We start from the raw sequence: 144,179 nt of genomic DNA, 5'->3' as shown, positions 1-144,179 counted from the left end.
GTATTTACCCAATGGTGATACTACTTGGTGATGAAATACTACTTGGTGATGAAAAATACTAGTTGGTGATGAAAAAGAACGAAATCTTGCCATTTCCAACAATGTAGATGGAACTGGAGGGTGTTATGTTAAGCTACATAAGTCAGAGAAAGACAGATATCACATATGTGGAATTTGAGGAACTTAACAGATGATCGCGGGGGAAGGGAAGGAAAAATAAGATAAAAACACAGAGGGAGGCAAACCATAAGAGACTCTTAAAGAGAACCAACTGGGGGTCGATGGGGGGAAATGGATGGTGGGCATTAAGGAGGGCACTTTTTGGGATGAACACTGAGTGTTATATGTAAGTAATGAATCCCTGGGTTCTACTCCTGAAGTCAAGACTACACTGTATGTTAACTAACTTGAGAATAACATGTATGTGTAGATATAAATATATATATATATATATGATAATGAGTGCTACACTATTTTTCTTAATTGCAAAAATATTTATATTGGGGATGCCTGGGTGGCTCAGTCAGTTAAGCCTCAGCCCCATGTTAGGCTCTGTGCTAACAGCACAGAGCCTGCTTCAGATTCACCGCCTCCCTCTCTGTCTATACCTCTTGCCCACTCATGCTCGCTCTCTCTCTCTGTCTCTCAAAACTAAATAAATAAATACATAAACACTTAAACAAAAATATTTATATTTTACTTCTTTCTTGAGCATATAAATCATATCACAGCTATTTTTTTCCAGTTTTATTGAGATATAATTGACCTACAGAACTACATAAATTTAAGGTATATGGCATAATACTTCGATTTACACATACAGACAGTCCCTAACTTACAATGGTATGACTTACGATTTTTTTTTAACTTTCTGATGGTGTGAGAGCAATATGCATTCAGTAGAAACTGTACTTCAAATTCTGAATTTTGATCTTCCCCTGGGAAACAATGTGCAATTTGGTCCTCTCTCATGATGGGCAGTGACAGAAGCCAGAGCTTTCAATGGTACCAGTGTAGACCATCAGTATACCTCCAGCCATTCTGTACCCACACAACCATTCTGTTTTTCACTTTCAGTACAATGCCCAATTCATTACATGAGATAGTCAACACTTTGTTGTATAACATAGGCTTTGTGTTAGATGACTCTGACCACTTATAGGCTAATGTAAGTGTTCTGAGCAGGTCTAAGGTAGGCTAGGCTAAGCTATGGTGTTCGGCAGGTTAAATGTATTAAATACATTTTTGACATGATATTTTCAACTTACAGTAGGTTGATTAGGATGCAAACCTACGGTAAGTTGAGGAAGATCTGTATTGCGAAATGGTTAATACAATATGTTTAGTTGACACCCATCATCTCCTATAGATACAAAATGAAGTAAAAAATTAACATTATATCGACAATTAAATTTGGCATTAATGACAAATTAATTTAATGACAAATAACAATTAAAATTGACATTAACTACTGTCAATATGCACTAAGTATCTTAGCACACGTATTTAATTTTTTTCCTTGAATCTTAACATATGAGTCTCATTGTAATTATATCTTGGCCATTATTTGTCTGATGTGGTATTTTTTTTGTATTTCTTCATCCAAGGGAGCACTATATCTCAGGAGGTCTTCCTGTCTGTTCATGTATCATTGTCCAGGGGGTAGGCTGCACCAACCTGATTCTCTACAACTTGACAGAATATGCAACAGGATTTTTTTGTTTATTTTTTATTCCTATTTAAATATTCCCTTTATCTATTCTTTCTTTTTATTCCTTTTCTATCTTTTCAATTTTTGTATTTTCTCTTTTTTAATTCTTCAGAGTCTGCTATACTCAATCCCATGATTCCTTGGACAGCTTTCTCCACTTATCAGCTCAAACTACTGTGATTCTGTTCTGAGATATGGAAAGCTTTTAAGTTTAGGTGACATAGATTATATTACTGCTATACACTTTCTTAATAGATGTTAACGACATATGCCCTCCAACTCACAGTTTGGAGAGTTAACTGGATTCTTCATTTTGGGATTCCTCCACAAGAAGGAAAATCTACTCATTCCCATTATAAGAGCTTGTTTGTGAAGTCCTCTTATGCAACTAACATCATGTGGGAAGAAAGAGAGGATTAAGAACATCATAATAGGCACAAAAATAGGGCCAATTTTCACATTACACAGCTAAATTGGAAAGGAAGGAAATAAAGACATCAGTGGATGAAATTAATGTAATTGGAGAATACTGTAGTCAAAGTAGTTTGTTTGCTCTAATCTTGTACACCGTATAAAAATGTTGTTGCAAATGGACCCCAGCTGCAAGTAATCACAGTCAGAGGCTAAATGGAATCAATGATGATGATCTGGGGGAGAGGCAAATGCCCATGAAGCTTTCCTTGGAGGAAAATAGACAATCAACAGTCCCAAGTTTAATATATGAAAAATGTGTTACAACTCTGGAAATTAAGTCTTCCATCCAAGCTAAGGAATTGAAAAGATGACAGTTTCCAGCCCCACGATGGTTTTATTTTTAATTTTTAAAAATTTAAACAACATAGGTGCCAACCTTACATTTATGGTAAAGCCATTATCGTATGAACCATTTAGGAATGGAAAGTCCTTTATGTGTGTTTATGCCCAAACGTTGTTGAGGTATGGTCCCAGCACTGTCTGATATATCTTATATGGACTTATGTGCTATATTTTAGAACACTGTTTATGTTCTGTTAAATTTTAAAGACCAATACATAATTGTGTACACATACATAGTTTTCAAGAAGAGAGAGAGAATCTCACAGTTATGTCCCATCTTTAGTGGTTTGGAGTACAGAATATTGTGTGTATTTAAGGATGGATAAAGGTTTAGTTGTGAACAACTTATAAGGAAATAATTAAATCCATTCTCATTCTGTTAACACTCTCTAGAAAGATCTTCACAGAAGAGTGGAGTGTGCACCCCTACCAATAACAGGATATTCACTAATCCCTTCTCAAATGCTTTGCCCTCCAACAGAACGAGGAGGAATATTGAAAATCACAGGATAAGCTTCCTGGGCCATCAGCTGTGTTCTAATATTTGTGGAGGCATCTCGGTAATTTTAACAGTAATCCAAAACATTATTTTGCTATGGAAGTAAATATGGAAGGAAGGAAGGAAGTAAATGCCAAATTTGCACAAATATAAAATGTATTTATATATTTATATAAAATATAAAATCTATATATTTTGTTTGGGGTCATTTAGCTTCACAGTTCTGGATGATAGAAGCTTATTCTCATCTTCATAAAAACGGCCTCTGTATAGACCATTCTCTATCCCCTCATTCTATTTTTTTTCCCTTGAACTCCTCACAGTTCAAAATTATCTTAATGATACTTGGATTGCTTTTTTAACTATTAGTTCCATTCCAGAACTCAAGACTCATGGAAGCCGAGTTCTCATTGGTCTTGGTCACGTGTATCTGACACCTGTCTATCTCAGATCAGTTAGGTGTTCCGTATGTATTTGTTGAATTAGTGGGTGTATTTCCAAATTTGAGTATTATTGACATAATAGATTCCAGGCACACCCTTCAAGGATTTGTGAGGATTCACAAACTGTTGAGATTATTTCCATTTTTTAGAAAATAATTTAAGACTCTAGTAGGTTAGATAACTTATTGCTTCAACCTAACCCCTTCTCTGTTCTCTTTAAAATTACCTTGTACAAAGATGGATTGACATAAGAATAATGCAGGGGTGAAAAACATGGGCTTTAGTATCAGTCTGACTTGATATCAAACTGGAGCTTCACTTTCTAAACAAGATCATAAGCCAGAGAGTTCATCTCTCTGTACCTCAACTCCCTAAAATAGAAATAATAATTCCTTCTTCTTTGAGTTGTGAGAATCAATGCAATGATACGTACAAGGAACTTACTATAGTGTCTGGCACATAAGGCGTCACCCCAAATTGTAGCTTTTTTTTATTACTTATTGGAATGAATTTTCAAGCAAAGAGGGGTTGGAAACTGGACTAAAAATGAAGCCAGAGACAAGCAATATCTATGTGGCAAATGCAAGTGGTTCCATAAAAGGTGTTGTATAATTATAGGCAAAGCCCATACTAAACATTTTCTTTAAGTGTACAGGAATCTAAATGTTATAAATAAATATTAATGCACTCCACTTGAAATTAACACACATTATAAGACTAATATTCTATACAGGATAGATATATCTCATCGTGGAGAACTTATTTATATTGTAAGGTCTCCATATTATAAAATCTTTCATTTTCCAATTTCTTTTAAGGATACTCTCCTGGAGGATTTATTTCTTTATTGAAATGAGAATGAGAAGCCATGGGTGATACAAATTTAGCAGTCCCTCACAGTTAAAATGTGAATGAATGTAAAGTAGAATTAAAATACTATCGGAAAAACATCTTATTTCTAGAAAGGCACCTTACAGATTATATATATATATATTTAATGTATGAGTAAAAAAAAATAAAATTAACTTAATGGAGTCTGCAACATTCAACCTATCATAACTCAACTTTTGATAGGAGATATCTCTCAAGTTCCTAAAAACAGACTTCAATATTTCCTGATGGAAGGCTGCTTATCCTAAATAGTATATGATCACATTCTGTATGGTGTATCATTTCAAATTCATTTTAATTAATGTAACAAGAAACGACCTGCTCATCATAGTCAAATATCTAAAGTATCATGTTTTGAATCAGGAGCTGTCCATGGCCTGGAGTCATCGAGGACCCTGATTATGTTGCCACTTTAATAGTTGGACAAAACTTATCAAACAGCTTAGATAAAAAGCATGAGAGAGAGTGGTGTATTCCTCAGTCTAATACTTTTTTACACATAGGGTATTTCCATAACTCTGCCCTCCAAACGATGGTTAATTTGAAGTGGGTTCGCCTCACAATCTAAGGCAGATTCTCTTATACATTAACTCAGTCAGTCCTAGTTATCAGAACACCTCCAACTGGTCATACGCCTCCAACCATTCTGTACCCACACAACCATTCTGTTTTTCACTTTCAGTACAATACCCAATTCATTACATGAGATAGTCAACACTTTATTATATAACATAGGTTTTGTGTTAGATGACTCTTGACCACTTATAGGCTAATGTAAGTGTTCTGAGCAGGTCTAAGGTAGGCTAGGCTAAGCTATGGTGTTCAGTAGGTTAAATGTATTAAATGCATTTTTGACATGATATTTTCAACTTACAGCAGGTTGATTAGGATGCAAACCTACGGTAAGTTGAGGAAGATCTGTATTGTGAAATGGTTAATACAATATGTTTAGTTGACACCCATCATCTCCTATAGATACAAAATGAAGTGAAAAAAATTAACATTAAATTGACAATTTAAAACCGGGCAACCAAGTTAGTTTCTCCAATCTGAAGTTCATACAATAAAGTACAATTTGAATAGGGGAAATGACTTCAGTTTTGGTGTTTGCCACCCAACTCTTTTTGAATTTTTATATTCAATTCTTATGCCTTTTTGCTTATGAAAAATGCCAAGAGAGAAGTCAGTGTGTGGAAAATGAAGAAGAATGAGTGGCAACAATATTAAAACCAGAGGGAAAACGGGGTCCACAGAGCTCATTCTCTGTGGTCTCTCCACTAGAGAGAGTACATTAAGCAATGCAGTTCTGTAGACATAGGGAAGGCTTTAAATTCTTAAAACTTACATTGTTCCATTAGTTTGTGTGTAGTTTCTTCATCATGAATCTGGAAGCCATCCGCTCAACTCAGCACTTTATGTCAGCTTTAAAATAAATATTGGCATCAAGAAGACTAGGAACCAAGATTATGCCACATCTTCAGGTAAAGGGCAAATGGTCTTCTTAGTTTTCACGGCTGTGAAATGGAGCTATAATGTCTAGCTTGTAAGGCTATTTTATGTACAAACTGATGATTGTAAAACACTGTATAAATGCTCATTGCCCGGTATGAGTGTCAAAGGTTTTGTAGTTATACCCACATCTTGCCAAGGAGAGGTCTCATACATGCCAAGCAGAGTTCATTCACTACCCCTCTGGGACCTATGTTGCAGTTGCAAGCCTGATTGGTGGAGCCGTGTTAACCTGGTTTAGAAAGGGATTTCACTCCTGCTCCCAGGGGCTGTGATTATAGCACTACTAAAACACGTTTATATTCCACACGCGACTATAAAGCCTAATGCATACAATGAGTCTACTCTTTCAACTACAAAGAGGAGGGCTGATGACTTTCCGCATGGGAAGTAATGAAGTCTTGAGTTTTTATGCCCCGAACTGTCACCAATTAATACCTGCAAATGACCAAATCACTCCACTCAGGAAGGGCAAATGTAATATTTCCATGCCCCAGAGTGATGTGAAGGCTGTTATCGGGCCCACAGCAATTGTTAATGTTTGTAAAGAGACTTAAAATTCTTGGCCAAAAGCAAAATGTAGTGTCCCACACATAAAGTAATATTTGGAACTTTTTAAAAAATATAATTTATTGTCAAATTGGCTAACATACATGTGTAAAATATGCTCTTGATTTTTAGGGTAGATTCCCGTGATTCATCACTTACATACGACAGCCAGTGCTCATCCTAACAAGTGCCCTCCTCAACGCCCATCACCCATTTTCCCCTTCCCCCCCATCCACCCTCACTTTTTTCTCTGTATGCAAGAGTCTCTTAGGGTTTGCCTCCCTCCCTCTCTGTTTGTAACTATTTTTTTCCCCTTCACTTCCCCTATGGTCCTCTGTTAAGTTTGTCAAGATCCACATATGAGTGAAAACATATATATGGAACTTTTAAAATGAGAAATCACGGTATGTGGAAAAGAATTGAAAAGGACACCCTCAGAAGACTTTCTGTATACCCTGCAGTGAATAAGAGAAATGCATTTATCTCATAGAGAAAAAAATAAATATATGGAACTTTCTTAAAGATTCTCAATAGAAAGAAAAAGTATAACCAGCCGTTAGTATTTTGCAATCTGTCAAATAATGAGATTGCCTCAACTTGTCTAGGCAGAAGCAAAGTTGTATTTCAAGAAGATACTTTAAAATAAGAGGAAAAATACAATTGTGGGCATTATTATATATACCTGTATCCAAAATATAGAGTTATATGGTATAATCATTGGAAACAATTCTGAATAATCAAGGTATGTTCCAAAACTTCTTTGTTTGAAGTCTGTAGTTCTAGACTTGCTTTGCCGTTCATGTTTTCATGTGTTATCACTTGCCTGGGTATAGCAGACAAGCAGAAGTTGTGCATCCTCCGAGTGGCAGGCCATGTACCTACTCTAAAATCACTTTGATATGATTTATTGATATCACTCAGTGCTACTGATCCAAAATTAATTGTTCCAAATTCACATCTGGGACATTAATGTATTTTTCTATGGCTATCAACTAAAAATGTGCTGATAGGAAGAACCTGCACAATTTCCATGAGTAAGATACGTTTTTGTTCCTGCAGCAACTACATGGCATACATTTTTTTTCATATTTCCATCCCTCATATAGAATGAGATAATACATACCTTGTGCATCCTGTGTTCTGTCAATAATTTCTTTGTGTTGAGAAATGCCCGTGATCTTCAAACCACATAATGCATTTTTTCATGCAGATTAGGCATCTCCAAAGTTATGACTGAAGAGAAACATCACCATTGGATGGAGCAAAACTTAAACCAGTTGGGAGATGAAATATACACACACACATATGTATGTAAAATGTATTTTACATTATACATATATTTTACATATATGTGTGTGTGTGTATATGTTTCTCTCTATATATATGTATGTATATACACAAATGTATATATATATATATGACATATTTTATTTATTACTTATGCAATAAATATTGCAAAATATAGGATTTCTTTAGGGTAAAATGATCTATTCTGATGCTGAAAGCTTAAAATGACATTAATCCCAACTCTTAAGTCATATATTGTTATATGTTATGCTATTATTACTTACAGTTATTAATATATAATGGATATTAGATGTATGGCATCCATATAAAAGACTTCGTGAAGCTATTTTTATATTTATTTTATTAGGTGCTTACATTGTGTTGTGTGCTAGTGTGTACGCTTTTTTTAAAGTTTTTTTGAAGTTTATTTATTTTTGAAGGGGAAAGAGACAGAGCATGAGCAGGGGAAGAGCAGAGAGAGAAGGAGACACAGAATCCGAAGCAGGCTCCAGGCTCTGAGCTGTCAGCACAGAGCCAGACGCGGGGCTCGAACTCACAAACCATGAGATCATGACCTGAGCTGAAGTCAGATGCTTAACCGACTCAGCCACCCGGGAGCCCCTCTAGTGTGTATATTTTTAAGGTTTTATAAATCTAGATCTACAGTCCTTTACCTGAAATCCTTGGTGCTGGAGGTATTTTGGAATTCTGACTTATTTTTCACTTTTTACAAGAGTAATACAGAACAGATACTGTAGAGTATATTACAAAACACCTTCAAAGAGCTCTGGGACAATATCCTGTTATTAAGCACATTAATATACCTAAAGGAGAAGTCTGAATAATCACCCCAAGCTGAACAAATTAAGACTAAAAATATTTTTGCATCAAGTAATTTTGCTGACAGATGAATTTATATCAGGTAAGACCTGGCCAGGCTTCTACACACACACACACACCCACACACTCTCTATGTATGTGTATAATGTATATGTATGTGTGTATATATGCATATAGAATGAATTAGAGATACAAGCAAGTGTGAACTTATTGGATTGTTTTTTCTTCCAATTTAAGATAATATAAATCCACGTTTTAATTCTCCATATTAATAGCAAAAACACACTAAAGACACATCACGTATTTGCCAATCAAAAACTATCAAGAAGTATCTTAGCAAGAGGAAAAAAGATCAACTACAAATAGGGCTTTGTAACCTTTTTGCCCAGCAGTTTTACTACAAAGATGTTTTGAGAAACTAAGTGTTTCGTTGGGGGATATAAAAATAGGCTTTTACTAAAAGAAAATCCATGTTTCCTTTGAAATCTACCGATTTGATCTGTAATTACAGAATGAAAACATTTTTCATTTATTCAGCTAATATTTTGGAAGTAAATGCTCAAATCAGGAGAAGCTGGTATGAACTACGAAAGCCAGGATCTTTCCTTCTTGATTTTCTTTTTTCCCAGGCAGGCTAATTCATTAAATCGCAGATAACTTAAAAATCATCAGTAGCTAAAAAGATCCCAAATATTCTCGATGTTTTCCGTACCAATGATTACACGATCAAAGATGGCCATCTCTTGGTGGTTGATTGCTGACCTCACCCTCATGCTTCCTCTTAAGGCAGCTTGGGTCCATCCTGGGACTTGGATTATCCTTCCACACTAGGGCAGCCTCACTCTCTTCGTGATGCAGAGAAGATAGTAGCAGCAAACCACAGCGGGCTCAGAATTTCAAAGCTGAGATAAAAACCGGACACTTTCTGGACCCAATCCCAAACGTTTCTAGCCCCAAATTGTGATTCGTAGAGAATAAACATGTTCGAAGGTGGCATGAGAATCCCTTTTGAAGACCATGAGGTTTGAAGCGTGAAAGCTTGAAACTCTGGTGTCTGCGTTGCTGTGGGACTCTGGGTACATGTGTCTGTAATTCTCTGAACCTCAGTGCCTGTTTAAAATCAGGATGGCGATGAGTACCTCCAAGCGGGGCCGTGATGGCTAAATGAGATCCTGGAGGAAAAAAGTGTCTGACACATAATTGGGTAAATTAAGGGCTCTTATAGTTTTTAAATAGGAAGGGCCATGTTCCTATGAGGTGAGAGAATTGTAATGATGATTCAGATTTCCTGGCTTTTAGTCCACTTTTCTTTTTACTATTCCATATTATCTCATGTTTATCTGGAAGTAAGGAATCATATAGCAATATATGATTATAAGTGTTAAATGAGAGACGCAGCTTTATTTGGCTCACGGCAAACCTCAAAAAGTATACGCGTATAAAAACATCTAATAAATTTAGTAAAGGAAAACAAAAAAACAACGCGGGGTTTATATCATTCCGGACAGCCTACAAAGTAATGTATAAAAATATAAGGAACTGTTATAATTTTTTTTCATCTTGCAGACTTGAAAATACTTGAATAATGTTTGCACCAAGAAGAAATTCTGTAAGTTAGAAACTGAATATTCTTGAGTTTTTAAAGTGATATGTCCTTAAGAAGAAAGCGGCTTAGTTTTTCGGTGACACAGAAAATTCCTATCATTTTCACTTTGTTCCAAAATTATACTAATGGAGTTTTTGTCATGGGAATAAATTAAAATGGGGCATACGGCATGTGGAACGTGATGGTATTTCTGCACCACGCAATTTACAAGAAAACAATCTCATTTAGATTATATCACTGACCGCGTGGCTGCTGGAGCCCATGTGGAACTTCCTAACGCACATGGGTTCATTCACTGAGAAGCATGTGATTTTTAAAAGATTTCATTTAGAATTTCTCAGCACAAGTTTATGAAAGGATCACTTATCTTTAGATTGAAATGGGCTATTTCTTGAAGCCGTGAAGATTTCACATATACTTTATTTAAATCCTAGTTTTCTGACAGAAATGTAAGTTGAATGACAGTGACAGAGAGAGAGAGAGAGAGAGAGAGAGAGAGAGAGAGAGAGACCTTGGTAAAGAGAACCAAAAACTGAGACTTTAAATATGAAAATATCTAAACTTTAGGATTTTTTGCCTAACCTTGTTGTTTTTAGATGTGCTTCTTTCTTATGTAAAGGATAAAATATGCCATTATATTAAGCCTCCATGTAATTTAATAGCAGCAGTAAGAAAGGATCTAAGAACAAATCACAGATCAGAACAAATCGAATTCAGATACAATTATATGCAGGCAATGTTCAAATATAAGAATTGGCATCAAAATCTTTATTTAGGTGTAATGAGCTTATAAATGTTAAAAGAGTAAAATACACATTTTTGAAATGTTTTTAGGATTTGGAAGTTTGCTTTATTTTTATTGTAATCATGTTTCCATAGCAACTGAAACTGTGATACAAATCTGCACATATCAAACAACACTATCTCCAGAAAACCAAAACTTATCTATCCAGTGCACCCATATATTAGAATCTTCTAAAATTGACCTCTTCTTTACATGTTTTAAGAATAAGGATGATGAATAAACAAAAGTAACTATTATTTTGTCTAGTATCTGATTGTAACCTAACATTAAATTGACTTAAAATATTTTTCATGAACAAAAATTCTGAAACCACATGTTTACCATATCTCATAAAGTCCTAAGTGCTGGCACAGGAGGTTATATAAGTGGTGAGGTGGATGGGATGCGGATTGGGGGAGAACACACCATCAAGAAGAAGTTTTTAATTAGCATCACTGTATTCAACAAGTTTCAAGCTGATTGTTCCTCTGGTTCTGTGAAATTTACGCCTTTAGCTCTGATGCTCTAAAGGAAACAGAATCACCCGCTGGGTGTAACAGTCAGTATCCTTCTCTCTTCCATTTTTCTGCTTTTCTATCCATATTAAAAGAAAGAAGAAAGAAAGAAAGAAAGAAAGAAAGAAAGAAAGAGAAAGAAAGAAAGAAAGAAAGAAAGAAAGAAAGAAAGAAAGAAAGAGAAAGAAAGAAAGTTTCACATATACTTCAGGAAGAAACTACATATGACCCAGCAATCACACCGAGACCGTCAGAATACAGAAGAGCCAGCAAAGAGACCAAAGAGAGACAGACAGTATAGTGAGAAAGCAAGAATACAACACGCGTTCTCAGGATAAATCCGATAGGAAATCGCACAAGTGAGGCACTCAGCCAACTGCCATATGCCCTGACAAAGATACCAACAGCAGCAGTGAGCCCAGGGAGCTGTTTTATCATTAGCCCCTCACCCAGCAGTGGTGGAAACTCATTTAGCCCCATGCTGGACTTTCATTAGGCCAGACTCGCATCAGATGGTCCCGTGTTTTGGCTCTGGTGCGGTGTGGCCCTGTGCTGGGGGAGGCAGCCCCGTCTCGGCTCAGCAGGGAGCCCAGATTGGAGCTTTCCTCTCTGACAGATGCCAGGGCCTCAGTGGAGAAGCAGTGGCAAAGGGGGCCCAGTACAAGGCCATCCTTTATGTTGGCATTTTGTGACATGAAACCCTTGGAAAAGGCAAAAAAAAAAAATAATACTAAACCTGCAAGTTTGTTTGGATCTTACTTCTAGTGAGCGAAAAAGATGGAGTGAAAAAATTATCTACAAAGCTGTAAGCAAAGAGGAAATGCCAGAAACCTTTCCTTGGAACCATAGACAAGGGCTGAGCTGACGCTGGGAATCTTTTTTTTTTTTTTTTTTTAACCTCAGGACTGTAATAAAAAGTCAACGAAGCAAGAGATGTCAATATATTCTAATAACAAAGAGGTGAAAATTTAGAGGGCCTCTTTTCTTCTTTTTCTTCAGGATGTTCTGTTAAAAATATACAGAATAGAAGCCGAACAGATACGTTTCTTAAAAGAGAATCTGAAACTTACAGCAGTGATACATACTGTGGTTTTGAGGAAGGAGGGAGGGGTTTTCAGAATTGAATTTGAGTTGGTTTCTTTTAAATCAGTAATAATTCTGTCAAGAAATATACAAAAGAGAAAGAGACAGCTGACACTATTGTTTTGTGTCATTGGCCTTTTCAGAGAGGTAAAAATCATGTTCAATATTCAAATCAGTGATTATTTTAAACTCACTATATTACCGTTCTTTATTATGTCGTTATGTTTGATTCTCTGAAAGTTTTTTAGAAATATAATTGAACCCAACATGCATCCTTCTGCTAATTTTTTTTATGTTTCTATGAATTACAGAATAAACAATGATCTAGGAGACACAAAAACTTTATTTTTATCTTTTTGTTTCATTCATTTAATTAGTTTATCTAGCATCAGTTACCAATGTTATTACTTTATATATAAATTTAGTTTTTATGCCAATATGATATATTAAATAATGATTGTACAGGTTAGTTTAAATTCACGTGCTATTCTATCCGACATCCTAAAATGTATGTTTTCATTCGATGCATAGGAAAGCAGCAGATTGAAAGGCAAAGAATTCATAAAAAAAGAAGCAAGGGGAGTTTTCCTAATATCACCATATTTTCAAAGGGAAGATCTATTTAATGCATATTTGGAAGATTTCAAGAAAACATTAGCAAATTATACAACGACCTAAAATATCTGAAATGATATTCTGAACTCTGAATGTTGGGCAACAAATCGGGGGGAAAATTGAAGGGCTGTCAGTTTCTTGTTTTTTTAAAGAGACAAGTGGCTAGTTATTGCTAAAGTATTCTGTTCTCTCTCCTCTCTTTTCTTGGAATGAAGTTTGCAGATATCTTCAGGTCAATGGACCATAGGGAGATTCCTTAGTGCAGTGAAGCTCCTTTTAGTACATTTCACTGCGGGCATCCTCTATTCCCGTTTGTCAATGACACGTGGCTTATCGTCCACTTAATCATCCTGGTTTATGTCAATTTATGGACATGTTAGGGAACACTGCTGCAGATGCTTTCTTTTCCCGAATTAAAAACAGAGCGGTTGGCATTTTCATGTATTCTTTCACTTATCTAAGTGGTAAAATTACTTGAAAAAGGAAGGTTCTATTTTTTTTCCTTTTACTAAGAAAAAATGCTGCCTAAACATTGCAAAAGTGTGTCTTAAGAAAAAAAATAACAGCGCGCATATATGCAAATGTGATGTCCACCGATTCAGTCAATCAGTGAATCCACGTGAACCTGAAATGACTGAACTGCCATCGGAATGTTAAGATCAGTTTTCCCCCGTTTGTATGTTTAGAAGTAGAGCTAGCATAGGTATGTGTGAATGCGTGTGTGTGAACAAGACTAACAGTCCTGCTGTCTCGATGCTTCAGCTGCATTTGGGTAGTTATTAGCGGAGATGACAATCTAGCTGCACTATCAGCGAACTGGGCCAAGCCTCTCCGATGCACCTCAGGTATTAGAAAGTTGAGCACACGTGTAAGCCCTAGAGCAGGTGGGCTGTGTTGAAGCGCCACCTACTGAAACGTCGTGGTCCCCAATCCTGCATGCCCAAAGTTGGCATTTCCTATAGCATTGGCAAAACTGGTTCAGGGGAAAAAATGACAGTACAAATGAAATCCTATTTTTGGCAAGCAGGACTCTATAAGTGTGTCAGCTTCAAACTTTACTGATTACAGCAGTTTGTCTATGAGAATGCGTGTGCGATCTCCCTTTTCTAAGGAAGAATAGAAACCAGAAAGAAGCATATCAGCTTGCATGCTCCTAAACTGGGTCGTTTATGGGTATGTGAAAAGAGGGGACGGGAAAGACGAGGATGGGACCGTTTTCCATGCATTTGGCACAGTTGCAAGTGTTCAGAATGCAATAGATCCGTGTAAAAATCGTGCAGTCTCACATACACATAGCTCTAGCAAATTCTAACATCCTAATGAAGATGGTTAAATTAACAAATGGACATAAGTGCATACATGCCCTTACCTCTTCCAAATCTCTACCCCCATATTTAGACCACTGGAAAGAAAAAAAAGTCCTTAGAATGAGCTGGATACTTTATCTCACCTTATGAGTGAAGATGAGAATGTCGTCCAGCCACATTGCAAACAGGACAGCTAACTCGTGACCCACGGGACAAGCATCAGTAACTGATCTCGAGATTGGTGGAGATATTTTTAGAAGGTTTTAAAACATCTTGTGGATGTTGATTGGATACAATTATTTTCTTTCTAAAACAACACCTTAAAAATATAATGGAGCATTTCTTCTACAAACTAGGCTTGACCTTAATGGGGAAAGTCTTTCAGCTTGAAAGCATCTGGGTTTCTGTTTGTATGATTTAGGGGAGGGCATGATTTTATTTTGTTTTCCTTCTGACCTGGATATTTAAAGTTATGCAAGTAGCAAATCCATTCTTTGTAGAAGTATAGACGGTTTAAGTGATACATAGCAGGCTAACTCTGACATGGCTAATATAATTTTCTGAATGAAGGTGACTTATTTAACGGTTATTTTTACATAACTGAAGTAAGAGTTCCCAGATATTTATTTTTAAAAGTCTGTCTGGTAAATATATATTTGCAAGATATCTGTAAGAACAGTGCGGAAGGTGATATTGAGTAAGAAAGTCATTTATATACTTAACTACTATAGCAACACGTTTACATAGCCTCCCTTTTAGACTGCAGTCTTTTACAATGTTAACTTTGAGACTCAGAAACTTCCGAAGGTACTATCCCTTGTAACACTTACTGTCTCTTCCGTGGACGGCTGCTGCTGCCCTTTCATTACATAGAAAGTTTAATTGTCAAAATCAAAATTAAAGCGTATTAACAGAATCCTTTAAAGCCACAAAAAAGAGTAAAATAAATTTTAGAAATGGCTCTCCCTCAAATGTAACTGTACAGCTATGCACTGGGTTTTCAATATAAAAAGAACTTGTGCTTTTAAAGGTTTAAAATATTTATTCACATGTAACTTTTTAGGGATTGCTCTAATTTATTTTTAGGCCATTGTCCTTAATCAGAATTGAAAGTTGCACCCTTAGGGATTATAACCCTCACAAGAACTGGGGCTTACTTTTGTGGCCTCCTCTAACTCATTTAGCTTTAAAAAAAGGAGACCCTTTCTCCCTATTACCTATGAAATGAGAGTCATAATAACTACTATTTCTCCTGGTAAAACTATGAAAAAAACATCTTTAAATCATCCAGATTTTTAATGGGTCTTTTCAAAACCAAAATTTCAGTGCTTTTCGGAAAAGGCGTATTTAATTTTGAGCTTAGTTGATGCAAAGTTACATTTGGAGAGACAGCAACATCTATGCCAACAGGCTTCTGTCAGAAGGGCAACGTCAAAAATCATCCTTTTTCCAGTTTTATGTAAGTGGCTGACTTAGAGCCAGTGCCAGATTCCGAATTCCACACTACCCAAAAGCAAATGTAAGGATATGCCTTATCAAAGGCGAGTTTTCATTCCGTAATGAAATTTTAAAGCTTTTCAAATATCTACCAGAATAGAAAGGGAAAATAAGGGCATCAGACACCTGTGACCCTGAAACGCAGGCCATCTCACTTAACAGATAGTAAAGAATGAATCCCACATAAGAGGAAACTTTCTCTCGTTTACTGGAAGCATATGGTATTCAAATCTGCCCTGGCAAAAAGAACGCAACGATCGAAATATGCACATGTTTCGGATCATAATAACTAACACCTAAAATAACAAAGCACAGAAGCACAAACAGAATCATGAACATATTGATAAAATGGATTAGCCTTTGCCTTCTACGGTGTCTCCAAAGCCACATCACTCATTCAGTAGTCCAGCCCCCAGGCAGAATCCCGAGTGAATAAATGGACCTTGCCCCATTCATGCGCCAGGGTCACCATGCTCTAGCATGTCGGACTCAATGGAGAGCAAATTCTGATGTGGAAGGCACCCTGCCCCATTGCTCTGACTAGGACTGTGAGCCATCCAAGGTAGCTGGTTGCTTTCTGGCCATAGATCATGCACGTGCAATTTTGAAATAAAGTGAATACTTAAGCCCATCTATCTAGTTGATAAGCAAAGGTACATTTCGGTAGTTCCTTTTATTATTAGGCAATTATTTGAAAGAACTGTGCTTTCTTTACAAATCTCAAAGTTGGCTTAATTTGCGTACTTTGCTATAAGATCAGGGTGTAATCAGTATCTTTAAGGAATGGTTCTAATTTAACATATTCTGGATTTCATTTAAAGGAATCTGGAAGGACTTTCAAAGCAGTGTGGCTTTTTCAGAGCAAATGAAAAGTATATCTTAAATAGTATTTGGCAGCTAACATCCCCCAAACAACACCATCACTAACTTGTTTGCAAACTATGATTCCCATTAACTGGACAGCAATGCCCAGTTTTCTCTCAGGAGGGTCCTGTTAAGCTCAGTGAAACAATGTGAGGGCAGAAGTTTATATAGTACAGTGAGGCCCGAGGGTTAAGCATTTAAGCAAAGGACTCAGGGAAGGAACGTAGATGGTGTAGATCAAACCTAATTATGGATGCATATTTCAATATGCAACGCCCATCGGGGCTTCTGGTATTGTTGTAAGAAATTACTGTTGGGGGTCTATTATCGGCTAATCGTAGAGTCCTAATCAGAAGATACACTGTCTCTGCATCTGTAGATGCTAGCATTTTGTTAGGCCCTTACATACATTACTTTACTAATATTCTCAACAATTATATAAACATTAAGCCATTCTACAGATGAAAAAACATGCTCAGAGAAATTAAATGCACTTAAAAATAAATAACTAGAAAAAAGCAAAGCTCTGCTTTAAATACAGATATTTCTGATTCAAAATATTTATATTCCATGTGTAGTTTACTCGATTGGTTGAAGATTTTTGATGTAAATAATTGGACGCTTGTATTTTTCAGTCATGAGAATTTGCACCTTAGAATAACGTTAGAAATACCTCTTCTTTTCTAAAAGCAAATAACTTGTTCTCTATTGAAGTTTTATGATCTGTACAGATAGAATTTTACTAAGAAATATTACCACTTATTAACTTAAACTCTTGCAGAAATTGGTTGTCTTTACAAAAATAACAAAATGTATAGTTAATTTTAAAAACAAAACTTTTCTGTACTTACAAACTAAGCAAGAATATTCTATAACCATTCAAAGACTATTACTCACTCAAAGAACTGTATATATAAAAAGAAAAACACACTAAAATGTTGGTAATTAACCCAAATAAAAATCAATGTGACATTCGTTTGCTGTTATTCATATTACTTTTCTGAACTTCAAAGCAGCAGCATCTAAATGTTTGTCCAAAGTTCCCAATTTTAGTTTCAGCTGTGGTTATTTAGCTCGTAAAGCACAATGCTGGCCTAATTTTCAAGCTCTAGACCTTATTAGTGAACAAATTTCTATATTTAGAACTTCATATTAGTACTTGATTCCTCACATACCTAATTTTTAGTGCCAAGACCCTGATTTAGGTTCTTGCATGCATATTTTAAGCAGCCAACTATTTCTTATTGTAATTGGATTAAGTTGTCAATGATAGATCGTAAAGTAGATAAGATATGCCAAAAATGTTTATATAAAAGTTTAAGATCCTAGGTTAGCAGAATTTCATTTAACTTATTACCATAATCCTACAAACCCCCTAAGGTCATCAGGAATAATTGGTTAGATTTACAAATTAGGTTGCTAAATTAGCAGATCTAAAATGATATTACTGATTCCTTTTCTCAAACTGAGAAATCCTGTATTTATAACAATCCTGCTAGCTTTGAAGCATGACAAATTGGCACCCACACACAAGTTACCTGATATCTAGATGTCTTACTCACATGATGGCTGAACTGAAGGCAAGCTTTGAAAACAGCCAGCTTAGCCTCTTATTTTATAGTTGAGGGCAAGTGACTTACTCAAGATCACACAGACAGACCAGGCTTCTTGGTTTCTGGTCCAATGGGCTTGCTGCTACTTTTGCTGCATTTATTTCAAGATGAATGAATAATAATATCATTTTGTGATGGAGTACTCCAATAGAACTATATTCAAAAATCATTTATCTGGTTACACTAAAATGCACCTCTTTTCCAATCTGGATGTAAATTCATTCGAGAAACAGTCAACTTCTTATATGTGTTTACAGACTGCTAGTGCCAGGTGTTTTGAGGGTCGATATAAATAGCAGTCAGGGGAACTAACTGAAGATTATGCCTCCCACCCTGTCCCCACACATTGTGTCGGTTATCTGGTCTACCTATGATGGAACCAGCATCGTAGACGGCGGTTTTCTGACTGGATTAAAATGACCTGCCCAACAGGAAGGTGCTCTTTGGAAGATGAGATCACTGAAGGGTTCTCTGGAACCCTTGTGAGGCTGCAATGAGAACATGAGAAAAAGTGTAGAGGATGGACCTGATTCAAGACAGTGTCTGAAACCAAGAAAGCCGAGATCACCAAAATAAACAAAAATTGAATCAGAAGCCCTTCCTTTAGCTCTCTCCTTCCATCCTTTCATCCCCACAAGTAGCAGAAATGTAATTCTCCCGTGTGCCATGTCATCTGCGTCAGTTTGGTCGTTTGGGTCCATAACCTGAAACACCTTCCCCTGGTTTTCTCCCTGTTCATCCTCTCTCAGACTCTGGAAAGGACAAGAAACAAACAAAGAAACAAAAAACAAAAAAACTTTCCCCATTTGTGATACTCAAAAGGCACTTGATTTCCTAAATGAAATAACCGTGGGGAACTCCTGCACCCAGAGAATTCCACCATCAGGTATTTCATAGGAAAACAAAGAGAAAAGCTTCGCAGGGAGTTATCCCTAATGCCGTATCGGAAGGAAAAGTGATGTAACTCTGTTCAACATGTCGACTTCTTCAGTTAGAGTTCATTTTTGCTTTGAGCACGGGGTTGAAAAATTCCTCAATGTTATGGAATGTCTCTTTCTATGTGAGGCTTTCTCTAGTTTTCTCAAGTAGTCTAAGTATCCCTTACCTCTTTTCTTCTAAATTATGGGATGTTCCATCTATGGAGCACTAACAGTATTGTCCTGTAATTAGGTAAAGCCCTCTCAACTCACAGCTCGTAGAGAGCTTGCCATAATCTTATCTTTCTCTACGGTTACTGGCCCTGTCTACCTGGAAATGCCATCCTCTCTCTGTCCAACCTCCATAGGAAATGCACGTTATCTTGAGAGATCGGCCTCTCTATCAAGTGTGTGGGTGTTCCTTTTTTCCCTAACTCAGCCCAAATAGAATTGACCACATTCCAATCTACAGAGTGTGAGACCCCAGCACTTGCATAAACTATTTAATATGAAGTCTGGCACACATTAGAATTAAGAACACAATATCCTGAAATGGTTCCTAGATTTTTTTAAACCCCTGACTTAATTGTCTTGAGCTATTTCTTATAGAATGTAATGGGTGTTTAATAAAACAGGACAAAATACAAATTAAGCCAGTCTTTCTTTTATAGATGCTTGTATTCTCCCAAGAACTAAGGATACAAATGAACATTTCAATTTCAGAGGGAGACATAAGGAAAATACATGAAAAGGTATTTTTTAAAAATTTTGTGATGTTTCATTTATTTTTGAAAGAGCGTGGGGGAAGGAGGAGCAGAGAGACAGAGGAGGACAGAGGATCCAAAGCAGGCTCTACACTGATAACAGAGAGCCCAGGGTGGGTCTCAAACTCATGAACTGTGAGATCATAACCTGAGCTGAAGTCGGATGGATGCTCAACGCACTGAGCCACCCAGGCGCCCCTGAAAAGATATTTTTAAAATAGAAAACCTCCTTTTTTTCTTTTTTTCATTGTTCTTTGCTAAATGTTTTTAAAAATGTTAAAGGATTATCTGTCACTAGTTGTTCCATTTCGTGACCATAACCCATAGTCAGAAGGTAAAAATACATTTGAATGAAAACAGATACTTTCTGACTAATCACTTTAATGAAAATTTTTGGCATTAATTTGAAATAGCATTTTTTAATCTTTTCACATGCAAATAAAATGTAAGTGTTTTAGACAAGGAAAATACAAGCTTCTCTATTTTCAAAGAGGTTACATTCTATCAGGTTGCCTAAAGCATGTTTATTTTATTTTTTTTTAATGTTTATTCATTTTTGAGAGAGAGAGCAGAGCAGGGGAGAGGCAGAGAGAGAAGGGGACAGAGGATCCAAAGCAGGCTCTTTGCTGAGAGCAGAGAGCCTGCTGTGGGGCTCGAACTCACGAATGCCAGATCATGACCTGAGCCGAAGCTGGATGCTCAACCAACTGAGCCACCCGGGCACCCCAGAAGAGTGTTTATTTAACAAGCATTTACACTGTGCTCACTATAAACTAGGAATCATTCTGAACACTTTACCAAGCTATGAGCTCAGCATTAGCACCAACTCCTTGTCACAGTGGAAGAAACCAGGGCATGTAGAATATTAAGCAATGACCAAGGTGACACAGTCCGTGGCAGAGTTGGCATCACAATCCAGACATTCTGCCTGCAGAATTCACGCTATCGTGCCCTGTAACAACCAACTAATGACTAAGGATTCCGCGCGTCCATTGGCTTAAACAGGAAATAAAAACAGTATGTCCTCGTAAAAGAGATCTGGGTCTAAGTTTAAAAGTTTGATTGAGGAGATGATTAATACGCCTTCTCACTTTATGGCAAACAATGTTTTTGAGGAGTCCAGATCTATAGCAGGATTTTGCTTTTGCACAAAGTACTGCCTCTGTTTATGGTTCAGTTAAAAGTCCTCCCCCCACCATTCCCTGACCGAGTGACTGCCACGATGCAGGCACTCAGACATGAACTTCAGAAACCTGGCTTTTCTTCTCACATCCTTTTCTCCCCAAGCTTATGTGTACTTAGTCACCCAATCTGGTGCATTGGGCTTCCTTACCATCTCTTGACTCTGTTCTCCTCTCCATTCCCATTGCTGTATCCTTATTCCAGCTCCCAAGTCCTTGCCTGGGCTGCCACCATGGCTTTCTGGTTCCTGGGCTCCGTTCATCTGTTTCATTCACTTCATCCTCCATGCAGCTACAGCAGTAGGTGACCTTGCTAAAAGGTAAATGTAACCGTTCCATCTCTATGCCGTCCCACTGCATATCTACTCATCTAGGATAAGGGGTCCATTCTGTAGGCTGGAATAAAGGGCAGGAAATGCTCGTCTAGCCTGGCATTGCCCAATATGGTAGCCATTCGCCACATATACATTTAGCTCTTGAAATGTGTCTAGCGCAAATCGAAAGGTGCTCCAAGTATAACACATGCTAGATATCAAAGATTTAGCATGAACAAAAGAATGTAAAATATCTCTTTAATGTGTTTATATTAACATACTGAAATGTGAATATTTTGGCATTTTGGACACATTGGGTTCAATGAAATATATTGGGAAAACGAACTTCACTTTTTTTTTTCCTGTGCACTTTTTTAAAATTGTGGCTACAGAAAAAAAATCATATGTGGCTTGCATCAAAATTTCTGTCAGATTGTGCTGACGAGCTGTGTTGAACTCCGGACAGCTACCGGAATACATCACTGCCCTGAATGCCCTTCCTCTAACACGTCACCCCACAACCCTCCTTGGTAGAGACTTATTCATCTTTTCTTTTGTAATGTTTATTTATTTTTTAAGAGGGGGTAGGGGCAGAGAGAGGGGGGCAGAGGATGGAAAGTGGGTTCTGTGCTGACAGCAGAGAGCCCTATGCCAGGCTCAAACTCATGAACCATGTGATCATGGCCTGAACAGAAGTCAGATGCTTAACAACTGAGCCACCCAGGAGCCATGAGGCTCATTCATCTTAAAACACCCAGCTTCCCCACAAAGCTTTTACTAATGTTACTTCAGCACGTGAAGACCTTCACCATCTGGGCACATGCCGACTTCTGTTTCCATAGTCTCCTCCTCGATTACCTCACCAACATCATCACAGCTAGTATCTAGAACACTTCTCCGTGTGACATACTCTATAAAGGGCTTCCCATATATTCATTTAATCTTTATAAGAACTCTCTAAAGAGGTCTCTAGCATTATTTAAATCTCAGGGATGATCGTAGGTGGTAGGTGCTGACTTTTTCCCCATTTCGCAGATGAGGCACAGAGAGAGAACGTCCCTCGTCCTTCCGTCATCTCTATATGGTACCACGAGCACCCCCACCCTGCCAGCCCCCTCATCTCCAGCTCTCACCGACCCTACTCCAATCTTCCCTGCCTCATGCTTTTGCTCGTGTTGAACTTTCGCTCTGCAGGAACTGTGACACCAATTATCCAATGCCAGTCGTTTGTTAGCTAGTAATAATGCTCGTGAGAGTAGTGGTGAAAGTCCTCTTGTTCAGTGAACTATTGGTGCTTAACAGATACCCAGCACGTAATCACCAGTCAATAAATACTTTCAAATAATGAAAACATAATTGCAGGTCTATTTTCCCCCCTTCTGGACTAGGGAGGAACTGTAAGACATGTAAGCAAAACATAAAAGTAGCAGTGATGTTAGTACTGGTAAGAGCTGCCTTCTATTGAATGTTTCTTGTGACAGGTGTCATATACATTTACCGCTGATCGTTACAACCTTGTGAGCTGGACATCGCTGTCCTCATTTACAGAGGGGGGGCACTCAAATTGTTACATGTCTTTTTAAATTTATTTGTTATTTTTTGTTTGTTTTTATTTACTTTTAAAAAAATTGTTAATGTTTATTTTTGAGAGAGAGAGAGAGAGAGAGAGAGCGAGCATGACACGGGGAGAGGCAGAGAGAGAAAGAGACACAGAATCTGAAGCAGGCTCCAGGCTCTGAGCTGTCAGCACAGAGCCTGTTATGGGGCTGGAACTCATGAGTCATGGGGTCATGACCTATTTATTTATTTACTTATTTTATTAGAGAGCGAGAGAGAGAGAAAGAGAGAGAGAGCACACACAGGCAGGGGAGAGGGGCAGAGGGAGGAAGAGAGACTCTTAAGCTCAGCACAGAGCCTGACACAGGGCCCGATCCCACAACTCTGGGATCATGACCTGAGCAGAAATCAAGAGCCCAATGCTCAACCAACCGAGCCACCCAGGCACCCCCGTTAGGTGTCTTGTTGAAGAAAACATAACCAGCTAATGCCACGGGAAGGATTCAAATCTCAGTTTGACACTGTTTCACAAGCTTGTGAGGCTATAGGAAAAACACTTACTGAACTCAAGAGGCTCAGAATATGAGGTGGAAAGGACATTGAGTCTTCATAAAAATTCCAGAGTGCTGAGCACCTGGATGGCTCAGTCAGTTAAGCATCCGACTTCGGCTCAGGTCATGAACTCACTGCTCGTGAGTTGAAGCCCCGCATCGGGCTCTGTGCTGACAGCTCAGAGCCTGGAGCCTGCTTTGGATTCTGTCTCTGTCTTTCTGCCCCTCCCTTGCCCAAGCTCACTCAGTCTCTCTCTCCCTCTCTCAAATATAAATAAGCATTACAAAATTTTTGAAAACAAAATTCCAGAGTGCTGCTTTTCATGAGTGAAAAGCTAGCTGTAAGGGGCACTGGCCAGCCTACCTCTTCCTCCCCTAGGACGTAGGAAATGAGAAGCAAAGAATGATAAACACGAAACACCCTTTCTCCTGGTGTGTGTTGGGCTCCCCACCTTTCCCCCCATTTCTCTGTGAAAGCTCTCTGGCCAGATGTGCCTCTCTCCCCCTCTCACCTGCCTGTCGGGAGAGTTTCTTTATGGCTCTATTTGGTTACATAAAACCCACTTTTTTAATGCATGTTTTTATATATTTAACTATTACCTAAACGAATCATGAAATGGCGCTATTCATCCATTGTAAAATTCAGGATTCATGTCACAAGTTTCTGAGTACAAATTAATTTAACAAATACGAGTTTAGGTGGTTAGCAATTCAGACTCCCAGTCTACTGAGGCACTGGTGATGCTAACAGCTAAATATACTGCATACTTACTATATGCTCGGTGTAGAACAAAACATGTTTTTAAATGTTAATTCATACGTGCCCTCAAGACAGCCAATATTATTCCCGATTTACAGGTGAGAAAACTGAGGCACAATTAGAGAATTACATGGGCATCTTTATTTTACTTATTTATGTATGTATGTATGTATGTATGTATGTATGTATGTATTTATTTAGAAACTTAAGCAGGCTCCACGCACATCATGGAGCCTGACCCAGGGCTTGATCTCACGACCCTGAGATCATGACCTGAGCTGAAATCAAGAGTTAGACACTTAACCAACCGAGCCACTCAGGTGCCCCTATAATGGGCATCTTTAATACACTCAGAATATGATTGGCATCACAATAGATCTTGGTATTGTACAGCAAGGGGGTCTAACCTAAAATCTGATGATTTTCATCAAAACAAACCACGCTGATTGATTGGTTTCTTTGTTCTGCTTATATGAAAATGGCTGCTAAGTTACTAAGAGGAAAATATTTTCTCCTTCTTGTCTAATACAAGCATCTTCATGTAACGTGACAATTGCATCATATATAGACGTTCCCATGTTATTAAGAGCATCAAATTTATTTTTTAAATGACATATAGGGTGATAGATTTCTTCACCAATAAAATTTGAAACAATATTTAACATTTCCTGAAGTTATTTAAATGCTATCCTTATTTAACATACCCATAAAATCCTTTTCAAGTATGCTTTTTGGAGTTTCTCAAAGAATTATTTGACTCATGCCAGTAGTTCAGACATTTGGCGGTAAATAAAATCAAATGCAATTACGTGAATGGGCGTAATTTTATTGACAGAGAGGTTTAGGCTAAGCCAGAGAGCTGAGGACAGCATTTTGGCTCTGGAGTTGGTCAGACGCTCTTTTTATGATATTCTGCAGGCTTTGGAGGAGACTGCAGTACAAAGCCTACAAGATATGAATTTAACCCCTGTATTCAAACCCATCAAAAAACCAGCAGCGGGATAAACCATCTAATAAGGATATAAACAGTTGGGGGAAAAACGCAACTTAATGTCTGCAGGGTGCTCTCTAGGCGATGATAAAGAAAATCATGGAAGTTTAGGGATTGTGGATCTAAAGTTGATTTATTAAACAGTCAGAAGATTTTTTTGCACGATATACTAGCTGTTAATGCATAACAAAACCTGCAGGACTTCCCTGGAAATGTTTCTGTATTGATTTCATCGTTGCTTGAGTCAGATATGGATGTTTTCCTTTTATGCAAAATGCTGATGTGTACCGATTTGTGACTGGGTTTGTGCCTTCAGGAATTCTCTGTAGGGCATGAAAGTAACCATATTGTAACAGTTTGAAATTGGAAGAACCGCATTTTCCATTTATTTTCACTTACTCAGCAACAACGCACTAAAGGCCAATGACAATCCTTCTCCTCCCAACTCATCTCATCCTCAAAGACAGAAAATACTTGTGTTAATTCTTTGACAGGCTGTTTCCATTTCCTGGATGTTTACCCCTTATTATCAATACATTAATTCTTCTCCCTCCCAAATTCATTCTAAAAATAGCTACTCCTTGGAGCCCACAGTTTATTTACCAAGAAACATTAGGTTCCAGGGAAGACAATTACCAGGCGATGATTCTAACACATTGCAAGTGACACAGGTATGAAATGTCCCATGTACAATGCTCAGCAGAGCGTTAAATATAGAAACAAGTTGAGATTTACCTCCAGTTGAAATTTATAATGCATATGCATTGTGTCCTTCTTTTCAAGAAAGGCTTTGCATTTTTTCTTTATTTGTATACTTCTAATTTCTAGGACCTATGTCAGTGTTTGTGTACATCTTTATCAGGATGTCCTTGCAGCACCTGTGAACATTGAACAGGTGAGCCAATGCTGTTCTAATCACATCTCTGTATCTGTAAAGCATGACGGAACCTGTCGAGTCTTTGAAAGTCAATAGGTCAAGTTTTGGAGAAAGGAGAGTTCCTCGGTGGGTTGGTGCCCAGGTGCTATTTGTGACCGTTCCACATGTCCACTGTAGAGTACAAAATAGCTGAGCCTCCTTTCATTGAGCACTGAGTGAGCTGAATCTTCCTAAGCTTATGGATATTTTGTGTATGTAATACTTCTGAGCTATTAGAGCACAGAAACACAAAGATAAAAAACACAATACAATGAGCAAACTACCTAGAGGTTTCTAAGCAATGAAAACGTATTTACACACACACACACACACACACACACACACACACACACAATGGTAGCAAGGAATTAACTTATGATGACCCTGAGTTTGACTAACCTCTTCAGGTTTGTTCATTTCAATTACAAGCATCATATTAGACTCCAGGGGTATGCTCCTTACCCTCAGAAAAGATTCAAATCCAGGTAAGGTAAAATTTAAGGGTATGAACTCTCCTGGGATCACACCCCATTTCTATTCTTGCTATCTCTGTGATCTAGAGCATGTTACTTAATCCTACTAAAACCGCTTAGAAAGACTTACTGTAAAGCAGGTAAAAATCACAATATCCACCTCATGGAGTTCTGGTGATGAGTAAGGTACGCCCTAGGAAGCGCTTAGCTCACAGCCTGATGACATTAAGTAAAAGCCTGATGAATATTGGGGAGCTATTATTATATTAAACAAAACCATTGATTGATTTCTACTTCCTGCCATACTTGAGTGATGAGATTTTCCAAAAAAATAAAAAAACAAAACAAAACATTTTTATTAAGGCCACTGAAATTCAAAAAATATTTGGATTCACTTATATAAAATGCACACATGCACACAAAAAAATCAAAAAGAGAACTTAAAACTGCATGTGAATCTGCAGTTATTTAAAAAGAAGATTAGCTAAAAATACATGAGCACCATGTCTATGAATTTCTTGATGACAAAATACAGGTTATAAAGAAAAAATAAATGTATCAAAATGATACAATGATACATTACTCCCTTTAGGAGTGATGGTGAATTTGGAATCTAATTAATTTTATGGGTTATTATGTTTTAGTTGCTTAGTTAGCAAACAACTACCAAATAAACTAATAGCTAAATTAAAGAAAATGATGAGGTTTCACTCAGATTATGAATTTCTCCCATTTAAAAGGCAAATTTATTTATAATCCATAGTAAATATTGATACATTTTTTCCTCCTATTATTTTATTTTTGTTATACTGTTATTTGACTTTTTAAAAAAATCATCGTTTCCATCTTTCCATTAAACTTTACACATTTATTTTATTCCTTTGGTCTTTCCCCCTTCCCCACATTTGGAAGCCTTTCTTTTATTTGCAATTTTTTTTGTAGTTCCCTTAAAATACAGCGTGCACTCACAAAAACTTTAGAGCTCATATTTCCACCCTTTGTACCAGCAATAGAGGAAACAAACAAACAAACAAAAATGGCTTGAGAAAAAATATAAATCAGTAGGAAGAAGTAGAATATGGATGTGAAGATAGTAAAGTCTATATCCGGTGATGGGCAATGGAGAGGCAGAAACCACACCAGCTACTTAAGCAGAGATCATTTCATGTGAAGAGTTGATAGCTAGCTATAAAGTGTTAATGAGGTAACTAAAAAGACCAAAAAAAAAACAAAACAAAACAATCAAAGGTATTACAGAGGTACAAATTCTGGGAGAAGCTACATCTAGGGCTGAGGAGAGAAAAGCAGGAGGCTGGAATTATTAAAGCTTTCAAGACTCCGAGGAAGAAGATGGTTCTTTTTTTATATAAGTTTATTTTCATTTATTTTGAGAGGGAGACAAAGAGCAAGCAGGGGAGGAGCAGAGAGAGAGAGGGAGAAAGAGAGAATCTCAAGCAGGCTCCGAGCCATCAGTGCAGAGCCCGACATGGGGCTCGAACTCATGAACCATGAGCTCATGACCTGAGCCAAAGTCAGGAGTCTGAGGCTTAACTGACTGAGCCACCCAGGTGCCCCAAGGGGCTGGTTCTTTAAAAGTTGTAAAAACTACAAACTAGATGTAGCTGCTTCTGCAAGGAGGCCATGCCGGTGCTGGATGACCACCAGGACAACAAGCAGACAGAAGAGCGACAGGGAGCCCGCAAGAAAGAAACAGGAAAGAGCAGGTCCCCTCTCCCTGCCCCAGGCTTGCCATCTCCTCCTGGGGTTCCCATCCCAGAGTCCAACGAGAAACCAGGACGCAAAGCGGAAGTCAGGTTCAGAGTCCCAGCCCCGCCTCACAGAGCAGGGCAGAGAAGCGTGGGTCTGGCCCTGAAAAGAGGCAGTGACTTAATTACTGGAACAAACTTCAGTATGGATTTCTGTATCAGAGTGGCACATTTGGATCTGAGCCTTCCTGTCTGGAAACAAACAAACAAACAAAACAAAAAACAAAACAGCAACAACAAAAGGAACGTGATCGGACATAGAAATTAGTGCAATAACTATTTTCAGAAAGCTGTGTCCTGTGTTTTTTCTTGTTTGTCTTCTTGTTTTTCGAGAAAAGCTAAAATCAGGACATTGGAGTACAAGTAAGGAAATATCCAAGGCTCCGAGACAGTAAGATTACGTCAAAGGGAGAGAAATAAAAACAAAAGATTATAAGAAACATAAAACCAAACTGAGTTACAAAATACAAGTTGTTAAAGCCATTGCAACTAGGAAAAAAAGCACGCTGTGTGTCTCAGAAAAGACACACAAAGATGCAGTCAATCAACAGGAGTAACATAGATGCTAGGGTCCTATTTTCCAGTTCTTAAACTATTTCCAAAATAGCAGTTCCTGGTTAATGAGCTCGGGTGCTAAAGATGTTGAAGGTGTGTGTGGTCAAGTTCAATAACGCTGTCTCTGACAGACATTAGAAACAGTTTTAGTTGTCCGATATTTGTGACAATTCTCCCATCACGTGCCTTCCAGGGGGGCTGATGTTGCCCCCAACTGGAAATGTAGAAAGTTCCAGATACATATGTTTTTTCCCCCATTTTTTTCTTTGTGACAGGCATGCTGGCTGTGGAATGTGGCGTCTAGGCCCTCAGGGGTGCCGCTTCAGTATCCAGTGCTCAGTGCTGCCGGTCTTGGAGGTCTCGCGGGACAAGTTCTGGTGTCTGATTGGTGCTCCGTTCTTCCTGGAGAGACCCTGGCTTGTCCCGCCTCTCAACGTCTTCTCCCCTTCTTGGTCGGTGACAGCTCAGCTAGACAACAATCTTTATCCTCTTTCTCTCACAACCCTTCCAGTTTTGCACAGTCAGACCTAAGTCAAAGCGGGCCATAAGAGGAGTTCAAGGTGAACATTCTGAGGATGATGTTTCAGACATCTGAGTCAGCCAGCTTCTGAGGCTCCTGCCTGACCAGGTCAAGAATATGACCCTGTCCTCAAAGTTCTGCCATGTTTAGTGGTCCACTGGGGTCCCACCTTAGAGTCCCGGCTGGAAGAAGAGCTAGTAGGTTCCTATAATCTTGTCTTGTAATCGTCCAAACTTGTTATTCTCTTCATTACCTCTCAGACTGTCCTTCTCTACCTGCCTGGCAGGGCCCAGCTGTGCCCGGGGAAGCAAGACCTTGCATCTGAGGCGAGGTCTCCATGGTGGAAGCCGAGGTAGATCTCACCATCTAAATGCCTGCTTGGTTAACAACCTTGCTGTTAACTACCCGGAGTCCAAGACAGGTATCTTTTCTCTGCCTTGAATCTCATACAAGAGGTCAATACATATTGGAAATGAACAAAACTACAAGAAATGTCTGTAATAAAAAGAAAAAAAAAGAAAAATATGACTACATGACCAAGATCTCCCCAGCAGAAGGGAAGCAGCGTCTTTGAGGGTCTTGGGTACCCTGACTGTCCTGTGCACCCCACTTCTATCATCGGCTAAGTGCTCTGATTAGACAGGTCATGAGCATAAAATACCAGCTTATTTTTTTTTAATTATAAAAACAAGGTCTGTAGCATTATTTTAATTACTCGTTAGGGTGTTCACTCAGAATTATTTTGGAAATATTCTTTTTTTAAATGTTATTGAGGTAAAATCATCATACAACATTATATTAGCTTCCAGTGGATCCCACTCTGGTGAAAATAAATGTTCTCTGACCTCTGTAGTCCCTCTGGATTTTTCACATCTGCAAATAGTGCTATCCAGCAGCCTTCTGCCGGCCAGTGAGTCATGACATGTCTTACCTGATGGTCTTGATTCAGGAGGTATATCTTCCCATTTCTGTGCCTCTTTGAAGGCTACTCTCCGCTTCCACCCCGGAAACTTTCATTTTTCATTTCTTCTTTAAAAATAAGATAATTCAGTTGGGATGCCTGGGTGGCTCAGTTGGATGAGCGTCCGTCCAGCTTCAGCTTGGGTCAAGATCTTGCAGTTGGTGAGATCGAGCTCCACATTGGGCCCGCTCCTGTAAGCGCAGAGCCCTCTTCATATCCTCTGTCTTTCTCTGTCTGCCCCTCTCCCACTTGTGCGTGTGCTCTCTCTCTTTCTCAAAAATAAACAAAGTATAAAATAAAAATAAAAAGATTCAGTGGAATGAATAACTTATGTTTACAAATTCCTCACTCGTACTTAGACGTGATCTTAACCCTTTTTTATTAATTAAAAAATTGTTTAATGTTCATTAATTTTTGAGAGAGAGAGAGAGAGAGAGCGCAAGTGGAGGAGGGGCAGAGAGAGAGGGAGACACAGAATCTGAAGCAAGCTCCAGGCTCTGAGCTGTCAGCACACAGCCCCATGCGGGGCTCAAACTCACAAACCACTGAGATCATGACCTGAGCCAAAGTTGGACATTTAGCTGACTGAGCCACCCAGGCACCCCTCAACCCTTTCTCTTTACCAGGGAATATTCCAAAGACATTTCTTGATTGCTTTCATTTTTCACGATGTTTAGAGCCCTTTGAAAATGTTAAGGAAATACATTTTTCAAAAATCTGTCAACGAATTATTTTTTTACTTTAACTTAAGAGGAAATTTTAATTTGTATATTGTCATTATATGTTGGTCTTTAATTTTCAAAATTCTGCGATTTCATCCAGCTTTATACTTTTCAGTGATCCTATCACAGGGCTTGGGATTGATTTTTAACAAACCTAAATGTGAAATACAAAAGAACAAAGTGATCTGATTACAAATGTACCACCTACTAACTGAGGATTGATGGCGGGTGGAAGGGAGGGGAGGGTAGGTGATGGGCATTGAAGAGGGCATCGTTTGGGATGAGCACTGGGTGTTGTATGGAAACTAATTTGACAATAAATTTCATATAATAAAAATAAATAAATAAATAAACATTTAAAAAAATGTACCACCGACAATGATATAAAAATTGGTTTAAAATCTGTTCGAAGTTGTATAGTTCTTATCTTGCCCTAATAACAATGTGGGAAATCACTAGCGCGATTTCAGTAAGATCTGAGACCGTTTCCAGACGTAAGGCGGAATAATAGGATTCTTACCTCCCTCATTACCGGTAAGTTGTCTGTAGAGTTAAGGTCACACAGTTCAGCTGAGGAAGGACCTGTGTTTCCCTAGGTCATCCTGGCATTACTGAGGGTCAGTTGACATCGTTCTGAAATTCAACCAGTGGGACACCGGAAGTGATGTTGGGTTCCCACAAACCACACCCTTCACCAAAGAAAGCCTTAGGATACTAACGTAACGTATGAGCCTAGAAACTCAATTCCGTTTTGTTTTGTTTTGTTTTTTTTAAATTACAAAACAGGGTCTGCAGCATTATTTTAATTATTCATTAGGGTGTTCACTCAGAATTCTTTCGGAAATATTCTTTTTCTTTATTGAGGTATAATTGACACATAACATTATATTAGTTTCAGGTATACAACATAATGATCTGATATTTGTATACACTGCTAAATGATCACACAACAATACGTCTAATTACCATCTGTCACCAGACAAAGTTACAGGTTTGGTTTTTTTTTTCTTGCAATGAGAACTTTGAGGATTTAGTCTCTTGTCAATTTTAAGTCTACCTACACTACATCTTATTAACTATAGTCACCACGGTTTACGTTACATCCCCATGAGTTATTTATTTTATAATTAGAAGTTTGTGCCTCTTGACCCCCTTTAACTTGTTTCACCCACCCCCTCCCCCCAAAATGGCCTCTCCCAGTCTACATCGTCTGGGAGCATCTCTGTAGTCCCTATGTGTGTAAACGTGAAGCCTGCTTTTCAGGATAAGTGAATAGGCCTTTGTCGCAGCAAAACTAAGCCTGGGTTTCAGTTTGCTGTCTGTGTGGGGCCCTGGGGATGGTAGGCTGTATAGAACAGTCATTCTAGTCCCATGGGACACAGGTGCACAATCCCTGCGCCCACCCACGGCCACCAGGGCCAGGCCACCAAGGAGAATCTCCGGCTAGTCCCTGTGCCCACAGGCTTCAGTGCAGGAGCAGGAGAGCACAGGGGTGGGGCATGTCCCTGGCTTTAGGTGGGCAGCAGAAATTGTGGGAATTGATTGTACGTGCCTGCCTGAGGTAGCCAGATAGAGAGTTTGAGGGGGCCTTAGCCCTTCCGGAAAGCTCTGTAAGATTAGCAACCGGGACTCCTTCAGAAATAGCCTAGACACTTTTCCAAATGCTACTTTCATGCTGGGCCTTGGGGTGAGTGAGTCTGCCTGAGAGCCCTCAGAAAACCCTCTTCAGCCATTTGGGTCTCCTGGACATATGCCCCTTTGTTTCTCAAAGGTAGACATTTTGGGGACTTATCTCTCCAGTACAGGCTGCAAGAATCGGGGAGTATGCTGTGGTGCACAAACCTCTCCGTCCTGAGGGACTAACTCCTGCTTTGTGAGATCCCTCTCAATTATGGGTCATCATGCCAGAGTGGGTTTTTTAGCGAGACCATCCCTGTCTCTCCTATAGACCTTTTTATTCTCTGTTGTGGAGGAGTTGTTCAGGTAGCTTCTAGGTCTTTGTCAGAGACAGTTGTTCCACAAATAGCTGTATATTTGCTGTGTCCATGGGAGTAGGTGAGTTCAGGATCTTTCTACTCTGCCATCTTGGACTACTGCCCAGGAATATTCTTTTAATAATACTTAAGATTGGGGGCACCTGGGTGGCTCAGTCGGTTAAGTGTCTGACTTCAGCTCAGGTCATGATCTCAGGGCTCATGAGTTAGAGCCCCACATCAGGCTCTGTGCTGACAGCTCAGAGCCTGGAACCTACTTCAGATTCTGTCTCCGTCTCTCTGTGCTCCTCCCCCGCTTGCACTCTGCCTCTCAAAAAGAAATAAACATTATTTTAAAAAAAAATATTACTGAAGATTGTATGGTGGCCATTTAAAACCTCCAGAGGGCACAAGATTCTCCTCTCGTTTCCTGGAAAAGATTTCCTTTGGGCTATAAATATTACAATCCTACTTCTGGTGATGTAAGAGACCCACAGAACAATTTTTCAAAAGAAATATTTGCCAATTTTCCCTGGGAATAAGTAGCATTTAAATAATTATGCTTTTGTGTTGATCCAAAGGAAATGGCTGAGGCTCAACTGTTTTGCCCTACAAAGTAGCCGTTTCATATGGGTCAGCCTGGCCCTGTGACTGCTAGAAGTATATCACACCATATGTTTGTGGGATCTTATAGTTGACAGTCCTTCAATATGTGTCATCTTCTTTGATGCTTAAAATAATCCATTTTAGGGTAGGCAATGTATAGTTACTATTCCCTTTTTACAGATGGAAATCTGTGCTTTAGAAAGATAAAATGGCCAGGCCTGAGTCGTGTCCCTTCAAAGAAGGAGAGCTCCCTGCAAAGCAAGGACTCTGCGTGCAGGTGCGTGCATTGTGTTGGAGCAAGGATGCTCACTCAGCCCAGGGAAGTGGATGCAGGCTGAAATGGAGGCAGTGTTCTATTCCCCGGGATGGGGTGCTCTTTTCCAATTTGCCCCCAAATCTGGCCAGATGTAAACAGAAACAGAATCATTTCTGGATGGCAGGACTAATCCTTCCCAAAGCACTCTCATTGAGTTATTTTGCCAGTGGAGGAAAAGCTATTGAGTTACCGGGTTGTGTTGCCCTCTTGGTTTGTTACAACTCTGTGAACTCTTTAGGGGCATGGTCATTGTAAAAATTACCATATAACATGATAAGGAAGTAAGAAGTGTAGTTAGCAGAATTTTTAAATGGCTCCCCAAATGTCTGCCTCCTGGGATAGATGCCCCATGTTCATTTCCCCTTGAGTATGGACAGAACCTCTGACTATGTCAGGATAGTCATTCCCATGGATAAGACTCTTAGCCTCTTGGATGGAGAAAGGTTCCCCTGCTTGATTTTATGAAGTAATCTGCCAAGTTATAAGAGCAGCCTCTAGAAGCTGAAAATGACCCTCAACTGATAGTCAGCTAGAAACAGGGACCTCAGTCCTACAATGTCAGGGAACTGAATTCTGTGAAAAACCAGTGCACTTGCTTGGAGGAGAACCTTGAGCTTCAGATAACACCTTGATGTCAGCCTGGTAAGATCATGTGGAAAGAACCCATCTAGCCTGTACCTGGACTCCTAACCCATGAAACTGTGAGACAATAATAGTTTTGTCTTGTTTTAAGTCCTTAAGTTTGTGGTAATTTGTTACACAGCTATAAAATACTAAGGGAGGGAATACATTGAATTTTTTAATGGTTGGACTGGATGGGGATCAGACTGAGTTACATAAGTATTCACTCTATGGTCCTGAATTTAAGCAATACTATATCTTTGTGAAGGGAATAGTCCATAACCCACTATTTTAAACACAAAAGCAACATGATATCAGCATATATTTATTACGTATTCTGTCTCTTTAAAACAACATAAAAATAGGCCTTCTATGATGGGTACATGCATATTTTGCTGCCTTAATTATTATAAACAATGGAATATAATGTTTTTGTTTTTTAGAAAGTTTAAAGAAATGCAGTTTTGTTAGTGGTTTTTAACATAAAATAAATAATTGCTGAGCTATAATATTAGATTTTATTGACATCTGTATGGTCCTATTTGTGTGTGTTAGCCGCACATTACAGATGAGTGAATTAAATCTTATTTTAGTTGAAATAATGTGCTAGGAACTAGTAATTGGCAATATTGGACTATGAATTTAGTTTTTCTGCCTCCTAAGTTTGAGATTATTTGATCATAGCACACCCATGAGAGTAAAACAAAAGGAAATATACTAGAGAAAGCTAGAGGTTTTCCCACAATAGCAAAAGTAACAACCACAAGAAAATACTTTCATTAGGAGCAATGATGTTGGTGGATGTGGTATAAAACCTGGTTTCCTCCCTATGTTAGAGCTTCGGGTTCTTCTAGATTAATCTCTTGAGAAAATTCTTCTGGTTCCACTCCTTGTTAATTGTCCAGAATCACATTTTTTACCTTTTTGATGATGATTGGATTTGTAGAAGTCCTTCCTCTTGACAATTCTTAGCTTTTTGCTCATCCTTTGAGTAGAAGTTTTAGATTGTCTCAAAGGGTTTGGAGTCTGTCCTCACATAATTCTGCATCTTGTTTTTTCTTTGCTTCTGGAATTCTAACTTACTTTATGCCCTGGATCCTCCTGGAGGGTGCCAAGGACACCTTGGGTTTGACCATATGCCTTTTTGGTCCAGCTTCTATTGTTCACAATGAGAAGTAAAAGTTGGAATATTAAACCAATGAGCTATGTTCAGCATTTGTTTCCTTCATATGAAGTATGGAAAAGAAGCAACTTTATATACAGAGTCACTTGTTAATTTTATAAATGCTTAATTACTAAAATATTTTTTCCATAAATTAGGTATCTAATTATAATTCCATTGGTTAAAAATAATCAAGACAGACTCTATAATCAATCAGGTAAGAGATATCCATTACACAATTTAACTATTACAAGTTCCATATTATAGAGAAAATATAGAGACAGAAGAAAACAGCAGTATATATTTTTTCTATAATAAAAGTGGATACCAATACAATGAATGGGCATAACATAAACTCAGATAAGTTATTTCATAATAACTTTAGTTGATTCTGTCAGCAATCTGGAGGTGCCTGGGTGGCTCTGTTGGTTAAGAATCTGACTTCAGCTCAGGTCATGATCTCATGGTCCGTGAGTTCGAGCCCTGCATCTGGCTCTGTGCTGAGCCTGGAGCCTGTTTCAGATTGTGTCTCGCTCTCTCTGCCTCTCCCCCTCTTGCTCTCTGTCTATAGCTTTCTCTCAAAAATAAACATGATTTTTTTAAGTCAATAATCTGGTGTGTTCTCCATAAGGAGTTCCTGGATTCCAGATCAATGAGTCTTTGATTCCTTTATTTATTGACCTAAAAAACAAAACAACAACAACAACAACAACAAAAACAACAAAACCCTTTTACCTCTTCTCTGGTTATTTTGAAATAAATGTGTTACTTATTAGCAAATCCACCTGTAATTATCTCCATCATCTTCCTCATTGTTTAGCTCAACATCATTTGTTTCCTTGTCTAGTGCAAAATTGGTCTCCCCTCACCTACTATTGACTCAATTTTTAATTCATACTGCAGTGAGTCATTTTTACAAACACACATTGTAAAGAAATAGATTTCTATTAGCTCTAACAAACCCATAATTTCTGTAGCCTAAAAGGCTCTTTATGTAGCCCCCCATATACCTTTTCAGTATCATTATAAACAATTCTCCTCTCTATATAAACCAGTTACACTGGACCTTTTGCCTCAGGGGCTTTACGTCATAAATCTCCTTATTTTCCTCCCATTTTGTTTCTCAGCTTAATGTCTATTCTTGTTTCAGTTCTCAGTTTATGTGTCACTTACTTTAGGAACCCTACGTAGATCCATACTTACCCTTGGACTAGGTCAGCTTGTTTTCTTTTCTTTTTTTAAAAGTGTATTTATTTTTGAGAGAGAGAGAGGGACATCATGAGCAGGGGAAGGGCAGAGAGAGAGGGAGAAAGAGAGAGAATCATTAGGAGGCTTCTCACTGTCAACACAGAGTCCAAAGTGAGACTCAAACTCGGGAACCATGTGATCATGACCTACACCAAAATCAAGTCAGATGCTTGCTTAATCAACTGAGCCACCCAGGCACCCTAGCTTGCTTTCTTTTAAATTTCAATAGCACATGTTAGATCTTCATTGGCTGTCATCCCCCCTTGACTATATATTTAGGGACAACAAGGTCCTGACTTACTTTGTGTTACAGTCTTTCACCAGAACCCACAACAATGCAGGCGCTACAACAGTGCAATCTCATTGCTGACACTTGAAAAATACATGTTGAATGACTGACTGATGGGGCTGCTTTGCTCTGATGGGACTGAATTGGTTCCTGGATACCAGCTGTCCCCAGTGTGATCAGCTACTTGCAAGCTGGAGGTCTTTTCCCAGTTATGAAAGAATACAGAGTTTAGAAGACAGAGAAATAGCTCACCACTCCTCTTTGTCCTCACATGCCCTGAACCATAGCTTTTTTTAATAAGCTGTTGGGTCCTAGTCATTTTGTGTCAGGAACAGAGTCGTTTTTCTTATAATCCCATAGAGATTCTGCTTTGTCTGTATTCATGAAGAGAACGGGGCTAAGTGTGTGTAATTGCTGGCTCTTGTCCTAATCAGAAGCTTGAAGAACTAAAAAAAAAAACATGACATATTCCTTGTCTTCTGTCTGAGAATTTTCATATTGACATCCATCAGTGGTCAGCTGAAAAACTGTGCACTGTGTGGAACAGGGCTGGGGATGGAAGAAGGCATGTCAGTGCTTTATCCAAAACAAATTTCTCAATTGTTTGACAGTTGAGAAATAAGAAAAGACGCAGTCAATTTGGATGTGTTTTCTCACTTGTGACCTGAAGTCTTTTGGCAATGCACCACGCTGGTCAAGAATGGGAGAAGAAATATGGCCACGGATTCTTCTTTAAGGTTTTAGGGTCTCAAGAGCACAGACGAAACACCTAAAGACGAGGTAACAATATTAATGATAATATTAACATTTAGATATAGCTCGACTTGTATATGCTAATGTAAACTAACAAGATAGAATACCAGGATGAGTTTTAAACAAAATTCCGTAAGAATAGTGTTAAACATTGCACACAAGACAAAATATTTATCTGTAGTTTCAATTTTATTCTAATTTCTATATCTTATTAACTGTGGCCCCAAACATGATGGAAGTTTGAAGATATAGTCCACCCCCCAGAAGGCATCGAGATCATCCCGGTTCTGACATAGGCCTGTTCTGTCGAATTGTTTACACTACTTTCTTCTGAGAGTCAGGAACTCTGAATGATTTACATAGTTACTCTTAGGAAATTAACTTATAAACCAAAGAAACAAAGGACTGTGAAGAACTGTGAGGTCTTGGAGATTTTTACCCTACTTGCAAACTAACAAATTAGCCTGCTATGGTTTCATGGCTCCTGGCATAAGACATGTGACTCCTGGGTCAGAGACAAATGACTTCATGACTCACAGCACAGCAAGAACATGAAGATAATATTTGTGCGGATTACCCTTGCCTCTCAAATCCTACAGGGGTGACACTGAAGGACCCTGTTGGATCCCACACACATAGATTTGTGTCCCAGGTGAGGAACCTAAACTCAAGAAATCTGAATATCTTATAATAGGCTGCAAGCATGCCTGCCTTTTGTACCAGAAATGGACACTGTCTTGAATTTCCAAGGCTGGGAAAGATATCCCCTATATCACAAGGAAGACAGAAAAGTAAGAGAACCATGAATAATTGTTACATACATTAAGAGGGAAAGAACAGTACATGTTTTTCTTTTCCTTCTATTTGTCTTGGCTTGTATATAGACAACAGAACACCTCAAATAAAACAATGCTTGGGTTACTACAATTAACATAAATGATTAGACATTTAGTTGTGTCTTTTTTTTCTTGTCTTCCTTCATCATGGTCCAGAGTAGTATTTTCTTAGCATACGGTAAGGACTCAAAAATGCTTATTGTCTTATGAATGCCCACATGGGTGCCAAATAAGCATCACCGGGTCTCATCTCTAGAAAAAGCAGCAACTATACAGATGAAAAAGTCAGCAACCACTGGATCCCCCCTACTCAGACTTCGACCACACATCTTCCATACCGAATAACATCCAGATATAGTGCAGAGATGTCACCTTGTATAGAAGATTACTATGATTTTCCATCTGTGTTACCTTGATAAAATTAAACAGTGCTGGGCAGCCCCACTTTATTTATGCGTAGGAAGAAAACAGTTCTACTAGAAATTGTCATGTTTGTTGTGTGTATCAGGGCGAAACCTGTGAAAAACACTTCCTTTACCTATGGGAAGCTGATACCTCATAAACATGTGGCCTTCTCCTGCAGAGTGTAAAGATTGGTAAATAAAGAGCTCTCTGATAGAAAAGTGCTCATCCCTGTGAGGTCAATGAGTCCTTTGAAGACACCACCATGGTTCTATTCAGTGCCCTGGAAGAGTTCATTAACCCAACACAAATAGACCATTTACTTCTACCTAGAGGATCATGCTAATTAAATTGCTCTGTTTACCCACCTATGTCCCAATTTTCTATGAATACATGAATGTCTTGAGTCTCATTCCCTCTGTCTTTGTTGAAGGCAGAGATGATTACAGATTCACGCTCGCTAACTGATACTTCTGTGATAGATCTCAGGCATCACTGGACTTCTTCAGAACCAATTTTTTAAAAGTTTGTCACAACAGTGTTATACCTAGCAAGGGCAGCCCAGATGGAAAAATGTTAATCTTGTGTATGCTTATAAAGTCTATAATAGTTATCCAGGGGAAAGTTTTATTATTATTTTATTTCCTTCAGGCTACAATTCAAAATGTCATTCCTCCTACCTAAGGCTATTTTCTACATCTGTGTTATCTATTCCATCCTCAGGGATCAGAAATTATGAGTCATCTCTCTTTTATGTATTCAAACTCCTTCTGTGTCTGTCTGTGTCTGTGTCTGTGTCTCTGTGTCTGTGCCTCTGTCTCTGTCGTCTCTGTCTCTGTCTCTCCTTTCACTCTCTCTCATCCTCTTTCTCTCAACTGGGGCTTTTCCACTGGGTTTTCAATCTGCTCATGCCCCCTTCATAAAACACTAACAAGAAATAATGTCTAGGTATCTCACTCCTCCTGGTAACTTTCTTCTCTATTTTCTCCACTTGAGACCCAAACTTCTCCAAATAATTATTTTTGTCATTGTCTCTATTTACTCACTTTAATCCAAAATGGATTTGATTACTTTAGGTTAACACTGGTGTCTTGTTCACCAGAGCTGAGATTTCCAGTCATTTTTGTACAAGCCTTCTCAGCTGGATTCAAATTTTGACTTTCTTTTTTAATTTTTCTTCCCTTGGTGGTTAGAGCCTCCAGATTTTACTTCCTACCGTCCTGATGCTCATTCCCATCTCCTTTCAGGCTCGACCTCATTTACTTTGGACATGAAATGCTGATCCTAAGGACTCTTTCTTTTCTTGTTGTATATATTTTCTATTGAGTTCAAACATACCTGTCCTTTGAACTGCAACATATTTATAAATGATTTATAGATCGAGCCCCTATATCCTCTGATTTTGGGACTCATATACCCATCTGTCTTCTTGACATTTTGTTTTTGAGACTCTAAGTCCTCTAAAACTCATAAAATTCTCCAATTAAAATTCATCTGTACTTCCTTGATCCCCACTCCATGCTCCTCCCAAAACACCATCTACATTATTATTCAAGTCAAAAATCTTGAGTCTTCTTTGAAACCTTCCTTCCCTAAACTCACTAACAAATATTATTGATTTTTCTTTCCTCCATAATAGTTCTGATCATCTGGAGTGTTCTGTTCTGGACCACCTTTTCAAAATCTTCCTCAAAGATGAGGGTAGTGGTCTTCTAAGTTGTCCTTCTGCGTCCATCCTGATTCCCCTCTAATCCATTATGAAAATAAGAGTTTTCAACATGTATGAGTCCAAAAAAAAAAAATCCATGTCAGTTTTTTAGTCTCCCATTGTCCTTAGAAGAAAGCAAACCCTTCAGTGTAGCCAACCATGCTTTCTCCAGACACTCTTTCCATGTTCTTCCTCTGCTGGGCTCTAGCTTTGTTTGTTCTTTTCATCCTTCACGTCATGCATGCTCTTTCCCCACCTTGGTTCTTGTGCACAAATTATTGCCTATCCTTGGATGTGCTTCTTCTGCATATTCTCCTGCTTACCTCTAAATCATCCTTCAGCACTCAGGGAAGGTTTTCTTGCTCAGGAAAACCTCCTTCAATTCTTTCACTAGGTCCGTTTTCTCTATGATGTGTTCTCAGAACATGATTATACCTCTCTCTTGTAGCTATTGTCACATTGACAATATTATGTGTTTAACATGATGATTTAATGAATATCTGTCTCCTCCTTCAGAATATAGCCTGTAGAGGCACCTGGGTGGCCCAGTGGTTAAGCATCAGACTCTTGATTGCGACTCAGGTCATGATCTCATGGTTTGTATGATCGAGTCCCAAGTCCGGCTCTGTACTGTCAGCACAGGGCCTGCTTGGGATTCTCTCTCTCTCCCTCTCTCTCTTACTCTCTCTTTCTCTGTCTCTCTCTCTCTCTCAAAATAAATAAAAATAAACTTAAAAAAATTGTCTATATGAAGTTAGAGATAGGTCTATTTTTTTCTCACTAGGAATTATGACAATTCCTACCACAAGAGGCTTATGAGAGGCACTCAGTAAATGATTGATGACTTAAGAAATGAACAAACAAATGAAAAACCCAGCAGATTTTGAATAAAAGGCTTATAGAACAGAAGAGAATAAAAGGTGATCAATGAAAGAAAAAAAAAGGAGGAAGGAGAAAAAGAGAAGAACAAAGAAAAATGGAGAAAAAAAACTTGTTTGGTGAAAACAAATTCTTAAATATTTGCGAGGTGCTAAATATTGTGTTAAGATACTTACAAGTACTGCCCTTGAAACAAATCCAAAGGATGAACTATTTTAACTTATGTCTTATAGATGAGACAACTGAGGCATAGGGAAGTTCAGGATTATAGTATGTGGAAGTGGTAGGTTTTAAACTCCATCTGTTTGAATGGAGTGAAATGGATTAAATTAGAATTTTCAAGTCCAAGATTATAGTTTTGAATTAAACACTTACGGTAACATAGAACTCCTGAAAATTTTTAAGGAGGCAACTCATGTCATACCAAGGTATATATAAAAACATAATCCAGTATCTTTAACTAAATCAAGAAAAAAATCAGTAAAAATAAACAATTAACTATCATATGATTCATTTTTTTATTATCAGGATATTGTTTTCAAATTATAAAATGGCAACTCATGTGAGATAACAATAGTTTGTATTCAAGTTTTATTGTGGTATAATAGACATATATCATTGTATACGTTTAAGTTGTACAACATGATGATTTGATCTACATATATATTACAAAATTATTATCACAATAAGTTTAGTTAACGTACCATCATCTGACATAGTTACTTTTTCTTGTGATAAGAACTTTTAATATCTATTCTCTTAGCAACTTTCAAATATATAATACAGTATTACTAACTATAGCTATCATGCTATCCATTATATTTCAAACTTATTTATCCTATAATAGGAAGTTTGTACCTTTTGACCACCTTCACCCATTTCCCCCATCCTATGCTCTGCCTCTGGCAAACACCAATCAGTTCTGTTTCTGTGAGTTTGTTTTTTTTTTTAAGATTCTACATATAGGTGGGATTATAAAGTATTTCTCTTTCTTTGACTTATTTTGTTTAGCATACTGCCTTCAAAGTCTATCCATGTTGCCGCAGATGGAAGGATTTTCTTCTTTTTTATGGATTAATAATATTGCCTTGTGTGTGTGTGTGTATGTGTGTGTGTATTCCTTGAACTCTCTTAGTTTAAACATAACTATTAATACTTTTGCTTGTTATTCTATACTTTATAAGTGTTTTGTGTGCAATCTATCTATCATCACAATCACTCCATAAAAGAGGTAATATCACAGCAAATTTTTGGGTTTGGAAACTCAAGTGGAGACAGACTAATGTACCTGCCAGACATCACTCAGTAGGAGTAGAGCATGAAAATTAACAAACTTTTTACTCCAAACCTTGAAGTTGATTGGAAGTCAGTTGGAGAAGAATTTTTAGAAGAAAAAAAAAAAGAGCTTTCCTAAATGTTTAAAGTAAAAAAAAGCTAAATTTGCTAGTTTAATAAAAAAGGAAAGTATTAAAAATTCTATAACCTCTCATTAGTAACAGTTACAAAATTTTGTGACTTTAAAAGAACAGAAATAAAATTAAACTTTGTTTTTATCCTAGTTATTAGCATCCTATTTTAATTTTACTATTCTCAAAGCATTTTCTTAGTATTAATTAATTTTAACCAGAAGCAGGTATTAATGATCTGAAAATGATATGTACAAAAGAAAAGCTAAGTAAAACTCTCCTTACAGTACATTTACTGCTATTACAAAACCAGCTGAAAGTCTAAGAGCTAGGATAAGAAAATATTTCTAGAAAACACATAATGTCTTAATTAATGAACTATGTCAAAATTTAAAATCTCAAGTCACGTTGAAAAACAATGGTTTTCATATTTATGGCAAGCATATGTTTTTGGTGTGTATAAACTTTTTTTTTCTTCACATAAATCAATTCTTAAAAGCTTTCATTGGGATCAGGTAAGGTTATTAGTTGCCTTGTTAGTTTGGGGAAACATCTGATTTCCCAATTTTTGGAAATCATTTGGAAATCTCAGTTTCTGAGGAGTTAAGAGTATGCTTGTTTCCATCCTTAGTCAGTGGAAAATATTTTTAATAAATAGAACTAAATCTGCCAGTAATGTCCCAACTCAAGAAATTAACTGGAACACGAAGTCAAAAAAGGGGAAGAGAGGGAAAAGACACATAGATACATGCAGTTTCAGAACCTTTATTTTGATGAAACTCATTGATGTCATTAAAACAAATAAGGATACAGTACATTTCCTTTACCGGTGTTATCATAATGATAATGTGTTAGAAATGACTTTTTTTTTAATTTGAGAGAGAGAGAGAGAGAGAGAGAGAGAGAGAGAGAGAGAGAATCTCAAGTAGATTCCATGCTCAGTGCAGAGCCCAAAACAGGGCTTGAACCCATGACCCTGGGATCATGACTTGAGCTGAAATCAAGGCTTGAGTGCTCGACTGACTGAGCCACCAAATGCCCATAGGAATTATTTTTAAAAATAGATTGAATGAGGTTAAAGGAAAAAGAAGCACTAACATTTAAATAGTGAGAAATGATGCTCTTTTTGTTTCTTAATATATTATCATGACCTCCATATCATCTCTCTGAATTAGGGCACTTTATCCCCATCTATGTTTCTCACAAGTTGATAAAATCTATGAGTTTTTCATGAACATGAAATGTCTCTCCTTTATTTAGATCATTGTTTGATTTCTCTATCCATGTTGTATAGTCATGCACCTCTTTTGTTATATTTATCCTTTAGCATTTTAATCCTTTTATTGTTATTGTGAATGACATTGTTTTCTTAATTTCATTTCCATATGCTCATTGCGAGTATATAGAAATACATTTTTTTATATCAATCTTATGTCCTGTGTCCTTGCTGAGCTCATTTATTAGTTCTAATAATGTATTTAGGAGGAAGGTTGGGGGTGGGTAAGAGTGTTCTTTGGGATGTTTTATATCCAAAATCCTGTCATCTACAAATAAAGACAGTTCTGCGTCTTCGTTTCAATATGGAATTAATATTTTGTGCCTGACTGTTCTGGCCACAACCTTCTGCACAAGATTAATGAGAAAGGGTGAGAATGAACAGCGTTGCTTTGTTCCTAATCTTAGGAAATTCATTTAAAATGTCACAGTCATGTGTAATGTTAACTATAGGATTTTATTCATTTGTTTTTGTTTGTTTCTTTTGTAGATGCCCTTTATCAAGTTAAGGAAATTTTCTTCTATTTCTTATCTGTTGAGGTTTTTTTTTTATATATAAATATATAAATGGGTGTTGGATTGGTTTTTTTCTGTGTCTATTGAGATTTTCATGTAAATTTTGTCATTTATTATGTTTACGGGGCATATTGATTAGGTTTTTGCTTTTGTTTTGTTTGTTTTGAGAGAGAGAGAGAGAGAGCGCGCGCGCGCATGTGCAGGGGCAGAGGGAGAGGGAGAGAGTGAATCTTCAACAGGCTCCATAACTCAGCACAGATTGCGATAAGGGGCTTGATCTCAGGAGTGTGAGATCATGACCTGAGCCAAAATCAAGAGTCAGGCTTAACCAACTGAGCCACCTAAGTCTGATGTTGGGGTTCTTATATTAAATTAAATCTTGTATTTCTGGTATGAATCCCACTTTGTCAAGGTTTACAATACTTTTTTAGGTATTGCTGGATTTAGCTTACTAATATTTCATTGAGAAATTTTGTGTCTACAGTTGTGAGAGATACTATTCCATAATTTGAAATGAATGCCTTCAGGTGGCTTTAGTATCAGAGCTAAGTACTAACCTAATGGAATGAGTTGGGAGGTCTTTCCTCTTCCTTTATTTTTCTAAAAATTTTTTTGATGAATTGTGATTTCTTTTTTAAATGTTTGATACAATTTACCAGCAAAACTGTCTGAACTTGACTTTTTTTGACAAGCAGCCATTTCTAATACTAATTCAATTTTTTATTTATAATCCATGTATGCAGATTTCTTGTTTTGTCTTGAGTCCATTTTAGTAGATTATGTCTTTCTAGGAATTTGTCACTCTGTTCTAGCTTGTCTAATTTATTGGTATAATGTTGCTCTTGGTGATCTCTTAGAATTCTTTTAACTTCTTTAAGTTCTATAGAAATGTTCCTTCTTTCATTCCTGGTTTTGGTAATTGTGTGTTATCTTTTCTTCCTTGATGCTTCTAGCCTTAAGTGTTGTCATTTTATTGATCTTGTCAAATCATCAACTTTTGGTTTCATTAACTTTCTCTGTTTCTCTGCTTCCAATCTCATTAGTATTTGCTCTAGTCTTTATTAGTTAATTTCTTCTTGTTGTTTGGGTTTAGTTTGCTATTCTTTTTCTATTTTTTAAGGTGGAAGTTCAGTTTTCCAATGTTTAAAGCTATAAATTTCTCTGTAACTACTAGTATAATGTCATCCCATAAATATTTACATTTTTAAAATTCAGTTAAAGCTATTTTCTATTTTTTCTTATAGTCTGTGTTGACCCATGGGTCATTTAGAAGTGTCTTGCTTAATTTCCAAATATTTTCTTCTTCTTTCTTTCCATCCTTCTTCCCTTTCTCCTCCCTCCCTTCCTTCCTTCCTTCCTTCCTTCCTTCCTTCCTTCCTTCCTTCTCTCTTTCTCCCCCTTCTCTTTTTCCCTCATCTTCCTCTTCCTAATCCTTTCTCTCTCTCTCTCTCTCTCTCTCTCTCTCTCTCTCTCTCTCTTATTTCCTGTTCTCTCACAAAAATGCAATGCTAATATATTGAGATGAATTGTCTCAGACTTTAAATAAAGATGGTGGCCCCAAACCAATATCTGAGCTAAACAATTCAGGACAAGGTATTCAAAGTTTGACTTTGACTTGGCCCAGAATAAAGCCTGAAAAATATCTTAGTTTTAAAGTTTCAAGTGATAAGTAGTGGTTTCTGTGTTAAATAAAATACAGAATAGGGCTTTATTAACATGACACAAAGTAAAAAAAAAAAGATATTTTGATGAATCTTAGATGTAAATCTTATATGCAATATTTATTTAAATATATTTAAATCTGTAAATTATTTTTTATTTTGTTGTATGATTCACATTCTCTAAATTTCACTAAAGAGATCTACTTTGAGAAATTAAACCTTGACTTTGTGTGTGTACTATGGACCTGACACCATACCGTGTATGGGAACAGGCACACCACAACATGTATAGGATTTGTGCTCTGCTGTGTAGGAGCTAGAAGCAGTATGGTGAAATGTCACGGCATGTGGCAAAAACAACAAAGACTAGGCAATGAATGGTAAGTAGCAAATAAATGTAAAAAGTGCTAATCAATTATGGACGGTTGAGAGCTTTTCCATTTGGGATGATGAAAAGCATTTGCAGCTTAAAATAATGAAATTAATTTAATTTTATTGGTATTGACTGGAAATGATACTATTTTAAGTTCTTTTACCATCCTCTGTTTTCAGGTGGGGACATGGCTACTTATGTTTTAGCTTATTGGCATTTCCTATTAAATACATAAAATTTAGTAAAATTAGTATATAGTTTTACACTTCCTTATTTTAGAATTTGTTGAATATCTTGAATAATTAGTCCAACTTCTCAAATCATTTTTTCCAAACTTAATTTTCATTTAGTTTTGAAATCATAGTACAATTTAAGAAAACTTCAACCCATATGTTTTTATTCATCAGCTCGTAAGTTATTAAAGTACATTATTGTTTTTAATGGATATTTTATGCTCTAAAGAAGTGTGTTGAGCTATTTCAATGACATTTTTATTCTGATTACAAAGCATAATAATTAGTTTTAACCAGGGATTACAAAACACTCTGGAAGAAAAGAATCTTCTCAGGTCTTGCCTCTTTTCACTGCATTGTCTTGACTGCATTGTCCCCGTGGGCATAAGACACTGAGTGTGGAATTATCGGGTAAGAAAGAAGAATTGGACACAAACCAGTCAAGGCATTTGTGGAACAGTTTTACTTCCAGTTGTTAGCAAAGAACACATTCAGGTTTATGACTAAATCAAGCAGCAGTGGGCATATTCGCTAGGTTTGTCGTATATCCTCTCTATAACGATTCAGATGAAATTATTGGAGATGCAGGTAGTGACGAAACCATGCCAAAATACAAGATATTTATAAAGAGAGAAAGAGCTGTAGTATGTTTGTGAAGGTGACTGAATGAGATGAGAAGATTGGTGGGTCACTGTCTTGCATTCTTAGGGAAAGACACCTTGACATAGTCCAGTGGCTATACAAGGGCTTCTAGACTGAATCAATAAATGGCATCATTCATCTAACTATCCAGTCACTGTTTAGCCCAAAGTAGCCACAGCCATAGAGAAATAATGTGGGTAAAGGCTAGCCAGAGGAACTACACTACACGCAGTTGAAATAGGTAGTTGCTAATGACATCAGAACGTGGTTCATCTGAAGATACTAACTCCATACAGCTTGTCACTGAAATCTGGAAATCTATGATTAGGGAATCATTTCTTTAGCTAAAAGCTTTGTCCTTTGAAAGAATTCAAATCACTCCATGAAAGGAAATGCAATAATCTTCCTCAACCACTGAACATTAGTGATCAAATCTGTCAGATTCTTTTTAGGGCTTATGAGTTTCCATGGGGAAGGATGGGTTTTTTCTTTATTTCAGAGTTTTGATAAGACTAGATATATTTGTAAAAAGTCTTTAAGAATGGAATCTATTGGAGGTGACTGGGTGGCTCAGTCAGTTAAGCCTCGGACTCTTCATTTCGGCTCAGGTCATGATCTCACAGTTTATGGGATCGAGCCCCATGTCAGGCTCTGTGCTGACAGCACGGAGCCTGCTTGGAATTATCTCTCTCCTTCTCTCTCTCTGCCCCTTTCCCACTTGCACACTCTCTCTTTCTCTCAAAATAAATAAATAAACATTTTAAAAATTCAATCTATTTGCCCAAGATCCCATCTACATAGTTTAGACATAGTAGAAAGAAACTTTCTGCCATGCTTATAGCCAATGCCAAAAGCAATCTGTCAAAGGAATTTTGTAGTCAGCTGAGTTATTTATAATCTAATAAAAAGCAAACTTAATATATTCTGGCACAGTTCTGTTGGTGTGAGTTTTCATGAATAAATTTCATGAAATTTTATCCTGTATTGAAAGGCAAAATGCCAGGCAGCCCATCTCTACTGGGATGGGTTTACAGTATACAAAAAAGATAAGTTTTCTGCCAAGGTTTTAGAGTTATCAGCAAAATACTAGAGGTGAAAACCTAATATATAGAAATTTTGCCTGGCAAGTCCCAAACTGGCTCATAATAGATGCCTTGTAGTATGAATGCCTGGATATTTTTTTTTCTTTTTTTTTCTTTTTTTTTAAAGGAACTTTTCAAACATTGTAGTGATATATGTCTTCACTTTATTATCACATCTTCATAAAGGAAGACATAATTGACAGCTGCTTTTATAGAGGTAATAACTGAGACTTAGGATGGCTCTCTGAAAGTGCAATCTTTGAAGGAAGGGAAAGTGTCTGGTTCTATTCTAGGATATTATAGTTCGTTCCTTGCTCAAGAAATTCTTTCTTTGTTTTACGATGTGAGAACCATGGAGATTCTTCAAGACATCTCTTAAGAATGTATTTCTATGGTTTTCAGAATAAAGTTTCTGAAGTCCATTCTAGGGCCAGGTAAGAGCTCAGACTCACGACGTGTAAAACTATCTGTGGGATTTAACATCTGAGTAGGCTGATAGATTCCTTTTTGCCCTTCTTTCCTATTGCAATGGAATTGAACCAAAGTTGTAATTCTTGGAGACTTTCGGAACAGTAAATGCGGTTCAAACCTGCATGCTAGCTGCTGTCTGCATGTTAAAAGGTAATTGACTAGGAGCAAGTACAAGTGCAATTGGATATGTAGGCTAGAGGCACTAAGTTGCAGCCTCAAAGAGGTCACACTGAAATGAATTTTTTAAAAGGACTATAAAATTGCATCTAAGATAGATGGGAAGCAAAAGCAATATTTAAATGAAATTGTTATGGATATAAGTCACTTTCCAGGCATTATAACCATTTCTAACATAAAATATGTTTTCACTTCATATATAAAACATTGTTATTATTCACATTTTATGACATGTTAACATATTAAAACTTAAATGTTTAATGCATATATTAAAATTTTGTGTCATCATTAACCCAGCTGATGAATTCTCTTTGAAAAAAATAATGGAAAAGATATATCAAGAGAGATAATTTTTACAATTAGAATAAAAATATGTAGCTTAAAGTGTGGTAAGATAAAAATGTCTAACTCGAAGTTCCAAACGCTTCCTTTTTTTTTTCTTTTTTTCTTACTCATGAGAATCCTACTGCTATTTGTTTTCCTATTAAATGACATTTCAAATACTTTCCTATAAACGTAAATAATATCTCCTTTCAAGAAGGCAAATGGCAAACTAAATTTGAGATCTGGCTACATTTCTACACCCTACCCCAAACTAAATAGATGAACGTTGCTTTATAGATTGTATCTGAAGGGTAAATGAAGAAAGACAGTAAGTTACAGAAAACATGTCACTTGAAACTGGCATCTGCCCTTTAATTCAGGAACATCGCCCTAAACCCTGTCACTTTGGTTGACATCTGTTACATGTCTTGATACATGAGGTTCTGGAAAAGCACAATGTGACCTGAAGTTGGTTAGAAGACATATATAACATATTTATATATGTATAAATATGTATTTTAACTGTATTGTGTGTATATATATATATGTGTGTATATATATATATATATATATATATATTTGAAGCTGCTTTGATTTATCTATAGATATGGCTTCATCTTTATTAGTCTTCAAAAATGGAGAAAACACTGTTCACATACTGATCCACCTAGATTTAGTAGTGGCTGCTGTTGGAGACATTGAAAGCCTTGTACACTCAAATTATACATCCCCTGTGATATAGGAAATTTTTACCATTCATTGACTCCTTTGAATGAAAGCATCTCAAGAAGACTCTTGTTAGGTGCATGCATATTACCTGAGATGGGAAAACCATGAATATACTTATGCTCATTATCATCAGGTATCACACTAATGGAGAAAAGATCCTTTGCAATAGAAAGGGAGATCTACACGACGAGACAATGAGTAGAAGTCATCTACAGACATTGCTACTCCAAGTGTGGTGCCCTGAGTCATAGTGTCAGCGGCACCTGAGAGACTGTTAGAAATGCAGATTCTTAGGTCCCTTTCCCCACCTATTGAATCAGAATGTCTTCAGGGTGGAGCCCAGACGTCTGCATTATAACAAGGTCCTGAGGAGATTCTGATGAGTGTTCACAGTTGTCAAGCACTGGTCTAAACTTGACAATAATGAAAAACCTGTCAGAATGAGAGCAGGGGATGAACAGAGTGGTATTTCCCACACCACTTATATTTATCACACACGTTTATTTGTATTAATTCATGATCTCAAATACATTTACCTGGAAAAAAAATAAATGGCCAGGATGAGCGTTACCTAAATAGTTCTATATTTTCATCTACTGTGATGACATTAATAAATTGAAACTACTCGCCTCAAAACATTGACTTACATAGGCTTCAAATAATTAAATAATTGCTAAAGCTTTGGAGTAGTCGGTAGGGAAGTTAACATTGAAAAGAATCATAATTTATACAGGTATTTTTATATGTGAAGGCACTGATAAATCTTTTAGGGTGAGTGGCGCACAAAACAAAACAAAACACAGCAACAACCAAAAACTTGTACATGTGTAGCAGTTACTTCACATGCATGTGAAAGACAAAACCCTCACAGAAACATGGAATCAGAGGAATCGTAGGAACCTGTGAAGTTATCAAGAATCGTTTAGTCCGTAGATTATAACTGTGCTCACTAAAGGCATAAAGCCTTTGAACATGTGCTTTTGCTACATACCTACTCATTCAGTCGGCCTGTGTGACTCAAATGGGGAATGTTGTACGTGACTCTCCCGAACCTCATCTTGTTAGATTTAGTTCATTGCTCAAGCCCTGCTGAGAATTTGTCAGAGCCCAATTTTGCCATCAAACGAATTCACTGCTCTACCCTGTTTTGTGACATCTAGGAATTCTGCGCCTAGGCCTTACTCAGGCACACGTTTGTTTTAATGGAATGTCCTAGGGCAAGACCATTGTAGAATTTATAATTTTTCAAATGAAAAAAGAGAATATGGGGCTTAGCTGATACATAAGTGTTTTTGCTATGATTCCACACGTGATTCCAGGTGTCTTATACAATGTGGCACACCCAAATTAATAGGGCTTATGGGAAAAATAGGTTTGGAAAGCTAGCCAAATCCTGCGAAATCTTGTAATCAGAATAACATCAAAACAACTGTCCTACTAAAAATGTAGCAGAACACTTCTCTACGGGCATTTGCTCCTAGCACCCTAATTAGTTACTCTTTTGCAAAATGAAACCATGGCGCACTTTCTTTATCTCTGGTGATATAAATCCAAAAGGGTGTTTAATTTTGACAGCAACCATTTTCAGCCAGAAGATGAAATGAAAAACCAAAACCCGACTTGAACTCAAGGCCTCAGTCATCTGATCTCGGGCTGACCTCTTCACTATTTTTTCCCTTCAGAGAAACGTTCTTAAGAGCACACCAGCAGGTTACGCTGGCCCTGGCTGGGATGTGTTTTTCTATCCCCATGTTTGCACTTTTCTCTTCATTGTTTTCTTTACCTTGAATTGCATTCCGGACACTTCTCGGTATCCAGTGTTTACTCTCAGTTGATAATGTATTTCAAGTTTCATCTTTTGTGACAAGCCCATTTTGGCAACTCGTCCTTCCATATTGCTATAGAACTAATTACTAATTACATACGACAATCTTATACTCAACATACAACATCCCATATTGCTATATCATATAGATATTGCATATCATATATATGCATGACGTATAACTATCTATCATCTATCTATCCATCTTTCTATCATCTATTCCTGTCCTCATCTTCCATCTCCTGGTCTTGAGCTAATTCATGTCATTAAAATGGCAGAAGAATAATTGATCTAACAATGTATCCATTATTCAGTTGTATTACTCAGGATTCTCCAGAGAATACATATCCTCTGGAGAGAATATATATCAGGAATACATATGCCTTATATGCATTTGTTGCTTTGATGGCTACAGATTGCTATTCATAGAAGTCCCCGAGTGGTCTATTGCACTGTTAAGAACTTCTGTTTCTCCAGACCCTTCCCAACACAGCATGTTACAAAACCTTTTACATTTTGACAAAATGAGAGTTGACAAACGATATCTTCTTGCTTTTTTCTTATAGATGAGGTAGAACATCCATTGAAGTGTTTTAAGAACCACTGGTATTTTCTTCTCTGAAGAAGTTATCCATATCTTTTGCCTATTTTCCGTAATCTCACTGATAATTTTTTATGATAAGTGAGAGTTAGTTCTATAACAATGAAGAGAATAAGATAGAGTATATCCTTGTGTTTTGACTTGCAAATATTTTGCAGAATAAGCTGTTGAATTAGTCTGGTTTCACCGTAAGGACTTTAAAAAACTTCCTATGCATGTCAAAAGTTTAAATACCTTTTAATTGAAGTATTACATAAATATAGGGATCAATGAATTTTTATTAAAAGAGTAAAGTCCATCTTTGTAAATGCCACCCGGAGCAAGAAACTGCTCCCTAAATAGCTGCCCCCTATGACACTTCCAGTCACTATCACTCTTTCCCCAAAGGTAAAGTCACCAGCATACATGATTGCGTCTGTTTTTAAGTTTTATGTAAATTTATTTATTTCTAATATTTATAATGTTTATTATATATCATAAAATTATACATGTATTTAAAAGTTTTATAGGTTATGTATTCTTCAGGTATTCAGCTTCCTTGGCTCAACAATATGTTTATGAGATGTATCTGTGTTATTCTGTGTAGCATTGGTTTACTCTTCCTCAATTGCTGTATACGGTGGGCTAATATATCAAAATTGTTTTCATCTGCTCAGGCTGCTATAGCAAAATATCAGAGACTGGGTGGTATATAAAAACAGAAATTTATTGAGGTGCCTGGGTGGCTCTGTCGGTTGAGCATCCAACTTCGGCTCAGGTCGTGATCTTGCACTTTGTGAGTTCGAGCCCCGTGTCAGGCTCTGTACTGTCAGCTCGGAGCCTGGAGCCTGCTTCGGATTCTGTGTCTCCTTCTCTCTCTGCCTGTCCCCAACAGACTTCTTATATCCTCATATGATAGACGGGGCTAGCAGCTCTGTGGCATTTCTTTCATAAGAACACTAATCTCTTTCATGAGGATGAGGCCTATGATCTCGTCACCTTCCAAAGGCCACACCTTTTTTAAACAATCCCACTGGGCATTAGGATTCCAAAGTATGAATGTAGGGGGCACAGAAACATTCAGTCCATAGCAATAATTTATTTATGCCTCAACTGTCGGAGGACATTGAGGCTATTTCAATTTCTGGCTACTTCAAGAGTGCTGCTAGATCATGTTTGTATATGTCTTTTAGAGGACATATGTATATATCACTGTGGACTATACTTAGGACTGGAATTGCCAGATGACAGCATATACATATACTCAACTTTATTAAATACTATCAACAGATTATCTGATGTGATTCTAAAAATTTTCAGTCTTATCAACAATGTATTAACTGTCATTTTAACATTAGTCATTCTGTGTAATGGTGCTTTACTATGTGTGTATATCTGTTGTATTCTCGTGCTGACTACAAAAGTTGATAATCAGTTTTTTTTGACTTTTACATTTTATTATTATCTTACTTCTGCTATCTTTGGGTTTAGTATGTGCTCTTTTTCTTTCTTCTTCAGAAGGAAGATTGGATCATTTATTTTTAACCATTCTTTCTTACAATATGAATTTAAGGCTATAAATTTCTTCTAAGCATTGTTAGCTACATTCCCTAAGGTTTGATATTTTATTTTCCACGTCATTTAGTTAAAATGTCTATTCATTTTTTTTTTAATCCGTGCATTACTTAAAAGTGCATTGTTTAATTTCCAAGCAGTTGGGGGGAATTTCTAGTTTTCTCTTCTTATTAATTTCTAACTTAATTTCACTGTGGTCAAATAATGTACTTTGTCTCCAAACTTTTGAAACTTGTTGAGGTTTGCTTTATGATCCAATATGTGGTCAATTTTGGTAAACATTCCTTGTGCACTCTGTTGTCATTGGGTGAAGCATTCTTATGTCAATTAGATCAGTTGGTTAATTGCATTTGTGAAGGACATAATATAAGATGGTCTGCAATTATTTTTGCCTCTGGGTAATCAAACCCTTATGTAATTCTCTCTCATGGTGGTTCGTGGATCCTGTGACTTGATTCTGATCAATAGAATATGATTATGTTATATAAGATTGGACTATCAGTCTTGCTAGGAGACTTTCTCTTGCTGGTTTTGATAAAGCAAGTGGTGCGAGGGGGCAAGAGACTGAACCTAAAAACAAGCAACAAAATGAGGGTGACACCCAGTCAACTGGTGGCAAAACACTGGCACTCTTGGTCCAGCTGGTGGCAAGAAGCGATTGTGCCAAGAAATGTGTGATCTCGAAAGCAGATCCCAGTCAAGCCTTGAGGAGAGATTGTAACTCTGGGCAATCCCTTGGTTACAGCTTTCGCAAGAGACTCTGAGGCAGAGAGGCCCCAGTGAAACCTTGCCAGGACTCTTGACCCACAGAAACTTTGAGATAATGAATTAAGTAGTTTAAGAGGAAATCTGTGATTTGTTTTTAAACAGGGACAGATAACTCATAAGTGTTGTTTATAGCGTCCATAATCCTTATTGCTCTAGCCATAGAGAAAGATATGTAAGACTACCCTGTTTTTGTGGTTTTCTCTATTTCTCCTCTTAGTTCTATAACTTTTATTTTGCTTTATAAGTTTTGAAGCTGTATTTTTGATTGTACACAAATCTAAAATCTCTATGTATTTCTGGAGAATTTACTCCTCTATCAGTATAAACTATTCTCTTCCTCTCTAATAGTATTTCTTGTTTCGAACAGCTGTTAAAACTTTTCCTTTCTCTGTTTTTCACCAACCTTCCAATGATAAACTTAGTTGAGACTCTTTTTGTTTCTCTACTTATTCTCCACAAAACATATGGAATTTGTGGGTTGATATCTTTCATCACTTTTAGAATATCATTGACCATTATCTCTGTTTAGTTACTTCTGCCCCATTGGCTCTTTTCTACTTAGGATGCCCTACTTATATGCACGGTAACCATCATTTCTCACATGTCTCTAATTTTATTTTTTTTCTTTTTTTTAATGTTTATTTATTATTCAGAGACAGAGCATGAGAATGGGAGGGGCAGAGAGAGGGAGAGACACAGAATCCGAAGCAGGCTCCAGGCTCTGAGCTGTCAGCACAGCGGGGCTCAAACTCACAAACCGTTAGATCATGACCTGAGCCGAAGTTGGACGCTTAACCAACTGAGCCACCCAGGCACCCCTCACATGCCTCTAATTTTCTTTTATGAATTTTCATAATTTTTTCTTTATGTTTCAGTCTAAATACTTTCTATTGACCTGTCTTCCATTTCACTACCAGTAACATCTTTCAATTTATGCAATGGCTTTTTAAGACTCACAGTCGAATTCTTAATTTCATTTATTCAACACACATTAATTGAGTAGCTACTTTGTGACAGCACTGTGTTATGCCCTGAACATATATCAGTTTAAAAAGAACAAAATAAAAAAAACATTAAGTGACAAATATCCTTACTTTCACACAGTCTACACTTTAGTATAAGTAAGCAGAAAAAAAAAAATCAATCAATAAGTATATTACATAATCTGTTAGAATGTGAATGTATCGTAGAGAAAATTAATGCAGAGGCTGATAGCAATAATGAATACTGCAATATTCGATAAAGTGGAAAGTGCAGAGTTTCCTGGAAAGGTGGCATTTGACCCAACACTTAAGAGAATCAAAAATCTTAGCCATAGGAATTTTTGGAGGAATTTTATTCTAGACAGTCCTGGGGCTGGAGTATTCTTGGGAAATTTGAGAAATAGCAAAAATGCCATGTTTGTGGAGCAAAGTGAGTGATGGGGAGAATAATCTGAGAGATCAAAGAGAAAACTGGTGAAGAGAAAGTGAAATCTTAAGGAAAGACTGTAGGATCTTTTAAATCATTATAAAGATTTTGATTTTTGACTTGAATAGGTTGGAAAATTATTGAAGAGTTTTAGGCAGATGACTGATATGATCTGACTGACAATTTCACAGAATTATTCTGGTTTGATTGTAAATGGTGCTAATGTAGCAAAAATGGAAGCAGAAACACTAATTGGGGGGGGGTCAATTTTAATAATCCCCATTTGTGTCATGGTGTTTTGGATAAAGGTGGTACAGAGGTTGTAAATTATGGTGAGAACTTGTTGGATTTGGGATATACTTTGAAGGTAGAGTCAATGGTATTTAGTCTAATGCTGGCTGGTTTAATAATGAAATCTTTTATATCTATGTATTTTCTACTGTGTCTGGCTTTGGCTATAACATATATGTTTTATATAAGGGATCATAAGTATTTTAATTAGTTTTATCATTGGGGCGCCTGGATGGCTCAGTCAGTTAAGCATCCGACTACAGCTCACGTCATGATCTCACGGTTCGTGGGTTGGTTGGTGAGTTTGGGCCCCCTTGTGGGGCTCTGTGCTGACAGCTCAGAGCCTAGAGCCTGCTTCAGGTTCTGTGTCTCCGTCTCTCTCTGCCCCTCCCCCGTCATGTTCTTTCTCTCTTTGTCTCTCAAAACTAATAAATAAATGTTAAAAAATTAATTAGTTTTATCAGAGACAAATAATTTAAGATTTTAAAATTTCTAAAGTACTGAGGTTATTTTTACACGAAACGAGTATTTTACCTTGCCTAATGTTTAAATTGTATTACATTATGGTTAATAAATCAATATTGTCTTTAATAGCCCTATTATATTAGGAATTTTAAGATTGATGTTGAGGTACAGTATAGCCATTTTTTTTATTTTGTAAAATCTCATAGGCCTTTTGAAACAAATAGTATCTTTTCTTAGGCAAAAAGTTCAATAAGTGTACCTATGGAATCAAATTTTAAATTTTATTCTTGAACTCCTGTTTGTGTATAACCTGATTAACTTTTATTTTATTTTATTTTACTATTTTATTTTATTTTACTTTTTTAATATTTTGTTTATTTTTGAGAGAGAGAGACACAGTGCGAGCAGGGGAGGGGCAGAGAGAGAGGGAGACACAGAATCTGAAGAAGGTTCCAGGCTCTGAGCTGTCAGCACAGAGCCCGACACGGGACTCAAACTCACAAACTGTGAGACATGACCTGAGCTGAAGTCAGACGCTTAACCGACTGAGCCACCCAGGTGCCCCTAACCTAATTAGCTTTTAAAAATTGGTAATCGTATTATAAGCATCTCTGACTGTATTTTTCTGAACTTATTTCACATTTTTTAAATATGTTGCAAGTACACAGATTACCCAAACTTATTTCAGGTTTTAAACATAATAGGAATGTGTAGATCATCCAAATAGCCATATCTTGATATTATGTTTATGTTTTCTTAATTTTGACCCTATTTTAGGCTTAATTTTAGGATAATTTTTGACTTAAAATCTACTTTGTCTTATATTTATTTCAGATTTCATTTCACATTTGCCTGTGAAACTTTTCCCTCTTATTCACATTCAGCTCAGTGAATATGGTTATTTAATGCTTCTTTTGGGAAAACAAATAAAGACAGATTTTTTGATTAGTTTTATATGTTGACGTCCCTGCATCTTACCTGGGGGAGTCTGGTCCATTTATATTACTTGCCACTTCTTTAATACTTGGAATATTGACATCTTTTCCCTGATTTTGTGCATCTTTACTTTATTTTCATTTCCATAGTTTTGCTAATATAAATATCCCTTGTTCCTTTTTTCTGTTATCATCTTAACGTTCAATTTATATACCTAGTGGTCAATTTTGAATTTTCATTTTCTATGGACTGTTTATTACATCAATATCAAAGAATGAAAGAAAAGGAACTCTCTCCCATTTTCTTATTTCTTTGTATATAACCTGAGTCATTTTAGACATTTAGGCATCATTATCTTACTATTATCTCTGCGTTTGGTGGTTTTCACAGATTTTTCCTTCCCATCTGTGGCTTAACACATGACAATATTCTTCCTATACTTCATTCCTTCTTTTGTAATTTATTGTTACATTTTGTATTTCCTTGAAATCATTTATTACCTTACTTTTCTCATTTTACTTCTCCAAAATTGATTTAGTGTATTGTTTCTACCTTGTAGAGACAAAGTCTTTTTCATTTCTTTGAAGATACCAAATAAGCACATTAAAATTATTTTATCATTCTTGTACTTTCTTCTGATTTTTGAAGATGTGCTCCTTTCCTGAATCTTTAGGATATTTCTTTTTCCTTGTGTTCCAGTATCTTTTCACAGAACCCTCGGCTGCCATCATTTTTTCTAATCAACAGTCCTTGACTAGAAAAATAAAGATATATATCTATATGGTACCTGGGATTTGCCAACAGTAGAATATCTGGCATGTTTTTCCCCCCACCCTTTCTAGCTCATTAAAAACCTCTTTCTCTACATCTACATTTGACTATCAGATTGATGTACATAATTCCTAAGAAAATTGGTAATGTCTTCATAGCAAATTTAACGGCAAATTGTATGGCTTCTTCTTGGTTTTATTGTTTTTATGAGAAATTGATACACCCAGTTGCCTCCAGAAATAGGGGCTTATTTTAGAGATAGGTATGGCAAGGAAGGAGACAGACATCTCCTGGGATTTTAGGAAAAACCCATTATTAATGGTACTTCGAAGATCCTGGAATATAGTTCAAGAACTGAAAAGATCCAGTGTGGCAATAAGAATCAGGCTCTCTTGTTTAACTCTCACAAGCACATTTCATTAATATTTATCTTTGCAATGTTTCACCACTTAAATGACTAAACCACCTCCACCAACCTCCAATTCTCTTTATCCTCTCACATCTATCAGCTGAAGGTAGATATATATGCAGTGAAGTTCACAGTTTCAGTTTCTGAGAATGCAAACATAATGGATCTAGATGATTCCTATTTTTTTTCTAGACAACACATGCGTGAATCCATTTTCCAGTTTTTTGCCCAGCAGATAACATGAGTGCTTGTATGTTGATGAACACTTGTGATATACTTGTAGAAGAAAACCAGGGATGGAATCATGCCATTAGTGCTTAAGGAGTTTTCTTAGCAGGGAACCGTGGGTTTGGGATGGGAGTGGGAATGTGGCAGGCATTAAATTGATTGGCCAGTTCTCCCACTCCATGTGGTGCTCTTTCTGGGTTTGCATTTGTCTAGGACTTTTTTCCTTGCGGAAATAATAAACTTAAGAATCTGTACAACTTTTCTTATGGTACTCTACTTTCTATTGCTTTCATGGAGAGTGTTGTTTTGAAACATTCATAAATAAAGAGAAAATAGGGGCTTGAGTTATGGGTAGAAAGAATTCTAGAACGAAAGTAGATGCCATGGACATACAGTTTTCTTGTGTTATGCATTTAGGATTTATGTAAAGACAGACTAACTTAAAGGCTTTTTTCTGACTACTTGGAGGAATCAGTCCTGGGCTGATTTTATAGGTTTTATCCAAGAATTTACTTCTCCGTTTACCTCTATGAATTATGGGAATAGTAAAAGTTCTGAATGTACCTAGACAGAGGATCTTTTATTGCATTTTCTTCCTTGAGCTATTGCTCTTTTCTGATTTTGGTGTACTCACAAACGTATTTTAATAGGTCATGAGATTTTTATGTATTTTAGCGGCATATTAGGAAAAGACAACTTTTTACTACTTTGAGAAACTGAAAATACTCTTGCTTAACTTTTCCCGGTCAACTTTGAATATGACAATATGCTTTTGTTTTTGGGAAAAATGATTACTCTTCCGAACTTTTGTCATACTGAAAAAAAGAATACCCCATATTATTTCTTTTTACTTTCTTTATTTAAAAAAAATGTTTACTTATTTTTGAGCGAGAGAGAGAGAGAGAGAGCAGAGAAGGGGCAGAGAGAGAGGGAAAGAGAAAATCCCAAGCAGTTCCATATTGTCTGCACAGAGCCTGACGCTGGGCTTGATCTCATAAACTGTGAGATCATGACCCGAGCTGAAATCAAGAGTAGGATGTTTAACTGACCTAGCCACCCAGGCATCTCTGATTTCTTTTTTTTTAATTGAAGTATAATTGACATATAGTGTTGTATTAGTTTCAGGTGTACAATACAAAGATTCAATAGTTTCATACATTACTCAGGGCTGATCACGATGTGTATTCTTAATCCTTTTCATCTATTCCACTCCTCCACCCTTACCTCCCTCTGGTACACATCAGTTTGTTCTATTTAAGAGTCTGGAATTTGTCTATTTTTTTCATTTTTCATCTGTTTTGTTTTTTTTTTTTTAATTCTACACATGAGTGAAATATATGGTATTTGTCTTTGTGTGACTGATTTCCCTTAGTGTTATACTTCTAGGTCCTTCTATGTTGTTGCAGATCGATGAGGAAGAAGTAAAACTTACGCTATTTGAGGACATGATACTATATATAGAAAATCCTCAAGACACCACCCAAAAACTGCTAGAAGAGATAAATGAATTTAGTAAAGGTGCAAAATGCAAAATCAATATGAAGAAATCTGTTGCATTGCTATACACTAATTATGAAGGAGCAGAAAGAGAAATTAGGGAAATAATCCCATTAACAGTTGCACCAGAAATAATAAAATATCTAGGAATAAACTTAACCAAGGAGGTGAAAGACCTGTACTCTGAAAACTGTAAAACATTGATGAAATAAATTGAGGACGACACTAACAAATGGAAAGATATTCCATGCTCATTGATTGGGAGAACAGATATTGTTAAAATGTCTATACTACCCAAAGCAAACACAGATTCAATGCAACCCCTATCAAAATATCAACAGAATTTTTCATGGAGCTAGAACAAAAAATACTGAAATATATGTGGATGCCACAAAACACCCTGAAGAGTCAAATCGGTCTTGAGAAAGATGAACCAAGTTGGGGTATCACAAACACAGTTTGCAAGATCTACTACAAAGCTGTGGTAACGGACGCTTGGCCAACTTGGATTTCTTCTTTTTGATAACATGACCTATAAAGATTTGATCAACAAATGTGATCCAAGTCACCATCCAAGCATCTTTCTCCCCTCTTCCTGTTGCTTCCATTTTCAGTGCTATTCCTTTGGCTCAAGTATTCTTTATTTCTTCTTAACGTTAGTAGAGGGCTCCATTCTTAACATTTGCGTTAGTTTCTTTGTGGTCTATTCGCATTGTCATGGGTACAGCATACTTCAATATAACCTGAGTTGCTCAGAACATTATATCCCGGTTCCTTAACGTGATCTTAAGGGTTTCTTTTTGCGTCTCTATTTCTTACCTTAATCCTCAAGAATAATTTGGGCAATTTCCTGACAGGCATGATGCTCTATCATCTGTTCTTTCCGGCTAACACTCTGGCAAATTCATACTCATCATTCAAAACTCAGACTAAGTACTACTTTCTGTCACTACCTTCAGACAATTGTAATAATTTTACCTCTCCGTGTTCCTATGGCATTTTGCACATATCATACCATATCTTAAGGGTTTTTTGATTTTCCTTTCAACATTTCTTTTTCTTGTTCTATATTTTGACATTCTTGAGGGAAAGACCTCTGTCTCATTCTTTGTGCCATGAGCAACTAATATGCTACCTGAAACACGGTGGACAAAAAAGGAGATACTTTTAATGTATAAAAATATAAATGATCTGATGCTTCTGGGTCAGTATAAATCCATCATAGCCTCAGAAAAAAATGCCCAGGGTATATCCCTCAGATAATGGGAAACAAATTCATTTTTCTATATAAAGTAAAAATAAAACTGTGTGGAGAATATTAAATATCTTGTTCCACTGAGGTATTTATGAGGTTTTTGAATTGAATTGAAATTCCTCTCTCAACATAAATCCTAGTTGCAAGTCAAGTGTTCTTAGGGGACTGATACTAGAAAAAGAAACAGAAAGAAAACCAAACATTAGGTTTTAGTCTAAGAATTTGAGTGCTTTTTAAAACCCACCAAATATAACCAGATTTATATTTATTTTTACAGAAATGTTTGCTCAGCTAATGCATTCCTAATCAAATAATGGGTGTTCCATGATGGAAATTTCAAATAAAGTTCTTAAGACTGTCAAAAAGTAAATAAGCTAACTAGAATTATATTTCTTTGTTTCCCAGTGGGCCTCGTAAATACTTGGAGAAGGATATGGTGTACTTAGAAATAGACCAGATAGACACTCCAATATGAGCACAGTGAACACTCTTTTCTCCTTCCTTTACCCCCAACCAACGATTTCATTCATGCCTTCTGAGATGTCTTCATTTTGTAAGCGACAGTTATCTCCATACCCTGTTAAATTTACTTCATTATTTGGTTTATTTTTTACAAACTCCATATCACCTCAAAAAAGCCTACAATTTCATTAACTAATCTAACTTGTTTTGTATAAAACTAAAATGTATTTTCCATTTCCTCATTAATTTTGTGTTCTGATGACTGCCTTAGTGTGAATAAAGGTTGATGATTTTTTTTTATTTGCAATGCAGAGTGCATAGGTGAACAGTGTATACCATTAAATATAATGTGAAGTCATTTTGAAGTTGATTCTGTGTTCTTTTGGTGGAAGCTTTCAAAAGCCTTTGACATGATGCATTCAACCCATAGGCGTTTTCCAACTGAATATAAAGCTTTTCAGCCTTAAGTCTTGCAACATAGGAATCACAGGAAACTTACTAAAGCAATGTTCTTGAATGTCCAAACTTAGACACTGCAGAAAACAGTCTATTACCAATAACACGTTCATGAAAAACATGAATTTATTTTCAGTTTTGTGGTTCATCAGACATTCATAATTAGGCCAAGCTTTCTGAGGCATAATTATGAAAGATTTGATTAAAATAGATTTGGAAGCAGTGAAATGGCATGGCAAAAGTTCAGATTGTCTGTGTTTACTCTTGTTTGAAATATCTCTCAATGGGAAAGATGAGAGCAACTTTTGTAGGGTTGAGAATCTACTTTGAAAAGAATTCGGTTCACACGTTGTGAGACGATTTGAGAAAAATGAGATTACTGCCCTCTGAGCTCATGAAGCATTAGGACAATTGGCCATACAAGGAAATAGTCAATAGGACATAACTCATCATTAGGACCCTAGAATGCTAAAGCATGCTTGAGGCTTCATTTCTTTTTTTATACTATCCAAGACAGGAAAGTCCACACAACTCTTAAGAAACCTCTGAATTTTAAAATCACATACATGATTATATATATATTTTAAAATCACATTCATTATATATATATGTGTGTGTATATATATACACACATACACACACACACACACACACACACACACACACACATATATATATATCTTCTTCTTCTTCTCATGCTTTCATCCATCTATCCATTCACAATAGAGTGGCCAGAGCATTCCATTTAAACATGTCAGATCACATTACCTCTTTTCAACCCATCAGTGAATTTTCATCTTGCTCAGAGTAGAACCCTAAACCCCATTTTTCAGCCTAGTGGGCTGGATTAAGGCAGCAAACAAGGAGACATAATGAAGCACTCAGGGCCTAGCAAAACTAGAAAGCTGTCATCACCCCTAGACCTAAGTGTGTGCATCACTTCCTCTTGTACCCGGAGTTTCATGGCATGATGGGAAGGTGGACCCAAGTGGATAATGCATGCCTAGTGGGTCATTGTTAGGGAGCTCCTAGTTCGAGGACCCCAACCTTATAAGCAAGCTGCTAGTAAATTTTCTCAACATGTATCCCTTAATAAAGATATTCTCTTTCTTATGTTGGATTTTGAACCCACTGTCTACTTCAGAGGAAGATACCATATCATCTTCTAAGGCTATCTGTTTAGTCTGGAACAAAAGTTGGAACAAGACAAGCAGAAAAGCAAAAGACTCATAGAGAATATTCTCCTAACGTGCTAGATACATGTCTATATTTTAAAAACACTCCTTATATGTTTTAGGATGTTAAATATTTCATAATGATACATCAAAACAAACATGAATTCTTTACATAGTTATCTTTGTTTACTGTATATGTTCATTAGAGGAAGCTTCTAGTTGTACTATTTCCTTAATATTTATTGCCAATTATATAGGTTTGATACTGACAGAAATATATTAAAATGTTTTCCTGCTCTTTTGGATTTTTAACTTTATTTTTTGTATTTCTTTAAATTTTGGCTTCAATAGCAATGCTTTTGACACATCGAAGTTTTTTTTTTTAATTTTTATTTTGTTCTAACTAGCTGTTAAATTTGTTGTGATGCTTTCTACCCATAATATCTATAACATCCATATTACCTATCCAAAATTATCTTATCCAAACTATCCATAATATCTACCCCAATCTGTTGTGATTCTATCCTTTTTTGTCTGAAAGATTATTTTGTCATCATTGTAATCTATACCTTCTGTGAAAATATCTGTTGGGCTCCTGGCTGTAGATAGATAGTCCACTATAACTGAATACTTGAGAAGATTTTAGTAAAAAGACTAACTTACAGAGTTGTGGGCCTAAGATTTGAGGAAGCAAGCAATGGATTGGTGCCATACGCTGGGAGCGCTGGTATTTTAGCTCCACCTGTTCTGAAACCCTCCTTTTCCCCCCGCCACAGTTACGTGTATTTTAGTGGGATTGACTGAGGTGGTACAGGGAATGCATTCACAGTAGGATGCTTCTTATGAAACTGCCTTTCTACTCCATTCCATCAGGTGTCCCTTCCTCATCTCTGGTTACATCATTGGTACAGCTGGTAGCTTATCCAGCAATTTTCAGGCACTACAACAGGCATTTGTAGACTGAACATGTCAACTTGGAATGAAATCTGAACTTCAATGTCTCTTCCAAATGAAAACTTTTAACACTACTCAATTCTGACCTGTGAGTTCTGCTAACTCAGAGAAAGGAAAGGGGAGTGCTCTGTTCTTTTACATTTTTCCCCATTTGTCCATTCTGCTTCTCCTTCACTCACTGAGGGGCTCTGAGCTCTTCCAACATCAGGGAAGTCAGGGAGGGGAGAAGGCAAAACTTATCGTATTGGTCCATAGTTATAATATGGTGTTTGTGCCTTAAGGGTTCAAATGTTTCGATGCTGGCTTTTTATGGTTGCTGGCAGCTTCTAGAGGACTCTCTTTAGTCTTTGCATGTGACTCTCTCCTTCCAATTAGCAATGGTGTCTTGAAATGTTCATGTGTTTTAAGTCTCTCTGACCAGCCAGAGAAAACTTTTCAGTTTTAAAGGATTTGCCTGGTTCAGTCAGGTCTACTGGGATAATCTCCTGAACTGAAGGTCAGATGACTTAGAACTTCAATTACACCTGCAGACTCTTTTATGGTGGTACCAAGACTTATGTTTAATTAAATAACCAGAGGATTGGAATTTAGGGGGTTAGTTTTATAATTCTGCCTTTCAAAGCCTGTCTCTGGCCCTCCAGATCCACATCATTCCTAAATGCCACAATTCATTGATTCCATTCTGAAGTCCTCACCATGGGCCACCTTTCTGTGTCATTTTGGCTAAGGCACTCTAGCCTAGGGACACTGAACAATGATCTACTTGTCAATGTAAAGGTATTTTATAGGTATGATTAATAACTACAACTAGTTGAACTTACGTAAAGGAGACTGTCCTTCATTACGGGTGTGGGATGACTCAATCAGTTGAAAGATTTTAAGAACAGAACTGAGGAAGAAGAAATTCCACTTGTGGATGGCAGCATAAGTGTTTCCAGCTTATTCTTCCTGATGGCCTGCCGTATGGATTTGGTACTTGCCTAGCCAATTCCCACAGTTGTGAATTCCATGCAATAAATCTATCTGTTTTATACATATGTATGCATATGTAATATATTTTAAATATGTATGTATAAATATATACATATGCGCATGTATATATACATGTTTGAATATATATCTACATATATAAATACATAAATATGCATATGCATATATACATGGGTGAATGTAAATGTATAAATGTATATGTATATGTATAATGTATATATAAATGTGTAAATGTGTATATAATGTATATGTATAATATATATGAAATATATATAACATATTTAAAATGTTATATGTTGTGTAAAATGCCACACATATATCTCTCCTATATATCTACACTATATATCCATATGTGTGCATGTGTATGTATATACATATACATATATATATATATGTATATACATACACATCTCTCCTACTGGCTCTGTTACTCTAGTGGACCCTTGACTCATACAGTCCATAGGGTCTTGGCCCATAACAATATCAGTTTAGTGTCCGTTTACTGAAAGTCCAAAATCTCATCTAACTATCAAAAGTCCAAAATCTCATCATTTAAATCAGGCACCAAGGAGGCTCCCAGATGTGATGCATCCTGGGTTACAAGACTGCTTCCTCTGTGGACCCAAGGAACTAAAGATGGAGTTATGTGCCTCCAGCACTCCCAACCCACCATGGTGTCTCAGGCTTAGCATTAACAGCCATAGACATTACACTTCAAAAAAGGGGGAAACTGGAAGTTTAAAAGGAGTCGCCAGCTTTCAGTAGTTTTGAAATTCAGTCATCCACTTGCTTTGGGCTTCAATGCCCGGGATTAATTCTCTGTGGCTCTCAGTTTTCCCCTCCATATTCATGAAGGTTCCCCCCTGCACCCCCACCGCCCACTTGTTTCCACCATCCAGGTCATTCTTTCTTTCACACGGGTTTGCTGCTGAACACTTTCATTGACCTACTTCCTATAAGAAGAATATTGAGGGTCTGAAAACCCCTTTCTATATAACAAGTTTCAATTAAAACTAGAAATTCTATTTTTTTCTTTAATTGGCTCTGTAACATATTATGGTTGCCAGTTTCCTGCTGTAATTTGCACGTTTAAAAATAATTCTTTGCCTGAAGTACAAATAGATGCTTTTTTTAATCTGCGTCTGATAATAGCAAGGTGCAAAGTCTTTGTGATTGTTCCTATTGTGTTTTGTGCATGATCGTTTCCCTTGTGATGTGTTGTTTCTGTGTCTAATCATTACCATTGAATATTTATTTTTATTAATGATTTGAGGCCCATGATGGCAGTATTTTCTTCCTGAGGAGACTTTAATGGACTTCCATTGGTACAGACAATCTGGAGCTAGCTTAATCAAAATTCAAGATTTGAGGTTCCGTGGACAACTCATGCAAATGCTTCTTATGATTATTTTAATCTGGGGTCACCATTGACATTTCAGGAGGTGTTGACATTTAGGTCCCCATCTTATTAGTTGGGGTGAGCAAGGTCAAGACTCCCTAACTTAGACAGACTTCCTTACAACTTAGTTTTTTATGCATCCTTCTGGATTGACTATTCCCCCAAAGCAAAAACAGCTTTCAGTGCTGGGCTTGTCTCTCTGGGACCTTTGGATATTGGCCAAGTAATTTCTCACTATTGGTAAGTTTTTTGAAGCTTTCAAAAATATTTTTTAGGGGTGCCTGGGTGGCTCAGTCGGTTAAGTGTCCTACTTCAGCTCAGGTCATGATCTCGCAGTTTGTGGGTTCGAGCCCCGTGTAGGGCTTTGTGCTGACAGCTCAGAGCCTGAAGCCTGCTTTGTATTCTTGTCTCTCCCCCCTCTCTGCCCCTCCCCTGCTCACACTGCGTTTCTCTGTCTCTCAAAAATAAACATTAAAATTAAAACAAATAAATTAAAAAAAATAAAAATATTACATACACTCTTTTTAGTTGTTTTCAGTGAAAGGGTCAATCTATCATCGCTCCAAGTGAAGTTTCTGAACAAAGCATTTGGAGTGACTATTCCACTGTAAACAAAACTTCTGAAGCTCTGGGCATTCTTCTAAGTCTGATTCTAAATCTAGGAAGGCCTAAGATAACATCCCTACTCCGACCTGAGTATAAAATACTTACCATCCATTATGTAAGGTCCACCATTATTCCAGTCTCTTCTATTTTCTACTTAGGCTTGGCGTTCCCTCTCTGTTTCTGGCACATGGCCGTCGCCTCTCCCCAGGTTTTTGAGATAAATTAGGCATTATTTATTTTCCACTTTGTTCTTTTGTTGTTGTTGCTGGAAACTCCAGGTGGGTCTTGACTCACAACCCTCCAGCTCAAGAGTCACATGCCCTACAGGCTGATCCAGACAGGTACTGCTAGTTTGTTCATTTTTAAATATTTGCAGATGCAGCATTGCAGAATGAAGAAGCTGAGCTATCTATCTCTTGTTGTATTTTTTCCCCAAGATCTTCATGCAGTTACATTAGGATCGAAGCTCTCTGTATCAACTCAGTAGTGTTGGAAGCACACACATTTACATGCACATACTCTTTATAGATTAGGTTTCTTTTCCCCAAGCAAAAGCAGGCAAGTGCCACATGGACTTTAAAACTGTTTGGGTTGATCTCGTTTACTTTTATTTTTCACCGATTTCCAAAATTCTGTTGACCCTTTACTACAGTTAGGGTTTAACGTTACCACAGAGGAAAAAAAAAAAGAGTTATCCACTTTAGATAGAATAATTGACATTCTTGCCTCATAACTTCAAATAACTTTCTTTCTGGCAACTTTCTAATGTGAGCATATCAATAATGAGGATCTAAACTTAATTACTAGTCTGATTTTTTTTTTTAGTGGAAAAACTTATGTGACTTTCTACAATAGCCAGATTATCACAAAGCAGAAAAGTTTGCAGATCTGTAAAATCTTATACAGCAGGTTATCTCGAGGTGTCTATTTCGGCATAAGCTTCGCTATCCAAAGAATGAACAGACAGAATCCCACATTTAGTTGCAAGAATAGTCCCAGCTTGAGGAAGAAAATTCCAGCTGAAGTCCATCTGGGGATGACTTTTCAGAAAAAGCCTTAATTTCAGAAATACCTCATTTTTTTTTTTCTGATTTCGCCCAAACCAAGTTCTCCTCTAAGTAATTATCTTCAGATAATACTGACAAACTAAGTGTTGACAATATCTTAGAAGTTCACAGAATTTTAGAACTGCCTAATTACTTCAAATACTTAAAGATTCAAGGAAATCGCAGCATAATGTCAGACTAGATCATTTATTAAAAAAAAGTGATGCTACATTCTAACACTAATGCTATCACACCAACTGGTGCTGTATAATTCATTTCAATTCTGCTACTACCTGGAGTTAGGGCAGACCTCACAATGTAAATTTTTTTTAAAATTTATTTATTTTTGAGAGACAGAGAGAGACACAGTGTGAGTGGGGGAATGGCAGAGAGAGGAGACACAGAAACTGAAGCAGGGTCCAGGCTCGGAGCTGTCAGCACAGAGCCTGACGTGGGGTTGGAACCCATGAGTTGTGAGATCATGACCTGAGCCAAAGTTGGATGCTTAACTGACTGAGCCACCCAGGCATCCCAGACCTCACAGTTTAAGGGTTTAGTCTCACCAGACAGTTCCCACTTCAGGAACCAGTCTCAAGTGTTGGGTTTCCCAAAGGTACCCAACTTCTGTTTGACTTAGATAAAAATTTGGGGGTTTCCACAACCCCTCTTTAGGCTAGATAATTTGCTGAAGGACTCACAAATTCATGGAAAACACTATACATTTTTAAAATTTATTTTAGACAGTATGAGAGAGAGAGAGAGAGCATGAGCTGGGGAAATGGGGAGAGAGAGAGAAAACACTTTTTTTTAAGAGGCCTTTTTTTGTTGTTGGTTTTTTGTTGTTGCTGTCGTTGTGTTTTTTAGGTTTTTTTTTTTAGTTGTTTTTTGTTTTTTTGTTTTTTTTTTTGAGACAGAGAGGGCATAATTGAGCAAGGGTGGAGAGAGGGGAACAAAGAGAAGTGAGGCTCACCCAAAGTGGGGCTTGAGTTCACCAGATGCGAGACTTGAACTCATGAACCATGAGATCATGATCTGAGTGGAAGTCAGATGCTTAACCGATTGAACCACCCAGGTGCCCCAAGACAGGTCTGACAGGATCCCCTGTACAGGAGCTTCTGTCCCCATGGAGCTGGGGTGCATCACCCTCTCTGTCATTGATATGTTCACAAACCTCACTGTTCAGAGTTTGTGTCTGGAATTACTATTACATATAATTACATATCTATTACATAGAAATGATTAATGAAATCTTTGGCCAAATAATTGAACTCAATCTCCGGCTCCTTCCTCTCCAGGGAAGTCAGGGAATGAAACCAAAAGTTCCAATCCTTTAATGAATGCTTGGTCTTCAGGCCTGGCCAACTCCTCTGAAACTATTAGGTGTCCTTCATGAGTCACCTCATCAGCATTAACTCAGGTATGGTTAAAAGGGGCTTGTTATAAAAAACAAAAGAATTTCTTATCACTCAGAAATTCCAGACATTTTTAAACCTCTGTGTCAGGAACTAAGGACTAAGACCAGATATATTCTTTACTATGGTACAGACATTTAACAAATTCTGTGATAAGCTATAAGAACAGCGTCTATGTTTTGGGAAGAAGAATTAGAATCAGAGATAAGAAAAACATAAATATTCAATGTTAAGACAACCTGTGAAATGGGTGCATATCAGTGTAGCAAAGGATAGACACAAGGAAAATGATAGAAGAGTAATTACCAAAGATGAAAAAGCATACATATTTCTAATAAGTTCTTGTTCATGAACAAATAAATCCAAGTGATTATTGTCCCAATATATTAGCAACATATCTGGTTCGGTAATAGAAATCTCACTGGAATTATTCATCTCATCAGGAAAACTTAGTTTATATAGCCTTGAAGAAAACGATTTAATTTTAAGATGAAATGAGTTTAGTTTCTCTGAATTTTTTTCTGGAAAGAACAGCTGTTCATATATATTTGCCTATTCCCCAAATTCCCCTCACCAGTACCCCAGAGAAATCTCCTCTGTAAATTCAGTAAGAATCATATTATTGGGAAACTCACCTACTCTCATTTTATTATTTGTAAGTCACAGTCAAGCAGTGTCAGTATGTTGTTATCTGTGACCATACAATTCTACCCTGTACATAAAAAATGACAAGGGCGAGTGAGCAAAAGGTCAAGTGAGGAGCTGAGTGTTCAGTGCCATGTTCCTGGACCTGACGCTAATTTAATGTGTGATTATATATGGCAAGCATTTATCCTTGAACTCTTATTCATTTGTTGAATATAATATACTTGTTAGATTCAAGAATTAATATTCTGTGGTGCTATTTCTATTGATTTCAAGCTGTAGAATAATCATCTGACCTGTGTGCATGAATACACACACGAGCACGCAAATTTGCTTTATACAAATTGGCAGTTCTTCTGACTATAATGAGGAATTGAGAAAATATATCCTTGAAAGGACTTTTTAGAAAGGATGTTCTACTTGTCATTGATTAGCATAAATATCCTTTAATAAATGCATATGTGAATATCATACATAACTTTGACAATGGGTCAGGTATCGTGTCTTATCTTCTTGACTTACTTTTTACTCCAGCCACTACTATGGCAATCAGCATTTTATCACCCCACCTGCATTGGACTTTTTGCCTTCTGTGTGAAGTTCCCCTGAAGTTGTGGCAGGGAATCACACAGGAAATCACTAAAATCATGCATACACAAACCGGTTGTGGTGGAGTCCACAGCCCATGGAGCAATCTTGAGCAATGAAGAAAGAAAGGATCAGGAAGCTAACTGCCCCTTCCTTCTATCCCTCAGGAACACAAGGCTGGGATTATTCTGTGCACTTTCTCAGAGAGACCCAGTTGGACTGAGTCTCAGTCGCCCTCCACAATGATCAGTTCAATAACATGGACTGTATTGGACCTTCCTTCTTCCCCATTTCAACTTCTTGTTTTCCACCTCCAGTGCCCTGTGACCACTTCCCAAACAAAACACCTGCAAACAAGCTAATGGGTTAGCTCTATTTTTCGTGAGGGCATACCAAGACTAGGAAAATTGGTACAAGAAATATCCTAGGAAGCAGATCTTAAGGAGGAGATTCTGGTACTGGACCACTCACTGCCTCTATGGCAGTAAAAGTCAAGTGTAAGGTTGTAAGCCAGGTGGTATTTAGAAGCATTACAGGTGCTAAAGCTCTCACTGTTTGTGGTTTAGGATGAGTTGTAGTTAGAAGTTGACCACTGACTGAACAATTGGAGTCGATGGTAAACATAGGCCAGTAGCCTTTTGTTAACAGCTTTAGAAGACGTGAAAAAACAAAATAACAGGTTTTTAGCTGGTAATCATCAACTTCAAACATGCTGTGAAAGCCAGAGGCCTCCATCTTTAAAGACTTATTTAGCTTCTGTATCTGCAGGGAAGATTGTGCTGTAAACCAGACTTCAGATTTAAGTACGAGGGCAGCAACACTAGTAAAGAGAATAAATGTCTCAATAAATGTCTCAACGGGGTTCTGTGTGAACGTGCCAGAATGAATCAGAGAGGACACCTGACACCTAGATAGGAACATTTGGGATGATGAGCCTGAGAATCTTACATCCTTTGTACTGAAGCCTCTTTGCTAGAGAAGAATGGTGTATTAATGTTGGGAGTCCCTATAAAGAACTTCCCTGATGGGGTGTCTGGGTGGCTCAGTTGGTTAAGGGTCCAACTCTTGATTTAGGCTCAGGTCATGACCTCACAGTCATGAGGTTGAGCCCCACCCCACATTGGGCTCTATGCTGGGTGTGGAGCCTGCTTAAGATTCTCTCTCTCTCTCTCTCTCTCTCTCTCTCTCTCTCCTCTGCCCCTCCCCTGCTCATGCTCTCTCTCTCTCTCTCTCTCTCTCTCTCTCTCTCACACACACACACACACACACACACACTAAAATAATTGCAAATTGGCTACTATGTTCCAACATATACTAGGGAGTGAATCTTGAGGAGAAATGGAGGAATGTGGAATATAAAAATAAATAAAGAAGAATCTATTGGCATGTGACCCTGCTCTGACTTTGCTCGGCATGACTCTGAGTTTGACTTCCCAGAAAGCATCCTGGAAGCTGAGTACACCATAATCCGAGATCTCCTTGAAACTTGGACATATCACCTATCGTAAATGAGTTTGAGATACTGGAACAGTGTTGCCAAAGTATTGAGAAAAATTCAAGAAGCTCAAGAGGCAGGAATGTTTCAATGGATTTATACTGGAAGGCAAGAGAACCCACCATCTGACTATGTTCCCTTGGAGGACCTGAAGCACATGCCATTGCTTAGAAACTAACATTAAAAAGATTGGTGGTGTTTGCTCTTCGTAGATTGGAGTTGCCAGTAGGAGATCCTACTGTGTAACTAGGCTCCCAAATATCATGAGTGGTTCAGAAATGACAAAGGCCAGTGGTGACACCAAATTTATAGTCAAAGCGCACATAATGAATAAAATGGCAAAGAGGCCCAAGCGGCAACCAGAATGCCTTGCTCTTCAAGGATGCATCATCATGTTTTTTTTTTAGTTCATGGTGTTCCTAAGTACAAGATAGACAGCCAAATGCAGTACTGTTAGAACTTTTTAAAAGCAGAGTGGCACAGCAGAAGTGTGCTGGGCCCATAACCCAGAGGTTGATGGATCGAAATCATCCTCTGCTATAGAGCTGGGGCACCTGCGTGGCTCAGTTGGTTGAACGTCCGACTTTGGCTTAGGTCATGGTCTCACGGTTTGTGAGTCGAGCCCCAGGTTGACCCATGTCATGCCCCACGTTGGGCTCTGTGCTCACAGCTCAGAGCCTGGAGCCTGCTTCAGATTCTCTGTGTGTGTGTCTGTCTCTGCCCCTCCCCTGCCCATGCTCTCTCTCTCTCTCACTCTCTCTCTCTCTCTCAAAAATAAACATTAATTTTTTTAAAAAAAGAAGACCTTTTTAATCCTCCACCATCCCTTTCCCCACCAAAAAAACCCACAAAAACAAACAAACAAACAAACAATCTAACAAAAAACAGGAACTGACAAGCAAAAGACTGAAATCAGCTGATGTGGTGGAAAATTGAACACATTTCCCCAATTTTTAGATCTAAACGATTTTATTAATGCCCAAAACTCATTGAAAAAAAACTGACACCGGGGAAGTAGAACTTTCTAAACCAACTTGAAATAGAACTCTCCAGACCATCTTCAGTTAGAACTCTTAAAGCAGAACTCTCCAAACCATCCCAAGAGGACAGTAGCCATGCAGCTGTGCCCTGGGAAAATGGGAAAGCACAGATCTTCCTACCTCTGTCGGAAGCAGAGTATGAGTTGACGCTCAGGAGTGCATCTGAGTTACCACAATGCTTCCCCAGTTAGAATGGGGCACATGGAGGCCAGGTGATAAGTAGCGACCTGGCCCGTCGGTCTCACTGTGAGACTATTTGTGTATAACAGTCCTTCCCAAATCTTGCTACTCATTAAAGTCATTTGGGGGAGCTTTCAAAAATTTTGACATCTCCTACCAGCTAGATCCTCCAACTAGCATGAAAGCCAGAGTAGCCTTTAAAAATTTCCCCGTGATTATTTCTTTGGTGCCTGAGACTATAATAGGACAGATACACTAAGAAGTTAGCAGAACTCTCATGCTTCTCTGAATTACAAACATAGGAGCCATGATGATAAAAAGAAGGGCCAAGCAGAAGCCTTTGATGTTAATCTCTCCGTGCGATGGGGAGTAAAACTGGCACATACTTTGAATGACCTAGTAAGACTCATGTGTGCCACAGGGTGGGGACAAAACAGATAAGGTTTCAGCGTTTGCAATATCACTGTGTTTTAGAGATAAACGGTGTATGGACTGGATGTATGTGTCTCCCCAAAATTCAGATGTTGAAGCTCCTGATGCTCAGTGTGGCCAGAGTTGGAAAAGAAGGAACTAAAGTTAAATGAGCTCATAGGACGAGGGCCCGGATCTGATAAGATGAGTGTTTTTATAGGAAGAGACACCAGAGAGACTGTTTCTCTCCTCCCTCCTCCACACGCAAGGATGAGAAAAGTCCAGGTAAGGACATGGTGGGAAGGCAGCTGTTATCAAGCCAGGAAGAGAGTTCTCACCCAAAACCAAAATGGCCAGGATGTGGACTTGCTCATAGGCACCCTGCTTCCAGAACTGTGAAAAAAAATTCTATTGTTTAAGCCACAGAGTCTATTGTATTTTGTGATGGCAGCCCCAGAAGACTATATAAATTGTCTGGAAGGTATGCTAAGAAATCCCCTTCAAGGTAAAGGAACAATCGTTACCCCTTGTACTCATCACTAAGAAAAAGACACAGCTCTTAGTAGAAGAATCTTTGAGTTTTTTAAGCCTTTTATTGAAGTATACTATGCATATAGAAAAGACACATCGTTAGTGAAAAATGGTCTCTGGTATGCTCCTACGTTCTAGCAGACCCTAAGTATTTCACCATGGGGCATCAGTTAACTGTGCGATCAGAGCTGGCTTGCCATCATGAGTTGGGTATTATTCTATTCACTAAGTCATGAACCATAGCAATTCGTTGTACATTGGAAATAGTATATTCAGGATGAGGCTGGAATAGATTCAGAAAGGAAAAGAAAATCACGAGTGTGGGGGTACAGACTCCCACAGCATCTGTCTTTTCTAAATGATGCCTTTTCGTCAATTCAGACTTATTCACCCACTTGAAAATATTGACCAAGAAGGAACAAATCTCGGACCTGTTTCAAGAATAGGCCAGCTAGATATATGCACACTTTTCTAAAAAGGATTACTGCTGCATGCTGCCCCACTTGGGATAGCCCTAATGGATGAAGGAGAAAGGAAATACTCCCAGTGGGCAGAGGTGCAAGAAATGTGGCTTTTTCAGTTTGAATTATATATATATATATATATATATATATATATATATATATATATATATATCTGTACTCTGGGCAGCACAAAGGTCTTGGCCGGTTGATCATGGAATTGGAAAGAGTAAGATTGGAAGAGTAGAAATAAAGAAGTTGAGGGAAGTCATGTGGCTAAGCCCATAGGAGTCATCCGAAGCCAATTCTGTCTCATTATAGCCTCTAAAAGAATTTAAAAAGAGGAAGCACTCAACACAACATACGATGTCAGCCACTGCCGTGCTAAAACAAAACGCTCCTGAACCAAGCAACCATGGAGGCAAGTGGGGACATTATATATGCACAAAATATCATGGATGTCCTCTTGCCAATCGTGATCTAGCTCGATCCACAGGTGAATGACAAACCTGCTGACAGAGTCTGATGGTAAGCCTTCTGAATGATAGCATCCCTATCTGAAAGAAGATGGGGTTACTTGATGGAGTTTGATTATAGGGGGGCCCTACCACCCTGAGAGGGAAGTGAATTATTCTAACCAGAATTTATAGCATTTCTGAATATGGGATTGCCTTACTATCCGTGGGCTTACAAAATACCTCATTTCCCAGCATGCTATCCCCTGCACCCTCATCTTAAAAAAGAGGATGCATTCTTAAAGAACCACTTTGTTAGCCATTACACGGTCCCTGCTGGCCCTACCACATAATACATCACTTGGAAGCAGCCTGTCTAATAGAATAGTGGAAGGGCCAATTAAAGGCTTAGCTGAGATGTCTTCTCAGAGCCAAACTCTGGGATCTGGGTGTGATTCTCCGGGGGGGGGGGGGGGGGGGGCGGTATTCTCACAGTGGATACATGGTACTGATTGCCAGATGATGCCAACCTCAAATAAATAGGCCCTGGAACCAAAGAGAGAAACAGATTAGCCTTTCTTACCATTATTTTCAATAAGCTCTGTTGTAGAACCTGATTTCCCATCTCTGGACATGTAGATTTTGCTAGACCACATGTTCTAGTCTCCAGGGGAATTACCACCACTAAGGCCCACGGCATGGCTTTCAGTGGACTTAAAGCTATCTTACCACCCAGTCACTTTGGGCTCCTCATGCCCCTGAATCAACAGGCAAAGAGACTTACTAGACTATGAAGGGTAACTGACCCTAACTACCACAAAGAACTACGGTTGCTGCTACGAAATGCGGACAGCAAAGTGCATCCGGGACCTGAGAGATTCACGGAGGGAGTTTGGACACTAGGTGCCCAGTGATAATTGAGCACAGGCAATTGCAGAGATCATCATAACAAATAAAAAAATAAATAAAAGTAAGTAAGGGATCAGTCCCTCAAGGATTAAAGACTGGGTCATGCCACCGGGCAAGCATCCTAAACCAGGTGAAAACTGAGTGAGGGTAAGGAGAGTCAGATGGTATAGGAAAGGCAGGATGCATATAAGTTACTATCTCAGGAATATGGCAGCTGAAAGCCATTTGCAGAAATTACAATCTACCACCACACGAACAGGGAGGGCTTTGACTTAATGAAGGACCCAAGAAACTCTGAATTGTGTATTGCCTCAGCTGCCCTGTGTCCTTCTAGCTTCCTCCCTTGGGGCTGCTCTGAAGCCGAGGTTGGGAATGCTGTGGAAACCCACTCAGAATCCACCCCCCAGGTGAATACTGGAGACACGGACTGTAAATAACTCATGGCAACTCTTAGCAGTAGAGGGTAGGAGGCAGTGAATACATGCTCCCCACTCCGTCCTCAGAAGGCACATTCTATCTAGCTTCTCAAAAGGTCCTGATGGGATTGAGGCCCCCAGTCCCCCCCCCCCCCACGACATAGCATAACCACGGAGTTGGTTTTCTTTTTACTCAGGTATGGTGAGGCCAACAGATCAGGAGAGGACTACTATTGAAAAGATCATTTGTTACAGTTCCCCTGCCATGCAGGGCCACACAGGGCAATGCCAAGGTGGGTCAAGAGGCCAGAGCCAGAGAGATGGGGAACGTGGATATGGGCCTTTATTGTGGTGTTTGCAGCAAGAAATGGGAGAGAGAGGGTAGGTGGGCTAAGCAGGGCGGCCAGTTTGAAATCTTTCAGCAGGTTCCAGGTTGGGGGATCCAGTAACTTCCTGATATCTAGTCCTGGGCCAGGGGAATAGTCACTTGGAGTGCAAGAGCCTGATGCAGGGAACCGTTTGGGGGATATGGATGGTTTGCATGTGAAAAGCATGCTCCCAGGAGACTACTAACTCTAAGAATTGGCTCATCCTGGGAGTTGAAGTCCCTCCAGGGTCAGCCCAGATATGAAGACATCAGAAATACAGAAAGTAAAAAGGCATGTTTAATATACCTTTGCATTTGACTTCCTCCTTCCTTCCCTGCTATACTCTTCCCAGTTTTCACTCTGTGCTCTAAAATCACAAATAAATTACCATTATGGAGATTATAATTTTATGCATTGCACTCACAAAGGGAGTTAATGGAAAGGGAAAGGGGTGAGTGGCAGGGAGGGCAGACAAGAAAGATACATTCAGGGGCTCCTGGGGGGCTCAGTTGGTTGAGCTTCTGACTCGATCCTTGAGCCCCCAGTTGGACTCTGTTCTGGGCATGGAGCCTGCTTAAGATTCTCTCTCTCTCTCTCTCTCTCTCTCTCTCTCTCTCTCTCTCCCCCATCCCTCCCATATTCATGCACAGGCACACATGCTCTCTTTCTCTCTCTCTAGAAAAAAAAAAAAAAAAAGATTCATTCCGGCCCACTCCTTCTCCTTTAGATTTCACTGAAATGCCTTAGATTTTGACCCTATGCCTATTCAACAGATTCACTCTCTGTGCCTATATGGTCTGCATGTTGCATCTCTAAACGGAAATGATTTCTGGAAATAAAGATGCCGTGTTGAGAAAAAAGCAGGACTCACCTGCTTAAAGACATTAAAGAGTTATAGCTTTTTGCTTATTTTTAATTATTTAAAAAGAAATTGGGGCACCTGAGTGGCTCAGTCACTTAAATGTCCAACTCTTGATTTTGATTCAGGTCGTGATCTTATGGTTCATGAGATAGAGCCCCGGGTGAGGCTCAGTGCTGACAGAATGGAGCCTGCTTGAGATTCCCTCCCTCTCCCTTTCTCTCTGCTGCTATCTCTCTCTAAAAATGAATGAATACATATACTTATAAGAACAATTCAAAATAAATAAAAATTGGCAATCGGAGCCTCTCCTTGGTGATTAGTAAATTTAAATGTAAAAGCCTGTGTTGTATTTCACAAGGAAAATGGGAGCTAAATCACACAGAGAGTTTTATTAAAGAATAGGAAATGGCATGAAAAGGAGTCATCAAGAATGTAAGCAAATAAACCTGGCCTTCTCTTGGACATCCCCCCTAAGTGCTGTGCCATTTGTCTGCATCAAAATCCAAAGGAACTGCTTGGGTCTTTGAGCACTGGTGACCTCTGTGGGCATATATGAGTGCTACTCCCCTGTGGCTCCTTCCTCAAGACCCTGGGATGGCAATCCCACTAGAACAAGGAAAACGCAGTTTCCATTTTACATTGTCCAATGTTGGGGATTGTATAAAACAGGGATCCCTATTCCCCCTGGAGCACAGCTTGGTTCTCTGTCTTCTGGGCACATGTCCTTCGGTAGCATTTTCATAAACTGACCTCAACAGTAGAAAACAGACTAAGACTGCCTTTAAGAAGCCCATTACAGTTGTCAAATCACTGTGTTATACACCTGAAACTCATGTGTGAACTTTGTGTGTCAAATACAGTTCAATTTTTTTTTAATCCCAATACGTAGCACTTTTTGAAATTACTGGCAAAGTTGAAGAATTAAATATAAAGAAATGTTAAATTGTTTTGCTGGCTTAAACAAACGGGGAGGCGGGGGTTGGGGAGAAAAGATCTCCACTAGATTAACTACCTCGTATTTCAAAATGTGAAATTCTTTGGCATGAGTCATAAATTTTCCCTTTTCTGAGATCTCCCTGTGTACTTTATGAAGGGGCTGAATTTGGAAATCCAAATACAGCAGGGACTAAATTATTTAGAAATTACCCTGAGTACCAGATTAGCGAGATTATCTAAAAATAACTGAGGTAATGTAATGCAGAAGGTACCTAATGACCTGTAAATGCAGGTTCTTCTACAACGCTCCCTTTAGGGAGTAGTTAATGTTTCTCAAATGCCTTCGGTGGGAACTGGATGGTTCAGAGGAATTGGTAATAAGAGATGATACAGTGATTTTGCCATTATGTCTTGACTTGAGCAACATACAAACTAACCATCTTTCCAAACAAATACATTCATAAATCCTTCAGGAATGTCTCGAATGCCGATAACAGCTGAGAAATCCGCACTTCCGATCAGACTCCACAGGCTCACTTGTCAGAATCCATTTTGCAGAGCAGACAGCATGATCCTTTGCTTCTCCCCAGCAGTGGGCTAGGCTATCACTCTATTGTAAAACTTCCATTGCAAACAAAAGTTAATCAGAACTTCTCTCTTCATTTGTCCCTATTTCAATTGGCCTTTATATAGGTAATCGAGTAATTTAGAGAGAGAGCACAGAGAATGGAAGACAAGAGGATAAGGAAGCATTTACTATCAGGGGCGGTGAGATAAGCACCAGGGGTGTGAACAATAGAGCTGAAAGGGAATTTATAATTACCTATAGCTAGGTTCTTTATCTCATAGGTGTGCAAAATGAAACAAGATGGGTTCGATTGACTTGTTCTAGGCCTTAAGAAACACCACAGGCCTAGGTCTTGCCCCCTTGTCTGTCGAAGGCTTTTTCCTCTGCAGCACATTCCCTCAAAAAGCATCATAAACAGGTCATAGGATGTTGCTGTAAATAATTTATTTATTATTTATTATTACGGGATGCAGTAATAGCAGACAGACGAATCACAACAAGCCAGGTGCTTACCCAAGGTGTCTTTAAAAATGGGTCAAGGTGGCTCCGTTGTTTGTACCCATTACTATATGACATGAATCAAGAAGTGAAAAATTACAGGTAACGTAACTGTCTCAATGCTTTTTTTTTTAATCCCACACTATATAGAAAAGAAAATGAGGAAAATAGGAAAATAGCAATTCTACCCAATCATTTGATCACACTTACTCATCAAACTAGCTACTCTGACAATTTATAATTGCAGAAGTTTTTTTCAATGCTTATTTATTTATCTTGAGAGAGACAGACAGAGAGAGAGAGAGAGTAAGAGAGGGATGGAGAGAAAAGAGAGAGGGAGAGGCAGAATCCCAAGCAGGCTCCATACTGTCATCCTGGAGCCAGATGTGGGTCTTGAACTCAATAACCGTGAGATCACGACCTGAGCTGAAACCAAGAGTCTGATGTTTAACCAACGGGGCCACCCAGGCACCCCTATAATTGCAGAAGTTTTAAGGGATCTATCTGCAAATGTCATCAGACAGGCAAATAGTACCTGTGAATGCAACCAAAGCAAAATGTCCATGTACGTGAGTAGGAGGGAAAGCTATTACTCTTCCAAAGAAATGGTCCTGAAATTATTCCTAGTCCCACACAGGAGAAAGGATGCTGTCTTTGTAATCAGATGGGCCTGAAGCTGCTCCCCGTCCAGATATGCACCTCATCTCGTTCGACTTCAGCAAACTCTGGTACAACATGAAACTAATAATATCAGTCTACATCCCATCAGGATTAAACAGGTCAAGTCAGTGACATAAAATAAATGCTCAATAAACATCAATTATTACCATATTCACGTGCTATCAAGAAGAAAAACAAATATGTATGAAGAATTGTATAACATATCCCTAGGAACCCACTACTCAGCTTCAATAATTAAAAACTTATGGCCAATCTTGTTTCATCCAAAGCTGTGTCCTTTTCCATCCCTGTATTATTTGGAAGCAAATCCCAGATATCATTTTTCATCTCTAAGTAGTTCAACAATTATATACAAAAGATAATGATTCTTTTATAATATAACCATAAACCATTATCACACCCCTGAAATGGTAATAATTCTTATTATCAAGTATCTAGTCAGAATTCAAATTTTTAACCAGTCTTGTAAATATTTTATTTTATTTTATTTTTATGTTTTATTTCTTTTTGACAGAAAGAGAGAGCATGAGCGGGGGAGGGGCTGAGAGAGAGGGAGACACAGAATCTGAAGCAGGCTCCAGGCTCTGAGCTGTCAGCACGGAGCCTGACACAGGGCTTGAACCCACAGACTGTGAGATCATGACCTGAGCTGAAGTCGGATGCTCAACTGACTGAGCCACCCAGGCGCCCCTCAACCAGTCTTGTGAGTATTAATGTGGTTTTTCTCCCAGCGTATTTGAGCCAGGATGTAATAAGATTGGTTGATATGTAAATGCTGTCACTAAACTGATAAAGGTTGCTGTCATTGATTGGTATAATTTGGGGATGAAAATAACCACTCTAAATAATACTAACCTACTGCTACAGGTGTTTAAAGAAAGTACAAGAATTGGGGAGCCTGGGTGGCTCAGTAGGTTGAGCGTCCAACTCCTGATTTTGGCTCTGGTCATAATCTCACAGGTCGTGAGATTGAGCCCTGCATCGGGCTCTGTGCTGACAGTGTGGAGCCTGCTTGGGATTCTCTCTCTCTCTGCCCTTCCCACATTCTCACTTTCTCTCTCTCTCTGTCTTTCTCTCTCTCAATAGGTAAACATTTTTTTAAAAGGGAGGTACAAGAATATAACAGATGACTCATAGATTAGATCATGTCTCTTCTTTCTCTTCCACTCACTTGAAAGGAATAATTAACTTAATTATCCTGGCGAAAGTTCCCATCATTGACCCATGCCAGACTCACCCTCTTCTTTCTCTTAGTTTGATTTTGTGAGCAGGCACTGTAGGGTCACCAAGACAGTAGGAAAGCTGAATGAGGAGATCTAAGTACAAGAAAGGTATGAGTCCGGGGGTTGGTGGTGCTGGCATTTTGAAGGAGCCTACCGGGTTGGTTTGGTGCTCATATTTAGGGGGTCTATATATGGAAGCATCACATATTTTCCTCCTATAATTGTATTCAGCAACAACTGAGTTCCCTCTAATAGTGTTTCACACAGTCTAATTTTCTCTGGAGACATAACTATTCACAAAGAGGAGCTAAACAAGGAAATGGCCCATTTCCTGCTCTTGGGTTTGGGGAGCAGAATACTATAATGGACTAGTAGCTGGAGAGAAAGTCAAAGGCAGAGAGGATAGTGAGGATGATACGCAAACTCACGAGCACGCAGTCAATAAAGCTGGTAGAGGCAACTTCTTTTCTTCTATTTTCTTTCCCCCATCAACCTCCAAATAAAGGTGGCCTGTTTGTGGGTAATAATGCCATTGTATATATATCCTTGTTTTCAGCTGGAGATGAGTGAGGCGACACGTAAGGGGGTAAGGGACAGGACATACCTCCAGCCGTAGCAGCTTTCCAAAGGCGACTGTGTCAAAGGTGACATGGTTGAAAGGACGAAGAAATTTGCCAGAGATTGAACCAAAGAAACAGATGGATGGAAAAACGACATACAAGGCGTGCCTTTGTAACTTCTACTGCCTTCTACAAGTCGTTAATCTGATCTTGTCGACCAATAGGATTCTTAAATATTTGTAATATATCACGGATTAGAACTTCAGTCCCTATTGAATAATAACAAGCATTAGATGTGTTTAAATAAGTTAAACCACCATGCAATTATGTTCCAGTTTCACTGAGGTTGATCCAGACCCAGTTGAATTAGGCTATAAATAAGGCATTATTTAGGTCACGCAATTGTTCAAACAAAGCCTGCAAAGGGTGGTTGCTCTCTTAAATATTGTGGTAACTGCAATAAATTATACACGTTTGAAAGGGACGTGAATCTACTTTGGAGACAAATTTATGACCATACAATAATGTAATCATGGGCTTAAATAAAAATAAGGGGGTGTATCAAATCTGAGGAAAGTCTTATTGGAATAAAGATTTTCTCTTTGTTGAGCATATAGAGCAGTTTCTGGTGTGTGATGCTTAATAAACATGTGGTTATGAATGTATAAAGTAATAAAGCCATGATCTTGCCCGACCAAGATGGATTTGCACCAGGCGAGTGGCACAAATGGCCATCCTATCTGGCAAGACAGAACTGGTATGTCATCTGTAAAGCCTCCTCTTTCTCTCGATATCCCATTTATCTCCAGGTTCTGCGGTGTAGGCATCCTACGTGCCTCTCAATTAATGCTTTTCTTCCTTCCACTGTTTCATCCTGTCCAAGCTGCCAGACTCACCACACTGCTCTGCTAGCCCAGCCACATAGATTCTCTACCCTTCTGCGGAGACAGCTTTTAAAAATGTATCTGGACAGGCACCTGGGTGGCTCAGTGAGTTAAGGGTCCAACTCTTGGTTTTGGCTCAGGTCAAGATTTCATGGTTTTGTGAGTTCGACCCTACGTAGGGCTCTGCGCTGACAGGGCAGAGCCTGCTTGGGATTCTCTCTCTCTCTCCCTCTCTCTCTGCCCCTCCCCTACTCACACTGTCTCTGTCTCTCTCAGGAGAGACAAAATAACTGTATAAAATAAATAAACTTTAAAAAATTAAAGATAAATTAAAAAACTAAAAATGTATCTCAGGGTGCCTGGGTAGCTCAGTCAGTTAAGTGTCACACTCTTGGTTTCCGGCCCAGGTTATGATCTGCTGGTTCATGAGTTCGAGCCTCACTTTGGTCTCTGGGGCTCTGCATTGACAGTGCGGAGCCTGCTTGGGATTCTCTCTCTCCCTCCCTCTCACTCTGCCCCTCCCTGCTTGCATTCTCTCTCTCTCTCAAAATAAATGAATAAACTTAATTTTGTTTAAGTCTATCTCTAAATGTATATCACCCACTCACATTTCTTCCTTCCCCTTAAACCTTTTAAAGGCTTCCAATTAGTCTTAAGATTAAAGACCTACATACTTCAAATGACCCACAAGACATTTCCTGTGTTCAGCCAAGCCTTTGCCATGCAACCTCTTCCCTGCCCAGGGCACCACACTGCTAGCCCCCTCCCCCCTTTTTTAAGCTTATGTATTTATTTGAGAGAGATAGAGACAGTGCAGGTGAGGGAGGGGCAGAGAGGGAGAGAGAGGGAGAGTGAGAGAGGGAGAAAGAGAGAATCCCAAGCAAGCTCTGAGCTGCCAGCGCAGAGCCGGACTCGGGGCTCGAACTCATGAAACCATGAGATCATGACCTGACCCAAAACCAAGAGTCAGAGGCTTCACCGACTGAGCCACCCAGGTGCCCCCTCATCACGAGGCCTTTGAATATACTGCTGCTTTAGCCCTACTTTCCCTCCTGCTTTTGTCAAGCTAGTGTTTATTCAGTTCATACTTCAGATCTCAGCTGAAACCTGAACTTTTTCAGGGATGCTTTCTCTAATCCCCCAGAATAGATAATTCCCTACTGTTTATAAATTCTGGCAATACCAAATAACTTATCATTGTAGCACCTGGAACCATTTATATTTATTTGCATGGTTATTTCATTAAAGGCTGACCCCATCAGGAGATTCTCCCTGCAGGGAAGGTAGAAAGTGTATCTTTTTTTTTTTTTCCAGCTTTATATCACAACACCTCAAAAAAGTAACTGATACATAATTAAGGGCTTAGATGGATGCATCCCTTCCTATAGTGCACATAAGTGAACACATCACTATTTCCTCTAGGATATTAAGGGGAATATTACAGCAAAGCCTCTACTGTTTACTAAGGTGTTTCCATGATTTATCTGAAGCAAACATATATAAAACAATTCAATCAGCTATGATGTATATAGAACCTCTATTTGTGCTCAGTATTATGACAAACTCTTTTTGTTTTTCTTTTTTTTTTTAATTTGAGGTATGTTTTAGATCGAGCAAAATCCACTCTTGACTGTGTGAAGTTCAAAAAATTTTGGCAACATATGTAATCATGTAATCTGCTCCATCACCCCAGAACACCATCCCGACCCATGCCTGGTCATTTGTGGCTGCCTCAACACCAGTAGCCCGTGGCTACCACTGATTTGTTTCTGCTCCTTTTAAATTTGCTTTTTCCCCAAGGTCATATAAGATGTGACAGTATATGGTCTTTTATATCTGCCTTTTTTCACTTAAAATAATGCACTTTAGCTTGATCTATCTTGTCGCATCTGTCAAGAGTTCTTTCCTTTCCATTGCCCAGTTTCATTTAATTATATGGTAGATTACAGTTTGTTTATCCATTCCTAAATTGAGTGACATAGTGACCAGTACTACTTTGTGGGAATTATGAATGAAATCGGTCTAAACATTCGCTAACGAGTTATTGCGTGAACATAGGTTATCAGTTCACTTGGATAAATACCTAAAAATGTGATTGCCAGCTATTTCAAAAAGTCTGTGTTCAGTTTACCAGAAACTGCCACAGAAATTTCTGAAATGTTTGTAATACTTTTTTTTTAATTCCAAATATATGAGTTTCAATGGATCCACACCCTTGGCCACACTTTGTGTTATCTATCTTTTAATTTTAACTATTCTCCTGGGTGCATCGTGGTATCTCATTATGGCTTTAATTTGAATTTCTAAAATAACAAATGATATTAAGCATCTTTTAGGTATTTATTTACCATCCTATATGCAACTGATCAAGTCTTTTGTACAGTTTTTACTGCATTGTCTGTTTGTTTGTTTTTTTTATTGCTGAGTTGCCAGAATTTTGTATATAGTCTAAATAAAAAATTCTTTATCTGGTTCCTAATTTGCAAACATTTTCTCTCAGTATCTGCTTGTCTTCTCATTATCTTTACAGTAGTTTTGAAAAGCAGAACTTTTTAATTTTGATAAAACTAATTTATCAAACTTTTAACAGGTCATGCTTGTGGTGTCATATGTAATCACAAAGATATTCTCCAATGCTTTCTCCTACAAGTTCTATAGTTGTACATTTACAAACAGGTCTTTATCCAATCTTTATTTAATTTTTGTATAAGTTTTGAGAAATGTGTGGCAATTCTCTGTCTTTTTTTCCCCTGTGATTCCAGGTTTCTGGTGGATTTTAAAATGCTGTGATTTTTTAAATTTTCTGTCTTATAATCTTGAGAGCAAAGCTTTTCCAGCTTTCTGCAACATAAGGAGAAGGAGGAAGCCCCCAACATGTTCTAGCAAGTATGATATTTATATCTGTATCTATCTATCTATCTATCTATCTATCTATCTATCATCTATCTACCTATCATCTTTCGTTCAATCTATCATCTATCTACCTATCATCTATCTACATATCATCTATCTATCCATCTATCATCTATTATCTATCTATCTATGATCTATTTAAATAATATCAGAAAGCTCTATAATCAATAGTAAATGTAAGTTACTGATTTATAAATAAGATAGAAATACAAAATTTAGGAATCAGGGAAAGTTTGGGTAGGACTACTTTTTAAAAGAGCTACTCATTGGGGCTCCTGGGTGGCTCAGTCGGTTGGGCGTCCGACTTTGGCCTAGGTCGTGATCTCATGGTTCTTGAGTTCAAGTCCTGCATCTGGCTCTTTGCTGACAGCTCAGAGCCTGGAGGCTGCTTCAGATTCTGTGTCTCCCTCTCTCTCTCTGCCCCTCCCCTACTCACACTCAGTCTCTCTCTCTCAAAAATAAAATAAACATTAAAAAAAACTTAACAGAGCTACACGTTATTTAGGGAGGATCAGAGAATCCACATAATGTAAATGTATGAACGATTTAAGTTCATCTCCTCAAGAGAAGGCATATTTTGTTAAACATGGAACACACAGTACTCTGGTAGTCTGCAGTTTGACCATTAGTTTCAAGTCCGTAAGCATGTATGAGGATTGTAGCTAGCAACATTTTGTTAAAGTAGGCCACACATGGTTCTCCTTTCTTGGCCTTCAAAATAAAAGTGGTAGTGGAAAAATAAATAGGAAGACAGTGTGAATAAGATAGAACGAAAGGATTGTCATCCTCACAAGTGTTGCTTAATGAAGACTATGGCAGACATCAAGCTGGACCACTAAATGCAATTTTAGAAAGGGAATCTCACTAACAAATATTGCTACAGTTACTCAACTGCAGAAATTATAGAGAGAATTTCTAAACATTCCAATTTTGGATTCAAAATAACAACAGTTGTTATGATAAGCAAACCTCTTGGTCTTTGTTAAAGGGTTTCAAAGTCCTGCATCAAGAATGGACTGTAATTCATCATTCAGTTCTAGCAACACAAAGAATTTGGAAGAGATTGAGAGAGAAAGCATGCAAGCGAGCATCTAACTTTCTATTCCTAGGAGTAAGGAGCCAGTTATCAGAAATTTCATATTGGTAAAATCTTCATTTCACTATAGGTCAATACAGAAGAAAGAAAACATTTTTCTACAAAGGTCTGTGCTTCTGTCAGATGGAAGCACATTAAATTGTTTGAAAAATCCACATCCTGGCATGTGAGTATTTCTCAAAGCTAACTATTCATAAAATGTTGACATATCATTACTGTAACTGTCAACAGACGCGGATACTGGTATGATCACATGAAATTCTATTCTCGAGGAGACCAGAAATCACAAGACTACACTGAGAATTTTTAGAACACTGGTACTCAAAACAAGGAAACGGTCAGATTTATCTGAATGTATAAGAAATATGATTAAAAAGAACAGTTTCAAAATAAGAAATTCTGAAATAGTCACTAAGCCAGAGATTTAAGTTACATCACAAGTCATTAGAGAGACCTATTAATTACATTTGAAACAGCAAAGCATACAGCTTGGCAGGTCATTATACATGGAAAAAGCATTTTTGAGTACGAAAAGCTTTTATAAACCTTGCCTGCATTAACCATGGTTCAAATCAGTGATACACTTTGATGCCTTTGGAATATGAAGCTTTACTCAATTTTTTTTATGCCACATTGAAGTGGAGATTTTGATATTTGTTTTCAGGCATTCTCAGGGTAATTTAATTTGAGGAAGAGTATAAACTATAGGAATGAAATTCCCCTAGGTAATGATTAAGGAAAAATATGTTTAACAAATTTGGGGGTGTTTTCTCAATCATCTCCAAATTGTTTATAGACCAATAAAACTATCAGATCTTTAAAAAATAGATTCAACAATGTTCTTCCAAAATCTGTCGTATTCTCTCTTTTGGTGGTTTATATATCATCAATATTAATTAGAGCCACCATTTACTGAGTGCTTATTTGTTGACAAGGAGAGTAATTGGGGTTTTGCCTATGTTATTTCATGATCAGTAATGTACAACTAGGTTAGTTCTGTTATTTCCCAAATAGGGCAGAAATTCAAAAAGGCGCTAGAGAGAATGTACGACATTATTAGTCAACTCAGATGTTGGTGATTCCAGTGAGCAAGCTTTCTGGATCCCTTGCTCATTTTTCATTCTGCTCGTGTTCTCATCTTACTGTTGATTTCTGGAACCCTCTTAATATTTCCTTCCATGAAATAATGAAGCACTAATAACCTAAGGCATAATCTGTGTGTAGCCATTTGACTCATCCCTTTTGCATCTCAAGTGGTTCTTGTTATACACCATTGTTGGGTAATAGATAAGAAAATAGTCACTCATATCATGTTCTGTGTTACGGTTCATATGAAGAACCCTGTTTGAGAAAGGCCATTGGAAAAAATCATGACATACAAGCTGGGTCATTTTGCTCTCTCTTGATTCCCATTTAAAATTGGTGAGGAACCTAAGGGCCAATCCTTATGTATGATGCTATTTAATCATGGTTTCCCTAGGCTTCATCCTTTTGGATTATAGAGAATTTTAAGTGGTAGGCAGGAAATTTAACAGCACTATCACATCTAGACTATTAATACTGTTACAGATTAGTTTATGTGTTTAGTTATTTCTCTCATTGTCACAGAAGTATAGTAAAATAGCGGGGCAATATTTAGAGATTAAAATGTTATCAAAGGAAAGAGAACTGAAGAAAAATCCTACATAAGGGTTAGGTAAAATAAGATTGCTAGATAATAAATTTCAAAAGTGTCATTTTCAGCAAGGTCCACTACAAGATTATTAAAAATGCAGATTCCTGACACCAATTCAGTAAGCTATTCACTGGTTCTCAGATGGGGCCATGGAATCTGTACTTTAATGGGTATACATATGTTCTTCCTTTTAAGAAACCTTGAACTCTTTTTCCTATCTTAATTCATGAGTATTATATTAGGAGCATTAGGAGTGGATAGTTTCTATCTACCCATTATTCTAATATTCTTTTGAATGCAAGGGTGCCAACCTACAAACCCATCCATTCAACTGGTGATTTTAAACTATAAAACAACAGTTGTTTGGACAGGATTGTCCAAAACAATTCACATCTTTGTAATTCAAGCACATAATCTTTTCAGTATACCTCAGCACACTGATTATACTGGTTTTCCCTCTATACACTAAATATATGGTTGATAAATATTGTTGAAAACTAATTCCTAAACTTAGAGATGGCATCATCTGTCATGTAATTAAATCCTTTCCAAGGATTTGGAAAAATTGAGGCGAAGAATAAGCAACTTGCCTAAAATGATCTCAGATTAGTCAAAATAAGCTAGCTATTCTGTGATCTGTTACTAGGTTTTGAAAGAGAACCACTTGAGTCCCAACTTATGGCCATGACAAAGTAACTGGTATTAGACTTGCCCTCATACCCAAAACAACAAAAAAAATTACACAAAATTTAGAGGTATCTCTTTTCATATATTGGACGATAAGCATCTCAGGTCTGTGATTATTGAGAAGAGGGTAAAAAAGTGATCTGAACCCCAAATAAACCCACAATTACCCTGGGTTTCTGTTTAGGATTATTTTCATGTCCCAAATTACAGAAAAGGTGTCCACAATAGTGATAGCCTTATTGCATTGAAGAGACAGATATCAGAGTCATGGGTTGCGGAAGTGGCTAGAACTTGGAGTATAAAGATGTCAGAAAAGGGAGCTTTGCAGAGAGGAGCTCCCAGAAATCTGCATGGTGGTTCATATAGCTGTGGGCTTAACTGAGCATATGCAGCACAAGATTCCATAAGGCCTAGAAGAGATCACATGTAACAGGGCTGAGAATGACATAAGAGATTATGTAGGGCTGGGTGATTTTTAAGTTCTAGCCTTGCCTGAGGCGAGATTTCAACCATAATGGGTAACTAACAAAGACTCATGAAGGTCATGTCTAACAATTAAAACCCATAGTTTATAAGGGGCATGGTATACAACTAAGTTCAAAAATACATAAACCCACTTAAAGAATTAACATAAGCATAGCAAGTCCAAAATGATTGCTCAATAATTTAACTGCATACCTAAACAAAACTAAAAATTCCTTAAAGGGAGGCACCATAATCCAAACTTCTTAAAGTATTATAATTTCTAGTATAAAACAAAAATTACTAGAGAATGAAAGAGTGTGAAATGTCATCAATAGTCAAGAAAAAAAAAGAGATAAATAGAAATGACCCCAAGATAATGTTGATGTTAACCTAGAAGACAAGATTATTCACACAGATATTAAAAATACATTTAAGGTCTTAAAGAAAAATATGGTTTTAATTAATGAACAGATGGGAATTTTTATAATAGAAATTATTAACAAACAATAAAAGTGAAAATTCTATACCCATGATGAGAATTTACTGGATTAAATTAACCGCAGATCAGAGACAGAAAAAGAGAGGGTCACTAAATGTGAGAATCCATGAATAATGTAACCTAAATATGAAAATACATATTAAAATGTATTAAAAAGATGAGGGGCACCTGGGTGGCTCTAGGCAGATAAGCGTCCAACCTCAGCTCAGGTCATGATTTCCACATCTCATGAGTTCGAGCCCCATGTTGGGCTCTGTACTGACAACTCAGAACCTGGAGCCTGCTTCAGATTCTGTGTCTCCCTCTCTCTCTGCCCCTCCCCCAATTGCACTCTTTTTCTCTCTCAAAAATAATATACATTAAAAAAATTTTTAAAGTATTAAAAAGATGAGTAGACTTCTGTGACAATATCAAGTAGAATCCCCAAAAGACAGGAGAGTTAACAATTTGCGTAGCCATATCAAAGCAACAACTAAAAAAATGCAAAGTGGTATAACTAAAAATACAATAGAGGATAAAAATTGAATACTATTTTTATTATGCTATTATCTTAAAATAAGAGAAGAAAATAGGAACAGAGGAACAACAAGAAAGATAGATGAAATAAACAGAAAGCAAACAGCAAAATGATACAGATTTAAATTCAATAATATCAATTATTAATTACATTACATGTAAATGGATTTTCAGAATGAAGATTGATTCATCACTAGCAAAAGCATTAATATAATTACCCATTTTAATATATCTAAGGATAAAAAAATCATAGGACGATCCATAAAACAATTGAAAATCCTTGAACATAAATTTCAAGACCTGCTTGTGGTGAAATAATTTTTTAAAGATTAAAGGGCATTTCTCAATATGAATATGAATACATATAACTATATATAGTCTGCAGAGTTTTCTCTAAAATAAACTTACTGTTGGTTACCTGTGATTCTTTTTGGAGTGACGATTGACATCGTTTATGATTACTCTGTGGGCAGTTTTACCTCTAATTGGAGTCATTCTATTAGAATAGGCGAAACAAAATTTGTGCTTGACTTTAGCTGAGGTGATCAATGATAACCATCTCATCCCTGCAAGGCATATAGGTCAGCCTCAACTCAAAAGTGAGAGTTGTTGTGGACTATAGCATTGACCCAGAATTTCTTCTTGTTGGTTAAGGAAGAGTCTGTGAAATTGCTAATACATCCTTCTATACATGGTTTAATGCTTCGGGTCGAGTGGAAAAGTAAGTTCAGAAATGTAAAGAAAAATCCACCTGGCTGTTTAAGATATACTATGATTTTTTTATGGGATTTATTTAGTTAACTGGATCTGGAGCCCTACAGGGAATGGTTGAAGTCAATGCTACGGGTTGCTCTCAACTTGCTGTTTGAAGTCTGTAGATTGTAGTCCTTTTTTTTTTAAATTTTATTTAAATCGAAATTAGTTAGCATATAGTGTAATAATGGTACCAGGAGTAGAATTGAGTGATTCATCACTTACATATAACACCCAGTGCTCATCCTAACAAGTTCCCTTCTTAATGCTCATCACCCATTTAACCCATCCCTCCACCCAACACCCCTCCAGCAACTTCTCTGTCTTTAAGAGTCTCTTATGGCTTGCCTCCCCTCTGTCTTTGTCTTATTTTTCCTCCTCTTCCTTTATGTTCATCTTTTTTGTTTCTTAAATTCCTCATATGAGTGAAATCATATGATATTTATCTTTGACTGACTCATTTCACTTAGCATAATACATTCTAGTTCCAACCACGTTGTTTCAAATGGCAAGATTTCATTCATTTTGATTGCTGAGTAATATTCCTTTGTGCATATATACCACATCTTCTTTACCCATTTGTCAGTCAATGGACATTTAGGCTCTTTACATAATTGTTTATTGTTAATAGTGCTGCTATAAACATTGGGATGCATGTGTCCCTTTGAATCAGCACTGCTGTATCCTTTGGATAAATACCTAGTAGGTCAATTGCTGGGTCATAGGGTAGCTCTATTTTTAATTTTTTGAGGAACCTCCATACTGTTTTCCAGGGTGACTGCACCAGTTTGCATTCCCACCAACAGTGCAAAAGGTTTTTTCTTTCTATCCATACTCGCCAACATCTGTTGTTTCCTGAGTTGTTAATTTTAGCCATTCTGACCAATGTGAGGTGGTATCTCATTGTGGTTTGGATATGTATTTCCCTGATGATGAGTGATGTTGAGCATTTTTTCATGTGTCTGTTAACCTTCTGGATGTCTTCTTTGGAAAAATGTCTGTTCGTATCTTGTGCCCATTTCTGGATTATTGTTTTGGGGGATTTGTTATTTGTTGAGTTTGTTAAGTTCTTTATAGGTTTTGGATACTAACCCTTTATCAAATATATTATTTGCAAATGTCTCTCCCGTTCTGTCTGTTGCCTTTTAGTTTTGTTGATTGTTTCCTTTGCTGTGCAGAAATTTTTGATCTTGATGAGATCCCAATAATTTATTTTTATTTTTATTTCCCTTGTCTCTAGAGACATGTCTAGTAAGAAGTTGCTGTGGCTCAGGTCAAAGAGGTTGTTGTCTGTTTTTTCCTGTAGGATTTTAATGGTTTCCCGTCTTACATTTAGGTCTCTTATCCATTTTGAGTTTATCTTTATGTATGATGTAAGAAAGTGGTTCAGGTTCATTTTTTTGCATGTTGCTGTCCAGTTTTTCCAGCACCATTTGCTGAAGAGACTGTCTTTATTCCATTGGATATTCTTTCCTGCTTCGTTGAAAATTAGTTGGCTATACGTTTGTGGGCCCATTTCTGGGTTCTCTATTCTGTTCCATTGATCTATGTGTTTCTTTTTGTTCCTGTACCATTCTCTCTTGATGATTACAGTTTTGTAACATAGCTTGAAGTCCGGAATTGTGATGCCTCCAGCTTTGGTTTTCTTTTTCAATACGACTTTGGCTATTCGGGGTCTTTTATGGTTCCATACAAATTTTAGAACCGTTTTTTCTAGCTCTGTGAAGAATGTTGGTGTTATTTTGATAGCGGTTGCATTGAATGTGTAGATTGCTTCGGGTACTATTGACATTTTAACATATTTGTTCTTCCAATCCATGAACATGGAATGTTTTTCCATTTCTTTGTGTTGTCAATGTCTTTCAAAAGCTTTTTTTTTTTTTAGTTTTCAGCATACAGACCTTTTACCTTTTGATTAGGTTTATTCTGAGGTATTTTATGGGTTTTGATGCAACTGTAAATGGGACCAATTCCTTGATATCTCTTTCTACTGCTTTGTTATTGGTGTATAGAAATGCAACTGATTTCTGTACATTGACTTTATATTCTGTGACTTTGTTGAATTCGTTTATCAGTTTTAGCAGTTTTTTGGTGGATCTTTCAACATTTCTATATAGAGTATCATGCCTTCTGTGAAGATGTTGGTTTTAGTCTTAATTAAATGCTATATGAAATAAACTTAATGCATTTCTTTCTAGCCTCTGTTGATCAGATTGATCAGAGTGGCGGATGGAGTGGTATACTCATATTTCTATTTTCTAGTAGGCCAAATAGAGCAAAGTTCAGGTAGGTTTGCTTGCAGATCATTAAAAAAAAAAAAAGTTCTCTAAGCTCAGCATTCTTCAGCTGCCATGCAAACCCATGTACAGCATATACCCTAAACCCCCTGCATTTCTTCCATGAGACAGGAGGGACTAGGGAGCTAACTAAACATGATGCTCATGCTTCTTGCTGTGCTGTGAGTAAGGAATTCCTTTTTTTATGAACCAAGATTCTTGCATTTTTTGCTAACATCCATGAAATCATGGCAAGATATTTTGTTACCTTGCAGTGGAGAAGTAATTGCAGATCTTTCACAGCTACGGACACAAGGATGTGAGGAACAAAACGAGACCACATACTAACAGAAACAAATGAACTGAACCATATTTCAAATGAGTAATATTACTATGGGTGGGAAGAACCAACCCAAGTAACTTTCTAACATAATGTTTGGACTATTTCCTCAGGCTAAATGCAAAAAGAATTCTGAATAATAAATTTTTATTAGTAAGTTTTTTTTTTCACAGAAACATAGATCACAGTTCTGAGTACACTTCATGTATATTGTAGGATTGAGCAGTATGTAAATACAGTGTGGATAATAATAGCCAGTTTTCTGACTATTGAAAAAAAGAGTCAAAAATTAAATGGGGAATTACTAAAATCAATGCATTAGTGTGAACTTCTGGGTTTTAATGTAGATGGACGGACAGATAGATAGATGATAAAGAGTAAATGGATGGATATACATATGCATGCATATATATGGGGGTATTTGCATGTTTATGCACATCTATGTGTGCTATATGTATAATAAATATGTCATCTATTTCACAGTTTTAACCATTGAGAGGGCTTAGACACACTGATATCCCAATAGCAATGAGCATACCTATACCCACACCTTGGTTTCTGAATATCTTTTTTTTTTTTTAGTTTATTTTTTATTTCAAGAGAGAAGGAGAGACAGAGCATGAGCATGAGCATGAGCATGAGCATGAGCAGAGAGAGAAAGAGAGAGAGTATCCCAAGCAGACTTCACACTGTCAACACAGAACCTGACGCAGGACTCAAACTCACTAACCCTGAGATCATGACCTAAGCCTAAATCAAGGGTTGGATACTTAATTGACTGAGCCACCCAGGTGACCCTCTGGATATCTTTCAAAAGAAGGATACAGGGATCCATGGTGTGATAACTAATGTCAGGATATGAACAATAAATATAGACAATTAAAATGATTCATGGCTTTAGCTGCATTCTACAAAGTAGTAGATTTGTTTGTTTGTTTGTTAAATCAGATTTCTTGATTCACAGATTTCTTACTTGAAACCTGGGTTCTTCAGAAGTCTGCTAATTTCAGAACATTTGAGCTTTTCTTACTTTATTATTATCGATTTCAAGTTTAATTCCATTTAACTCTATTTTTGCCAAAGTTTACGTATTTCAATCATAACTTTTTGTCACGTTGGCTCTATATCTCACAAAATCCATCTCTGGCATATCACAGTGAGCCTGTAAATAATATTATACCATTGCACATTAACTACTTGTAAAAATGTAATAAATAAAAAGAAAGTTCAGAGTCACCAATCTACTTACCATTTCCTGTTTTCTATTTCCTTGTGTAGAAACATCTATTTTTCTTCTCTCTGAAGAATTTCCTTTAATATTTCTTGTTGTGTTTGGCTTCTGGTAACGCTTTCTCTCAGTTTTTGTTTATCTGAAAAAAAATCTTTATTACACCTTTGATCTTGAAATATAGTTGGTTTTGGGTAAAGACCCCTGGGTTAGCAATATTTCCCCCCCAATAAAGGTGTCTCCACATTACCTTCTGGTTTGCATAGTTTTGATAAAGAAGTCTTCTGTCATTCTTATCTGTGTTTTTTGTACACACTGTATCTTTTTTCTTACGCTACTTTTAACTATTTTTCCCATTTTCTGTGGTTGTTGACAGTTTGATTCATTATACCTCGGTATATTTTTCTTTGTGTGTACTATGCTTAGAGTTTATGGAGTTTCTCTGATCTTCAAGTTTGCAGTTTTCATCAAATTTGGAACATTTTGGTCATTAATTTTAATATTTTTCTAGCCCCAAGTCTCTTCTCTTATTCTGGAACTCTAGATACAGATGTGCTAGATTTCCTGAAGGTGTCATAGTGATTCTTGAGGTTTGGTTTATTTTTTTTTTTTTTAATTATCTCTCTCTTTCTCTGTCTCTACACATTTGAGTGAATTTCTACTGTTCTGTAATTTCTTCTGCAGTGACTTATATGCTATTAATCTCATCTCCTGCAGTGATTTATATGCTGTTAATCTCATGCAGAATATTTTTCACTTCACTTACTACTTTTCTCATTTCCAGAAGTTCAGTTTTACATCTTTCTTCTCAATTTTTTTTTATCATAGTCACATTTTCCTTGACCTTTTTGAATTTACTCGTAAGAGCATTTTAATGTTCTTCTCTACTACCTTTATCATCACTGTTAATTCTTGTGTCCTCCTGTTGTGTGACTTTTCTCCTGTCTATGAACCATATTTTCTTGCTTTCTTGCACACTGAGTAATTTTTAACTAAAAAATTATTGATGTATATTTGACGTATAACTTTGCATTAGTTTTATATGTACAGCTTTAGATGTACTGAGGAATTTTTGATTGGATAATGTACATTTTGAATTTTACATTGTTGGGTGTTGGATTTTGTTATATTCCTTTTAAAATGTTGACTCATGATTCATCGTGCATTGAGTTACTTTGGATCAGTTGAACCCTTTGACAGCTTACTTTTTAGCATATTGACATATATTCAGAGCAGTTTTCACCTAGGGTAATTCAGCCTAACCACAAAACTGATACTCTCGTGGGAATTCTACCTGAAAGCCCATGTATGATGAAATCTTTCCACTCTGGGTGGTGGGAATGTAAGCTATTCACAGGCCTGCGTGAGCCCCAGGACTGTTCAGACTTCTCCCTTTTGATAGATTTTTTCCTTGGCCTCAGGCAATTTTCTCACACATGTTTGGAGTCAGGACTCAAGACTCTCAGGACCTCTTCATAGGCCTTTACGGTTTCTCTTTGTGTAGCTTCCTCCTTTTCACTACTTTATCTTTTTTATTTTTTAAGAGACAGTTGACATATAACATTACATGAGATTTGGGTATACAACATAATGGTTCCATATTGCAAAATGATCACCACGATAAGTCTAGTAAACCTCCATCACCACACAGGTACAAATTTTTTATGTGTGATAAAAGCTTTTAAGATTTACTTTTAGGGGGCACATGGGTAGCTCAGTCGGTTGAGCGTCTGACTTCAGCTCAGGTCATGATCTCGTGGTCTGTGAGTTCAAGCCCCACGTTGGGCTCTGTGTTGACAGCTCAGAGACTGGAATATGCCTCGGATTCTGTGTCTCCCTCTCTCTCTACCCCTCCCCTGCTCATGCTCTGTCTCTCTCTCTGTCAAAAATAAATAAACACTAAAAAAAAAAAAGATTTACTCTCTTAGCACCTTTCAAATAATAGAATTATTAACTATAACCATCATACTGTAGGTTATTATTATACAATAACTTATTTATTTCATAACTAGAAGTCTGTACCTTTTTTTTTTTTTTAATTTGAAAGAGAGAGACAGAGAGAGACAGAGAGAGAGAGAGAGAGAAATTCCAAGCAGTCTCCATGCTCAGCATAGAACCTGAGTCGGGGCTTGATCCCACAACCTTGGGATCACTACCTGAGCTGAAGTCAAGAGTCAGATGCCCAAACAACTGAGTCACCCAGATGCCCCTAGAAATTTATATCTTTAACTACCTTCACCCATTTCACCCGCCTTCCCTCCTCTTTCACCACTGGCAAACATCAATCTGTTCTCTAGATCTGTGAGTTGTGGGACATTTTTCATCACATGTAGGTGAGATCATATAACATTTGTCCTTCTCTGTCTGACTTACCTCAGTTAGCATAATGATTTCAAGTTCTATCCATGTTTTTGAAAAAAAGATTCCCTTTTTTTTTATGGTCGAATAATATGGTCATTTAGTTTCCTTCTTAGTTATTATAATAATGCTGCTATGAATATGGGGGTGCATATATCTTTTCTAGTTAATTTTTTTTTATTTTCTTTGGATAAATGCCCAGAAATAGAATTGCTGGATCATATGGTAGTTCTGTTTTTAATTTTTTTAAGATTATGTGCACTGTTTCATAGTGGCTGCATCAGTTTACATTCCTACCAACAGTGCGTGAGGATTCCCTTTTCTCCGTGTGCTGCCAACACTTGTCTTCTCTTGCCTTTTGGTAGTAGCCATTCTAACAGGTGTGGGGTGATATCGCATTGTGGTTTCGATTTGTATTTCCCTGCTGATTTCTAATGTTGAGTACCTTCTACTATACCTTAAATTTTGCACTGTGGTCTCCTCCTTCTCAATTCAGTGAGACTGTCAGTTCAGTCTGCTGGTGCTGAATTTCTCTCACATGGACTCTTCTGCAACCTTCCTACTGCATTATTATTTAAATATGTCTTTAGTTATCTATCCTCTAGGCAGAAAGCAGATGAAATTAGTAGATCACTTTTTTTTTTATTTTGTTTTGTTTTCTTTCTTCAAGAGATCACCATCCTATATTGCCAGCTGTCCAATGGTTAAATTTTTTTTTTAATCTTTATTTATTTTTGAGGGAAAGAAAGAGAGAGAAAGAGAGCATGAGCAGGGGAGCAGCAGAGGAAGAGGGAGATAGAGAATCTGAAGGAGGCCCCAGGCTCTGAACTGTCAGCACAGAATCCAATGTGGGGCTCAAACCCACGAGCTGTGAGATCACAACCTGAGCCGACATCGGACATTTAACTGACTAAGCCAGCCAGGCGCCCCAAGTTGTCCAATGTTTAAATCCTTTGTTTTATATGTTTTGCTCAGTTTAGCTTCTTGTTTAAGATTAGAGGGTAAATCCATTCTTCTATCCCATATTGATCCGAAAAGAAAATATGGTACATATAACTACTTTTAATTTTTTTTTTCTCAGCTAAATCTAAAGGTTTTCAAACACTATGAACCAGCAATTCTACTCCCAGGTATGTTCTCAAGATGAATGAAGACGTGCTCACCAAAAGACTCATGAGAATTTTCCTGGCAGCCTCATTTATAGTAACAAAAACCAGGAAGCAATTCAAATTCCAATCAACAAGTGTGACATACTCATACAAGAAATATCACTCAACAAGAAAAAGGAATAACTTGCTAATACTACACAATAGCATGGATTAATCTCACAGATACTATGCTTGGTGAAGCAGGACATACATAGTACCTACACTATTCTGCATTTACATGAAGTTCAAGGGTAGGCATAACGAATTTATGGTGCCAAACATCAGAATATTATTGCCTCTAAAAATGGAGATTAACTTAAAATGGGAACAATGAAATGTTCTCGTGAGACCAATTATTTTTTGTGTTTATAGAGGTGTGGGTTATGAACTTATGAATTTTTCACGACTCTTCAAGTTTTTAATTAAAAACCATGCATGCAGGGATGCCTGGGTAGCTCAGTCGGTTGAGCGTCCGGCTTCAGCTCAGGTCATGATCTCGCATTTCGTGAGTTCGAGCCCCACGTCAGGCTCTGTGCTGACAGGTCAGGGCCTAGAGCCTGCTTCAGATTCTGTGTCTCCCTCTCTCTGCTCCTCCCCTACTCACACTCTGTCTCTCTCAAAAATAAATAAAGATTTTTTAAAAATTAAAAAAAATAAAAAAACATGCATGCATTTTACTTGATATAAAATTTTCCTAAAAAACAATTAAAAATATTCAAAATTTTAGGTACTAGAATTGCTTTTCACGGTGAGATGAATTAGCAATTCTGAAATCACTTTGTGTAGTTTTTACATATTTCTATATATTCTAAGCTTGGGAAAATTATCAAATCTACTGAGGGTAATAGGAGCCAGGTTTCTGCTTGTTGGAAAAGAAAGTTGCAAGTATGGAAGGGGGAAATATTAAATTTCAACCTGTGGTATTAGATTGTAATTGGAGGTATCAGAATAAATCCACCATTTGCAGTAGAGATATAACAATGGATATAGGTATGTCTACATATTCTCTGCTAAAAAAGCAATCACATATCAGTATTGCTGACGAAGACTCAGCACCCATTTAGTTTCTAAACATGATTCTCAACTAAAAAGAAACAGATTTCCTTCGAGTAAAAATGATTTAAGGGCTAGGGTAGGGAAAGTACATGGTGATTCTAGAACATCATATTGAGCCAGGAAACAAGGAAGCGCTCAAAGAATCATAGAGATATGTCAAAAGGATGTAGGATTCAACTTGAGGCTCCCACCGTTCAAATCTCAATTTGTTCATTAAAATAAATATTGATAGTAAATTATTACTTCATGCAGTGTGCTGGTAAACTAGTTCTCCAAAAGAAAAAAAGAGAGAGCGAGAGAGGGAGAGCCCTGATTGGTGGTATTTGCTGATTTCTACTGTATATATATTCTGACTATTGATGATCTCAAATTATCAACATGATGCCACTGAATACAGACTTGTTGAGAGATGCTTAAAACTGTTTCCCATGGGTAAGTGTGAGCTGACCACATTATAGCATTATTATAACCATAGAGTAAAATAAGGATACACACATTTATGTGGATGTGAATAAATGAATGATAAAGTCACATCATGGAGGAGAAGAGAAAGCTCTGCTTACAGTAAAATTTTGGCTAATAAATATAGAACGAATGTTGGAGTAAAAAACAATCAATATATACCAAAACTAGTGAGGTACAATTTAATGAGGACTTTGTGCACAATCTCAAAGAACCACTCTACAAGTTCTTTATTAATTACAAAAAGAAAAATAGTGACTTCACAGTATAACTTTAACGAAGTAATCAATGTTAAGATCCCCAGCACTGGGCAAACTGACATCATGAACCTCCGATTAGGATGCACTGGGGAGGACCATACCTTCTCTCTCCTACCTTCGGAGTCAGTCTCAGATCTCCCAAGAAACAGAATCAATGGGATATATTTCTATAAAAAAGATACATTTTAAGGCATTGGCTCATGCAGTTCTGGAAATGGCGTGTCCCAAATCTGTAGGGCAGACTTGCAGTCTGGAAACTCAGGCAGGTTTTCATGTTCCAGTTTTGAGCAAGAATTCTTTCTTCCCCCAGAGAAGTTCAGTTTTGCTCTTAACACCTTCAGCTGATAGGATGAAGTCCACTAACACTATCCTGGATAATAGCCTTTATTTAAAATTAACTGATTGTAGACGTCAATCACATCTACAAAATACTTTCATGGCAAAATCGAAATTAGTGTTTGATCAAAAAACTGCACTGCAGCCTAGCCAGTGACACATAAAATTTAACCACCGCATCTGCCAAAAGTCATAAGCTGATTCCAGTTGTGAACGAAACATGAGATAAGTACACATGGAGGGGTATTTTATGAAATAGCAAGCCTCTGGCCTTCAAAAATCTCAGGTAGAGCCCCCAAATGAAGAAAACCTAATTTATATTAAAGTAGATCAAAAATGCATGACAATTACATTTACCGTGGGATCTTGATTTCATTCAGTATTGGATGGAGAGCATTATTGGGGCAATTGACGAAATTAGATTACAGAGCGTGGTTAAGCAATTTTCTAATTTTGATCATTTTGCTGTGGTTGTATAGAGAAATTCCTTTCTCCGCCAGTCCACACTGAAGTATCAGAGTTAGGGTGCACACCACACCCTCTCCCTTACCATCTGTACCTTAGGCAGAGTAAATGGCCCCACAAATGCCAGCACCTATCAACACATTTTCTTACATGACAGAAAGGACGTTGAACATGTGATTAAGTTAAGGATCTTGAAATGGGGAGATTGTCCTGGATTATCATGGTGGTCCAATGTCATCACAAGAGTCTTCTAGGCGAAAGAATGAAGGAGGAGAATCAGAGAAGGAGTGGTAAGGCAAAGCAGAGTTCGGAGTGACACAATTACTAACTTTAAAGATGGAAGAGAAACACAAGCCAAGGAACACAGAAGCCACTAGAAGCTACAATTGTGATCATGAATAGAAGACCAAGAAGGCAAGTGACAGGTGCTCCCTAGACCCTCCAGAAGAGCCTCCCGATACATTGATTTTAACTCTAGAAGACCCATTCTGGAGTTCTGAGTTCTAGAGCTAGAAGATAATAAATCTGCGTTGTTTTAAGTACTAACTTTATGGCGATGTGCTACAATAGTGATAGAAAACGAATACACCCAAATGAGTCAGAAAAAATGTGTGTGTTTATTGGAAACGGTATGGAGAGACAATATCAAACGAATGAAGCAAACATAAATCATTAAGCAGATTTTGGTTAGGAGTCTTTAGAAGTTTCTTGTACTACTCTTGCCATTTTTTTTTAAAGTTTAAATTACTATTAAAATGAACAGGGATGGAAAAAAAATGTCCTTGGCTTTCAATGATGGAGACATATTGACCCTTGAGTGGGCGTGTAGAGTTTTTTCCAAAAACACAAGCAAGACAACGCTGTATGGGGTATGCTCAGGGCAGTGTTTTCTTTTTTTTAAGATATTTGTTGTTGTTGTTGTTGTTTTAAGTTTGTTTATTTATTTTGAGACAGAGAGAGAGAGTGTGGGAGCAGAGGAGGGACAGAGAGAGAGGGAGAGAGAATCCCAAGCAAGTCAGGCACTCAACCCGATGTAGGAAACAAAGGCAGAAGGAAATGGCAGATAAAATTAAATTTCCTGATAACCTGCAGCCCATTGACAAATCCTCTAGGCTGCCAGAGTAAAACCTTTCTTCAGGAACTCCCTCCTGTCTTAATGTTAATGTTTTCTACAGGGAAAAACAACCTTAGCTTGACAATAGCTAGGCCTCCAGTATCCTGGGAGTCTTTAGTATACGAAAATCTCACTGGAAACTTCCCCTGGGACTTTAACTCCCCCAACCCCATAGTATATAAGCAGTTTCTCCTCCTGGTCCCAGGGCAGCTCTTCCTGCCCATGTGTCCTGTCCTCGTGCTTTAATAAAATCACCTTTTTGCACCAAAGACATCTTCAAGAATTCTTTCTTGGCCACGGGCTCTGGACTCCAAGAACCCACCATCACCTCAAAAAAACCTCATCAACAGACCGAGCCACCCAAGCGCCCCTTGAACGGGGCACTGTTAACTGTGGATGAACAGTTGCTAGGAACGGGGGATCCCACAAGTGTTCGGGTCGGCCCTTTTGTCTGCTTTTCCATGTGTTTCCAATTCTTCTCAAAAAGTTAAAAAAAATTGGGCCATTGTATCTAAAAATCTGTGGAAGGGAACCTGATGCAATATTAACATCTCATGTAACAACCAGTCTATCTGGGGGAACCAGCAGCCTCAACTGAAAAGCGTTTGTGTAAGTTCTAAGAGCCCAGTATCCTAGCCTTTTAACATGTGCTATTTACTTAAACAGCTCAACCGGGAAACCGGAGGTTTCTCTCTGAGTGTGTCAGCCAGTCGACATTAACCTTTCTCTACGTCAAGGCTGCGTCTCTGCTGTAGTTTGGCTTGGTCGCAGGCCCTACCAAGTGTGTAGAACACCCTGTTGAAAACAGCAGCGCTTGAAGACACTAGATGTCGCTTACAATATGATCCTTGGGTAAATATCCCACGCTGCTGGCCTTCTTGCAAAATGAGTGAACCCTGACTTTGTTTCTTTCTGGCTGCCACGCCTCTTGTATTTTCCTGGAGCCTTCTAGTTTAGCAGGTAGCTCGAGGAGAGCACTGGGAAGGGGCACAGGGCATCCGTTTGGATTACCATGTTTCAAGAGAGTCACCTGCCCCCTCTTTTTTTGAGGGCATCTGTAAAAGCCTTAAGGATATATTTACATACAATCCAAAAACGGAAAACTACAACCGTTCCAACAGCGGACCTAACTCTTCGCCCTTCCCCAATGAGACAAATGAGAACATTCATTTCTTGGCCAGATCCAATGAATTTAAATTTTCCATTAACATAGAATGGGTGTCGATTAAATCCCTTTGAGCGTGGGAATCCGTGAGGAAAAAAACAAAAACAAAAACAAAAACAAAACCAACACTCCGCAAGCCCTTGCTCAAATAATCTCCAACTGTTAGGTTCGACTACCCCGTGCCTGCAAAGAGAAAGATAGTAAGTTTGCTGGGGGCCTATTTTTTTTTAACAGCAAGACTTTTTTTTTTTTTTTTTTCCAAAGCCATTTCATCTCCGAGAGATTCAATGACCATGTTTGATGACAAGCCAGATGGCAGCCGTTCTCCAGACCCGGTGCCAAGAAGCGTGACAGGAGCCGCAATCTACCTTGCGCGGTGGAGGCCGGCTACAGAAGCGCCCCCGCAGCTGCGGGCCAGCAGGGCTGCTGCCGGTAGGTGCGCCCGCCCGCTTGGTTCCCTCCCAATTTGGATGGAGCAGGTAAGAGCCTGAATCAGTACCCGGCAATTATGGAATTGGCATGCGCTGCATTGTTTACTCACAGTCATATTCCTACTGGACTTTATTAAAACACCATCTGTTGTCAGGGCAGACAAAGAATCCGAGCAGAAATAACAGAGCAAGACACAGAGAAGGAGAGACAGTGAGAGCCTGTATGTGTGTGTGTGTGTGCGCGCACGCGCGCGTGTGTTGTGTGTGTGTGTGTGGGGGGGGTGCGTTTCTAAGAGGCCGCGTCTGATCCTGGAGGTGATCTTTTAACGTGAAATCGCCACCCTCTCAGATTTGTGGTTTATTGGTCTTCCGCTGTCAAGCTGGGCCAGAGCGATCTGTGGTCCAAATGAAGTTGGCTGTGCGTGAGGCAGGCTGGAACCCAAGGCAGGGACGCCTGGAAAAGTGTGGACCCCGATCGCGTTAGCATTACTACAAATTAAAACCAAAATGAGGGACAGTCGAGTCATTCCAGTGAATGAGGCTCAGAGTAAACTTCTGAGCTAATGTTCAGAATATGGGCTGAGTAATAAAGGACACCCTCAATAATAATACCTACAGGGCGCAAGGAAATGTGACTTTTATTTATTTATTTTTTTTTTACAATCAGCTGTTTTCTCTCGCCCTTTTTAATCCTGCAGATGGGGATCAGATATTTCTAATACACAGCTGGTCCCTACAAATGGCCAAGTATAATTTTTCATACACCCGCCTAGAATTCCAGGTGAAATTAATTAGTCAGAATTTCTCATCAGCTAATATACTAACAAAACTGTGATGCAAGTAATTAAATATGCAAATACAAGAAAGACCGCATTAAAACGCTGATGTGTCATTTCAATTTCACAAAAAGACATCTGTCTCTTTGGAAATTTAGTGCAAAAAAAAAAAATCTCTTAAAATAAAAGTGTAAACAATCCCGGATTCATGGGGCAAAACGAAAGCTGCAGGAAAAAAGAAAAAAAAGATCCTGAAACAAGCATTGCAAACCTTCTGGGTAAAATAGTTGGCTCATAGAAAATATATATTCAAATATTATGGAACAAATGAATTTGGAGCCTTTGGGGGAAGCGAAGGCTCGCTCGCTGTATGACGTCATCATCCGCTTTCGCTGGACCCTGAGACCCTTGGTATTCTTGCCAAGGGTATGAGCAGTCCTTTTAATTTACAGAAATGCCGTTTACCACTTTGCAAGCCGGACCAATATTTACAGAGAATTCAATGAATGAATGAAAAGAAACAGCTGTGACTCCTTCCACCTCATTGCCCGCTTCATCTCTAACCGTCCTCCTCAGGACTCTCTTATTTATAGGCATTTGAGGAATGGATTGGCCTGGCGGCAGACAATACACCCCGGCCTGCTTGCTGAATTCACACTTCGCAATACTGTTAGGAGTTTCTCCTTTCCTTGGTGTGTGGTACAGAGAATAAGGACGAACTGACTGCATTCTGGAGCTGTATTTGAAATAGGCTTCAAAATGCCTGAACGTAGCGATTACCTGTTTATTTTTTTTCCCTCAAACTGCATTTAAGATGGTTTTCAGCCCGTCGAAAATACCATGATTTCGTACTGATGATTCCTTGCAGTTTAATAATGTACGTATGCTATACTATCAGTTACTGTAGAAGATATTTAAAAAATTAAAAAGATAAATAGATAAACATTGTTTTGAAGGTAGGGAGGCATCCAGGTGGCTCAGTTAAGTGTCGGACTCTTGATTTTGGTTCAGGTCAGGGTCTCGAGGTTAGTGAGTTCGAGCCTCTCATTGGGCTTTGTGCTGACAGCGTGGAGCCTGCTTGGGATTCTCTTTCTCTGTCTCTCTCTCTCTCTCTCAAAGTAAATAAATAAACATTAAAAAAATTAAAAAGACATTATTCCTGCCTTCAGGGAGTTTAAAATTTCTTTGGGGAGATAAGATAAAGGCAGAAACAATAGAAAATAGCGTCAGGTTACAGATGATGAGTGTGGAGCCAACTTGCAGAAGTGCAGGAATTCAGAGGAAAGAATCAAGCAAGGAAGGGGTTATGAAAGATGTCTCACCTGTCTTTTGAAGGTTGACAAGATTATGAATAAGTAGAGAGGAAAAAAACAGGCCAACTGCAGAGAAAAATGGAAGGACAGCCTTTGGAGAGAGATGCTCTCCCTGAGGGCAAAATGAAGAGCTGAATGAAGGAGAAAAGGAATACGATCTCTTTGAAAGTGTTTTTAGGCTCAATTGAGTTTCAATGTACAACACTACCTGCAACACGGACTATATAAATATTTGAACACCAAAGTTGACCAGGAAAGAATGATTGCTGTATTGATTGGAACAAGTGTTAAAATACAAATGAGAAAATGTTACAGAAGCTAAATGTCTTTGTTGTACATTTGCCCCTGCTATGTGGGAAGAATTTTGCTTAGATTCTCACTAGCAACTGAAGCAAACCAAATGGTGATGTGTTTTTGGTGGCTACCATGACCTGGGCCAGAACAGGTGAGCTCCTGGCCTAGGACGCCAGAATAATACTGTTGAGCCTGAGCTCAAGGAGGGAGTCAAAGGTCAAAGACAAAATAACGATCTCTAGTGTCAGGTCTGAGGGTGAGTTGAAACTACACCCAGAATAGAGATGTCGTAAAGTCTGAAGCCAGAAAGAGCTGGAATAAGTTATGAGATGGGCATTCGAGGAGACTGAGGGTGGACGCCATGAAAATTACGTGGTTATCAGAACCCTGGCTTTATGTGGTACTAAGTAGAGGCCCAAGCACAGGTTTTCTAGAAAGGGAGGAAGGAAGAGAGGGAAAGGTATCACTATGTTACCCCATGCTATACATTTTATTAAGGTTTCTCTTTCATCCTGATAGATGTTGATCCTGCCTAAAATAAAAATATGGGCTGCCTTTCCTTACGATCTTTGAACTACATCACTGCTTCATTCGCATGAGAAATTGACGAATAGTTAACCATCTACATAGAATGATTAAAGAGGCTGAAAAATATTTGGGGGGCAAAATATTACAAACAAACAATTTCTACAAGTTACTCCTCTTGTTTTCCCCAGGGCTCACTCCATTGGACAGTTCAGTAGGAATAAGTTTCTAGCTTAGGGTTTATGCTTAGAGAAAAACAAGAAAGTTGAACTTTTGTTACCATGGTCTTCCCTTCCATCTACTAATACAAATGTGTGTCCCTTTCACTAGAGTTGGTGTCTTCACACACACACACACACACACACACACACACACACCATTGTCTCCTGGCATTGATTTATGATACGAGCTCACCAAAAGGATTTAGTCTGAAAAGCTCAGAATCTAAAGGGAACACTGGAACAAAATATATTCTTTAAAATGTTTTCTCTTTACAGCAAACAAACATGCAAACAATCGGGAGTGTTTTCTCTGGGGTATTCTTGCCAATTTCAATAATTCTTTCCTTACACATATGTGCACGTGTGCATATACACATGCGCACACTGCCCTAAGAACTTTAGCTTTGGTGAAAAGCAAAACAGAGCCCCTGAGTGCAACAGGGCTGTGTCTGGTCCCCAATTGTGCTGTTAAGTAGTTCAAATAGTGTGGAGATGACAACTTTAAGCCGTTACCACCCACACCCTCTTGTCCCTTGGCTGAAAAATCTTGAAAACAATTGAATAAAAAATGTCTCAAGGTTTGTGTTTATACCACAGTGTAACATAGTAAGAGCATCTCCAAAGCCGCCCTTTAGCTCCATTTATATCTTGGACTTCTGAATAAATGTCCTCTCTCTGTAATTATTGACTCCAGGGAAAGCAGATCCTGAGCATTATACACTTACACAAATGGCAACAGCAAGAATGGCATTGGAGGCCTTCCACAGTCACCCCCTATTGTGTTGAGATACCAAGAAAACCTAAACACAAATAGAATCTTTCTTCTTCCTCTTCCTCTCCTCCTTTCTCCTCCTCCTTTATTCTCCTCCTCCTCTCCCTCCTCCTCCTCATCCTCCTTCTCCTCCCCTTCCTCCTCATTCTTCTCCTCCTCCTCCTTCTTCTCCTTCTACTTTGTCTTTGTTTCCTTCTCCTTCCCCCTCCTCCTCCTCCTCCTCCTTCTTCTTCTTCTTCTTCTTCTTCTTCTTCTTCTTCTTCTTCTTCTTCTTCTCCTCCTCCTCCTCCTCCTCCTTCTCCCTCTCCCTTTCCCTCTCTTCCTTATCCCTCTCCCTCTCTTCCTTCTCCTCCCTCTCCCTCTCTTCCTTCTTCTTCTCCTTCCCCTTCCCCCCCCCTTCCCCTTCTGGAGAAGAAGAACCTTATTCTGGTTCTTCTTTCCCTTCTTCTTCTTCCAAAGGGGTGTGATAAGTATTTAGGGCAAGAGTTTCCATGGTTCTCCTGATAGAATGATGCTAGGTTGAAACACCATTGATGTGCTGGTCAGTTGGAAATTATAACACTTCAGCATAGAAACCAAGACTATCACGGTGCCATCTGGCTGTCCTCAAAGCAGTTTTCATGCTCCTCCTTTCTGGATACTTTCTTGGAAGTGATAACCTTTAAGAGAAGTCTTCAGATAGAATTACAAAGTATTAGAATATGTCTTTATATTTAAGAGGCACGGATGCTAAACTCTATTCCTGGCATTGCTGTAGTAAGGAATATACTTTCATTTTGTTTGTTTTTTCATCTATTATATGTATAAAAACAAGGGAGCATTCCTGCTCATGGAGGACTTGAGATAGGAGTCTCATATCTTTATATATTGAATTATTGGAAAGAATAAAGAACTCTTGGAGAGGATTGAGAAAATAATTCAAGATTGAATTTTTGAAAAGATACATAGGTAGTGAATAGGAAGAATGTACCACAGGAAGGGGAAAAGAGGACTGGAAGAAATAATTTCACTTAAAGCAGACCATATAGAAAACCTTAACATCTTTTGAAACAGTTTCCTTAACATGTTGTAAGACAGAAGGAACAACCTTAGAGCATGAGGTGACAGACAGGTTGAGGAAAAAGACAATTGTTCATGTTGCTTGGGGACTCCCTCTCGAGAAGTAAGGATGTGGGTTTATGGAGACTGACATGGCTAATCCAGAAGTCAGTTGAGTCACTAGGGTGATCTTGCTAATCCTCTCTCTTAACGTTAATAAGGTACTTCTTACATGGGATGAATTATGTAAAGAAAACCTGTAATGCATCTCCATTCACATTCTCTCTATTCCTTGGGTGGAAAATCCAAATATACTAAAGCAAGTTCAAATGGAATGTTGTGAACTGGGAAAGAACAAGGTAAAAGGATGTGGAAATGAACCACCGAGTATGAAGATGTTATCAAAGAACAGGATTTGGTTTTTTGGATTATGCCAGAATGATGGATTCTTGGCAGGACTAAAGAGTAATGCAAAAGAAAGAAAGAGAATAACCACATCAAAAGAGTTTTAGACTGATATTTTGAGAAGGATAAAAAATATTCTGGAGAAAACATTACGGCAAACAAGTGTGGAGAGGATGTGTGAATAAGAAGCTACACAAAGCTTGTACCTAAAAACATAGAGAATAAGTGATTAATTAGGTTTGAATTTCAGTGGAAAAAAAATTGAAGAGCCCAGAATTCAACACATAAGATAAGACCAAGGATAAAATCTGACTGATAATGGAAAAAAATGCTGTTCTTGGAAAAATAAAATAAAATAAATAGACCCCAAAGTAGAACAAATTCCTTTATCAAGAAATTCTACACATATAATGAAAAATCCTTTCATGTAGAAAGCACATTAAAAAGCAATGGGGCAAAGATCAAAAGACAATAAAAAAGATTTTGGTATGGGAGTAGACTACAGACTGTCTTGTCACTTGGGGTTATGGATAGCTTCCCAAATATAGATTAAAACCAGACATAAATGCAAGATATATCAGAAACAGAGAATCCAGCTGCTGGGTATCTGTTCATTCTCTGTTCTCAGAACATCTGAAAAATTCTCGTCTTGTCTACAGTTCCTTAAGTCAGTAATTAGGGAAATTTATTCCAAATTTAGTTCAAAGTGTCATTTAATAATGTGAACTAATGGGAAGTGTGAAGGAGAGTGTTCGTGTCATTTTAGTGATTAGTTATCAGGGGCATAAATTAATGGTGAGGATAGTCAAACAAAATTCGATGTGATTGGGTTGGGGTGGCATGAATTGGGCAAAAGATAGATCTAGTTTTAAGCCTCCTGGACTCAACTCTCTTCTATGTGAGTGACCTTTACCAAATCAACATTCTTTACTCATATCTAATGACTAGTCTACACATATATGGAATACAGTATTGTTACCATATGCTGCACTAGACTAGAAAATTTGACTTTAGAAATTCTCTAATTTTTATACCAATAAGGTCAGTGAAATAGAAAATTACTGTAATCATTCAAAATCTGGCAATTAACGAATCTGCATACGGGGAGAGGAAAAATGGTCATACTGGGCCAGTTACTAAGCAACCACTTTGTAGTACCCTATGTCACCAAGCTGGGAAGCGAATTAGCAAAGAATGCTCTCCTACTAGACCCTATTAACCCCTTCAAAGGGACACATAATCAAGGCAAAGATGGCAAGTCATTTCTTTAACAGTCTGCCAGTAAGTGGGATTTTGCATTTATCTGATTCGTCTTCACATTTTCCTATATTAAATTTTAACACTTCTTGAGACAGACCATGTTGGGAATCATTAAAGCTAGAATGAATGAATGGATGAATGCATGAATGAATGAATGGATATATTAAAACCTAACAGGTAGTTGTGTGTATATTTTACCCTTGACATGCACTCAGATAAAACTAAACACAGAAGAATAGTATTACTAATTTGAAATGTTCACTCATAGTCTAAATATATTCATCTATTAAAATGTAAAATACATATTAAAAACCAAAAAATATGTGAAAAATGGGCGATGTATGGAATTGCTGAATCACTATATTGCACATCTGAAACTAATATAACACCGTGTGTTAGCTAACTGGAATTAAAATAAAAACTTGGGGCACCTGGGTGGCTCAGTCAGTTAACCCTCCTACTTCAGCTCAGCCTCTGACTTCACTTCGGGTCACAATCTCATGGTTCTCATGGTTCGTGAGTTCAAGGCCTGTGTTGGGCTCACTCTCTCTCTTTCTCTCCAAATAAATAAACATTTAAAGAAACCAAAAAAAAATTATAAAAAAAAGAGAAGCATATTGAAAAAAAAAAGAGAAGCATGTGTGAAGAAATAAAAATAAAAATAAATGAATGTTTACTAAAACAGAAGACACACAAAAACATTCCCAAAACGATTCTTAGAAGACATATTGCAGTTGCCAAGACCTAATGGAGATATGGTGGTCACCCAAGACCGTACATTCTTTCTTACTGATTCTATTTGAAAGGTAAATTGGATTCATGATTTCAGAAAAATTGACCATATTCTGTAGGTGAGGATCAATACATATTTTATTAGCCTAAGGGAAAATAATGTATCTGTTTAAAAAACCCTACAGCTGTTTTTCTTGAAGATTATTTTACAGGAGCACCTGGCGCCTGAATGGCTCAGTTAGGTCAACATCCGACTCTTGACTTCAGCTCAGCTCATGATCTCAAGTTCACGGGATCAAGCCCTATGTTGAACTCTGTGCTAATAGTGCAGAACATGCTTGGGATTCTCTCTCTCATCCTCTTTCTGTGCCCCTCCTTGGTGGCTCACTCTCTCTCTCTCTCTCAAAATAAATAAACTTAAAAAAAAAAAGATTATTCTACAAACTACCCCATTACCTGGGACACTCTTTGAAATGCAGATTATTGGTCTGTTTGTCATACCTACTAAATCAGATTCCATAGGTGATATACACGAATATATGCTTTTTAAAAAACCACCCTAGGTGATCCTTACTTGGGTCGACAAAAGTTTGGGAACCATTTTGCACAGTTTTAAAGGTCTTCATTAAGACTGTTCTGATAGCTAATCTACAATGATAGAAGTTTCACTTTGTTAAATGAAACGTATTTCCAACCTGGATGGCTTTATTTGGGGGGTATAGATACTTTTTATAGATTTGATTGTATTGTCCATGGGAAGTTAAAAAATGTTACAACCCTAAGGGGTATAACACTATGCCTATCTGTGATTGTGATCTTGTTCACTTAATAAGAAATAATAACAATCATATCATCTTGGGAAATGACATGAATTGTGGTGACCATTTTCACCTTGACAGCCGAACAGTAGAATCTCCAGAGATTTTTTCTGAGAAAATGAAAAATACCTGCAACGGAGTCTTATTCAAAGTTAAAAAAAAAAAGTGTCATTACTCCATGCACAACATAAGTCCAACAAAACTTGAAATGTATCTTTCATTTGATTCTGCTTACGGAAAATGTAAATGAATGGCATGACATGGGTTAATCTTTTTTCTTTTATTATCATTTTAATCTTTCAGGTTTGTATCCTTGGTCTTTTCTTTCTTTTCCCCCAGGTAAACAATACCATGGGAAGGGGAAGTTTGGACAGACGGAGCAAACATAACCAATCGACTGTTCCAGGAAGAAATGTTTTTGTGGTAGAGTCCATTAGGGATTCAATAGAGGCAAGTAACCACAAGAAACCAACCAGCCCCCCTACCCTAAAGGTGGCATTCAGTACTGACCTGCTAAAAAGATAAACACCAAACACATTTGTTATCCCAGAGGCTGGGGCTTGCCCTGTACTAAAACAATCCGGAACCTGTGGGCACCAGCCTCCTATCTTGTGCTACCTCTATGACAACATCGGTACATCTGAGGATGAGTCCTCTTCACCCTGCGCAATGCAAACATGTTGAAGCTGTAAAACATCTGTGCCAGAACTTTTGCATCCTTATAAATCACTTCCCAGCCCTCGCTGGGGCAAGAGGAAAGAAATTGCTGGCATATGAGTGTAAATGATTGCATGTCTTCTGGATTAGAATAATAATCCAGTTGATTTACCAGCTATGCACAGTTCCTTGAGAAAGTCTGAGAGTGAGGAGTGGTTTTAATGGGGTGGGGGGGGGGGCTTGGCTTTTACTGAACTTTTCTTGAATAATTAAAATCATAAGGCCTTAGCATTATGTATCACAACTACCTGGGGGGAAATGACCATCAAATGTGGGAATATAATGCACTGAGAATGAATTGCACACACCAGGTCAGTATGATATGTAATTTCTCCACGTCCTATTGTGGCCCAAATAAAAGTATTTGATCTATACCAGCAGGCAAGACACCAGTGGTGTTCTCCTTTCTACTATCTTTATCACAATGTGTTTAAGTACTTTGCAGGGATCAAGAGGAAACCCAAGGCAAAACCTTCTCTCTGATTTCAGATCCATTGTCTTGAGAAATGATTTTCTAGGCTTGGATGGGAAGAAATATATCCCTGAAAGCAATAAACTTCCCCCATAATTTTGGAGACTGTGCAAATCTAAAGTTTCTCTTTCCTCCTCTTCCTCCTCCTCCTTCCTCTTCTCTGTCCTCTTCCTTTTTTTCTCCCTTCTTCTTCCCTCTTCCTCTTCTCCTTTCCCTCCCCTTCCTTCTCTTCATCTTTCTTTTCTTCCTCCTCCTCCTTTCACTTCCCTCCTCCTCCTTCTCCTCCTTCTTCTTTTCCTTCTCCTCCTCCCCCTCCCCATTCTCCTGTTTCTCTCCAGAACTGTGCATTGCATTTTATTCGGTCCTAATGATGAAGAGATCAAGAATTCAAGTTCATGAAACATTGGACTGTCTTCAGTATTAGAGTAGCTCTGTCTATAACACAGTGACATGCAAAAGTCATTCCATTCCAGAAAGCACTAACCTGAACATGAATTCCATCAACCAAGTAACAGGCGAACTACAAAATCCTCATTATCCCAGAAATTATAAGTTCCTGACAACCAATATTGGAACAGTAGATATAAACTTAGGCAGTTTATCCACAATTCCCTAGTAGCTAGTGGAAGTTCTAATTGATTTCCCTTCCAGAAAAGAGAAGATGTCATTATTACAGACCAATGAAAGGAATTATTTTAGTGATGAAAAATCAATCTGACAGACACAGCCTCATATATAGCATATATAGGACAAAATGTCTGCAGCTGTGTGTAGAAATCCACATTTTCCATACCCCCTCTCCAATGTGCAGAGAGATTACAAATATATGTCTCCTGAAATTCAGTCATCAGCAAAGAGATAAAAATAAGTGAAAGGACTTATAGACATTTGAAGGGCCTATGACCAATTCATTGCTGAACTCAGATATTTTACTTGAATGTTTAGCCACATTTAACAGGTTTAGTGAATTTATTTGTACTAGTCTTTTCTCCCAATTATATTCTCTGATATTTTCAGTAACATTCATGGGTTTTATCTATGTGTGTATATACATACACGCATATAAATGTACATATGTCTATACTACTTTTATTGTTATTATTATTAAACATTATTAAACACAATTCTATTATTATACCTGAAAATCATTTGTTAGAATAGCTAACACTTGGGGCGCCCGGGTGGCTCAGTCTGTTAAGGGGCCAACTTCAGCTCAGGTCATGATCTCCCGGTGGGTGAGTTTGAGCCCCGTGTCGGGCTCTGTGCTGACCGCTCAGAGCCTGTTTCAGATTCTGTGTCTCCCTCTCTCTCTGACGCTCCCCCGTTCATGCTCTGTTTCTCTCTGTCTCAAAAATAAATAAACCTTAAAAAAAATTAGCATAGCTAACACTCAGTATTTATGTTATTTCCACGCACGGATACAAGCATACGGTCACGTCTATTTATGAGTAATTAGATTACATGTAATTGTATGAATTGGCGGTACCTCCTGAATGAGCAAGTTAACTTTTTGGAGAGGAAGATATTTGTTATTTTCTGTAACACCTGCAGAGGTGGCTTTACAGGCAAGTCGATCTTCTTATTAAGGTATTTCTGTTAGAATTGCGACAGTAGGAGGCGAATGCTGTATAACGCCACTTTGCACAGTTTCTCAGGAGGAACAATCCAAAACGTTGGCACGGTTCATGCATGGAGATGTTCACTGCAGTGTTGTTTTCAGTAATGAATATTTCAAAACTGTATAAATGCCCAACACCAAAGGGGATAATTATGATTTCTCATACTGGTAAATATATAACCGCCAAAATAGTTTCAAAATACTAATTTTGAGAACCCGATAGCAACTAGGAAAAGAAAGCTGGTGACAACTAGTAAGCATAAACAAGCAACAAGGGGCACGTGGGTGGCTCAGTGGGTTAAGCGTCCAACTTTGGCTCGGGTCACGATCTCGTGGTTCTTGAGTTGGAGCCCCGCGTCAGGCTCTGTGCTAACAGCTGGAGCCTGGAGCCTGCTTCGGAATCTGTGACTCCCTCTCTCTCTCTGCCCACTTCCCAGCTCATGCTCTGTGTGTGTCTTAAAAAACATAAACAAATAAACGTTAAAAAAAAGTTAAGAGTAAAAAGCAACAAGCAAAAAGTGTCTTTTCGCTCTATCATGCAAAACCACGCAAATGGCAGGGAGATAGCAGTTTCCTCACAACCTCACAAACTTTTACAGCTTTCATCTCGATCGTTTTTGGTCTATTATTTTTACAGTCAGAACTATTGAGGAATATCAGGGCTTTCATTATTTCAGTTTTTATGGCACTATCACGACATTTCCATAACCCACTTTAGACCAAATCTCTTCCTCGAACGGATACAAGGTTTTTCAAGTGAAATTTTAGTAGGTGAAGCTTTACTTTCTTTTCTTTTCCTGCTCTGGCGTCTATGATTAGCAGCAGATTCCTCCTGCTTTGGGGGTTCCCGAACATCACTCCCATCCCCCCCACCCCCACCCTCACCTGCACCCTCCGGTCCCTAGTGATTTCAAGGCATCTGGTAAAAGGGAGATAGCTTCCCTCACCAAATGCATAGTACCACTATCTCTCACTGTGAAATGAACTACCACAACTCAGAGTCTTAGAACAACCCAAATTTACCACCTCACAATTTCCTAAGGTCAGGAGTCTGGGGGTGGGTCAGCTAGCCGTCTGTTCAGGATCTCTCCAGGCTGAAATCAAGGTGCCGAGTGTTGTTGCCATCTCATCCAAAGCTCGGGATCCTCTCCTAAGCCCACTCAGTTTGCTAGAAGATTGCAGCTGTAAGCCTGAAGTCCCTACTTTCTCGCCAGCTGTCAGCGGAGGGCACTTTTAGCTCCTGGAGGCTACCTACTGCTCCCTGTCCCATAGCCCCCTCCCTGCTCCTTCAAGGGCAGTAGGGAAAAGTCTCCTTCATCTCCTCTGAGTCTCACATAACACAGTGTTGTTATGATAATGACTACCCTCCCCCACCTTGTTCATACAAGATCATCTCATAACCCTATTTGCCGAAGGGAAGGGGATTCAGCGGGGCATTTATAGTGGCAGGTGGGAATCTTGGGGGCCATCTCAGAATTCTCCTTACCCCTGTCTAGGAGTATAGCATAAAGAATAAAGACATTAAAATATTTCTTTCTAACAGAAATAAATTATTATATAAGATTTAAAATATAGAAGTCAAAAAAATTAAATGCAGTCCCTCGATTTCTATAGGGCAAGAAAAAACAGAAATGTGGAGCATATTTTAATGCAATCTGTCTGCGATTCATGGGAGAAACAACATTCCCTTGGTGAAAAGGTAAGTAATGACATATTTGACTTTCACGGAGAAATGTTTTTGACTAAATAGATTAAATGGCTAAGGACCCAGTGTCTTATTAAGGACTGAGCTACTGTTCGCTATCTTCAATATTCTAGCCTGGAAACTGTGCATTTTCTTAGAGTGAGAGTTTTTGTTCAGGTATATTTCCAGGGTGGTTTACTGAAAAATATGTCAGATGCTATGATAATGAAGGGTACACTCAAACTAAAATGTATTCTGCTTCTCTTCAGCTCTATTCTACATATAAGTGCATTAATATTTATATGGTAGCCCATTTTAGTCTAAAGCATCCCCCTCGGTCAGCCCCACGGGTACACTCCCCAAACACGTAGTTATCTACTTTCTTCCATTGTGCAGATGAGGTCAAGAAAACGGATAGGTTTTCTGAGGCTTCGTGACTAAACACCTACGTAACTGGGGGTAGAATTCAGCCTCTAAATCTTTGCTTGTGTGCTCCTAGCCACCTTAAAGGGGAAGGTGAACCCCGTACTAAAAGTCTGAGCTATGAAAGCAATCTGAATAAAACTGAGGCAATGATATGAGCTTCCCATTTAACTCCTCCAAGAGGTGGAAAACGAGGTACCACCATTGACTCTTGTCCTCAGTGAATTTACGGAGTATTTGGATACAAACATAGACACATCGGTGCCTAATGTTCCCAGCTGTCAAATTCACTATGACAGTCTCCATTTAGGAACATGATGTTGTGAACCCATTCTAGAATCAACTCTAACAGTTTTTCCAAGTTGGTTTCTTCCAAAGACAGCAGACCAAAACTCTCTACCCTGTGAGCAGTGCAACATCACTTAGGATAATTACTTAACTCTCTGTGGATTTCTGACAAGCACCCTTCACCTTGAAGCTCGTCTTTAAACCCTGTTAGCTCCTATATCTGCTAATAGAATTTTTATCCTAACCCCTTGTCGGGACTGACTGACACCAAATAAATATACTGGTAAGTTATCATTTACTCATTTAGTTTCGCTACAGAGCACAAAGTTTTTCTTGTTGGCCAGGTATTTCTGTTTTTAAAAATCAAATCAGAGCAGTTTCATTGGATTAAGGGAAATAAACATTTCCTTTCTGGAGTTAACTTTCTCAAAATGTTTCTTCAGCAATATGACTAGAATTCCTCCATTCAATTTTATTATTCTTTTCATGCTGTTGATTTTATTTGATTTTATTTTATTTTATTTTATTTTATTTTACTTTATTTTATTTATTTATTGAGGGGGAGGGAGAGAGAAAGGGAGAGAGAGTGAGAGCAAGGGAGGGGCAGAAGGAGAGGGAGAGGGAGAGCGAGAATCTTGAATAGACTCTATACCCAGTGCAGAGCCAGACATGGGGCTCAGTCTCATGAACTGTGAGATCATGACCTGAGCCAAAATCAAGAGTCAGATGCTGAACTGACTGACCTACCCTGTCAATTACCTACACTTTCATTTTTTTTAAAATCTCATTGCTTTTTAATTCTTTTTAGTAAATTCTTTCAAATAATCTCTAAAGGAATATCTAATATCTTGGCATATAATGATAGATCTTAGCATATAATTACTTTCAACTATTTGAAAATTTCTTTTAATGTTTATTTTTTTTAATTTCTTTTTAACATTTCATTTTTGAGAGAGTGAGAGAGACAGAGCATGAGCAGGGGAGGGGCAGAGAGAGAGGGAGACACAGAATCGGAAGCAGGCTCCAGGCTCTGAACTGTCAGCACAGAGCTCGTCGCGAGGCTTAAAACTCATGAACCCCGAGATCGTGCCTGAGCCGCTGCTTAACTGACTGAGCCACCCAGGCGCCCCAACCATATTTAAATAAGAGGAACACGTGAAATTGTTATATACATTTAGGTAATTATGCAATATTGCATTAACAAAGATTCTGAAAATATAGATTAAAAATCAAGTATTTATCTCATGTATCCTAATTAATGGCTTAAGATGCAGCCTCATCAAGCATCAAAGAAGTGATAGAATCCTTAGTCCGCAAGTGTAACTAATCATTTTTATCACCCTGGGAGCATGTTGCATCATGTACCTCTCCCTCTCTGGCTACCCTGAGATTCGGATTCAGTAGGTCTGAACGTTCTCATGCTCTTTAATAATTATGGACACCACTGAGTAAGATGAATTTCTTCGCTCTTTTCATCAATGAAGGCATGTATGAAGATTTTTATTCCAAATGTTTTTTTTTCTTTTCTTCTTGAGGTATATACTTCATGGCAAAATGGAGGCATTAGAGATTTCTCATTATTTGTTGAAGTATCTCCACCAGTGTATACACCCTAATTAGAGTTTTTAGCCAATTAATTTCAGTAGCATTCCCAAGAGGATACAGAAAATTTGCAAACTCCGACTATAAACTGCATTTATGCAAGTATGTTTTTTTTTTTTTTGATCTATCCATTGATCAATCTGTCTGTGTGCTTATCTATCATCTATCTGTCTATCTGCCTAACCTTTCTATCACATCTATTGGCCTAAATTTTGATTCGGGCTGCCTTTCCTATAATGCTTCTTAAATAATTGCCATGTAAACCCATTTTAATAAATATTAATGTTTCTTTGTCTGCTCTCCTAAAATCAGAAAAAAATACCATCAGCGATCCATCGTGTGTATCTTTTACTTCACCACTATCCAGCTCGTATGTGGTCCTTTAAATGGGAAAGCATGCTTGAGTTTGGTGACCTTACACAGACTAATGATTTTATTCTAGAACATATACTTTCCAAAAGCAACACACACACACACACACTAATTGACAGCAGGAATTCTCTCAACTACCTAAACAGACTAGTCTTAAAATCGGTGTGATATTTATCGCTCTGGATGGCATAGCCCTCGGAGTAAATTTTCCCAGAAATGAAGATAAGACCATGGATAAAAAAAGCCATTCAGAGGGTATCTTCTCTATGCCGCCCAGTGCCTGCTGCCGAAGAGCATGGACAGAGTAGTCAGACTTTCAGTTCAGAGCTTCCTTAATTGGCATTCCTCCAATACCGATAACTGACTGAAAGTGTGACCTCGTTCACACCAGTGAACTTGTTCTCCGGAGAAGAAAACTGATAACAGGCCTCTTTGTTATCAAAGGGTGAAGAGATGTGACAATGTGTGAACTGGTTTTAGGGCCCCATCTGCTAAACCAGAGAGAAATCAAGATTTTACAGTTCTATAAATATTTTAGTGTATCCCATCATTTATGAACTGTGGCAGCTATCATAAAACGTCTCTGACTTTTGTTACAACTGCATATAAGGCCAGAAAATTGCATCTCGTGGTAAACCATAAAAACCTAAGTAAAAGCACCATTCCGTTCAGTATATTCTAAAAATATACAACCTCCCTGTCAGTACATGGCAGAGCAGTTACCATCCCAGGATGCCTGTTTCTTTCTCATTTTTTTTTTATCTGATCTTACCCTGGTCTTTTCACGTCCTTCTGTATTTCAGGATCGTTTTATGTTTCATAAATAACCGCCATCGCTGTAGAACAGCCAAAATAGATTTTACTTCGTCACAATATACTTTGAGCAGAGACACGGCATGATGATAACGCGGCCATACAGTAAGCTTTCGCTCTTGACCTAGTGTCTAATTGCTCAAGAGGTGATTCCTGTTCTGTCTCGACTGAGTTTCTCTAGTGCCATGATGAGAATAGCTCAGTTATGAAATTATCTGCAGATTTATAAGAGGTGGCTGTCTACTCCTAAGGAACTATACAGAAGAAATAGAAATAAAGCTGACCTGACGGAGAAATTAACATAGCGGTTTGTAGACTGTTTTATCTCCTTATTCCATCCACTCTTGTTCTCTGTTTAAGATGTTTTTATGATTCTTTGTGATGTTTTAACTCTTAAAAATGTTTTCATCCCTCTGATGACCCGTGGACCACGTAAATGCTTTGAGGATCACGTCACATTTCAAGGAGGACAAACTATTCCAGTTGGCATCATTTGAGCAGACAACAGATTATTTCCCTTATTATGAGACTGTGCATTGAGAGCCACACTAACGTTAACATGGTGATATATCCCAGGGTTTGTAGTCATTGTAGAAACCTGAGAGCGCTCATCGTATGCTGATATACACAAGATGCTGTAGGGATCATATCTGGAGGAATTAGACAATGATACTATCCTCTGTTTTTTGCTTCTAACACACAAATGGACACATGGTTCTCAATGTCCAAATTCTGCCTGAACATTTGTCATACAAGTCAAATACTTTGTAACTTATTTTTAATGTGATTTCTGACCCACTAAAATATGTCCCTTCCACTCTCATTTCCCTCCCTATAAATAAGCCATTCTCATTTGCAGTGAATGATGCCAGGGTAATACTTGGATGGCAATGTGACTATGAGACAATGAGAAGCAGATTTACGGTCTGCAAATACAGTTTGGGCACCCTGAGATTCAGGACAGCCTGCCCTGTGCACCTGTGTTCTCAGATGTAAGTGGTGGAGATAAAGTCATAACTGGGACCTTCCCCCCGTACTCTCTAAAGCCTAGTCCTGACCTAGAAGAATCTGACAATCTGAGTGGAGGAAGAATCTGGGGGAAAAATGAAACAAAACAAACAAACAAACAAACAAACAAACAGAAAACAGGACAGTTTGAGTGGCGGGAGAACGGAGAGACAACTCCAGGAACATTCGAGGTCTTGGAAGGAGCTTTGCAAGAAGAGGGGTGCCATGCTTGTGAGGAGGCCCAGGGGCCTCTCCTGCCCAGTACTGGAGCTCCTTTCTGGTGCTCCAGATAATGACAGATGTCAGAAGGTGCCATCTGCCTGAATCTTTAATGGTAATGACTAAAGGAGTCAACTGAATATTCGTGAACATGAAACTGATTGTTTGGAATACTTGACCCAAAGCTTTCTGGATGTGCTGACCTGTGAACATGTTGTACGACAAAATCCACAAGCAAGAGGAGAATATGGGCTGAAAACCACAGTGATGGGAACAATGTGATTTGATTTACAAAGGTAACATATATCACAGTCTTGTGAAACAGCCTTGAAAGGTTTCCCACTTGCTAGCTCCGATGCATTAATTTAATATCTCAAATCTTTAGTATCCTCTAAATGGACTCCCCAGAGTTCCCAGTACAGCATACTGTCAGGACCATGTTACTTGTTAAATATTTTCAATAACATCCCCGTCTCCTCATAGTTACTGTGAGAATCCAAGTATGGAAGGTAATGAAACTCGTAGCACAATGTCTGAAGCAGAGGAAAGTACTCAAAAGTTTTTAGTTCTTGTTATTATCACTACATCAGTATGCCTAACACATAGGTGCTCAGTAAAATTTGCTTGAATTGAATTAAATTGAATAGCAGATATATACAGAAATATTATTTAAGGACATCTTTGTACTCATTAAAAACAGACCCTGATGGGGACATCTCAGCCATGCTAAAATTGGAATGAGTTGAATGAGTATCTAATAATGCCAGATTCAACACTGGTATTTGCTTACAAAATTCTCACATTAATGCTATAAGTTATTTTTCAACATAACTAATATGGACACTAAATTTTAGAGAAGTCAATTAACTTACTTGTGTTTATATAACTGAATGGCAAACATCAAGATTTGAGCTCAGGTGACCTGGTTCAAAACCAAAGACAATGGGGAAAGACAATAGCAGACTGATTAAACAAAAAGCTCCCGAGTCAGTTCTCTCTGTATCAAAATAGAAAAATAGCATTTTAACTGTTGGAAAATTAAAATAATCAACATCTTACAATTTTATACAAAAATTCCTAAAATGTCTTAAAGTGTTGATTTGTGGAGTATAAGTTCTATAGTCTTAAAAAATAAGTTTCATATAGAGATCAGCAGCTGATGCGTTCTGCATAATTCATACTCTTCCTCTTGCATGGAGTACTGATGGGGGTGGGGCACTCGGTGGCATCATGGGAAAAGCCCTGTGTCTCCTAAGGAAAGGACTCTCACCAGCTCCCCTAGAAAAGAACAGAAAGATATTGCAGGAACAGTTCACTAGTGCCTTCCTCCATTTCACTGAACATGGTGTAAGACCTCACTTTATTGTTGCAGTGTTGTGTCACCAGAATTAGGACCAACGAGTAATTTCTATAAAATAAGGAACTTTCCAAACCATGGACCAGCTGCTGCCTATCACCTATTCTAGAAGAGATTTTGGCAACAGGCAGGGAATTAAACAGATGGCATCTACGTTGCCATCTTCCGACTCGAAGTTCTATGATTCTATGGAAGAATAGATTTATTGGAAAGCAGATAGTCTCTTTTGGTTGATAATCCATAATTCTATTCTTGAGAAAAGAAAATGAAGTCTAACCCTTTTTAAAGAAAAATGGAGAAGCCTGGTCACAGGTGACCTCATTCAATCACGTAACCCAGACTCATTGAGCACCTTGTGCGTTTTGACCAAAGCGTATGTGGTTCGGTCCTTGTGAATCACAGCAAACAGTTGGGTCGGGCAGACAATGAACCTGGTATGCTCCACTCCTACACAGGAATCAATGCCGGGCATTCTGGAAGTTAAGACATTTCAAGTCGGCCAGGTGGAGGTAAAACTTTAACCAAAGTGGATTCTGACACTATTTCTGAGATCTCTTCTGTGCCCTTCTTCACAGTCTACGCTCGGCTGCGCTTGTCAAGTCTGCGCGCTGGCGAGACCACAGTCTCAGGGGAAAGAGCTTCAGGTTCCCTCGCTCAATTGCCCATGTGTGTCAGAAAGCACAACCCCTCCTCTGTCCCTTTCGCTGAGAGCTTATGACGCTCCTGATAGGATGTGGGCTGTGAGAATTCATTTCCCAAGCAGGAAGTGAGACCAGGGGGAGGCACAACAAAGCTGATGCGTGTTGCAGTAACTAAATCCATGTCTGTGTTTAATCAAAGGGCACTGGTGAGTCACGATGAGGAGGGCCAGGGCTCCGCATTCAGTAATCAGCAGCAGAAGGCCACATCAAAATGCAGCACCATGCTTAAATTCCCGCTCTCCATTGTTCCACCGACATTCTTGAATGGAACCATGTGGCAGAGGTGGTCGCTGTTCTCAGCCCTTGTTTTCGAGCTCTCTGGCTTTCACGGAAATAAATGCCTCCGAGCCACAAAGACAGGACGGCAGAGTAGTATTTCCCAAAAGGGTAATGACCTTGCTGGATTGAGACCCGTGACATTGGTGGTTGTCTGGAGCCTCGTGCCCCAGCAGCTCTGTGATTGGGCCTGCGAGAAACGCTGTTGGTTCCCTCCTTGTCCACGTTGGCATCTTGCCCGACTGAAGGGGCATCCTTCCCTCGTGTGAGCTCTCTCTCTCCCCAAGACCTCAAGGGGACTCCAAGGCAACTTGGCCTGGGGCTTTGCATTTTGAAAGTCTGCCCCTGGAAAACGTTATCTTCCCGTGGCACACGGGCCTCTGCAGGAAGTGTTCTTCTAAGGAAAAGCAGACAATTTGTATTCATCACGAAATGTCGCTGCAAATAAGAACTATGATGCTCATTGCAGGGAAATCACTGTACGTGGGGTCGCTGGAAGGGAGCGAAATCGAACATTCCAAAACTACAAGCAAAAGCCTACATCTAGAGGTGCTTTTTGAAAGGAACATAATTGAAATGGAGGTTAGAAAAATAGTCATGTTCAAAGGCCATTTCCTATTCAATGAACTAAATCTGTAATGAGCATCAATTTATACTGAGCAACTTTGGGGATTCGGAATAACGTTTTGCTAATAGCTTATTGGCATGCCCTTACTCAAAATGGAGTTTTGTACCACTTTTGAATTTAGCCTTCAATTTTAAATTATTTCTTTCCTTACTTTGTTTGGAATTTGAATAACTAGAGCTTTAAAATCTATTTTTTTTTATTTTAATGTTTATTTATTTTTTGAGAGAGACAGAGACAGAGTGTGAGTCGGGGAGGGGCAGAGAGAGACAGAGGAAGACAGAATCCTAAGCAGGCTCCAGGCTCTGAGCTGTCAGGACAAAGCCCAACGCGGGGCTCAAACCCACAAGCTGTGAGATCATGACCTGCGCCAAAGTCAGATGCTTAACTGACTGAGCCACCCAGGAGCCCCTACTTTAAAATCTATTTTTAATGTTTATTTATTTATTTTGAGAGAGAGAGAGAGCAGAAGAGGGGCAGAAAGAGAAGGAGAGAGTGATAATCCCAAGCAGCCTCCACACTTTCAGCACAGAGCCCGATGCAGGGCTTGAACTTGGGAACCGTGAGATTATAACCTGCGCCAAAATCAAGAGTCGGATGTTCACCTGACTGAGCCACTCAGGCACCCCTAAAATCTATTTGAAATGTAAATATATTCTCATATTTTTCTTTCTTTTCCATATTCATTTTATATCTCAGTGGTTTCTTATGATCAGGAAAAAAAACATATATCATCAGTGGCTCAGTTAAACAAATAGTCTTATTTGGGGCGCCTGGGTGGCTCAGCCAGTTAAGCGACTGACTCTTGATTTCAGCTCAGGTTATGATCTTACGGTGGGTGAGTCTGAGGCCAGTGTTGAGCTCTGGGCTGACGGCACAGAGCCTACTTGGGCTTCTCTGTCTCTCTCTCTCTCTCTCTGCTCCTCCCTTTCAAAAATAAATAAATACACTTAAAAATTAATAGTCTTATTTAATATTTCCTCTTAATAGTAGTTAACACATAGCTCTTATTAAATATTCAGCCAAGAGAACCTCTAATCCAATACCCCAGGTATGACAGGATGGGCTGACGGAGGCTCGTCTCTTCTTTGCTCTTAGACAAAATGCATCCCCTTATCATCAACAAAAAAGTTTATACAACAAACCCAAAAGTCAATTATTGATCAAGTCCAACGTGAGAACTGACGTGTAAGATGATTAGTCACGCAGAAACCCATAGCTCAATGGGAAGACTCTGCTCACGGTTTAGGGCAGTTGATGTGTTCTGCTTAGGGGACATTCAGTCCCGGAAGAAGCATGCCAATGCAAGCCATAAGTAAGGGACATTATAGACCTCCGTGCATCCTTTGTTCTTTTACAACCAAAGGGATCTGTGCTTGGGGGAAATCATTCTGAACAGGTGTCTACTCAATACTGGAGGGACGGAGACTTTTCTACTTTCTGAGCTCTCACAAGGTCTTTTACATATAGATGTTTGCAGAGCGATTTGTTTTTCCTGGTTCTATTATTTCTTGTGGGGATCAACATGTTGACTACAGGAAAGCAACTTGATCACGTAATTGCATCCAGAACAAATACTCCTGTGACCCCGCACGCTGGCGTGAGTTTACAGCATCCTATTTCCACTACCTTTACTTCAAAGTAAAATAGAGAATGTTTTACTTTAGATGTATTTTTCAAAACATGGCTTGGTATATCAACAGAAATTAGAGATAGAGAGGGAATATTAAGAAGTTTCCTTTGCCTGTTCTCATTTGTTCTTTCCTTTCAGTTCCTTTTTTTTTTTTCATCGTAGCCTTAACATAATGGTAAATGGTCCTGCTCTCCCATGAAACTGTAAACCCCTGGCAAACCCTAGAACGAAAAGGGAAGGAAAGAATATCAAAGGAGAGGGATTTAGGGGTAAGGAATTGATTTTGCTGTGGTAGAAAAAAAATAGTTTTGCGGTCAAAACTTCTGTACTTGTCCATAATGCTGTCAGTGGCTCTGCCTGGTCTTTTTTGTGCCCAAGTGAAGAATCATTGGGTGGTACCGAGCACCATTAACCTAATGACTTGGAGTGCTTTGCCCTGGGCCACCAGTTTCCATTCTTACTTTCTCAGGACATAATTTGGTTGAGCCACGACTTAATTTCTTTAGAGGCCTGAGCCCAGGGGCCTCCAATAATTTCCATGTCCACAGCACCATGTTGTTGGTGAAAACAAACAAAAACCAAACCAAACAAAAAAACAAACAAAAAATCCATCCAGGGAAAACCAGCAGTATTTTTACACTGACGAATCAGATCTGGCCTTGAAATATAAAATTGATAAATGGTTAATAGCAGTTTCACCATCTAACTTTTGTGCTGAGGGGTATAGCCTAAGAACAAAACTTGATAGTCATAAACATTTACACTTTGAAGTACCTCATAAAAGAGTTTGTTATGTGTCATTAACATGCTGACAGTAACAGTATATGCGTTTTTTATTTCATATTATACTGTTTCCGTTCAACTTTTCTTTTTATCAGTGCTTTGGCCTAAGAGCAAATGATTCCCAATCCCCGTTCCCTCAGACAATGCACAGAACGTGGGAGAATGGCTTTCATATTCTGACAACCTTGCAATTTTATTTAAACAAATTCTCCTCCCCCAATTCCCTACAGAGAAGCTATTGTACCCTTTTGTTGATTGTAGTGGACATATTGCAGATCTCCAGTTACCTCCCAGTGGACCACCCACCACAAGAAGGGTTTGCCTTTCCAGCACAGAGGCCCTGCCAGCCTCTCCCCTTCCTGGAGACTGGAGAGAGGCCTTTGTCTCAGCTCAGGTCAACAGGGACCCTGGCAGCTGTGTTTTTCCTGATACAGAACAATCTAATCAATTACCCCACGCCACTTTGGAGTAAATACATTGTCTAACATAATAACAATTAAGTGGTAAAAAGAAAACATCATAATGTGCTTCTGGGTAGGAAATTGACAGCTTCCAGAGGCGGGTAGAGCTTTTCTGGATGTGAAATGGTAACATGGAGCAAGGAACTTGCCCTTGAAAAGAAGCAGCTAAGTAGAGCAGGACAAGTGAGTTCCAGGTATTATCATGAATCTCTGAGTAGTCACAGTCATTACATTAAAGTGAGCACTTCCTTTGTATTCTTCTAAAATAGGTCATTTGGTTAGTAAAATCTCTTGCTAGTGAGCTAGCACTGCAGAGAGGTTTTTGTGTTATGAGAGGCTTGGATGCAACATCTATCAAGGTAAATTGTGATTTGAAACTTGACACGACTTGGGTAAACGGTGTAGGTTCTGATTCTTTATTTTCCCAGATAACTTGGGTTTGCAGGAGTATGATTTCTGGAATGATGTCCTACTCTTGTATTCTAATTTCTTCTTGGTAGTTTTCTTGCATAAATAAGAATAATTAGTTAAGTTTTAATAAACGAATGCCATTTCAATTGGTATGGAAAAGTATTTTGAAAATGCATCCATGTTGTTAGAGTCACCAGTTACGATAAATTTATAACTTGAGGGATACTTGAGTGGCTCAGTTGGTTAAGCATCCAACTTTAGCTCAGATCATGATGTTGTGGTTTGTGAGTTCGAGCCCCATACCGGGCGGCTGAGAGCTTGGAGCCTGGAGCCTGCTTCCAATTCTGTGTCTCCCTCTCTCTCTGTCCCTCTCCTGCTCACACTCTGTTTCTCTCACTCTCTCTCTCTATCAAAAATAAACATCCACATTTTTTAAAAATATAACTTGAATTTTCAAAATACATATTCTTTAGGATAAAATAAAAATATTAATGGTTTCTTGAGAAGCGAGTAACAAAGAATCATATTTAAAGATAAACATAATGTGCTACCTGACTTCAACCATTCCAGAGTTCAATAATTCGGTAATTTTGACTCATATACCCACTATTAGAATGGAAAACAATAGATTCTTGAATTCATTCTCTTGTTGGTTATGCATTAGAATTATGAATCGCTATTATGTGTGATAGTGGTAAATTCTAATATTCTTATAACCTTCATCCTACTTCCTTGACTCTACAACCTTGCACACACACATACACACACACAAACACACACACACACACACACACACACACACGTACAAATTCCAGAACCAGGATTGTACTTCAGATTGAATAGTTTTGTTTGTTTGTTTGCTTGTTTTGTTTTGTTTTTAAATGTTGCAGCATTTGGAGGCATTCATTGTGAGATAAACAAGCTGGTGTTTTGTAGTTTGGGAGGAGCTAACAGTAATAATAGTGTGCCTACATACACGTCCACACACATCTAGTTCCACTATTGAGTTCTATACTTTTATCACCGCTTAGGGAACCATTAAAGTAAGTGTTTACCCATTCTTTATATAAAACTGCTGTATAACAAACATACCAAAATGTACACAAATCATAACTGGATGGACGAAATATCGCAAAATAAACACACTTTGCAGCCAGCAGCCAGATGAGGAAAGAGAACAAATTCAAAGTTCTTAAGTTCAATATTTTCCACGGAGATAACCATTATCTTGAGCTCTAGCATCATAAGTTACTTTTGACTATTTTTTTAACTTTATGCAAATGGAAAATTTCATAATGTATACTTTTCTTCTAGCACATTTTGCTCAACGTTAAATTTTGGGGATTCATCCAAGTTGTTATGTATAGCAATTATTAACTCCCAGTGGTCTGATGGTATCCCCTGCATGATCATATAACAATTTATCTGTTCTACTTTTGGGTGATTTTCATTTTGAGCTAATCAAAATAGTGACTTTATACACATGTCTGTTGGTGAAGATACATGCGATAAATATCTAAGGGTGTAAATGCTGAATCAGACAACATTTATAGTCTTTTTTTTTAAGGAAGACTCGTGTGTCTTCTTTCTTTCTCTTTTAAGGTTTTAATTTACATTCCAGTTACTTAACATGCAGTGTAATATTAGTATCTGGTGTGCAGTATAGTGATTCAACATTTCCATACATCACCCAGTGCTCATCACAGCAGGTGGACTCCTTAATCTCCATCACTTGTTTTGGCCAGCCCCCTATCCTCCACCCATGTGGCAACCATCAGTTTGTTCTCTCGAGTTCAGAGTCTGTTTCTTGGCTATATTCACTTTTAGTAGATACTGTCAAATGTTTTCCAAAAATGGTGGCACCAATTTATACTACTCTCTTCAGTTCATGAGAGTTCTACTACTGTGAATCTTCACCGACACTGATATGATCTGATTTGTCATTGTAGCCATTGTAATGTATGTGCAGCAATATAACATTGTGCTTAGTGCATATTACAAGGGCCCCTTCAAGTGTTTTGCCATTGTTGTGCAGGGCTGTGTGTTCTCTTTCCTGTTGTCATGTAGGAGTTTGTTAATAGAGTCAGGATATGGCTTTATTTATTGGGCATAAGCATTTAAAGGATAATCTTCCTCTCTATAGCTTGTGTTTGCACTCTCTTAATAATGTCCTAAAGAAAAATTAGCTTTTAACTTCATAGTCATCCCATGTCTTACATTTTCCCTTCACAATTGGGAGTTTCCATGTCTTGCTTGAGACATCTTTGCTACACCAAATATCATAAAGGTACTATTTTGTCTTTTCTGCTAAGACTTTTGTTGTTTTACTCATCACATTTGGATAGAGTCTATTTGGAAATTGCATTTGTGTTTGCTGTGAGGTAAGGATTAAGGTTCCTCATTTGTCCATATGCCATCTAATGACTCCGCATTATTGATTGAAAAGACTGTTCTTTCCCTACATGGCAGTGTTATCTTTAACATAAATCACGAGGGGTGTGTGTGTGTGTGTGTGTGTGTGTGTGTGTGTGTTTCTCAGTCTTCTGTTTCATGGTCTATTTGTCTACCCTTCAACCAATGCAGCAGTTTTTATTACTACGACATTTTAACGTGTCTTCATTTTTGGTCCAGCTGTCCACTGGCTTCATTCTCCTTATTCGAGATTACTAGTTGTTCTTGATCCTTTTTGTCTCTTCATAGAATTTAGAATGAGCATTTTAACTGATACCCACACATGCATAAATACTTAAGCCCTTGTAATGTTATAGCCCTCCACTTATGTAGGCCTTTCTCAATAATGTTCTGAAACGTTTGATAACTTTTTCATGTCATCACAAGTGACATTTCTAAGACCTCGTTTTCTATTGGTTAATTCCAGTGACTAAAAATACTATTTGCTCTTCTATGTTGACCTTTTTTCTTCTGATCTTTCTTAATTTCACCTGTTAATTTTACTAGCTCATTTGTAGATTCTACGTGTTACTATATCATCTTCATTTCTTCCTTTCCAGTTGGTTTCTTTCATTTTTTTTTTACTTTATTTCCTATACCAGATATGACCTCCATGAAAATGTGGATGGAAGTAGTAATACCAAATATTCTTGCCATGTTTCTGAGCCCAAAGAAGATATTTTAATATTTGCATTAATAAGCATTATTCTTCACATGGTTTTATTTCAAAACACTTATCAGATTAGATCAGTTTTTTTCTATCCTTACTTTCCAAAAATTGTTACTGTGAATGAGTGTTGAATTTCATCATTTGTTTTTCATTTACTATAATGACCGTAAGCAATTTCCCTTTTTTCTATTAATGTGACAAATTACAGTGATTTTTCAAATGTTAAGTCAAACTTATCTTCCTAGGAAAAAGAAAGAGGCCTATTATTCATGATGTATTGTCATTTTTATGTATCTTTGTTTTTGATTTTCTAACATTTTGTTTAAGATTTTTGTATCTGTGATAATGAGAGACATTGGTCTGTGACTTTACTATAAGCTCCTTTTTGGCTTTCATAGCAAGGTGATGTGGACATAATAAAAATGCTTTGAAAAAATGGTACTTCTGAGTACTTGGGGAATTAACTGTTGCATTACCTGGGTTTAGGTTTTGTTTTGTGAGAAGGTCTTAATTGTAGTTTCAGTTGATTTAATTGATGTAGAGTAATTCAGGTTCTCCTTTTTTTTCTTGCATTACTTTTGGAAATTTTCTTCTTCTCCAGAAGTTTTTCCAATGTATTTTAAATTTGTAAATATACTGGTACTAAAATTGTTCCCGAGCCCCTCAGTTTAATATATTTACTTGTTTTGTGGCTGTTTATACTTTAACACATAGGTTATATAGAAGTATATTGCTTTATTTCCAAACTGCTGGGTATTTTCTAAATTTTTTGTTGTTGCTATTATTGATTTCCTGGTTACCTCCACTATGGTCAAAAGAATATACTCTGATAGTTTTTGTCATTAGAAAGGCAATGAAGCATGCGTTACCACACTGTATGTGATCAATCTGGGTGAGATCCATGTGATCTCAAAATGTAAACTTTTTTTTTTCTTTCTGTTGGGTTCAGTATTCTAAATATGTTACTTATATCAAGTTTGTTAATTATGACCTTCTGTATCCTTACTACTGTTTCTCAGTTTATACTGTCAGCTTTTGGCAGAATTATGTTGAAGCCTCTCACTACGATTGTGATTTTTTTTCATTATTTCTTTTTATTCCGTCAATTTCGCTCTCTGTATTTTGAATGTTATTAGTGCCTATAGATTTAGATTTTTTAGTTCTTCCTGATACATTGTTGCTTCTATCAGTATGAATTTTCTCACTATCTCTAGCATAGCTTCTTGTCTTGAGCTTACTTTTGGTTAATATTCAACTATTTCAAAAAGCTGAGGGCTCCTGGGTGGCTCAGTCAGTTAAGCGTCTGACTTCGGCTCAGGTCATGATCTCACAGTGCGTGAGTGTGAGCCCTGCATCAGGCTCTGTGCTGACAGCTCAGAGCCTGGAGCCTGCTTCAGATTCAGTGTCTCCCTCTCTCTCTGCCCCTCCCCTGCTTGTGCTCTGTCTCTCAAAAACAAATAAATGTTAAAAAAAAAAAAAAAACTCTGAAAAATATGCATGCGTTTGACATGTAAATGTTGTTGGAAAGAATGATTGTTGAAGATGTCCTTAAACTCGGATGTGTTCAGAATGCAGGTGACTAAATGCAGTATGACACATAAATAGGACTGACAGGCCATGCCGAGTACTTAGCTAACGGTTTTTTATAAAGTTGCATATAGTTATAAGACAAAAACATATTGTGCAGGAGGAAACTGGAAAGAATTGAAGAGAGAACATAAGTGACTCTTCCTAGATAAAAAGCCAAAAGGAGAGAGATCTATGTCCCTGTGAGTGGAGAAGATGACCATGGCAGGAGAAAGGAAGATATGTTAGCTCAAAAGTGCTGGAGTTCAAATAAAACCTCGGGAGGGGGCAGGAGGAGAAGCAAAACAAATGAGCAAAGGGACCAAAAAAAAAAAAAAAAAGAGGGGGAGAAGAAAAGCAAGAAATAGATGCTTAACCACCAAGAACAAACTGATGGTTACCCAAGGGGACCTGGGTGGGGGATGGGGGAACTCGGTGATGGGGATTCAGGAGGGCACTGGTGATGAACACGGGGTGTTTTATGGAAGTGTGGGATGGTTATATTGTACACCTGAAAGTAATATTACACCGTATGTTAACCAACTGGAATTTAAGTAAGAACTTAAAAAAAAAGAAGCATATGAGAACACCCATGTGCTTAACTCTCAAAGGTGCCAACATTCTGGAGACTGAAAACATGTTCGGCCCTTCCTTTGCAAAGGCTGAAATTATCCTGGGTGTGAGAACCAAAGTGGTAGTTTAAACAAGGGTTCTTAAACTGTGTTGTGTAATGCGGTTCAGGTAAGAACTTGGTGGTGGCTAGGTGTTAAATGCCACTAATGAGTGTTCCGAGAGGTGGACCCAGGAATCTGTAATTTATCTAGCCCTGAAAGAACTGTTGGAGCTGGTCTGATCTGCACGTTTGGAGGAACACTGGCGTACGAGTTACTGGGAACACGGAGCCCTGTGGAATTCTGTAGGTGAGTGAGTGGTTGGAAGAGAGCAGACTTCACTGGAAATTATCAAGTGGAGTAATAAATACTGGAAGACACAAGAACATAATGCAATAAGAAAACTGCCTTCCACATCTGGTGAGGCTGAGGACACTTAGAAGAGAATAAAGGGGCCCCTGGGTGGCTCAGTTGGTTAAACGTCCAACCCCTGACTTCTGCTCAGGTCATGATCTCGTGGTTCATGAGTTCAAGCCTTGCATCAGCCTTTGCACTGACAGTGTGGAGCCCGCTTGGCTCCCTCTCTCTGCCCCTCCCCTGCTCATGCTCTCTCTCTCTCTCCCTCAAAATAAATAAATTTTAAAAATGCTTAAAAATACATAAATAAATAAAAGAAGAGAATATCAGGGTTATGGTGAAAGGGGTCATTTGCTTCAGGTCCCAGCTACTGACAATTGCTTATTTTTTTTTTATATTTTATATTTTATATACTTATAATCCAAGTCTTGAGTTATTAATAAAAAAATAGACTTTGGACCCTAAATGAAAGCAGTAAGTTCTGCAGATTTGCGAGACAGTTTAAATGGCTACAACATTTCATGTATATTTCCTATACCCTTTCCTGCATATATTTCCTATACCATTCTCCAAACTTGTTACATTTGTTGATGGTTTGGTTGGTCATATGTAGGCTGTGAAGCCTTATTCTTATTGACGATATTTGACTTATAACTGGCTTATCCATGTATTTGCATCAATGACCCCACTTAATTCATAGTCTTTGAGGTCAGTATTTAAAGATAAGAAGTCATACGTATGGAGTTTCAGTAATTTGAGGAAAGATCCTAAGACAACCGAGTGTCAAAGCTGAGACTCAGACACAGGTACTTTATATGAGATACATTTGACATACACTGAGATGAACAATTGAAAGTTACATTTAATGCAGGACAGAATGATAGCACAATGATCAATACAGTTTTGCTACCTGAGATTTGTCCCCCTACTTCTGGATATCAGGTTGCCCTTCATTATCTAATTTATAATGATTTATTTTAGTAGAGCTGAGTGCTCTAGTCTCCTTTTCTCCAACCCTGCCGTCCAGGCATTTGCCAATTTTTACCTGTGCAGCATATGTACATAATTTCTACGAGTCAATAACAAAATGACACACATTTCAAGTGGAAATATGAGTAAAGGACTTAATCAGGATGAGGATAAGATATTCATATTCAATTTGTGAAAATATGTCAAGCTGGATCTGGAGGTCTGTGTATGTTTTTCTGTAAGTATGTTATACATAAATCCAGAGATGTTCTTTAAAAATTCATTAGTACTTTCTAATGGACCTAAAATGTGCAGAACTATCTAAAATCATATAATCCAGCTCATTTAAAAAAATTGTCAACAGAAACGTAAACCATGTCTACGAAACATGGAGCTTCATATATTAATTGATGGTGGAAATTAATTTCTGTGAGTTGGAGATTTATAGTGTATGTTTAATTCTAAGTGGCAGATAGACTCTAAAGTGATTCCTTGTGATCCCTGTATCCTGGATTTATATATATATATATATATATATATATATATATATATATATATACATATATATATGTATATATATATGTATATATATATACGTATATATATAGCATTCATATATAAATATAAGTTCATATATTAAAAATTAAATTATTTATATTTAATATTTAAATTATATATGCATATATAACTTATTTTTTTATTTTTGAATTTAATTTTTTTCCATTTTATTTATTTTAGAGAGAGAGAGAATGAGCAGGGGAGAGGAGCAGAGAGAGAGAGAGAGAGAGAGAGATCCGTAAGCAGGTTCCATGCTCAATGTGGAGCCCAACGTGGGCCTCAATCCCACAACTCAGGGATCATGACCTGAACAGAAACCAAGAGTTGGACACTCGACCAACTGAGCAACCCAGGCCCCCCAATAATCTTTTGAGTGAAGGTAGGACTTGTGACTTGCTTCTGCTAAGAGAACATGGCAAAGGTAGTGGACACAACTTTTACAATTATGTTGCTTTTCATAAGATTTTATCTTGCTCGTAGACACGCTCTGAGATTCTCTCTCTTTCTGGCTTTGAAGAAGTGACCATATTGGGAGGCCCACCTCATGAAGCTGAGGGTGGCTTCCAGCCAAAAGCCAGCAAGCTGGGCCCTCAATCCTAAAGTTGCAAAGAAATTAATTCTATCAACATCTGGACCGAGTTGTTAAGTGGATCCTTCTACAGTTTAGTCTCCAGGTAAGAACATAGTCCTCGCCAACACCTTGTTGGAAAACTTTAGAGGACCCAGAGAAGCTGTGTCCAGAATTGTGATCCACGGGAAATATTAGATAACAAATGTGTTTTGTTCTAAGCTGCAAAATTTGTGATAATCTGTGATGCAGCCATGTATGACTAATGGAAGACGCAACTTTGGGTTTGTATTACTGGTTCAATAGTTTTTGAGAACTTTTGTGCTTTTTCTTCTTGGTTTCTCAATGTTGAGTTAAAGAGTTAAAGAAGATAATATAAAACAAACTATATATTATATATATGTATATATATATATTATTCTAAATATAATTTATATGTATATTTATTTTATATTTATAAATTTCTTTTCTGCTTAACTCTTACTCTTACAAAAAACTCACTATAGTGATTATTGCTGATGCACTAAAATGTCTATTAATGAAATATATAATAGAGATTTACCATAAACATAAAAACCAATTAAAATCTGAAACCCATGGGATGCCTGGGTGGCTCAGTCGATTGGGTATCCGACTTTGGCTCATGGTTCATGAGCCAAACTGTTCATGGTTTTGGGCCCTGCGTCAGGCTCTGTGCTGACAGCTCAGAGCCTGGAACCTGCTTCAGATTCTGTGTCTCCCTCTCTCTCTGCCCTCCCCTGCTTGCGCTCTGTCTCTCTATCTCTCAAAAATAAATTAGCATTATAAAAAAATTAAAAAAAAAACCCTGAAACCTGGAATACAACCTCTTGGTAATATGACAAAATTTTTTTTCATATCCTTGATTGCCTCAAGCAACAATTGTGCATTTTTCTCTGCCATGTCCATGTTTGAGAAAAGAGCCAAATCCTGGCTTTAGCACATTCAAATGCAAACATTGTGAGTAAATATGAAATGCTGCAGTTAATGCCCTGTATTAAGAAAGAAAAAGAACTCGTTAATAAATCATTTAAAACAAATTTGCTTTATTGCTCCTGAAAATAGTTTACTTTCTAAATAAAAATGATATGTATTTATCTTAGATATGAGCCTAAGTCTGAAATGGAGACCTGAACTTCATCGTATTTCAGGTCTGGCCTTAAATAAACCACAGTTTCTTACCTCCAGTCCTAAAGAATGGAATTGTTCTCCTCTTTAACCATTTCTACCTTTATTGAATACAAGCCCTTAGGGCATTAGGTCGAGTTCTGGAGGGAAGCACAGGCTCATTCCAGACTTTTCTGCAGGCCTTTCTCCTGATTGATCTATATGTGCCCTCAAGTGCAGAGTTTAGTTAATTACACCCATTCCCTCATGGCAACCCATCATCTTTTGAACAGGTAATGCCTGTCTCTTGTTTGAATCATTTGTGCTCTCATTCCCATTCTCCATCCCTATTCTGCTTTCCTTTCTACATGCCACCATTCTGATGCGTTTGATGGGTATTAAGCCACGGACACCACGCTTCCTCCTTTTTGCACTCACTCAACACCACCACAAACAGCACTGTGATGAGCTTGCACACTAGTCCCTTTATGAACGTGTTTGAGAGTCTCACTGGCATATATACTCAGTTACACTATACTTAATTTAATTTGACCGAGTGCTATGCAAAATAATTATCACTGCACCCTCACACTGGTAGGGATGAGGGCGTGAGGGCTTCATTACCCTCTCCCTGCTAACACTTGGCATTATCCTGCTTTCCAATTGTCAACATCCTAATAGGTTCAAGGGGACCTGACTATTTTAATATGCAAATGTTTAATGTGTAATGGAATTTGTGTGTATCTTCATATGTTTATTTGCTTTTGGGGTCTCTTCTCTGTTTATGTGTTTTGCCCATTTTCCCATTAAGCTTCTCTTTCTTTTTCTTGTGGCTTACAGGAATCTTTTATATGATCTAAATACTTTTTTTTTGCTGATTTTAAATATGGCAAATACCTTTCCCAAAACACGGTGTGCTTTGTGGAGCTGAAATCCTTACTTTAATATAATCAAATTCATTAATTTACAACAAAGATGTGAAACTTATGAAATCTATGCAAATAACACCCTCCTAAAGCAGAAATTAAGAAAGATCAAAGAGAAATCCACTTATGATAGCATGTTTAACACACTGCTTTCTGGCTTTGATTAATCCAATAAAAGTAAGTAAGTAGGAATATAAAAGATTTAGCCAGCCCAATCAGAAAGGCATGTCTCATAAATATATCAAACTTTATATCCCATAATATAGAATATGCCTTCTTTTCCATTGCATATGGAACATTCGCAACTAACTACATATTATGTCACAAAGAAAAATCTCAATAAATATCACAAAGTAGAAATAATTCAAAGAAAATTCTTTCCAAAGTAACTAAATTTAAAAATTCATACCAAAACCAAAAAATAAAAAAAAATCTTTAGCTTAAAATTAACTTTAATCTTTAAACTTTGTAAGCAGGTTTCTAAGAAGTAAATCTAGGGAGAAAGGGATTAATCAAATGAACATTGCAAGAGTCATAACATTAATCTTAATGAAAACTGCATCTCAGAGTCTATAGGAAATAATGAAAGTAGTGATGAGAGAAAAATCCTATATTTTGAAAACTTACATAACTGAAAATTGAATAATAAAGTAAATAAATTAGATCCCTTACTAAAAAATTCCACAAAAAGGATCAAAAGTTGTAACAAAAGCAAGCAGCAGGAAATACTATAGATATAGGTGTATTTAATGAGACATAAAACAGAGAAATGTAAAAATAAATAAATCAAAATGATTGTTTCCTGATTTTATTTATTATTTATTTATTTATTTATTTATTTATAATTTGAGACAGGGAGAGAGAATCTTTTTTTAAATTCTTTTTTTGATGTTTATTTATTTTTGAGAGAGAGAGAGAGTGAACAGGGGAGGAGCAGAGAGAGAGAGAGAGAGAGACAGAATCCAAAGCAGGCTCCAGGCTCTAGGCTCTGAGCTGTCAGCACTGAGGCCGACATAGGGCTTGAACTCACAAGCCGCGAGATCATGACCTGAGCTGAAGTCGGACGCTTAACCACCTGAACCACCCAGGTGCTCCAGAGAGTCAGAGAGAGAGAGAGAGAGAGAGGGGGGGGGGGGGGAGAGAATCTTAAGCAGGCTCCTTGCTCAGCACTGAGCTTGATGCAAGGCTTGATCCCACATCCCTGGGATCATGAACTGAGCCGAAATAAAAAGAATCAGATGCTCAACCAACTGAATCACCCAGGCGCCACTTAATTCTTTTTTTGAAAACAAAAAACAAAAAACAAAAAAACAAAAAGCAAACAAACAGAAAAACCCCAAATTAGTAGCCAAACAAATCAACAACTACAATGAAAAGCACACATACACAGAAGAAATGATGAGGGGGAAACAGACATTATAGAAAAGAGAATTTTGAAAAAAAGTCATAACCAAGTATGCATAAATCTAAAATTAACTTGAAAACTAGATCAAATGAGTGATATCCTAGAAAAATTGTAATTTAACCAAAAATTGACCCTCATAGAAATAGAATCCAAAAATATGACCATTTCTATACAAAAGAAAAAACTTTAGAACTACCCCACAGAAAGCACTGGACTTAATAAAATATTTAAAGACCATATGTTCCTAATGCTACCCCAGCACATGTAAAAAGAATGAAGACCTAATTTTAAAATAAATTAGTGGGGTGCCTGGCTAGCTCAATCACGAGAGCATGTGACTCTTAATCTCAGGGTTGTGAGTTCAAGCCCCACACTGGGTGTAGAGATTACTTAAAATCCTAAAAATAATCAAAAGAAAATGCATTAGTATAAGATTACTATCTAAACCTGATAAAGATATCACACACAAGAAGGAAAACTATACACCAATCTTACTTGTGAAGGTTGATATAAAAATCTTAATGAAATGGCAAATGGTTACAATGATACATTAAATAACATGACACAAGTGAGTAGAATACATTTCACGGATGTAAAGATGATTCCGTATTAGGAAACCCATCAATGTAATTCACCATTTCAGTTGACTTATGGGGAAAAATCATAATTTTCTTCAGTTATCAACAAAATTTAGTACCAATTTTGGATTAACGCATTCAGCCAAGCAGCAACTGAAAACTTCTTTAATATCATAGCATGTATGTAGAACAGTTTTAAAGCAAGAATCTTACATAATGGGAAAAATTAAAGGCATCCTTTCTAATACAAGGAACAGGCAAAATACCCCTACATCTAGTACTACTTAACATCATGTTGGCACATTCTAGTGCAATGAGAGTTTTCAAAAAAATGTAACATAAAAAAAGGGGGGGTAGTATCTGTATCCACAAATTATAAAACATCATACCTGGAAATTTTAAAAAAAATTCAAGCAGAAATCAAGATGTGGTAACTGATGTGCAAAAGATCTATTGGAGGAAAACATCTCTGAAGGGTAAGGGGAGAGGAAGGAAGAGTAAGCATGAAGGAATTCAGACCAAGGTGCAAGGGTAATGGGGAAAGGAGGAAGGGAAGGTAAAGATAGGCAAAATATCTCAGAAGGCAGAGCAGTTCTGCTCAAGTTTGGCCTGGGTTAGTGGATAATCTTAAAGCAAAGGATGCCTGTTGGTTGAATTTCATATCAGGCTGGAATGGTCGGTCCATTTATAATATTTCTTTCATGACCAGTCATTGACTGTCAGCAGCCTAGGGAGCTGTGGCCCCGGAATGGATGTTACTCTGGAATCACAGGTATAGTCACTAGAGGCTTTTCGTCCAGTTCTTCTTAAATGAGATTTGAGCTGAGTATCTTCCTAGCCAATGAGTGACCATTTTATTCGATAAAATAAAAGATTATAGGGGTGGCTGGGTGGCTCAGTGGGTTAAGCATCTGACTTTGGCTCAAGTCATGGTCTCTCGGTTCATGAGTTCGAGCCCCCTATTAGGCTGGGTGCTTGCAGTCTAGAACCCAATTGGGATTCTCCCTCTCTCCTCTCTCTGCCCCTCCCCCCACTCACGCTCTCTCTTTCTCAAAATAAATAAACTTGAGAAAATAAAAATAAAAGTTTATTAAATTCAACCAAATAAAAATAGATTTGTATAACAACAACAAATAAAAACCATATGCAATGACAAAGGAAAAACTGGGACTTTGTCATCAATAAGGGGCTAATCTATCCAATATATGAGGTGTTTTTGACATTGAGATTAAAACAAAACCGAAAACAAACAAAAAAAAATTCTAAATGCTAAGAAAAAAATGGACAAAAATCATAGACCTAGTCTATAGGAAATATGCACATATTTATAACAAAAATACAAACTAAATTGTTACTTCTCACTTATCCAATAAGCAAGAATTCTAGCACTTGTCACTGTTGGTGAGAGTAGAGGGAAGTAGACACTTTCATTTATTACTGCAATGCATATAAAGAGGAAATTTAGGAAAATGAATATTCATTTATCCTTTAATTCAGAAATCCCATTTGAAAGATATAGTGACAATACACTTCTGAAAACATGAAACGACATATGACCAGGAATTATTCACTGTGGTAATAATGAAGCATGGGAAGACACCATCGGAATGCCAACCAATAGTGAACTGGTGGAAAAAGCCAATGGGTTGCTGTGGGCACAAAACAAGTCACGAAGACCTCTGTGAAGTTCAGTGCCTTGATCTCTATGACATAGAGTTAAGAAGATCAAAATTGTGTATATATAGTAAGCCACATTTTTGGGCAGCAAACAATACGATTTTTTTTTCTATTTTTAAAGAACCCATTATTCTGACTATACACAGCTAGTGGGATATATTAGGAGGACCCAAAGAACTACAAGGAAAGGCTGAATTGTGTTGTCTATAGTGGTTATGGGTGTAATAATTCTAAAACTATGTTTTGGTAGATCTAAATTAAAAATATGTTGATGTGGGGGCGGCTGGGGGGCACAGTTCGTTAAGCGTTGGACTCTTGATCTCTGCTCAGGTCCTGATCTCACAGTTCATGGGTTCGAGCCCTGAATTGGGCTCTGCGCTGCTGGCATGGAGCCTGCTCAGGGTTCTGTCTCTCCTCCTGTCTGCCCCTCCCCTGCTTGTACTCTCTCCCTTTGTCTCAAAATAAATAAACTTAAAAAAATTAAAAAATATGTATATGTTGGTGTGGCTGAGAGTCAGTATTATTACCATAAAGGGGAAAATTAAAACAGCAAAAATATGAACTGAGGGAGGTAAGGA

The sequence above is a fragment of the Acinonyx jubatus genome, chromosome B2, assembly GCF_027475565.1.
Source record: "Acinonyx jubatus isolate Ajub_Pintada_27869175 chromosome B2, VMU_Ajub_asm_v1.0, whole genome shotgun sequence".
NCBI classification, from domain to species: Eukaryota; Metazoa; Chordata; class Mammalia; order Carnivora; family Felidae; genus Acinonyx; species Acinonyx jubatus.
This window is presented reverse-complemented; position numbering follows the sequence as displayed.